Source organism: Prinia subflava, chromosome 8, assembly GCF_021018805.1.
Source record: "Prinia subflava isolate CZ2003 ecotype Zambia chromosome 8, Cam_Psub_1.2, whole genome shotgun sequence".
NCBI classification, from domain to species: domain Eukaryota; kingdom Metazoa; phylum Chordata; class Aves; order Passeriformes; family Cisticolidae; genus Prinia; species Prinia subflava.
In genome coordinates, this window is record NC_086254.1 from 29949387 (window position 1) to 30061187 (window position 111801).

Here is a 111801-nt window from a genome sequence, read left to right on the forward strand (position 1 = left end):
GGGAGTTTGACCCCCAGCCAGGGATAACCACACGTGTAGCACACACACAGAGAGCAGTGGGGACAAGAACTGACCATCCACAGACACACAGAATATGATGACCTGTTACTGCCACAAATCTTCCCTCCACCTCATTCCCGCTGAGTGGAACAGCTCTGGGAGGAGCTGGGGGAAGGCAAAAACCATCAATGACAAGAGCCCCAACCTGAGCACAGTGAGTGAGGCCAGCACCTTCGCCTCAAGCTCCTTGTTAAACAAAGGGATAGAAAATAGAAAATGTGCAATTCACCTTCCTGACAGGACTCAAAGGCCAGGGGGAACACTCAAAAAAAAACAAAAACAGGAATTTGAGGAACCGAGGTACAGCATTGCTGCCTGGGAGACCCAATTCTCATCCAGTCCTACAGGGCAGGATTCAATAACAGAATTTTTATCCAATAACGTGAGTTAGAGCACAGGGACAAAATACTGAATTAAAAAGCAAAACCAGGAGCAAAATCAAAGTATTAAAAAACCTCTCAAGGAAATAAATGAAGGGTGGAGACAAGCACCTGCCCTGGGTGGTGAGTGCTGCATGGGGATGACACCAGCCTCTCCCAGGTGGAATGTGCAACAAAGCTCAGTAAGGGGCTGAAGGCTCTGGACAGGCTGGAGCAAACCCTGGGATTTGGCTTGGTTGGGAGAACAAGGACTCCCAAAATCCTGGCTTCCTGTTCCCAGGCACCCACCTTCCACAAGGAATGCGGTGCCACCCTTGGAGCTGACCATGTCCCCGGTCCTTTCCTGACACTTTTCCCTGGATGGGCACAGAGGAGCCAGGACCCAGCAGCTGCTGCAGATGAGGAGAAGCCCCAGGCACTGCAACAGTCCCAGCAAACACCAGGTCCTCATCCCAGCAAAGCAGGGCTGCAGGGGATGCTCAGAACCATGGATGGGAGCGGAGGTGGAAGGAGGAGGAGAGGAGGAGAATCCTGGTTTAATTTTATTCCAAGTTCAGGTTTCAACCCAGATGCCTCGAGATCTAATTCCGAATAAATAATTGTACTGAGTAACCCAGGTCCCCCAGTGATTAACTAAAAACACTGAGGCTCGCTGAAATTGAATTAGTGGTGTGCACTCAGCCGTTATTACCCTCCCCACGTCATGAATATTAATGAGGGGTTATTAAGAAATGTAAATGATGCCTCAGGGGGTTGGGAGCACAGGGGGTGCAGGGCCGTGCGGGCTGATATGACAAACCATTAGGAAAACAGCCTGATTGAAGCCACTTTTTAATTATGTCAGATCTCGCTCTTTGGCGGGTGCAGCCGCGTTTCCGGATGCTTTCGTCTTTATTAGAATGAGAGAAAGGGAATGGGAAATGAGCCTTTGCACGGGGGAAGATTCAGCTGCCCAACAGCCTGGCACGTGGGGGTGACTGTGTCCTGCACCCTACAGGGTCCCCCCGGCTCAGCTCTGCTCAGGACACCCCCATGCTCACAGAGGGGGACACTTGCACCCCCACAGCACCTGCACCCCTGCCCTGGACCCCCACAGCCCCCAGGTCCCCTCCACGGCCCTGCTGCCTGCAGCCCCTTCCCTCGGTTCAGCCTCGCTGGGCAGGGGAGCGAGCGCCACAGGCTCATGCATTTTAACAGGCTCTCACCGGGCTCCCCGCGCCGGAATGGGAGCTGACAGGGCCAGCTGAGTTAATCAGAGTGGATAATGGAGGGAAAGAGAGAAATCTCAGCCCAAATTGCTGCAGAAATCATGAGCCGGGACTCAAAACCATCGAATTAAGCTGGAATGATGCTTAAAGGGGAAGGCAGCGGTTCTCTCAGCCTGCTGTCCCACTGAGGCAGGAAAAGAGAATGGCTACAGAGCCCCTGTCCTCCCACAGAGGGTAGGGGCTGCCAAACATTGAGGAGACCCTGTTCCATGGGAGAGATGTGCCACTGGCACTGGGACAGACGTCTCAGTCTGCCCAGCTCTGCAGCATCAAGGAGACACATAAAACAAAGCAGGCCAGGGGCTGTTCTTTGGAGGGCACCATCAGATCAGATCCTTTGCTGTGGTATGGCACAAGTATGTGCCACACATGACACATGCACATGATGAGTACGGCACAAGCCTGGACCCAACACTCCCCTCCATGGCATCTGTGCTCACCCTCCGTGAGGATCAAAACCGGGTGCCTGGACAGGGCTGAGCCGCCAGCAGGGGAACAATGGGCATCCTCTGGAATCAGAGCCATCCCTGCGCCCCACCGCGGTGTCACCGCAGACAGATGGAAGCGTCTGGGACAGGCACGCACACGGAGTTCGTTGGGATTCAGGTCTCTCCGCCCTGATAGCTCCGTAACACCAGGCTGCTGCTTAATTGCACCCGTAAGTGTTGGAATTACTGAAGGGTAAAATGCAAATGGTGTAACCTTTCCTGAGCTCACCCGGCACTGCTGTGCCGGCGCTGTGCCGAGGGGAGTTGCCTGAATCCCTTCCCACTTCTTAATTGCTCCAAAAGCTGCTGGGAGATGCCCTCCCCAGGCCCTTTGTCAGGGTTGTCTGCTGGTTCCCCAGAGCTGGAGGTGCAAGAGAAGCCCTGGGAGCTGCCACCTCCCCAGTCTGACCCAGACACCGGTTCCAGCCCCACAACACCATGGACCAGCTGAGCTGGGGCTGGGAAGGCGTAAGCATGGAACAAAACACAGCCTGTGCCCTCCCTCTCCAGTGCCACTTTTGCACCCTGAAAGCCTGGCTCAGCTCCTGGCCAGGATCCCTGCATGACTGGTCCTGGGGTCCCGTGGTGCTGGATGCCAGGGCACAGCACTGGCTGAGCCCGCAGCACGGCAGGAGCTGGAGGGGTCCAGTGCCAGCACAGGAGCCCAGCTGTGGTATGATGGTTAATGAGATTTTCATGGACCTGCGGATCATTTGGTGGGAGGGATGGGGACAGGCCCGGGTAATTAAAGGTTGCTGACCTGTGAAATCAGGCTGTGAGAAGCAGGCACGGAGCCGAGGGTAGATGCAGCTGGAGGGGGGAGGGAAGAGGAAAGTGCAAGGGGAGAGGGTGCCTGTGGTCAGGCTCTCCCTGCTCCCCACCTGTGCCGGTGCCACTTGCTGTCCTGGTACAGCTGGAGCCTGGGTGCTGAAGCAGCACCTTATTTATGGCTCTACTTCCCTGAGATAAACCCCACAAAGTGTGACAATCAAAATTAAAGATTTCTCCAGAAAGGCAGCCTAGGGGAAATCACTGCTGCGGCCAGTGGAAATTTCCCAACGGTGACTTTTAAATTAAAGGAGAAAAAAATTTCTTTAATTTGGCAGCATGCATGGGATGCAGCTCACTGGGCACGTTATTATACAGCTCAGCAAATGCTCCCAGAATTCACTCGTGCTCCAAATTACCAATCTATCTGTGAGGCTGCACATCCCCACCTGTGCCAGCATCAACCTGCACTGGGGGGCTGCATCCCAGGCAGGACTGGGCGTGCCCTGTCACCCCAGAGCTAAGACCTGGCAGCTGCCTCCTCCCCACACAACCCAGTTTTTCTGCCTGAGCTGGAGCAGCTGCTGCATATCCCCAGCATAGGAGCTGCCCAAGGCCATGGGGAATGGTGGCACAGGGGGTGCAGGTGGCCCTGCCTGCCCTGGCACAGCTCTTCCCCTCCCTCTTCCCCCGCCCCTTCAGGATGCAGCAATGAAATTATTTTTCTACTTGAGTAGTTTTCAATTTAGATTAAGAAAAATCTGCGCTCCGTTAGCGACGCTGCAGTAAATCACGAGCGGGCGGCACGGCGCGGCCGCAGCCCCATCGCTTATCGCCTGCAAACCTTTTTCAACGTTGACAGGCTCCAAGTGTGACATTGAGCAGGGCAGCAGCAGCCTGGCAGAAACACTGCAAAGACTGGGGGATCCCCACCTGGCATTCTATCTAGGGCAGTGCCCAGGGCAGGCGGGCACCCTGGGAAGGGTCAGGCCTGCCACCATCCCATCCAATCGCTGCTAGTCCCAGCACATCTTGACAGCATGCTGGGGCCACACCAAGTGCCTGCTGCCAGCATTGCTCAGGACTCCAGCAGCTCACCAAGCCCCTGCTCTTGCCTGTCACCCAACACAGATGTGACAGTGCCATTGCTGGCTGCCCTGTGGCCTGGCCAGAAGCAGGTCCCATCCTCATGCTCATCTCAGCACTACCACTGTCCTCGTGCCAGCACCATCAAAAGGAGCAATTGACAGAAAACAAACCTTTTTTTTTTTCCCACTGGTTCTTGCAGCTCATTTATCGCTGGCGCTGGGCAGGCGGAGCTGTCAGCGCCTGAACCTCACTCATCCGTTTAACCTTGGGGGAAGAAACACATTTGTGCCGGATAACGTGCATCAGATGGTGGCACCAGGAGCGCCTGTAGCTGTTGCGCCTGATGGATGGGCTACAGGGGCCTCGCCTGACCTGTGCTTGTATGTTATCTGCATTGCTGCGGGAGGCTTTTCATCACGCCGACAGCTCCGGCAGCACCAGCCTGGCAGGAGCGCCTCACCTCACCAGGAATGGCTGTGGGCACTGCAGCCAGAGGTGCCGTGGCTGTACTGGCATCGTGGCACCTGAGACCAAGCCACCATGCCAGAGGACACGTGTCAGGCTGTGCCCGCACCAGATGCCTGGCTGCAGTGGGGCTGCAGGGATGTGGAGAGCAGAGCTGGTGCCTGCCATGCTGAGGGGACAAAGGACACTCTCACTGCTGGCAGTGCCACCAGGCCGGCTGAAAGGAGAGGCCAAGCTGCTGCACCTGTCCTTTGGGGGACATTTTGCCAACAAGGGGTCCTGTGACAGTGACAGAGAGGGCACGGCGCTGGGCAGCCTGGAGCCTCGGTGACGGATGAGTGCTGCCAAGTGCCGACACAAAAGCCATTTGGTGTAGGGAAATGATAGATGCTAACACTAATTTTAAGCACAGGCAGCCGAATTCCTCCAGACAGTCTCGGCACTCAGGATTTAGGGCACAGCTGCTGGGTTCAGATAAGGTGTGAAATCAGCCCAGCGTGCAGGGTGTTACTTGGTAATGAATGGTCGGTGATGGATGGGGGTGGCTCAGTGCTATAACCTCCACATTTGGAGCCTTTCAAATCTCTTGCCATCAATCCTGGTTGCTGCCAGGCACCGGGAGGAGGAGCCAGGAACTGGCAATGGGCACACAACCATGCCAGGTGAGTACCATAGTTTGGATTCCCCCTGTACCACTGGCAGGAATACCAGAAGGGTCTGGGAACAGATCCTGCCCAAGCCGGAGCAATTACAGCTGGTTTCTCCAGTACCACCAGCAGCGTGGCCACACACACACATCACCTGTCCTTCCTCTCACCATGGAGCATCACTGGTGCTTCCATGTGCTGGCAGCAACCTGGCAAGAAAGGGGATGGTGAGGCATCCTGCCCCCATGGGGACATCCCTGCTCACCCAGCACAGCCACGGTGAGCAGCCTCAGACCCACGTGGACAGCGCAGGGACAGCGCCAGCCCAAAATATTTATGGTGAAAGTGATGCTGAAAATGGCAAGTGCTGTGCTTGTCTGTAGCATTTAATCTTTCCTCTGACCTTATAAAAAAATCTATTTGTGTTGAGATTTTAAATTCACTTCCTAAATCATCCACTACAGGCTTCACACAGTATTAATTCCTCCTCAAGCAAATGAGTTTGGTATTTGTTCTTTTCCAGTACTGCCAAAGCCAGAGTGTGGGAAGGATGGATGCCATGCTCCCCTCAGACCTAATGCCCAGCTGGCACTCTGTGCCCCTTGCACCCCTGTGGGCAATGTGCACACAATCACCCCCCACATGCTGCATCTTTGAAGGGATCCCATCCCCTGCAACTCACAGGAGAGCTCTGAGCAGGATGGTCACTGCTGTCACCTCCCAGGAGAAGGAGGAATCAGAGGTGAAGGCCAGAGTCTGCACAGAGCAGCAGCCCCCCAGGGACCCTCCTGCCTCACGAGTCAGGGACTGCCTTGTGCCAGGGGGACATGTGGCACTGCTGCAGCTGGAACAGATCTTCCAGAGGAGCACTACGGCACCGAGCCATCAATCCAGAGCCTCTGTCTGCCAGGGTGAGACATGGGCAGTCCTGAAATCACTGAGAATGCAAACCAGGCACACCTGGGGAAATACATCAAGGAATAACTGCTGCTGAGGGTTACAGGGCGTTCCCAGCTCACACACTGCACCTGGGCCCCTCTTCTCCCTGGATCTAAGGGGAGGGGTTAATGATAAACCCTGGGGTTTATCAGTCCCTGTGCAATGGGCGTGAGCAGTGTGAGCGGACAACCTGCTCCTGATTTATTGCCCTGGAAACGTTTTATTTAGGCAATGTATTTAAAGGAACTAATTAGAATTGTATTAATATTTATGGACCATATGGAGAAGCTGATAACTGCTATTGGAGGGTATTAGCTGTTATCTTACACTGGGCAGGACTGTGATGTTTGGAGGCAACTTTAATTGTGGTAAGAGCGGCCAAGGTCTCGCCAGCAGCCAGTGACAGCAGCCCACCTGCCACTGCATGGCCAAACCTTGCTGAAATTAATAACTCTGCTCACATGGTCCCCCTGAGCAGCAGAGCATCCCTTCAGGCATCCCTCCATGGGGATGGCAGCCCCTGCTTTTCCAACCCCCTGGAGCAAAAGCAGGGTCTCCATGCTGGACACAATGCTCCCAGTCCTGTTGCTGCCGGTGCTCCCATCCTCCGGCCTGGAGCAGAGGGCCTGGAGGGGCCCCAGGGACAGGCAGCCCCAGCAGTCCATGGCTCATCCATAACCAGCTCCCTGCCCGCGCCCGACCTCTCGCTATAGCAAAGTTCACATCAATTTTCCTTCCCCTCATTTGTCTGTAAACCATGAAGAAAAATCACCGCCGTCTGCCCGCATCAGGCCGCCGCCGTGATGTATGGCTGTAATAAAATCCCCATTTTGGGAGGCCGCCTTCCCGCGCCGCCAGCCCGGCGCCACGCGTGGCCGTGCCACCAGCCGGGCGCCACGCGTGGCACAGAGCCCTGAGCAGCCAGTCCCAGCCCAGCCTAGACCCTTGCATCTTGTCTTGGCTTCACTGCATTATGGATAGGGGCTATTAGGGCTGCTATTGAGCAGCAGTCCCTGCGGGTGTTCAGGCAGGCAGTGCTGTTTAACCCCCAGATTGTGAGGGACAGCTCAAGGCAGGGCTGAGTGGGGCTGCAGCAGGCAGCACCCTGCCTGTGCTGGACACCCTCCTCACCCTGAGCTGGTACCACCTGATCTCCCTCAGCTCCCCCAGCTCCAGGAACAGTGTGGTGGGGATGAGGTGCCAGGTCCCTGCTCCCATGCACAGGAACTTTCATGTCAGCACCCAGCAGCAGCCACAGTGCCAGCTCGGGCAGGGACACCTCCCACTGGACCAAGTTGTTCCAACCCCCATCCAACCTGGCCTTGAACACTTCCAGGGATGAGACAGCCACAGCTTCTCTGGACAGCCTGTTCCAGCCCTCACAGGGAAAAATTCCTTCCTAATCTCTAATCTAACCCTGCACTCTGTCAGTGGGAAGACATTCTCCCTTGTTCTGTCACTCCATGCCCTTATCCAAGTCCCTCTCCAGCTGCCCTGGGGCTTTTTTAGGCACTGGAAGGTGCCGTAAGATCTCCACGGAGCCTTCTCTTCTCCAGGCTGAACATTCCCAGCTCTCCCAGCCTGGCTCCAGAGCAGAGGTCCTCCAGCCCTCGGAGCATCTCCGCGGCCTCCTCTGGACCCGCTCCAGCAGCTCCACATTCCTCTTATGCTGGGTCACCCTCGGGGATGGGGACGGGGCAGCGCCGCCAGAGCCCGGCAGAGCCCGGGCGCGCTCCCGGTGCGCTCCGGCGGAGCAACAGCCTCCTCTGCCGGCCGGAGCGAGGGATCAGCGCCGGCACCAGGACGGGAGCGGCCCCCGAGCCGCGACACACGGCAGGAGGGGACGGGGACAGCCGCCAGAGGCACCGGCACCGGCCGGGAGGAGCTGGGTGCGGGGTGGGTGCGGGTGGGGAAGGGGCTGCCCAGACCAGGGGGTCCATTCCCCACAGCCCAGTGGCCGAGGGCACGCCAGGCTGGCACTGCCATGTGCCGCACGACTGCCATGGGCCGGCGCTGATGCCGTGACACGTATCGGGCACACAGCAGCCGGGGCAGGAAGGTCCCCCAAAGAGCCCGGGGCCGCCAGCACCAGCCAAAGGGCCGGGGCTGCTCGGGAGAGGCAGGTGACCCCCACATCGCCACCACTGCACTGTGGCACATGCCACATCGGGGCAATGGTGTCACCCAAAGAGACCCCATGCATGTGACCAGGCTTTGAGCCCCTGGTTCCTGCTCATGTTTCCTTTTGCTTCAGACCCAGATTTCTGGCAGCAACAAATGGATTCGGCTGCTCGGAACAGGGATGACGCACGCAGGAATTTTCAAGTGGGAAAGTACGATCGTTGAGCTGTAAAACCCTGGATGAGGCCACAGAGGTCACACTGGCCTCAGCACAGATGCCTGCATCCTGGCAGGCTGGCTTTGTCACAACTTCCCAGGCAGGGCGTGTCCCTGGTGTCCCTCCACACACTGGGACCCCAGCTGAGGCCATTCTCCAGCTCCAGCACAGGACTCTCTTCCACCAGCCCCCCAAAAAGCCTGGTTCTGTCCTCTCCATCCACTGCAGCTGTCCCCTGTGCTTTGCTGAAGCCCTGCCAGTGCTCTGTTCTGCCCCCCAAGCCAGGCTGCCTCTGCCCAACTTGCCGGCAGCACCTGCAGGTGCCCTTTGCCATTCGGTGAGGCACAGAGAGCTGTGCCTGCATGGCCACAGTTCAACAATGAGAGGGGCCACAGAACAGCCCCCTGGTGGGGCTGCAGTCCCTTTACCATGGCCCCGTCTGCATGGAATGGGATGCAGGAAGCAGAGGTCCTGCTTGGCACGGTCTCAGACACAGCAGTGGCAGCACCGTGGGGTCCCCAAGAGCAGAGAGCACACCCCACCCTTGGCATGGTCACCTTTCACATGCTCAGCTGGGCCCCCTCTAACCCCCCCACACCTTTGACCTTGGGCATCCCAGGGTCACCTCTCACCAGTCTGGGAGCATGGGGAGGTGAGAGGCAGCCCCAGTGCTGACCCCGCCACAGCACCCATCTGCTGGGACATGTCTGCAGCCAGCGACGTGTCGGCACCGAGCCACCAGCCTGTCCCCACGCAGGAATGGTGCTCAGCAACGGGAGCACCCAGCCTTGTGTCTCAGGGAGGCTTCCCACGCTCTGCTCTCCCTGAGGCCATGCTTGCCCGCCGGGACCCAGCCTGTTGTCCCCTGAGGCTCCACCGGCAGACAGGCATGATGCAGGCACCAGGCCAGGACTGGGACAGGCAGGCACTGGGTCCCTGGGATGGGCACAGCCCAGCAGACTCACAGTCCTGTGTCACCCCAGGGACACACTGCCAGGACAGCAGCCCCCAGGGGAACATCCTCCTGAGCAGCCCCCTTTGGGTTCCTATCCCACAAATTCATCTGATCACTTGTCACAGATGGGTAATTCTTGCCTCCCCATGGCTGTAGGGTGACCCCAGCCCATGGCTTCATCTCCCTTTTCCCATGAGGGTGCTGAGGGTCCTTTCCCCAGCTGCAACAGGGTTGCGAGGGCTGGACAAGGCCAGGTAAATCATTTCTCAGGCCTTCACTGCCTCGGGCACAACTGTGACACGCAGCAGCACTGAGTGTTTTGGCACACGAAGGTTGTGCACATGGCCCCTCCCCAGCCCCACACAGATATAAACCCTGCCGACCCACGCTATCCATCCATTCCTGTGGCATGCACCAACATGAAGACCACCATCATTCTGCTCCTCGGCATCCTGGCCCTGTGTGCCCAGCTGCAGGCAGCCCCTGCGGCTGCTAGGGACGAAGGTGAGTGCCGGGGGGTTTGGGTGGATGCCTTCTGCTGGGCTTCAGAGCACTGCGGGGCTGACTGGGGCTGGGGTCCCACATGGAACCAGCAGGTAGGAGCAATCCACAGCGCAGAGCCAGTCACATCCCAAGCTCTGCAGCATCCATGAGCTGAAGCTGCGGCCGTGGCACAGAGCAGGGCTGAGGTCTGTGCTGCAGGGGCAGTGTGGGCAGTGGGGGGCTCGGCAGTGGCAGCGTGTGGCAGTGTGGCAGGAGCCCTCAGCTCCTGTCCACATGTCCACCATGGTCCAGCTGTGCACCATTCTGTGCCCATGGTGTGGGGACCCTGTGCTGCCAGCTGAGGGGCCCAGCATCTCCAGAGGATGGGGTGTCCCTCTGTGTCCCTGTACTTGCTGTCCCTGCTCTGTGCCAGCAGCAGGAGGCTTGTTCACTGCTCGAGGGCATCTCATGTGCCCCTTTTAATCATTGACCACATTCCCTCAGTAGTCAAGAGACGTGACTCCAGCACCTCCCCTGCTGCCATGGAGGAGCCACGGTCACCCACGAGGTTTGGGCGCAGCCACCGTGACCAGGCTCAGTGGTGGTGGGTACAGCTCCTGAGGGATGTAGCAGAGGTGAGCCTGTAGGGTCTGGCTTGGGGCTGCTGATCCCATGTGCTCAGCCAGGATCCTCCCTGGCCATGGGGACAGCTGGCAGATCCCGGTACTCCCCACAGCCATCCTCAGCCTCTGCTGAAGAAGCACCTGGTAGAGCCAGGGTGGGGACACCAATATCCCAAATGCCGTACACTGGGGACAGGAGCCAAAGCATTCCTGTCTCCCAGAAGGCGATGCCAACTGCGTGGGCTGGAGCTGCTGGCCCTGCTGCCAGCTTGCTCAGTCCCTCTCCAGGTGCTCCAGCTGGCTGGGGGCAGTTTCAGCTGGATTGTCCCCTCAGAAGCCAGCAGGGCACCTTGGAGCTGAGGCACAACTGTGGAAAAACCACTGGTGCCCACACTGCTCCTTCCAGCTCTCAGCTTCCCCTGTGGTTTTCTGTTCATCTCCTTCCATGAGCCTTCCATTTCTGGGCTCCCATCTGCTGTCATCCAGCTGCTCTTGTGCAGCCTGGCTGTTGGCATCTGCCCTCACAGCCCTCCAGTGCTGGCTGCTCACTGCCAGCACCAAGGTCACCCCACACTGGGGTCACCCCGTGCTGGGGCAGAGTTGTCACAGGGTCAGACCAGGGCAATGATGCTCAAAGACAGCACCAGCACAGGGCCACAGCCAAGTCACAATGGGACACCAGTGACCCTGATGCCTTGGGAAGGCATCAACCCTGGGTGGGCAGTGTGGTACTGGCAGCAGTGCTGCTTCTCTAGAGAAGCTGCTGCTGGATCCAGGTGGGCTCTGTCCCTGTGCAGCACAGGTAGGGATGGTGCAGGTCCCTCCTCTCCACCCTAGTGGGCAGTGTGCTCACCTCCTAGCTGTTATCACCCCCATCCCACCCGGGCCAACACGGCACTGTGCTCCAGGCCTGGTGCGGGGGTCACTGGGCTGTAAGATGGGTGTTTTAATTTCTGGCATCCCAGTGTTGGCACTGGGCCACTGTGGGAACATCCCAGGCAGCCTGAGTGTGGCTAGGTCCAAGCAACTCCTCAGCAGGTCCCCATCCTGGAGAGAGCAGGGAAAACGGCTGCCTTGGTGATCTCCCTGCCAGCCCAGGCCTCTGCCCATGTGTCACTCCCACTGCCGACAGCGGTGACATGAGGTGCGGCAGTGGGGCAGGCAGCTGAGCACCGGCTCCTGTTCCTGCATAAACACCCGGCAGGGAGGGGACCACAGGCAAAGGCAAACAGTTACTGATTTACTGCCACGCCACTGTGCCACATTGTTGACTGTGGGGTTAAATTACCTGGAGACGGACCCCGGCAGAGCAGCCGGCAGCTCGTGACTCAGGCAGGGATCATGTCCTGGCCCCTTGCACCCTTGGCCCATGCAAATTTACAAGATGCCCGGAGCTGGGGCTGCCTCTGCCTGGAGCAAGGGCACATCACCAGGAACAGGGCAGGTTTCATCCTCCTGCAGGAGGCTGTGGAGGAGATGGGTGCTGGCAGAGTGGCAACAGCTTATGTGAGCAGGGCAGCCATGCCAGGTGGGCGAGCTGGGCCCGTTCAAACCATGCCCAGCTTGACATTGCCAGGGGCAGTGAAGTGTCCTGACCCAGTAGACGGGCCATGGGAAGGGTATCCCAGACAGGCTGAGGGGACTGGGGTCATACAGCCCCAGCACCACCGTGCCCCGGAGCACTGGGAGTTCGTGTCGATGACTCACTCCTGACAGCCACGGCACAAACAGTGCTGTCATGGTCCCTCCGCATCCCCAGTGCTGCGGGAGGCTGTGAGGATGGCAGGGTCTGTGGGACAGGGCTGCGGCCAGGCAGGAGATCCTGTGGCTGTGGGAAGGTGCAGGGCAGCCCCGGGACAGGCACAGGTAGCCTGGAGGACCCTTCACTTGAACAGCAAGAGCTGGAGTAGAACAGTGGCTGAACAGGAGCAGGAGCCGGGTGAGCAGCAGTAGAGCTGAGCCACAACCCTGTCTGCACTGCTGGTTCCTCCCGGCCTCGGGGCATCAGCGACCCAGGCCAGGGGCTCAGTGCAAGCCCATCACTGTGGCGGGGGCAGTGCGGGCTGAGTGTGAGCAGGGACGGGCCATGCCCCGTCCCCGGTGCACTCGCGCCTGCCTCACTCCCCGTGAGCGGTACCACCTCACCCCCGGCCGATGGCCACGCAGGGCCGTGGCGACCCGCTGGGCTCAGTGCGGGGCTGACCCGGCGGGCTCAGTGCGGGGCTGACCCGGCGGGCTCAGTGCGGGGCTGACCCGGTGGAGCTCAGTGCGGGGCTGACCCGGCGGGCTCAGTGCGGGGCTGACCCGGTGGAGCTCAGTGCGGGGCTGACCCGGCGGGCTCAGTGCGGGGCTGACCCGCTGGGCTCAGTGCAGGGTGACCCGGCGGGCTCAGTGCGGGGCTGACCCGGTGGAGCTCAGTGCGGGGCTGACCCGGCGGGCTCAGTGCGGGGCTGACCCGCTGGGCTCAGTGCAGGGTGACCCGGCGGGCTCAGTGCGGGGCTGTCCCGGTGGAGCTCAGTGCGGGGCTGACCTGCTGGGCTCAGTGCAGGGTGACCCGGCGGGCTCAGTGCGGGGCTGACCCGGCGGGCTCAGTGCGGGGCTGACCCGCTGGGCTCAGTGCGGGGCTGACCCGGTGGAGCTCAGTGCGGGGCTGACCCGCTGGGCTCAGTGCGGGGCTGACCCGCTGGGCTCAGTGCAGGGTGACCCGGCGGGCTCAGTGCGGGGCTGACCCGGTGGGCTCAGTGCAGGGTGACCCGGCGGGCTCAGTGCGGGGCTGACCCGGTGGGCTCAGTGCGGGGCTGTCTGGGGTCCGGCGTGCAGAGGCCGTGGCCAGGGGTGCTCGGCTGCTGTTCCTGCCGGGCGAGTTCTCAGCATGGCCGCCCAGTCTCCCCGAGGCTCCCCCTCCCTGGTCGGCAGCCAGCTGCAGCAGATACCTGATACTCGGGTTGTGCAAGCGCGAAGGGGGAGCCTGGCCCTGCCCGGCCCTTGGGAACCACCCGGAAGGCCGAGCCCGCCGGCCCCACCTGGAGAGGAGCTTAAAGGCCGGCCGGGCGGCCACAGCGCAGCCGGTTCCTGCACCATGCCCGCGGCCCGCAGCGTCCTCATCTTGGCGGGGTTCCTGGCTCTCTGGGCAGAGCTGCCGGCAGCATCCGCCCAGAATGACACCAGTGAGTATGAGCGCATGGCCCGGCACGGCACGGCTAGTCAGGGCACGCCCGGCGAGCGGCCAGCATCCCTCCCTCCCAGCCCCAGGGCAGCCGGCGTGGGGGCCGGGGCGAGCACCGCGCTGCGCCCGGCGCCGCTGGGCTCGGCAGCATCCCTGGAGCCAGCCCCGCGGCCGGGGCAGCATCTCCCGGAAAGGGACGCAGCCCTCGCCCTGCCCGGCTGCGGCCGCCCCGCGCCTGCCCACGGCCCCACCTTTGCCTTGCAGCAAAAGCCGGCGTGTGCCCGAGCCCGGCGACGGATGCGGTGAACTGCACAGTGGGGTGCCAGTCCGATGGCGACTGCGAGAGCACCCTCAAGTGCTGCCCGGCAGCCTGCGGCAAGGCCTGCCAGAAGCCTGACGGTAACACTCCCTCCTGCTCCTGGCCGTGCTGCCCAGAGCCGGTGCCACTGCCAGCAGCCCGTCCCGGCCGGCAGCGCTGGGGCTCCAGGGTGCAGTGGCGGCTGCAGGCCTGGGTGCCCGATCCGTGTTCAGCTGCAGCACGGGGACTGCGGGCTGCATGGAAGCCCAGCAGGCTTGGGCTGTGCTCCTGTTGGCCACGCTCACACCTTCCTCCTCTCAGCAATGAGTGGACACCCCCAAATGATGCTGGATGGGTGGAGGGTGGGGTCTGCGCCATTCCCCATTGCAGCCCTTGTTGTCGGCTCAGCCTTGTGGGCAGCTGCCAGCCCGGGATGTGGGCACCATTCTGTGCTGAGCACACTCACCACAACAGCCCTTCTGGACTGCGACCCAAGGAGATGGGTGCGGAATCCACGGCTGCAGACAGATGGATGTGACCTGCAGGCTCCAGTGCCTCCATGGCTGCCCTCAGGACAGCGATGGCTTGGTTGTACCACAGTGGAGGGCAGCATGGTGCAGAGCCAGAGCTCAGTGCCAGTGGCAGGCAGTGGGGCAGGAGCCCCACACTGCCAAGCAAAGGGTGTTTGGGGGGCATGTGATCCTGGCTGAGGCCTAGGCTGCGCCCCCAGGCCATGACCAAACAGCCCGGGCCATGCATGGCAGTTTGTAGAGGACAGCAGGGGCAAGGCTCCGTCATGTCTGCATGTTGCATCCTGTGCCAGCCATGTGTCCCTGGGCGGGAACACTGGGCATAGGGACCATTGGGGACCACTGTGGCCTCCCTGACATGTCCCCATCAAGTCCAGCTGACAAGGAGCGCCAACAAGCAGAGCTATGGGGTGGGGGAAATGCTGGGTACCATGGTGGTCCCTCCTCCAAGGCAGACAGGGGCCAGGGCCATGCCCACAGCTTTGGGAGCTGCAGGGTGGCTCCTGCCCCCCCATGCTAGGGCCAGCAGGTCTCAGCCATGTTCCTTTGCCTTTCAGAGAAGCCTGGCACCTGCCCACCTGTCAACCCAGGCATCCCTATGCTGGGCTTCTGCTCTGACCAGTGCAAGACTGATGCCAACTGCCTCGGGGCCCAGAAGTGTTGCAAGAATGGCTGTGGCAAGGTCTCCTGTATGACTCCCATCCACTGAGGTCAGTGGGGTGCATTCCAGCCCCAGGGATCCCACAGCACCGTGGCACGGTACCTGTGCACACATCCCACTCACAGCCTCTGCTCCTTTGCAGGTGCAGCCGCCTCCTGCCAGCCCCGCCACAGGGAAGCTGCTGCCCGATGCCCATCCCACACGTCCTGGTCCTGGTCCTGAACCATCCCCCAGGCTTGGAGCCTTCAGCCTCAGTTTTCTCCCTGGGGTTCTCTGCTCGGGGCGAGGCCCCTGCACTCTCACCAATAAAGCAGCTTCTCCCTGTCACACTGTAGCTGCCTCTCCATCCCACACTATGGCTGCCTCTCTGTTCCCTGCTGTGGTCACCTCTCCATCACGAGCCATGGCTGCCTCTCCATCCCATGCCAGGGATGCCTGGAAGGACTTCACACAAGCAGCAGCATCAACTGACTCTGTCTTGCCCCCAAGGTTCCTCAGCCTGTTCTATGGGTCCATGGCCCCAGCTGTCCCTGCACCCTGTCTCCTCCACCTTGGGTCCTCCACCATGCTCAGAACACAGCTGTTGAGGTGCAGCTGTGTCTGTGTCCCGTCAGAGCAGAGGTGGTCTTTGCTCCCTGCCCTGCAGTGGCAAGGGATCAAACAGGCTGCAGTGTGTGCCCGTACACGAGCATCACCCAAACTCCTCCTTACCTCTGCCCTCCCAGCCTGGCCATGGCACCTTGCCCACAGCAGAAGCCTGAAGGAGCTTTTGGCAGTGCAACTCACATATCCTGGTCCCATACCTGCCCCTGCCATATCCCTCTCCACCTGCTCAAAGCCGGGCTCCTCCTCCTGTCCTGCTTTTCCCTGGTACTTCCTGCTCTCCACAGGTGCCCCGTTCCTCCCGTACCTGCCTGCTCCTGCTCCCAGCCCCTGGGATCAGAGCATGTCCCTCCTGCCTGAGATGGGCAGGCACCCCCAGAGCCTGCGCCCTTGGCAGGGGACAGAGCAGAGCCATCCCCTGGGCATGAGTGAGCCCCCCCACCTTGCCCAGCACTGCCCAGTGTCTGGTGCTGGTTCCCCCTCTCTCTGTGGTGCAGGTGCAGACTGTGCAGCACCACAGCTCCACAGCAGCTCTCCTGCTCCACGTGTGCCAGGAGGGATCCAGTGGACACTGAAGACTGGGACACTGCTCCTGTGTCCCTTCCATGCTCACAAAGGCGTGGCTCTGGGAGTGCTGCTCAGCCCTTGGCCCAGGTGCTCACAGGTCACCAGTGACCTGGAAAGGGAGCTGCGGATGTGACAGCCATGGGTCACGAGCCCAGCACTGCCCTGGGAGTCTCCCCAGGGTGAATTGTTCATGCCCAGCACTCCCACAGTCCCGAAACTGTGCTGCCATGAGAAGGAGCAGCATGGCTTGGCCAGCCCCCACTCCAGCAGGGTTTAAATCCCAGCCCATTGCCCAGAAGCACACGGATTGCAGCGCGATGCTGGGCCACCTCACCCTTCTGGTGTTCCTGGCACTGCTGGCCCCGATGCAGGGCGCTGCCGTCACCCTCACTGCATCCCCACACCGAGCCCTGCAGGGACGCTGGACCCCCACTGCCCCACCTGCCCTCCCCAAAGTGGGTGAGTGCCCGGCGAGGGTGAGCAGGGCCCCTTGGCCCCCCAGGCTGTACTGCCTCTCCGACCACGGCTGCCCTGGTGCTGAGAAGTGCTGCCAGATCGGGAAGGTCTGGACCTGCCTCCTGCCCACCACAGGTACCGCTGCTCGCTCCAGGGGATGCCAGCGTGAGGATCAGGGAAGGGGTGGGATGTGAGCTGGTGCCTTTGTTGGTGCCCCTGGAGCAAGCCCTGCTCCCGGGAACAGAGCTGCAAGGAGCATCTCCCTCTGCAGAGAGCCCGGGATACTGCCCCCGTGCTGGCAGTGCCATCGGGCCGAGCTGTGGGTCAAGATGTCACAACGACACCACATGCCACTTGGGGGAGAAGTGCTGCACCCGCGGCTGCTGCACCCGCTGCATGCTTGCTGAGCCAGGTGAGGTGTCCTGGAGATCCCCATGCCAGGCTGAGGATGCCCTGGGGCAGCTCCAGGGGTCTGCAGCCCCCATCACACTATAGGGGAGTTGTGGGCAGTGGGGCCAGGCTGGCTGCATGCCAAACCCTGAGCCTTCCCTCCAGCCAAACCTGGGCTGTGCCCTCGGAAGCGTGCCCAGAGGAGAACTGCCGCCTGCCCCAACCACTGCACCGATGACCGGGACTGCCCTGGGGAACACAAGTGCTGCTTCTCTGGCTGTGGGTTGGCCTGCACCCCTCCAGACACAGGTACAGCCCTGCCAGCCCTCTCTGATCCCCACATCCAGCCCACCACGGCATTGGTGCTAGCCCAGCTCTCCCCTGGCAGAGCTCAGCCTGTGCCCAGCCGTGCTGCTGGACAAGCCACAACGGCTGTGCCCAGCCAAGTGTGCAGCTGGTGGCATCCATCCAGGCCCCAGGGAGTGTGTGCCACTGGCTGCAGCTTCCAGTGCCACACGCCTCCCTTGGGCACAGCCCCAGCTCTCAGGAGCCCCTTGCCAAGAGCTGGCCCTCAGGGTGCTGTGGGAAGGGATCCTCATGCCCAGCTCCTCCGTGATGGGTGGGAGATGGCTCCAAGTGTGTGAAGGGCTGAACCCCCTCCTGACCCTCCCTTCTGCACCCCCCTCAGACTACATGCTGCTGCAACCAGAGCGAGGGTTGTCCTTCACCACTCCAGCTACCAGCTGGCATCCCATATTGATCTGTGAGTGGTCTCACTGGGTGAGACTGGTATGGGTGTGAGGCTTGTGACTGGGGTCATCATGGTGCTCTGGGAAGGAAGATGGAGGCGCAGGACAGGGACAGGATGGAGATGGAGACTGTGCCAGGAGTGGGACTGGGGACAGAATCGCATCACAGCCGCACTCCTCACTGTCACCAGGGAGCCGCCGTGCTGCAGCGAAGCCTGGTGTGTGCCCCGTGGTGCTGCGGGGATCCTTGGGGCCCTGCCTGGAGCTGTGTGACACCGACAGTGACTGCACTGGGGACAACAAGTGCTGCACCACCGGCTGTGGCCACATCTGCAAACCACCCATGAACGGTAAACCATCAGCACCCTGTGGGGCCAAGACCCCTGTGCCACCTCCCTACCTGTCACCACAACCCTCCCAGGCACAATGGAAAGCTGGGGACTGAGCTGCTGTCCAGTGGGGCAGGGCTCAGTGAGGAGCTCACCCCTGCAGGCAGGGCAGCTCCCCCACCCTGGATTCCCTCAACCCTTTCTCTCTCCACATGTGCCAGCATGGCCAGGTCTCTGTCCCCCTGCACCCCCTGCAGAGGGTGATTGGGCAGCCAGGTGCCTCCTTCTGTGCCTGCAGGACAATGGCTGTCCCCTTGGCCATAAGTGCTGCCTGCAGGGCTGCAGCTGGGTCTGCATCCACCCGCTGTGGGGTATGTCCCCTCCAGCCTGCTGCCTCCTGGGTCCAGCCTGGAGGGGACAGAGGGGGGCCCAGGGTGGGAGCACCACAGGGCGCCCCATCCCTCGGAGAAGGAGCACTGAGGCATCCTCACTGACCATCTCCCTTGCCTCTTCCAGGTACAGTGTAGTCATGGCCAGGAAGGGCTGCAGCAGGAGCTACGATTTCAGGGTCATCCCCCACTCCACTGCCATTGCACCCATGGGCTGAGCAGAGGTGCTGCTGTGCCCCACACCTCTCCCTGTGCTGGACCCTCTGCACTGGCAGGATGGCACCAGCACTGGCTCCAATGCTTCTGGTCAGGGTCCCTGGCACCCCCAGCTGTGACATTAAAGGCTGCATGCTGCCTGCACTATCCCATGGCCAGGATTCCTATCAACCCCACCTGAGGCAAAACCCTGCATCCACAGCCGTGAGACAGAATAAACCATCCACAGCCACCTCTGCTCTGGGTCACCATCCCTGTTCTGTGCTCTGGTTCCCAGAGGTGCTGGCAGCCTGGGCTGCGTGCAGGCAGGGAGGTGCAGGCAGCCATTCCTGCACACAGGCGCTGCCCCAGGGCAGGGAGAGGGTTCCAGTTCCATGCAGGTGACTTCCAGCCATCACCATTCCATGGTAACCATCCTGTTGGGCCTGGGGGCTGCATAATGTCCCCTTAGGAGTCATGGAGTGGAAAACCAGTTCCCTCAGATTCCTTGTCCCAAGGAAGGGCTCATTTGCATCCCCGAGTGTGAAAGCTTTGTGCAAAGAGCAATCACAGGTCAGGACAGATGGAGCACCCAGACAAGGAAGGGGGCAGGGAACATCACCCATGTGCCAGGAGCCACAGCAGGACCTGCTTACTCACGGTGCTGGATCCCAAGCAGTCCCATGCATGGAAGCTACACGTGGCTGAGGAGCAGCACCATGGCAGTAGAGCTGTTAGAACCCCTCATGCTGCTTCCACTGCCGTGGCAGGACCAAGCCATGGGGTCTATCCACAGCCCCCACTCAGGGGAGTAGAGGGGTGAGTGGCGCTGGAAGGAAACCCAGAGACAGAGTGGCTGCCAGCTCCAGCAAGGATGGGGCAGTGCAACATGGGGGACAGCAGTGCCTGACCCCATCTGGCCTTCCCAGCCCCACAGGTCACTCTGACCCCAAAGCAGGGCTTGGGCAGAGATAAGCAGGATGGCTGGCAGGGCGCCGGTGGGTTCTGGGAATTGCCCCTCCTCCTGCCCCTCCTGCCCTTAGCACAACCAGGCAGCTCAGCTTCAGCTGCACTGGCACTTCAGGCACCCCTGCCACAGACTTTGAACCAAGCCCCAGCTCAGCTCCAGACATGCACAACATCCCTGGCAGCACAACGAGCCCAGGAGTTTTCCTCCTCCTGGGCCTCCTCATCCTCAGGGCAGAGCCGAGCGTAATACCAGAGAAGGGCGGTGAGTACCAGGAGTCAAACCCGGCAGCTGCCAGGCACAGGCAGCCTGGGAGCAGCTCCTTGCACCCCGGCCCCCGTGTCCCTGCCGTGTCCCCTCTGTCCCTGCCTGACATGTGTCGACAGGGACCATATCCCAGGTGGCTGCAGCACCTGCACTGCAGCCCTGCTGCCTGGGGGACCCTGCCCGCACCCCAGGGTGCAGGGGCATGTGTGCACCCACTCTCAGCCCCGTGGGCACCCCCAGCACCCCACGGGCACAGCAACTGTGCTCCGGTGGCACCACATGCAGCGGGGTCTGTGCTGCATCCTGGGCACAGACCCCAACTGCCATGGGACAGTGCCTGGGGCGGTGGTGCCCAGCTGTGGCATGGCTTTGCCCACACCGAGACCACAGCCGGTGCCTCTTTGTTTGAAGCACGCAGCTGCTGTTTGCAGTGAAACTCCGGCAGCGTCTGTTTGCAGCCCAAACACGGCCCGGCCCCGCCACAGCCGCACGGGCTGCTGGCAGAGGCAGCTCCTGCAGCCCCAGCTGGCAGCAGGAGCCGGGCACAGGCACCAGCTGGAGCTCGCCTGTACCAGCGGCAGGGCTGTCCCAAGCTTTCCAGCATGGCCAAGAGGAGCACAGGGTGCCAAGAGGAGGAGGAGGAGAAGGAAGAGGAAGAGACAGCAGCAGTGAGGAGCGTGCTGCCTGCAGTGAGGATGCCCGCGGCAGCAGGATGCTCAGGAATAGATCCTGACCTCCAGCTGGTGCTGGCTCGGTGCTGGCTCGGTGCTGGCTTCACCCTGACAGGGCTGGTGACACTCCTTGTGGCACTTGCAAGGGCACACACAGGCCTGTGCCACACCATACTGTGACATGTCATTCTCCACTGTGCCACACTGTGCTGTGCCATGCAGGTCTTCATGTGTCCAGCAGCCCCGGGCCATGATGCACAGAGCTCTCCAGCCCCTGGGCTGCAGTCCCTGCTCCAGTTCCCCGGCCCCTGCAGAGAGACCCACATCCTGCTTCCCCAGGGATGGAGGATGAGGGGCTCTGGCACTGTCCTGACGTTGCCATCCCAACGCAGGGGGCTCTCAGAAACTGGGGAGGTGTCCACGGGACTTCATGCGCTGCCTGCGCCTGGAGTCCCCACTCTGTGCCAATGACTCCAGCTGTCCCGCTGGACTCAAGTGCTGCTATTGGGAGTGCCAGCTCCACTGCGTGCCCCCGGCAGAAGGTACGGCACCACCGCTGACACCACCGCTGTCCCGGGGCAGCCAGCACCCTTCTCCCTGCCCCATTCCCCCCACTGCTATGGCGCAGCTCCCTGTGAGCTGCTGGAGCCTCCTGACGCCGCTGGGATGTGTGGATGGGATGGGACACAGGCAGGGGCGCAGCCAGAGCGGGGCAGAGGGGTCTGGCAGGGGCAGGTTTCCTGGTGCTGCCCTAGGACACCGCAGTGCAGCCTCACCTCTCGGCCCCTCGGCGCTGCAGAGAAGCCCGGTGCCTGCCCGGCAGCAGCCCCCGAGGGGCTCATTGCCCCCTGCTCCTTCCCCTGCCTGGAGGACAAGGACTGCCTGGGAAAGCAGAAGTGCTGCCCGCTGGGCTGCGGCTCTGCCTGCTTGGAGCCGGCGCAGGGTAAGGACTCGGCGGGGATGGCTGGGAGCCCTGGCTCACCCCAGGGACCCTGTGTGCCACAGTTATCTCCCTGACGCCCTGGCCCCTGGGGCAGCTTCCCCTGCACCGGCAGTTCCTGACAGCTGCCGGGAAAACCCAACCCGGCCGCAGGTACCAGGAATGTGCGGGTCATGGCAGGAACCAGGGATCCCCGGGGCAGGCAGGGCGGCCAGGGCGGGATGCGGATTCGTCACACCCCTTCTGCCTTGTCAGACCAGCCCAAGCCCAGCGAGGGCCCCACGGTGCAGCCAGGACCATTCCGGGAGCGGTGCCGAGGCGACGGCGACTGCCCCGACGCGCAGAAATGCTGCAACAGCAGCTGCGGCCAGCAGTGCGCGCCGGGAGCGCCGGCCGGTGAGGCGGGAGGGGACAGGATGGGCACTGAGGGCGGGGACACGGCTCAGAGACCGGCAATGATGCCTGGGGTAGCCGCCACCATGGCACAGAGCTGTGGCACAAAACGGGATCCCTCTGCCCGTGTTTGCCAGTGTGGGCTCTGCCAGGTGTGGGGTGGGGACACTGGAGTGGAGAGGGAAGGGGACAGTGCAACCACCCTCTGGTGAGGTCATCATCATGCTCTCATCCTGCTCCGCGGTGCAGAGGACACCAGCCCTGCCCCAGTCACTCAAAGGCCACTGCAGCACGAGTGGGGATGCCTCAAGGACCAGGACTGTCCCCCATCCTACGTGTGCTGTCACCAGCTGTGCAGCAGGCACTGTGTGCCAAGCAGCCAAGGTGAGGGGGCTGGGAGCCACCCCAAAGGTTCGACAGCCCCACGTGCCCTGGTCCCCACGGCTGTGTGTCCAAGCAGTGGCACTGCAGCCAGCCCACACCATGCCTGCAGGGAAGGACGGATTCTGCCCAGTCCGTGCAGGGCTGTTCCCCAGTTACGACTGCAGAGCCTGGTGCTGGCATGATGGCGAGTGTCCCCACGGGGAGAAGTGCTGCCTCCATGGCTGTGACTATGTCTGCCTGCCCCCGTCCCAAGGTGCCAGATATGGGCAGGGGTGCCCCCCAGCTCCAGGGATTTTGAGACCGGGTTGGGAAGACCCGCTGTTGCTGTTTGCACTCCCAGCCCCTCTGCCTCCCGCCCCCAGAGAAACCGGGCATCTGCCCGCTGGCTGAGGAGGATCCGCTGGCCCCGTGTGGCACCACCTGCACCAAGGACTGGCAGTGCCCGGGGCCCGAGAAGTGCTGCAATAGCAGCAGATGTGGCTACGTGTGCTCAGCCCCCGAACCAGGTGAGGAGATGGTCGCTAGAACAGTGATTCCACCGGAATGCTGTCAAAGCTCCTGGGTGCAGGATGTGGGATGGCTCTGCCATAGGGCAGGCACTCAGATCCCCAGGTGCAGTCATCAGGGCACCCCGAGGCTGCAGAAAAGGAGGTGCCTGCAATACAGGGTGCTCCCTCCTCCTGCTGTCTCCTCCTGCCCCTCTCAGACAAACCCGGTGAGTGCCCAAAGGTGAGGCCACAACACCCACCGGAGCTGTGCACAGAGATGGACTCCTGCACCCACGACAGGGACTGCTCCCGGCAGGAGAAGTGCTGCTTCTCTGGCTGCGCCATGCGCTGCACCCGCCCTGCCCGAGGTGAGCGTGGCATCCCAGCCACCAGCACAGGGAAGTGATGTGAGGGCAGGGCTGGGAGCTCTGCCCTCACCCGGACCCCTCCTCTGGCAGAGCATCCTGGGGAGTGCCCCCGGGTAGAGCCGTGCTGGGACATACGGCGCTGGCGCAGGAGCCAGTGCCTGGATGACAGTGTCTGCCAGCGAGAGGAGAAGTGCTGTGACACCGGCTGTGGCTGGGCGTGCGTGGCCGTGCCTGGAGGTAGAGGGCACAGCCCATTCAGGGGGAGCTGGCCCCAGCCCCCCAAGGGCAGCCAGATGACAGCAACTTGGTGTCCCTGCAGAGAGCGGGGACAAAGCTGATGGCCAGTGTGTGGAGGAGTGCCAGGCTGATTCACAGTGTCCCCAGGGACAGCGGTGCACCAGCATCGGCTGTGGCCGCATCTGCATGGACATCCCTGGAGGTGAGAAGCCTGGCCTGCCAGCCCTCTGGGGGCCATGTGTGGCTGCCCTGGAGTGCCCCATGGTGAGGTGCCCCAGGCTACATGTCCCCTCTGCTGGGTGATTACCTTGCAGGCAGAGTGGGAGTGTGCCCCATCGCCAGGGAGGCAGACACGTGCTTGGACCTGTGCAGCTTCGACGAGGAGTGTCCCTGGGGCTACAAGTGCTGCAGTAATGGCTGTGGCCATGTCTGCATGCCAGCCTCTCTGCAAGGTCAGCCCCTCACACCCGCTCAGCCCTGCAGGGACAGAGCCCATGTCCCCTTGGCACCCACCCTGGGCATCCTGGCCCATCACCCCTCACCGTGACCACCCTGGAACCCTGAGCTGGGTCTGCCAAAGCAGCTGTACCTGTGGGGGTCTCACACCCTCCACAGATATGATCTGCCCCCATCATTCTTTCCATGCCTCTCCTCTTTCTGTGCAAATGATGAGCACACACAGCTTCAGCTTAGTCACCAGGTGACCATCCTCCCCTGCCCACAGAGCGTGGCACTGTGGCTGTGCCCCGGCCCAGTGCTGAGCAGTGCTCTGAAGTGTGCGAGGCCAGCTCACAGTGTCCCTGGGGACAGAGGTGCATCCGCACCTCCTGTGGCCGTGTCTGCATGGACGTTCCTGGAGGTGAGGCACAGGAGACCCAGTGTTGCCCCATGCCTGTGGGGTGTCTCAGCCAGGTGTCCACAGCAGGGTGTTCTGCCCTGCAGGCAGAGGTGGAGAGTGCCCCATGCCTGGGGGTGGTGGGACCTGCCTGGACCTGTGCAGCCTCGATGAGGAGTGCCCCTGGGGCCACAAGTGCTGCAGCAATGGCTGTGGCCACGTCTGCACACGGGTGCCTGGTGGTAAGGAGGCCTGTGGCCACTGTAAGGGGGCCAGCACCAGGGCTAACACCAGGTCATGCAGGATGCCAGCTGACCTGTATGAAGGGCACAGCCCTTGGCATGGTCCCTGCTCAGCATCACTGTGAAGCCAGTTCCCACTGCTGCCCCATTGCTCTGCTCCCAGCAGATGCATTTGCTGGGCAAGGGGGTCTGAAGTGATGCAGAGTGGGATGGAGCTCTCATGGAGCTGGCCAGCATGGCTGCAAGCACGGCCACTGGTCCCTCACTCCTGCAGTCTTGTTGCTCCCTAAAAGCACATCCTCCTTTTCAGATGCTGCGTGATGGGAGAGCAGCTCCTCTGCAGCAAGAAGATGCCTTCATTAGGGGACATGGGACAGTCATGAGCCCCAGCTGGCCTGTCCCCTACCCACCACTTCCAGCAATAAAGTGTGTGCCTGACTGTCCCCAGCTGCCCCATGTGGTCCTGGAATGGCCTTGAAATCACCCGAGGCCTCCAGGGCCGGGAGGTTCAGCCGGAGTTGGTGGCACAGGGCCAGTGAAGCAATGCAGACACAGACCTGGGCCGGGGCAGGCTGGGGACAGGCACCACCCCAGGCATCCATCGAGGCAGGAGCTGTTCCTCCTCCTTCAGTGGCTTCAGCTCCCAGTCAGGTCATGTCGGCTCTTGAAGGCAGGGTTGGGCTGGGAGCCCATCTGTGGCAATGGGAGCTGCGGGGTGGTGGCTGGGTGAGCCCTGCCAGGCCATGCTGCTGGAGGCACCCACCGCCCAGTGCCCGTGAGGGAGCAGTGCCCGGAGGGATGGGCACTGTCTGCTCCTGCCAGCACAGGCAGGAAGGACCAGACCCAGACGTGCTCATCCAGGGACCCGTCCTTGTATTGTCACAGTCCAAGGGGAGGGACAGGCTCCTCGGGTCAGGCACCGTGCACAGGAGAGGGCATCCATGTTGGCATGGGCACACGTCCCTGTCCTTAGGCCAGTGAGCACCGCAGGCAAGCCACAGCCCCCAGCATGGCCACCCTGACCCACAGCCCTCATTGCCACCAGCCCCATGGTCTCCCTGTGGGGTCAGGGATATGGCCACCAGCAGCAGCTTCCCCCAGGCAGGGGCTGTGCAGAAGCCACCACTTCCCAGGCCAGCACTACCAAGCACTTGCAACTGAGAGCTGGGGCATCAGGAGAGGAGCCAGGAGCAGCTGCCATCTGTGGCCCATGGCCCACAGCACATTGCTAGTTACTGACATGGGAACAGGCCTGGAAGCACTCGCCCATGGTCTCGAAGTTGTTCCTGTTGCCGCCGCAGCCGCCATAGATGAACTCCTCACACCGCTGGCTGGAGGCGTTGAAGAAGAAGCGGCGGAAGAGCGCCTTGCAGTTCCCACAGACTGAGGGCAGGTAGCAGAAGTCTGCATGAACCAAAGGGGACAGGCTGAGCCAGGGCAGGCGGGGACACCACCACGCTCAGCGCTCTCAGGCCCTCAGACAGCTCTGCACAGTTCTGGTCCCTTTGTATTGCCATCCCCTTTGTGCCAGCACACCTCTCTGCACCCACCTGCCTACAGCCCCACACACCAGTAGCTTCCCCATAGCACAGTGTGGTGACCCCCAGGGTCTGCAAGACCCATCAAGAGCTCAGGAGCACCCCAGGGATCTCCCTTCCCAGTTTGTTACCCCATGTCAGCCAACACCCCTCCTGTCACCCACCCCTGTGAATGCCACACTGCCACTCCAGAGCCCCACCAGCCCCACTGAGTCCTCACCCAACACTGGCTCCTGGCACGTGTAGCCACATTTGCTGGGACAGCACTTGGTGACTCCATGGCAGTCGGCATCGCTGGTGCAGTGTGAACAGGAGGCACCCATGGGGCAGGAGCCACAGCCCTTGTGCAGCCGGTCCTCCACCTCTGAGATGTGGTAGCAGTACCCAGGCTTTGCTGCAGGACACAGTGGCCAGGATGGTGGTGAGAGGCACAGAGCAGGGGCCACAGCAGCCCCCCAGTGCCTCGGGGTCAGACCCCAGGCTCCCACAGTGCCACATTTGTAGGCACCTGGCAGCATATGAGGCAGTGGGAAGCACAGGACAACAGCAGCACCCAGAGCATCCCCATTCCCAGGCCATGACCCAGCCACACTCACCCATCTCCAGCTCTTGTCCAGTTGTGTGTGGGGCCGGGCTGGAGCGCCTCGCAAAGGGGAGCAGGGCAGCAAGGAGGAGAAGACGGCCAGGTGGCAGCTCCATGGTGGCCTGGATGGCCGGGTCTGGCCCCGGGTGTGGTGGGCTGGGATTTAAGGTGTGCAGGCGGGGCGGAGGGAGCAGGGCTGGTGCCTAAACCCAGCTAATTCCTGCCATGCAGGTAGCGAGCCACACCCGGGCAGGGCCTGCTCTCCCTGGTGGCATCCTGGCCACAGCCCTGGAGCTGGGGGGACCGGTAGGACAGGACAGCTGTCCCGGCACAGCCCTCGGGGAGCCCAGATGGGTGGCAGCAGCATACCCAGGCTGGGCTGGGGACAGCACCAGTGACTGCTGCAGCCTCCTGAGGACAAGCCTGTGTTGAGGACAGACATGGGAAGGTTGGCACTGGCCTCTCCATTGCCGGGGATTATGATAGTGCCATGCCCAGGCATGGAAAGCTGCCAGCTCTGCCTCAGCTGTCAGCCAGGTAAGGGCTGGGACACGGCACGCTGCAGCAGCGCTCTCCCTGTGCTCCCTGTGGTACAAGTCCTGGGGAAAGGCTGTGCCAGAGCTATACCCCTTCATCGCTTTCTCCCATGCTCCCTCACATCTGGCAGAGAGCAAACCAGGCAGGATGGGCCCACACACAGGGCTGAGCCTGTGGGTACCACTTCGCTGCCTACCACTGTGGCCGTGGAAGGCAGGTCCCGCGGACGGTGATGCTCCCACCCATTCCCATCCTCCGTCCCTTTGCCGTCTCCTTCATCACCCTCTCTCGGTTTGGGGCCGTCCCCTTCACCGCCCCCCTCCCGCGGAACAGCGGTGCGGAGCCGTGTCCTGTGCCCTCCGGCAGCCCCTGCCCCTGGCAGCAGGGGGGTCCAGCGGTGGCACCGTGCCTGGGTGGTGTCCCTGGGGCTGGGACACGGCTCGCAGCCGCCTCAGCTTCCCAGGGGAGGGCCCCGCCGGTATCCGTGGGCAGGCGTGGGGTGAAACCTGCCAAAAGGAGGGAGAAACACATTAAGATGTTCCCATTCAGCAAGAATAATTGTCTTCCTAATTACTGCCATAATTACTGTCCCACGGGGGAAGCGGAGGGCGAGGGAAGCTCCGTGGGGAGGGGCCAGGAAAGCCGGAGTCAGGGTGGGGTTTGGAGGGTGGTGTCACCCCCCGCCCGCGCCCCACCACAGCTTTTCCTGCCTCTCCTCCGAGGCCCCAGCCCGAGGTCCTGACAGTGTCCCCGGCATGGACACGGTGACGGGGCCGGTCCTGAGCAGGGGTGGCAGCAAATCCCGAGGGACCTGCCGGAGGCAGAGGGGGTGCAGAGTCAGGGTGGGCAGTGCGGAAGATGCCCTTGCACAGGGACTTAGCGGCCACCCTCGGTGACTACAGCGCCAAAACCCACCGGGGCTGAATTCTCCCTGCTGTCTCCCAGGGGAATCGCAGCCACCGGGGGATCACTGGTGGCGTCTTCCCGAGCAGCCCCGCCTGTCCGTGCACCGGCAGTAACACCATGGCCAGGCTGGGACAACGCCAGCCCGGGGGGATGCAGGGACGGTCCCAGAGAAGTGAGGGGGCTGTCCCCAGGTAGATGTTGAGGTTTCACATGACAGGAAACCACTCCCAGAGGAGGACCTGTGTCGTTCCCCCTTGTCCTGCCCTGACAGCAGGGACCCGCAGGGTAAGCAGAGGGTGCAGCCGTGAAGGGAGAGCCACCAGCCAGACCTGGGAAAGCCGTGACCGGGGTACCCAGGGAACACCCAGGAATGCGGCACCTCCCAGGAATGCGGCACCCGACAGGGACAGAGGCAGAGGCGGCGCCGTGGCACCGGGATGATGTTCCAGGCCAGGGCGCACGGCAGGAGCGGTGCCGGGGGCAGAGCGGGAGCGCACAGAGCTCGCTGGGCTGCACACGCACACACACGTGTCCACACCTGGCTCCCACACGTGTCCACACCTGGCTCCCACGTGCGCACACACACGCACACACGTGCAGAGTGCGTGAACCCTCCCGCCTCTCCCGGGGACAGGCGCTCCCGGAAGGGACTGTCAGGGAAAGCCCCGGCAGCTCCCGTGCCGTCCTTGCGACACTGCAGTGTCCAGTGTGGCCAATCCCACGGAAGGGGCAGAAGCAGCTTGAACACCGTGAGACGGGAATTTGAGCACCCACTCTGCCTCCGGCAAGGACACGGGACTGGTTGCTCCAGCCCTGCGGTCCTGGTGCCCGTGCAGGTCCCCCACCCCCTGTCCCCAGCATCAGGACTCCATGGCCCTGGACTTTTCCTGGTCTCCAGGTGTTGGCCCAGCTGGGCAGCGGCTGGCTAAGAGATGCAGGGGTGAGGGGCCGCTGGCAGTGTGGGGCTATTGACCGTGTCCGGTCACAGGACGTACCTCAGGAACCAGCGATTGTTCCCAGAGGCAGAACAATGCCCGGAGAGCTGCCAGGGCACCACGGGCTGCTCCACAGCACCTGGCCCGGGGAGCCTCCTCCACAGTTCCACCAGGCCAGCCCTAAGTGGGATCCCCCTGCCCTTTGCTGCTGCCTGCCCCGTACCCATCTGCTGCAGCGGGAAGTTGCACTGGCTGCTCTTGTCTTGCAGCACAGCGCAGCTCTCTTGAGGCTGCATAGAGCCCAGCACCAAGCAGCAGCACCTTCCTGCCTCCCCCGAGGCTTGTCCAGCAGCAGCTGCCTGAGGGAGGGAGGGGATGGGAGGGTTCACGCTCAGATGGAGCGTGTTAGGTGCTGGGGCATGGGCCAGGTCATAGGCACAAACCTTCTGCCCCAGGAGGATTTAAACCCCTGCCTGTGCCCGGAGAGGCAGCCCCCACGCTGCCCATCCATGCCATGAGGCTGCTGTCGCTGCTCCTGCTGCTGGGGCTCTGCTGCCTCTGGGCCCGGCTGGTCTCCCCAGGTGAGTGTGGGTGGGCACGGGTGGGCACAGGTGGGTGCAGGAGCCAGTGGAACAGTGCTGCAGGAGGATGTGTGGCCATGGGCACAGAGAACACTGTGGCCATGGCTGGGAGTGCAGCATCCCACCTGTGCCATCTTCCCTACATCTTTGTATGCTGCAGAAATGACCACCAAACCCCCCTGGGAGGGCTGTCTGGGGTCTCTGGAGCCCTCAGACCCAGCGTCCTGCTATGGGGCTGACAGATGTGCCCAGTCATGCTACAGAGTGAGGGCCTGAGCATGGATTCCTGTCTTTCCCAGACTTCACCTAGCCCCCATCTGGACCTGGACCATGGACCCAGTCTGTGCAGCCGGACCTCACCAGACAGCCAGACAACAGCTGGACAGCCAGACAGCAGCCATGGAGGGCTCCATCAGCTGCTGCATAATCACCCAGCCTCCTGATCCCACCTCAGCACCCTCAGCTCTGTGCTTACCATAAGGGTCTCTGTGTCCCCCACCCCCAATAAACCCAGTCTGTGATGAACAATGTCTGGCTCCTGCTGCCTCTGTCTCCTGGTGGGCCCTCACCAGCTTCTGAGACACCCTCAGTCCCTGTGGGAGGGATGAGGTCCCTGTCCTCATGGCTCCTGGTCAAGCTTTTGGAGGATGCTTGGGGACCCTCAGGAAGTTGGGACCACAGACCCTATGGGGGTGTTTCCTGGTCCAGAGATGCTCTAAGGGCCCTGGGTGGGGGCATGCCTGTGGCATGTTGCTGTGTAGAGGGTCCCGCTGAGCCCAAACTGGGCAGGAGCAGCACCAGAGGGTCCCTGTGTAGCAACAGGGCCAGGGCAGCCACAACGACCTGGCCGTGCCAGGCACTGACCAAGGACTTGGCACACCCAGCTAGTGGCCAGTGTGGGGTTTATTAGGAAAGAGAAGGTCCTGCCCAAAACACTGCTGGTGCCCAGGACCAGCCCTGGTAGAGTGAGGCAGAGGCCCCTGCACCCACACACTGTGGGTTCTCCTCACTTCACATGTTCCTCATATACCTTGTGGCATCAGTCAACAAGTGTAACCACTGTCACCATCATCATCATCATCATATCTTCATCAGTGTTAAAGAAATTTTTGACACCAGGCTCTCATCTCCATCAGATAGATTTATTGGCACAGATCAATCATGAAAGCTGGTAGCTTGAGCTGTAACCTCAAAAGGAGGACTGCAAACAAAGAAATCTCTGGGCAATTATACCCTTATAGTGTAAACTCCTCATCCCTCATGTGACAGTCCAGATCAAGAGTATTGTTAGGCCCTGGGGTCTTCTCTTCATTACCTCACTGTTTTGTTACCGAGTGGTTGCCAGATGGTCCTTTTCACACCCTCTGAGGTCAGTTTTTGTGGGGGTTTCACTCAGTTCTGTGGTCCATGTTACAATATGGTTGTTACAGTTCATACATCGTGATCTATGGGCTGTCCACTCCAGCTATTTATTTTTAAGTAACATTTAAGCCCTGGGTTTCATTACTCTCTATCTTTTAACTACACAACACACCCAATATGGTTCAGATAAAGTTCAATTCACACCTAATAGATCCAGCTCTTGATATCAAACAAGCACTCAGCTACTCTCAAATAATAGAAAAATTTCAACAGTCATGAGCATTACAGTCATCATCACTGTTGTCACCATCATCACCATCACTGTGGGTGATGGCATCATCATTGCCATCATCTACCTGCCTGTCACCATGGTCACATCCAGGATTCTTTCCCAGCTCAGGCTTCTCTGGCTTCCCTCCATCTCTGGCTTCTCCCCCAGCACAGGTTCTCCCCCAGCACAGGTTCTCCCCAGCTGCCAGCTTTCCACCAGTCTCCAGCTTCTCTCCAGTCTCCAGCTTTGCTGCAACCTCTGGCTTTTCCCTAGTCACAGTCTTCCCTCACATTCCAGGGTTTCCTTCCCTTAATTTGGTTTCTTGCCAGGGGAATTCCTACAAACATTCAGTGAATGTTTACACCCCAGTGGGAGTTTATTAAAGGTGCATTGTCCCTTCTCAAGGAAATGCCAATTTCTGTTTTCTCTTCTAATAAGGGAGCTACAAAAGACACATCTTTCATATCCAATGCTGCCATCCATGGGTGTGTGGCTGCAGAAATCCCATTTTGTGCTGCAGCAGAAGTTGGGTATTGCGGTACATTGGTGATTGTTGAGTCAGGGAGTGCAGGTGCTGCACAGAGCACACACTGCAGCCTCCTGATTTCAGCATTAGGGTTGGCATTTCAGCTGAGGGACCATACCCTGCTGAACAGCAGTCACCAGGTTTGGCCTTTCAGAACATCAAACCCCAAATGTTTTCATCATGATCTCTAACTGCAGGGCAAGTGGCTGACATACACTTCATGCCAGCAGTGTTTCTTGCCCAGGGGCTATGAATTAACCTGGGTGATTTGGCATTTGGCACTTGCTCTGTTTGCTCTGGCAACTTTAACTCTTTGTTGATCAGGCTGAACACCCAACAACATTCTGTTGTGTTAAAATTGAATCACCTGCTCACGTGTCTGTTAAAAATTGCATTAATTTCTGATGAGGTCCAATAGCATCAGAATGTCTGGACTATTATTATGTCTGCATTAATAGGATTTCACTTGTCAGATTTCAGTCTGGCTGGCTTACAGCCATAGTGCTCTTGCAAATCAGTCATCTAAATCAAATCAAATGGGGCCAGTTTGGAGTATAATTTCCCACTCTATCCCAAGGTCCACTGGCTTCTTCTGTTTCTATAATGAGTCTGGTTTCACATTCAGGGGGATTTGAAGGTAACAAAGAATCATATTCTCTAGGTTCACGATGGTCAGGGCTACCCCAAATGTTTCCAATCTCATTTTTGAGGGAATAACAGTTAGTTTTCTAATCTATACAATATCGGGAGACAGGGAGTCCACATAAATATAGCTTCAATCTTTTATTCTGACTTTTATTTTTTTCCTTTTCTTCCTGTAGCTTTTCTTCCTGTTTGTGCAGCTTCTCAATTTTCAAAGACAATAATACAGCTTTTTTTCCAACCTTCTATTTCTCTCTCAGATCTTGTTTCTCTTTGCTATCATTTTTCTTATCCTACCAGGCAGCTTCTATGCAGGTCTCTAATATCTTACAAAATATTCATTTCCTCTTTTCATCTTTTATCCAGTCCCTGGCCACCTTTAGCTTTTCTTCCACAGCTTTCCAGTCATGCCAGTTTTCATCATGTGGAGCACAAATTTGAAAGAAAATCATTGAGCACATTGCTCTGCATCTTCCCTCAGCCTTGGCATGTTAGTAGCCCACAACACTTAATCTCCTTCAATCCAGGATGAATGAATATAAATTTTAAAATTGCTGGCTGCTCATTAATAACAGTACTCACACAATTTGTCCATACTGGATTGGGGCAGTTGAAGGTGAAGTAGCAGTGAGCACACAAAGCAGAGCAACAGGAACAGGAACAGACAGTGGAAAATCTTTTTCAGTGGGCACACAGGGAGGAGCAGGGTCTGGGCTAGAATTTACCTCAGAATATCACATACCAGCCCCACTCCCGAGATGCTGCTTTTCCCAAGCTCAGTTATCCCATACAGATCAATAGCCCATCTGCCCTGTGTATCAGTCCTGTCATCTATGTTGAAGGCAAATCAAAACAGTCTATTTGAAACTACACTTCTGCAGGTCTTGCCCCAGCATGCCAAGTAATATATGGCCATTCCTCCTGGCATAACATCACTGTGAGCTTTAGAGATCATTTAATAGTGCCAGCTATCTTCTCCCACTTCTGCAGTACCTCAGCTAAGGGCATCCCCTTCCTTATGCCAGGTACATTGCTCATCTTTCCCAAACCCCACAAAAGTCAAACTTGTAGAAGGCAGGACTTAAACCTCCTTTAGAGATCTGACACTCACTACTCAGTCCTTTCTTACTCCAGAGCTCCTGGGTGAAACCAACCACTGCTGCAAATTTGGGTATCTGGTGCTTAGAAGAAAACAGCCAAGTGACCAAGTGCCCCATTTGGGTTGCCAGGCTGTTAAAGAAATTTTTGACACTAAGCTCTCATGTTCACTAGATACATTTATTGGCACAGATCAATTGTGAAATCTGGTAGCCTGAGCTGTGTGCCACAAAAGAGGAATCCAAAAATCTCTGAAAATCCCAGGGCAATTACACCTTTACAATCTAAAATCTCCACCTCCCATAATCACCACCATTTTCATTGCTATCGGAGAGATCATATTCATTGTCACTGGAGTCACCATCTTCACTGCTATTGGAACTGTCACTGTTGATGTCATCATCATCATCCTCTTCAATGTTATTGGAATTTTCATCACTGATGCCATCATCACCATCTTCATTGCTATTGGAATTTTCATCATTGATGCTATCATCACCATCATCATTGCCATCATCACCATCATAACCACCATCATCATCATCATCATCACCATCATCGTCATCATCATCATGATGATCATCATCGTCACCATCATCACCATCATCACCATCATCACCATCATCACTGTCATTGTCACCCTTATCGTTGTCATTGCCCTTCCCATCAGAAAGGTCATTTTTATTTTTATCCCCATCAGTACCATCTTCATTGCTATTGGAATTGTCACCGTTGACACCATCAGCACCATCACCATCACCATCACCATGACCACTGTCGTTGTCACCATGATCATGGTCACTGCCATCACACAGCTGATTTTTATTGCCATCATCACCGTAGCCATTGGCATTGTTGCCACCATCACCGGTTTCATGGCTATTGGAGTCACCAGTTTCATGGCTACTGGAGTCACAACACCTGCCATTGGAGCTGTTGTTGTCATTGTCACCATTACCATCATCATTGCCAGGCATCATGCTGGGCTCTTTCCCAGCCTCAAGGCTCAGGACACTTCCCAGCTGCCCTGGTGGTGGTGGCCACCCAGCTGGAGCTACTCCATGGAACTCTGTAGGAGAGCAGAAAGCAGCAGCATCAGCCCCAGCCTGCTGCCCTCCCATCCGCTGCTCCCACCCAGCAGCCCAGTTTATCACGATGCTGTGCTGTCTTCTCCTCTGCAGCTTTTCCTGGTGGGTTTTCAGGGCTCTGCCTGACCCCTGCTGCCCTGAATGCTGAGGCGACTCAGCCCAAGCCATGCTGGTGCTTCCCAGCTCATGGCAGTGTCATGGTGGGGCTGGTGCCTGAGGGGCCATCCTGGGCACCTCTGCCCTGGGGCCAGAAGCCACACGTGGCTCTGGCTGTGCTGGGGAGCCAGGGAGAGATGGCACTGTGCCACAGTGAGCTGTGGCACTGCAGTGAGCCCCACATCACCTGGGCTCGTCCCACCCCACTCCCACCATGGCTTCCCTGGCCCTCACAAGGCAGCAGCCTGGCACCTGCCAGCACCTGCAAAATACCTGTGGTTCTATGAAAATAAGGAAAAAATATTCTTAAATATTCTCCCCACCCACCCATACTTGCCTGCAATGGGTGCTGCCTGCAGCTGCACCCACAGGGCGAGGAGCCCCAGCAGGAGGATGCTTCGTGCCATGCTGATGAAGTCTGTGTGCAGGGCTGTGCCAACCGGCAATTTAAAGAGCCTTGCAGGCAGCCCGGGTCCAGGATGGGAGGAGGCAGCTCATAGGTGACTTCAGGAACCTCCCAGAATTGCCACTAATTCTGTTTACCGAAGAGCCACTCCAGCTCCACCCACAGCCACGGCAGGAGCAGGATCCAGACTTGGTGGCACTCCAAGGAGGATAGCACAAGGACTGGAGGACAGAGGGGAAACCAGGACTGCACAGAGGCAGATTCTTCATTCCAGCTCTCAACAGGAATCCCTAGGATGATCTTTATCAACAGCAGTGACCCCAGTGCCAGGCTCTGCCCCAGTGCTGGGCTCTGCTGCAGGCAGGAGCCTGTCCTGGCCCTGCCATCCCGGATAGAACAAGAACAGGGCAAGAGCACCTGGCAGCAGCACCAGGAGCTCTCTTGTTCCACATGCAAAATGCCCTCCATTCAAGGCTACTGTTTCACATGTAAGACTCTTTGCAGATTTTTGTAGGTCAAATATTCAAGGCTTCATTTGAGCACCTGTTTCTGAACCATCCATTCCCAAGCAGAGTGCTCCAGCTCGTTCAGTGTTCCTACTGTCAGTTGCCAGGTTTAGACGCACAAATGAGCTCAAAGTCTCCTGAGCAAGTTAATGCTGTCTCCCAGCCCCATGGTCCTCCTGCTTCATGGCCTTCCCAGGACCCCCCTTATCACAGGACAAGCTGGCACTTGACAGGAGCACTGGAAAAGCAAAGTCATGTTCAAAGAGCTTTCCATCAACATCACATCAAGACAATGCAGGGACAGCGCAACGGAAGGAGCACAGCTCTGCACAAATCTCCACAAATCTGTGTGGGAAGAGGGCTGATGGCAAGAAAAATGTTTAAGTACAGGTTTATCCTTCTCCTCCTGCCGTGAGTCAAGGTGGATGTAGTTCCTCCACAAGCCACCTGTGTCCACCGGAGATGCGGTGCTCCACACCTGGCGGCTCCTGGCGGAACCCGACGGCCCGGTGCTTATCGCACATTCTTGTGGCTCTTCATCACCACCGAGCCGGACACCCCGGAGCAGCAGTGCCAACTCCCTTCCACGCACCTGGCAAACCATCTGGAACAACCTGAGGGATCGCAGGACTCCTTCCAACCTCAGGAGTGCCACGATGGAGAGCTCAGCACTGCTGCTGTCCCCATGCTTGCTTGGTGGTTCCTCATTCTGGGAACAACACTGTGATTCTGGCACATTTCTGTTTTAGCAGACCATAATCCTGGATAACATTTAGGGAACTAATGGAGGAGAATGTCTCACAAACAAATTGATCTGACAAAATGAACACCTGAGGATACTGAGGGTCAGAGGGACTTGTCCAAAGTCTCCCTGGGAATTAAACAGGAACATGAGTAACCTCAGCTGTGCACCAGGTATTTGTGTCTGGCAGACATGCACCTACCACACAGATCCATGGAAAAAATATCATCAAAAATCAGGGCCTGGAGACCCAAATAAGGCATCACATCAGTTAGATGCAGGTGATCCCTGACAGATGTTCCGACACACTCTTGAAAAGATATCCCTCTCCCTGCAAAAGCGGTGACTCCATCATTGGGAATTTGTTCCAGGATTGAAGTCTTCTTGTTAATTGGAAAGCTTTTCCAAAGATCTGATCTCAGCCTCACTTGATTCAAATAAACACAAGGGACAATTTATCCATCAAGGTGGGTACAGAGCACAAGCCAGTCTCACAGATCAACAGTATCACTCTCCTCACCTTTCCCTGAGGGTTCCTACAGCCACAGATATTCTTCCTCCCCTCTGGGCAACATCCAGTTTTTGTAGCTGATAACTTGGAGCAGCCAAAATATGTGCACAAGCAGCCCAGTGCTGATGATAATGAAGTTATGTCAGTGTTGATGGTGACCTGGTTGGCCCCACATCCGCCACTGGGTTTGTCTAACAGCCCAAAGGTTACCCCGGGCTGGTGCAGTCCTGGCCACAGCAGCAGGAAGGGGACAAAGGCAGGAGCTTCTTTCAGCACATCCCCATGAGTCAGCAGCCTCTGCTCCCACAGCCACTCCAGGCTTCCATGGGATCCCAGTGTGGTCACTGCTGAGCCAACAGCTGCAGCAGAAGAGTCACACTGAGGGGACACAGCCACAGGCTGCAGTGACAGTGCTGAGAGACACCAGCACATCCTCTGGAGGCACCAACACAGCCCCACAACATTGTTCACAGAACCACAGAATGATTAGGTTGGAAAATATCTCTGAGATCATCAAATCCAACCTTTGACTGATCACCACCTTACCAATTAGATCACAGGTCCAAGTGCCACATGCACTCATCCCTTGAACACAAATGACACAAGATGGAGCATCTGGCAAAGCTGGTGGGAGGGAGATCCCACTTTCCCCCCCAGCACAGCTCAAGGCTGCCCCACTGGCACATAGGAAAGGGACAGCCCTTGGAGATGGCAGCTGGAACACACCCCTGCTGTGCACAGCGAGACCCACCCTGCACTCGGGCAAATCCCCTTTGCTTGGTTTCTCCCACTGAATCATCCTGGAATGAGGAAGAATGTTACCAGCAAAATAGTAAATGGTTTATCAACACAAATTGTTATCCAGCTGATTCAACAGAAAAGCTTCTCTTTGACCACAACACCGGGTGAGATTATCTGGAAAACAACAGAAAAGTTGTTTTGACTATTCTGCACACATTAGACAAGATGAAGAAATGCTGTTTTGGGCTGTTTGCTCAGAGAAGCAATGAGATTCCCTAAAGAATTATACGAGGAAACACAGATACTAGGGAAATTTATACGAGGAACACACAGATCATGGAAACACGGCATTCACACCCCAGCTACAGGTACTGGGGTCTCAGGGCCACAGGCCACGTGTGCGACAGACCCTGCTCTGGGTGGGACAGGGTCAGTGTAAGACTCTGGCACTCAGGATGCCCTGCCTCGCCCTCCGGGACCGCTCAGCCCGCCGCGGGGGGCGGCGGGGACACCCGGGGGGCTGCGGGGACACCCGGGGGGGCGGCGGGGACACCCGGGGGGCTGCGGGGACACCCGGGGGGCGGCGGCCAGCGCTCCGGCGGCACCGTCAGGGCGGGCACGCTGCGAGCCCGGGGCTCCCCGAGCACACACCGGGAGTCATCCCCGCCGCCCCCTCCCCGCTGCCGCCGCCGGCCCGCCCGGCCCCGTTGCCCGGCTCGGCGTCACATCCGTCGGGGCCCGATGATGCGGACGCGGGATCCCCGCGCATCCGGTCGCTCGCACCGCAGCCGGGAGCGGGGCCATGGGCGCCGCCCGCGATGCGGAGCAGCAGCCGGGGCCGCCGGGCGAGGAGGGCCCGGGCGAGGCGGAGGAGCAGCTGGTCAGCACGGTGAGGAGGGGCCGGGCGGGCCGGGCCGGGCCGGGCGGGCAGCGGGCGGCGGGGCCGCGGCTGACGCGTGTGTCCCGCAGAGCCCCTGGAACATCATGATCAAGCACCGGCAGGTGCAGCGGCGCGGGCGGCGCTCCCAGATGACCACCAGGTACGACGGGACCGGGAGGAGGCACGGTGGATGGAGGGGGAGGGTGGAACAGCGGGACCGGGGTGGGCACCGGGCGGAGGGAGGATCGGTTTAGACTGGGCCGGGGCAGGGGGTTCCACGTCCCCCTCCTTGACCGCTCCACCCGCAGCTTCACGGACCCGAGCGTGTCCATGGACCTGCTGCGCGCTGTGCTGCAGCCCAGCATCAACGAGGAGATCCGGGGCATCTTCAACAAGTACATGAAGGTGAGCGCTGGGGGTGGGCAGCAGCAGCAGCAGCAGGTGCACGGGGACAGCTCGGCTGCCACCGAGGCCATTGTGCCTTTCTGGGAGCTGAGCCCACCCTGCACAGGCTGTCACCCTCCCCTGTCTGTTCCTCTCCAGTTTTTCCAGACAGCAGCGATCAACGTGCGTGATAACGTTGGGGAGGAGGTGGACCCAGAGCAGCTCATCCAGGAGACCTGTAGGAGCTGCCTGGAGCAGGTGGGTGCTGGTGAGCTGCTTCTTGGGTGCCCAGCCAAGCAAAGCAGCCTGGCTAGAGTGTGTCTCCCTCTTAACAGCTTTGCTGTCAGCATCAGGGGACATCTGCAGCCCTCGTGTGACTGCTGTGTTGGGATTGATTCTCACTGGGAAGAAAGGACCAGTCAGGGCTGGGCAGCTCATGCTGCTTCTTCTCACTGCTGCTGTAGGAACATGGCACAGTGCTGCAGTCCCACAGAAACTGCCCCTCAGCACCCATCAGAGGGTCCTGGTGGGGTAGGGCAGGACTTTTTCCTTTCACATCTTGCTTATCTGCCAGTTTGCCAGAATTCATCATGCTCAGGTTGTGCTTTTGCATCTGGCTGTCTGTGGAAGCATGGCCTGGTAGCACTCCAAAAGCAAAGCTGCTGCAGGGCTTTTAGGCAGATATGTAGAGGGGGGTTGCTTATGGGGCCCTCTCTGAGCCCGGAATCTGTGGAACCTTCTTTGTCTTCCTGCAGGCCAAACTGTTGTTCTCCGATGGCAAAAAGGTGGTTCCCAGGTTGCCCCATGAGCAGGCAGTGCCAAAGGTAATTGTTGTGATTGTACACAGAGGTTTAAATGACTTGTGAGAGCTGGGAAAAGAGTCGGGATCACTTTGTTCTCTGGCTCTTCTTGGCTGCCAGTGCGGTAGTGGGGGATATTTGGCTTGAAGGGAATACAGGGCAAGGAGAATCTCAGGTGCAGGTGCTGCTTGTTGCAGTTCAGTGCTGCTCATGGAGGTGGGCTGGGGTCAGTGTTCACCTGGGCAGGAAGGGAGAAGAGCCCTGCTCATCCCACTGCCCTTCTTCTTCCAGCGTGCCCGACAAATGGATGAGGAGCTGAGCCGTCGAGGGAGCCCCGTTCCGAAAAAGGTAAGATGGTTTTCCCCACAAGGAATTTTATGTTTTGGGAAGCCTAGCCCTCATTCCTAGTCATTCCCACCGTGTGAGTGCATGGAGGTGCACAGGCAGCTTTTTTGAGGCATTGGAGGTGCTCACTCTGGTGTCAGGCAATGTTTTTGCCTGTGACACAAGAAGAAGCAGGTTCTCTGGGAGAGGGAGGGTTGCTGAGAGGGTTCCCTCAGCACAGCTGAGTCACAGAAGGGTTTCTTCATGCAGAGGAAGGGGCGGCCTCCAGGACAGAGCCTGTCAAATGACCGTGGAGTCTCAGGCATGGCACCGTGAGTACAAACCCTGAGCTGGAGGCCCTGCTTTGGGAGGGCAGGGGGAATGGGGCTGCCTGTGGGGAGCACAGAAACCCCACAGACTGCTCCCCTGCAGAGAGGTGATGGGAGTTCTGGGTGTGGGCAGAAGCAGGGTTGGGTTGAGGTGTTCTCTTCAGGAGGCAAAGACCTTCAAAGAAAAGGTTTTAAACAGGCCTAGAGGGATGAAAAATTCTAGATGGACCATCCAGAGTGAGTGGTGAGACATGGAGGATGGTGGGATCTGGCAGCCAGAATGTGCAGCAAAGCTGAGGGTCCAAAGCTGGGCACTGTGGAGGAATGGAGGGTGTGAAAAAGGGTGGATCTGGAAGGGCTTGGGCTCACTCCCTGCTGCTGGTGGTGACTAAGCTGATCCCACTGGGATTCAATTCTCACTGTGTTTTCCTTCCCCTCAGGTGGAAGCTCAAAGTCTCTGAGCCTGTGAAAAGGGATGGACCAAAGGTATTAGCTGTCCGACACTGCTGGGCTCCCTCTCTCCTCCCCTTTGTTCCCACTGGCAGAGCCCTGCAGCTGCAGGAGCACAGGACAGCGGGGCTGTGCTCTGCCCTGATGGGGCCCTGGGCAGGGGTGGAGCAAGAAGAGGAAGCGAAGTGCCCGGAGGCCTTTGCTGGTCTCCCCAGGCACCGTGGCCTGTAGCCCTGCGGTGTGCTGCCGCTGAGGGAGACCTGAGGAGACCAGGAGTAGCCAGGAGAGTCCCACAAGTGTTTCCCACGAGGGAAACTGCTTACATCAGCCCAGACAGAATGTAACATCCCTCCCCTGCGGAAGGCTGGAGGTCTGGCCAGCTCCCTCCCTCCCAATCTGGAGGCAGCTCCAAAGTTCCCTGTTAGAGAGCCAAGGCTTGTGGACCATGGCCAGCAGCAACTTCATTTCTAATGTTGCCCCTTTTCCAATTGCTCTGTAGTGGGATCCATCCCGACTGACTGAAACCACAACCTTTGTGCTGGGATCTCGAGCAAACAAGTAAGGAACGGCCCTGTTGATGGAGGGTGGTGTCCCCAGGCAGGAGCCCGTGACACTCCTCCCGTCACTTCGCTTCTCTGCCTCAAAAGCAGTAGGAAGGGCTTGGGGAGGAGAGGGGTGTCCCTGTGCCACCACCACAGCTGCCCTCCCCACAACCCTAACACCCCTCCTGTTCCTATTGCAGAGCTCTCGGGATGGGAGGAACAAGAGGGCGACTCTACATCAAGCATCCCCACCTCTTTAAGGTCAGGTGCCACAGCCGGATGGTTTCCCATGGGAATTGGGAGCGTGGCTTCAGCTCCCTTGTTTACTTCCTCCCCCATGCCCTTGTTTGTTATCTTGGAGCACATTCCCAAGGCCTGGCCAGCACACAGAACACGAGCCCATGGTGTCGCGTGCCTGCCAAGGCGGCGGGCTTGCCAGAGCCAGGGCCGAGGCTGGAGCAGGGCAGGCGGAGCGGGGGCAGAGCGGAGCAGGGCACAGCACCCTGCAGGAGGGGGCCCTTGGGGAGGGTCTGCCGCCTGTTCTCAGCTCGGTCCTTGCTGCTTTATTGCAGTACGCGGCCGACCCGCAGGATAAGCACTGGCTGACAGAGCAGCAGCACATGAGGGCCATTGGGGGCAAGATGGTGAGTACGGCCGGGCACAGGGCCCACACGGGCGGAGGAGCCGCGGGCCAGGCGGCGGTGGCAGGAGGATTGGCAGGGCACGGGGCACAGCGCTGCCAAGGTCCATCCCCTGCCGACAGGACTGGGACGGGGGCAAGGTGGCACAGCTGGCACCCATGGGGACAGGGCGGTGGCTGGGGGATGTGGCCCTGCCCTGGCTGTCCCTTGCAGGCACCCTGAGGTGTCTCCCGCCTTGTGCCACAGGCCTACCTCCTCATTGAAGAGGACATTCGGGATTTGGCAGCCAGTGAGGATTACAGGTGAGGACCAAAGCAGATACTCTGAAGGTGCTGCTGTGCCTGGGGCTGCTTCCCTGGGGGTCTCCACCATGTCCCCCCTCACTGCTGCATTGCAGGGGTGTCCTGTGCTGGAGGGACTCTATTCATGATAGCTGGGGGGCTCGGTTATGGTTGGGGTTTGGTACCCAGGGGGCCATGGTGGGCAACTTAAGGTTTGGATGTGGTGTTGGTTGCAGGTCCAAGGTAGGTTTGGGCTCAGTCCTGATTGAGATCTGTGGTGGGTTTGGGCTTGGTACTGATGAGTGCCAGAGGATATGGTGGGTTTGGGGTCAGCAATGGTTACTGGAGTCCCTCCACCTCACCCTCCTTCCTCCCCAGGGACTCTGTTGATCTGCGGCTGGAAGAGCTGAAGCCCTTCATCCCACCAGCCTGGATGACTGAGAAGATGCAGAAGCACATGGAGACGCTTCGCCGCGGGGGGGACGTGGCGCCCCCCGAGGATCCCCCCGAACCCTGATGCTCCCCCAATAAAGCCGCTTGGCTCCCACCTCGCCGCTTCCTGCGCACCGGGGCTGTCCGGCCATTTAAGGGCCTGCGGGCCCCGTGGCTCCGCCCCCCGCGGGGCGCTGACCAATCACAGCGCTGTGCGTCAGTGGGCGATGCTCATCAGCAGCCGCTGGCCGTTACCGTGGGAGCTGCATCCTCGGCGGGCGGTGATTGGCCGGCTCGAACGGGGCTGCGCGCTGATTGGTGGGGGCCCGCACGCGGAAATATTCAAACGGGGCGCGGGAGCAGGCGGGGCCGCGCGGGGCGGGTGTACCGGAGAGCGTCCGGGATCGGGGCTGCCACCGAGCCGCTCCTGCACCGGAGAGGGGGTGGGACCGAGCCGCTCTTGCACTGAAGAAGGGGTCGGGACCGAGCTGCTCCTGAGCCGGACAGCGTCTAGAACGGGAGTTGGGATCGGGCCGCCGCCGCACGGGAGAGCCCCAGGCACCGCCGTTCGGCACCGGGGAGCCCCGCTAGGGGAGCCCTGACTGCTGCTCGGCATCGGCAGAGCCGCAGCGGGGCCCGAGGCCTGCCCCGAGCGGGACTGAGGGAAGGAGCCAGCGGAGCCCGGTGCGGCGCCGCCCGGGAGCGGGAGCCGCCTCCAGCCCGTGACCCACCGGCAGTGGCGGCCGGAGGCCGGTGTGCCGGTCTGTGCCCCGGGAGCCGCTATGGCCTCACAGAACGCCGACCCCGCCGCCGTGTCCAGCGCAGCCGCCCGCAAAGCGGCCGAGACCGGAGCCACGGCGGCCCGCGGCGCGGTGGGGAAGAGGTGAGCGGGGCCGGGGCCGGGGCCGGGGTGAGGGTGGGGGCTGCCCCGGTGAGCCGGCCGGTAACGTGCGCTTTCCCCGCAGGTTGCAGCAAGAACTGATGGCGCTGATGGTGAGTAGGGCCCCGGGGCTGAGTTGGGGTTTGGGGATCCTGGGACCAAGCCGGGGGTTGGGAGTCCCAGAGGCACCTCGGGCTGAACTGGTGTGGGGGTGTCTCGGGGTGTCCCGGGCCCCGCCCTGACGCGCTGCCCCCGTAGATGTCTGGTGATAAAGGCATTTCTGCCTTCCCCGAGTCCGACAACCTCTTCAAGTGGATCGGGACCATTGACGGCGCCGCCGGGACGGTGAGAGGCGAGATCCCTGTCTGGGGGGGGACCCTGACCCTGCCCCACCTTCCTCCCTTCAGCTGAGGGTGATCCCTGCCCTCCACTGCCCCTGTACCTCTTTTTCCCGGAGGCTTTCCCCTCCCTCTGGGGTTACGGTCCCCCCTGACTCCTGTCCCCCTGGACTCCCACCCGCAGGCGTACGAGGAGCTGCGGTACAAGCTATCGCTGGAGTTCCCCAGCGGGTACCCCTACACAGCACCCACGGTGCGGTTCCTGACCCCTTGCTACCACCCCAATGTCGACACCCAGGGCAACATCTGCCTTGACATCCTCAAGGAAAAGTGGTCGGCGCTGTATGATGTCCGCACCATCCTGCTCTCCATACAGAGCCTGCTGGCAGGTGGGTCTCATGGATAAACTGCTGTGGAGTGCTGGGGGAAGGGGTGGTGGTGATGGTGGGGATCTCCAACCAGATCAGGGCTCAAGGATATCCAGGTCACCCCATACCAGCTAACCCAGCCACTCTTTCCAGAGCCAAACATTGACAGCCCTCTGAACACACATGCCGCTGAGCTCTGGAAGAACCAAGTCGGTGAGTGCCTGGAGCAAAACCCTTCTGCCCCCTTCTCAGTGGGATGGGCAGCAGCACAGTCCTGCCCCACAGCTGCCCTGGCCGCTGCCTCAAGGCCCTTGGCATCATGTTCCCCCTCTCTCCTCAGCCTACAAGAAGTATGTGCGTGAGACATACAACAAGCAGAGCAAGAGCCAGGAGACCTGACCATCACCACTGCCCCCCAACATATCCACTCCCTCCCGGCCGTCCCCCGTGTCCTGTATCATAGGTTGTTTTTAAATTAATGTCGCAGTCCGAGCCACGGTTAATGTATAAATAAATGCACATTTATAACTTCAGCAGGGGATTCTGTGGCAGCCTTGGCACACCCTGAGTGCCCAGAGGCTCCTATGCGAGTGTGGTGGGGAGGGTGGAAGGGACACTGGCCCCTGTGGGGTAACAGGAGCTTTATCAATATTTGGGGACCTGGAGTGGACCCATTCCCTCTGCAGGGTGGGAATAACCCCCACCATCACCTGCAGAGGTGTAGATAGGGCCTCTGTCCCCTGCTCTGTAACAGGGGTGCTATCTGCTGCCCCCCTAGCTCACAGCACCCCACAGCAGTGCCCGGCACAGGGGCCTCCCCAGGTTGCTCTCTGTATGGTGCTGCTTGTCTCTGCTGGCTGTGTGGTCTCTGTGGCTTCCACTGTCCATGGTGGAATGTTGGCTCCACTCTCCATCTCTGCCAGCGTGGCCCTCACCTGCTCGATCTCCACCTCCAAGCCCTGGGTGGTCGGGGGCTGTGAGGCACCCCCTCCTCGCCGGCTGGGCAGCCCCCAGCCCCCCAGCCCAGTGTGCAGTGGGGCAATACCACCCCCTTGCATGGAGAAGAGCTGGCAGAGGTGCTGGGCTCTGTACAGGTCCTGCAGGAAGAGCTCCAGGGCAGAGAGGAAGAGCACCCACAGCCGCTCCAGTTCCTGCCGCTCCAGAGGGCTCACCGGTTCCTGCCGCAGCCCCGCTAGCAGCGCCCGCCGCAATCCTGTGGGATAGAAGTGCTGAGCCCCTCCTCAGCCCCAGTGTGGGTGCAGAGGTTCCCGTGGCTGCTGCCCAGTACGGCAGTCCCCTCCTTACCCATGCTGAGCTCACAGGCCTCTGCGCTCCTCCTGCGTCGCTCCTCACGCAGCCGAGGGCTGTCGCTGCTCCCCCCAAGCTGCAGCACCAGCTGCCGGTGTCCGGCCGTGGCCTTGCAGAGGGCGACCTGGGCTGTGGCACACGTTCCCACTGCCCCCCACCCACGGCACACGTCCCTTCTGCCGGGTGCCATCACACCCCATGAAAGCAGGGCAGGTTCAGGATGCCCACGGTGGTCGGTGGCTCTCCAGGGGCTCGGCTGCTCTGTGCCACAGCGCTGTGCTGCGGGTGTGTGACCAGCTCCGAGCTGTGTCCGGTGGCTCCACCCACCCTGAGGACTCTACCCCCCTCATCCCCCCTGCTGTCCTCCACCCCAGCTGGTCCCCAGGGAGCTGTGATGCCCAGCAGGCTGGCACAGCCTCTTCAGAGAGAGCCAGAGACAAGTGTCACCTTTCCCCTGTAGGGAAGGGGCTGCTCTGCCCTTCCACCTTATAGTCAGGTCCTCTGGGTGGGAGATGTGGGTCCCAGAGTGGGGCAGGCAGTGGTGGCTCTCTAGAACCCCTGTGGTCCCACAGCCCTGCCCTGGAGCAGGACCCTCAGGGCCAGGGCCATGCTCCCTCACCCTCTGGCATGTGAACGAGCTGCTCGGCACGGAAACTGAGCTCAGCACTGGCACCTGCCCAAGAGTCCGTGGGAACTGCAACTCTGGGCTGCCCCTGCAGCACTGCTCTGTGGCCTGAGCCCGCCCATGTTCCCTCCCTGGGGAGCAGAGCAGGGACACAGTGCCACAGCCCCCTCCCCATGCATTTCACCCCAGTGAAATCCTGCACCAGCAGCTCAAGCCTTTCCTCTTTAATTAAGGCTCGAATCAAAGCCACAGGTGACAGACAGGAGGAAAAGCTCAGCCGCCGGTGGTGAGATGAGACTGGGACCCTGGCACAGAGCAAGGTCCCAGTCACTGCTGAGGGCCAGATGCTGTGGAGCTGCTGCTCCCTGGACAGCAGAGGAGCAGGGCTGGGTGCAGCAGCTGGCCTGAGGAATGTCTGGTCCCTTACTGCACACCCTCCATCATCTTCAGGAACTCTGCAAGAGAGCAGCAGCCTCAGCCCATGGCCCTGCCTGGGTGCACAACACAGGTGCTTGGCTGGCGCCATTGCTCACCATCAAAGTCGATGCGACCATCATTGTTCTTGTCTGAGTCCTTCATCATGTCCTCTATATCCTCATCAGTGACAGGCTCCCCGGTGGCTCTCAGGATCTCACCCAGCTCCTCAATGTCAATGAACCCATCTGCATTCCTGTAGGAGGGTGAGAGAGGGATGGGACCTCACTTGCCCCCACAGACAGGATGGGCCACTTCACCCCCACACTCACCGGTCAAAAATGCGGAAGCAGTTGGCCAACTCCTCTTCAGACTTGCCTTTGGCATCCTCTTTCATCTGGCGCACCATCATGACCAAGAACTCCTCGAAGTCGATGGTGCCACTGCCTGTGGGGAGGAAGCCAAGCATGGGTCAGGCTGCCTGCCCAGGGTCCAGTACCCACCTCTGCCACCAACCACCAAGGCCTGCTCACCATCCTCATCCACCTCCTCAATGATGGCATCCAACTCCTCTTTGGTGGGGTTCTGGCCCAGCATTCTCATCACCGTCCCCAGCTCCTTGGTGCTGATGTCTCCACCGCCATCAGCATCAAACATGTCGAAGGCGGCTTTGAACTCTGTGGAGAGACAGGTCAGGTCTTTGTGCAGTAGGGCAGAGCCAGGCCTTGCACCATGGCCATGTCGGGCCCCTGTTCCTGCCATCCCCACACTCACCCGCAATCATCTCCTCACTGAGGAAGGCACGGGCTTCTGCCTGCTGGTCCGTCTGCAAGGCAAGGGAGAGGGGTCACTGTGCCACCCATATCAGGCCAGAGACCCCTCACACAGCATGGCCCAACAGTGCCTGGCTGTGGGAAGAGCCTCTGCCCTGCTGCAGGACAATCCTGTGCTGGCACAAGCCACAGACACCAGCAACCCCTACAGTTCCGATGCCTTCCAGGCATCCATGAGCATGGTGGGCTGCAGGGAGCTGCCTGCCCGAGTCCCCCACTATCTGGGGGGCTCCATTGTACAGGGGTCATGGTCTCTGTGTACAGCCTTGGCATCCTGGGCATGCAGTGCTATTTTTGGGATCTCCTCAGCTCCCCTTGTAGGGATCGCTGGAGCTACAGTCGTGGCACCTGTCAACCCTGATCGAGTTTCTCCTGGAGGCGCAGGCCAGCCATGGAGCCAGCAGTGACACTTGTGTCGCATGACCCAGCACTCGGCTTTCAGCCACCCCCTGCCACCGCTGCCTCTGTGCAGCCCTGAGCTCCCAACAGGGCTGAGATGGTGTCCCTGGGAACCTGCACCCCCTCGGCAGCCACATAGTCACCCTCAGATCTGTCCTGCAGGGACCCTGCACCACCCCAATGCTTCCCTGCCCTCACCACCATGGTCAGCCCAGCACTGGGGACCAAATCCCTACTGCCCTCTGCAGAGGCACCTCCACAGCCCAGACCCCCCTGGTGCCTCCTGCCCAGTCAGGTCTTGTCCTGCCACACAGCACATGGCACACAGCACACAGCACACAGGAGTGCTTACCATCTTGGGGATTTATGGTGCTTCCCACCCCCAGAGAATCACCAGCTCCTGCAGCAGGAACTCCCAGAAGCTTCGTGATGCCCCTGGCACCCCAATTTGTAGTGTCTCCTCTGTGGGATGTGCCTCCAGCTACTGCCCCCTGGCCCCCTCAGCCTATCAGCGCTCTGGCAGCACCCAACCCCTCTCACTAGCAACTGGTGCCTTTACCTAATTTAGCCAAAGCTTTATTGGCCAAGGGCTGGGATTAACGTGGGGATGAGGCTGGGATGGAAATTCAAGCCTTTCAGGAGGGAGACCAAAGCTGCAGCAGGAGCGCAGCTTTGCCCACCCCCAACACCCCCATCCAAGGCAACTCAGCAATGAGGGGGTTAAAAATAGCCCTCGAGCCGTCATCATCACGCGGGTAAGGGGAACAGGGTCCCCCTTCGCAAGGGGCATAGACTATCACCCACTGGCCCCTGAAAACACAGCCCTTCCTGGGCCAAGCTCCCAATACCAAGCTGGTATTTTCCCCGGTGCAGCGTCCCCCCCTTCACCCCCATTTTCTGCCCCAGGGGACCCAGGCAGAGCAGTGTTCCAGCCTCCTGCCTCAGATAAGGAAGGGGTCCCCAGTGAGGCCTGGGGCACAAAGTCCCTGGAGAGATGTGGAGCATGAGCCCCATGGTTTGGGGTCCCCAGTGATGCTGGCACCTGGTTCCGGAAATGGCTCCATATTTCCGTGCTTCTTGAGGAGTGGGAATTATGCCCGGTGCCTCCTCGAAGGCTCAGTCCTCACACTTGCAGGTCATGCCAGCCACTGCTGCCAGGACTGGCTGGGGCTGGTGGCTCTGGAGATGCACTGGCCAAGTGGCCCTTGCCCTGTGGTGCTCGGAGCCTCAGGGTGCAGTGGGGTCAGGGTGACAGATCCCTATCCCATAAGGTCTCAGTGCCAGGGACATCCAGTGCCAGTTTTCTGGCTCCTGGTTTTGCCAGGATCCCCATTCATCAGGTGGGAACTGGGAATAAGTCCAGCCCTTCGTGCATCCCACCCTGCCCAGGGAAGCTCAGGGGTCCCATCTGAGCCCGGGCGGGGTGCAGGGTGCTGGAACAGGGTGCAGTGAGCAAATGATGAACAGAGCGATGGCAGCAGCTGGGCTGGTTCCTCGATATTTATAGACATTCCCAAGGAAGCGGTGAGGAGTGAGCAGACAGGCACTAAAAAAGGCCGGGCAAGTGCTGGGGGTGCAGTCTGGCCATGGGGCGCATGGTAAGGGCGACTGGGGCCAGGGTGGCAGGGTGCCGAGGTGGCCCGAGGGACATCCCGGTGGGATCGGGAGCCTGGTCTAGGGTACCAGGAAACACGGGTGTTGGGGAAGCTGGCTGTCAGGGCACAGTGATGCCAGGGTATTGGGATATGAAGACCCTGGAACACCACAGCGCCGAGCACCGGAGTGTCGAGCTCCTGCGGCCTCAGGGCAGATATCCGGGGCTCGGCCAGACCAGGATGTCCCGGACAGGGGACAGAAGAGCCGGGACCGGGAAGGGCGGGGTCAGTTCCTAGGCAGGGGCTGCGGGCAGCGCCGGGCTGAGCCCTGACTCTGATCCGAGAGTCCCGGGCGATGCTGCAGGGACCGATCCCGACCTCGGCCGTGCCGGGCAGTGCCGGGAGAGCCGATGCCGATGGTGCCGGACGGTGCCGCAGGGGCTGATCCCGATCCCGGCCGTGCCGGGCGGTGCCGGCTCCGCCACCCCGATCCGGGTTCCCGGCGGAGGCGGAGCCGCGCAGGGAGGATCCCGGGACGAGCCGTGGCAGAGCGGCCATCGCTCGGCACCAGCCGGCTCATCTCGGCCCGGCCCGGGGCAGCGCGGACGGACCGGGGCGGGGCCGGCACCGGGAGGGTGTCCCGGGCTCGGGCTGTCCCCGCGCGGGGCCGTGCCGCCGTGGGCAGCCCCCGGCCCCGCCGTGCCGCGGTGCCGGCCCGGAGCCCCCGGCGGCGATGGCCGCCCGCATCCTGCACCGGCTGCGGCACGCACTGGCCGGCGAGGGCGGCCGGGAGGAGCCGGCGGGCGGCGGCGGCGAGGCCGAGGACTGCCCGGAGAGCTCGGAGCTGGAGGACGACACCGAGGGGCTGTCGACGCGCCTCAGCGGCACCCTGAGTTTCACCAGCCACGAGGACGAAGAGGAAGAGGAGGAGGAGGGGGACGGAGCTAGCGAGGAGCTGGAGGAGCCGCCGCAGGCGCCGGGGGCGGCAGCGGGCACGGAGGACGGAGGCAGGTGCTGGGGTGGTGAGCTGGGGGGACTGAGGTGACTCCAGGGACACTCGTGTGATGGTGGCGTCCGGCAGCCCGACAGATGTCAGAGCCCTGTCCCCACGGAGGGCACTGACACCGCTCTCCCGGCACAGAGTGGGTCTCTGCGGCGGAGCGTCCCGGCGGCAGCCTGCTGACCCGGCAGCTGCAGGAGCTGTGGCGGAGGTCGCGGGGCAGCCTGGCACCGCAGCGGCTGCTCTTCGAGGTCACCAGCGCCAGCGTGGTCAGCGAGCGCTCTTCCAAGTACGTGGTGAGTGAGCCCGGCGCGGCTGGGCGGCCACGGGGTGGGTACCAGTCCTTCTCTCCCCGGGGCAGGGATGCCACGGGGCTGCCGCTTATTTTTTTCTCTTTCCCCGTGCTGCACGGATGGTGCTGGTGGCTCAGATGAGCCTCAGGTAACTATTGCTGATGGGTGCTGCGGCTGCAGCAGCCCAGTCCACTCGCTTCTGTCTGGGCAAACTCCCCCAGCCCCTTTGTGGCCGCACACCCTGCTGTGACGGTGCCGGGAGCAAGTGCCCACAGCACTGCCTGACACCTGCCTCCCCCACAGCTCTACACCATCTACCTGATCCGCTCTGGCCAGTTTGACAAGGCCCCTGCCACCATTGCCCGGCGCTATTCAGACTTTGAGCAGCTGAACCGCCGCCTGCGCTGCCGTTTCAGCTGCGACATGGCCAGCGTTGCCTTCCCCAGGAAGAGACTGCGCCGGAACTTCACTGCTGAGACCATTGCCAAGCGGAGCCGAGCCTTCGAACAGTTCTTGTCCCATCTACACTCCATCGATGAGATCCGCCGCTCTCCTGAGTTCCTCGAGTTCTTCTTCCTGCCAGACCTGCAGGCCGCACAGCGCCTGACCTGCACCGGCATGTACCGCGAGGCCCTGGCCACCTGGGCCAACGCCTACCGCCTGCAGGACCGCCTGGGGGTCTGCAGCTCCGGCCGCTTCCTGCTGACACTGGCTGGGCTGGCCGTCTGCCACCAGGAGCTGGACCAGCTCAGCGAGGCCCATGGCTGCTGCGAGCAGGCGCTGCAGCTGCTGGAGGCCCAGGGCAGCCACCCACTCCTGCGACCCTTCCTGCAGGCCCACATCCACCTGGCCTGGAAGGTGGGCAAGGACAAGCGGCACTCAGAGGCCTGGCTGCAGGACCTGCGGGAATCTGGGCTGCCCCTGCAGCAGCAGCCTTCCCTGAAGGAATGCCTGATCAAGGAGCCTCTGGAATGAGCTGCCTGTGCCTACATGGGTGGGAGGGTTGTGGGGGGCTCACGCCCGTGGCAGCTGGGAATGGTGAGGGCAATGCCGTGGGTGGCAGTGGGGCAGGGGAGCAGCACCGCAGTCCCACGGGCAGCACAGCCCATGCCTGGAGCTGCCTCCTGAATGCACTTTCTCTGTGGTTAGTCTGACTTGCGGGGCTGGGGACTCATGGGGGTCCACCACCCACACTGGTGCTGCCAGAAGCTGCTCCCCCTCTGCAGGGGATCCTGGAGTGGCTGAAACTTTAGCTGTGATGTACTGGCACCTTGCAAGGGAACAGGGAAGCTTCTGGCAGGGTCCAGGGCTCTTGCCGGGAAGTTCCCATGAAACTTACGAAATAGAAAGGACTTTATTAAATAAAGTCTTGGCAGGAAGAAGAGCAAGGCGCTTGCTGTGTCTGTTCAGCCCCACTACCCCAGGGCACCATTAGTGGGAGGCCTCAAGCCTCCACACAGAGGTGGGAGCTGCCTCATCCCCTTCTCCTGGCTCCCAGCTGGGCCCAAGTCCAGTTCTGGGGAGGAGCCCAAGGACAAGCAGAAGCAGTAACTGAGGAGCCAAGGCACAAGCAGTGCAGAAGTGAGAAGAGGAAGCAACGTGTGCCAAAGTAGCACCTTCCCCTCCTGTGACCCAGCCTGCTGTGGGGGCAGAGCTGATCCTGGTACTGTACTGTGCTCCTGGCACTGCCCACACTCGGCCAAGCAGTCATACTCCAAGGGGACAAACTCCAGGGACAGAGTCCAGCTCTTCACCCAATGGCTTTATTTTAAGGTGGGTGAAGGATAGCTGATGGCAGCGTGTGGTTATGTGCTGTGCAGCTGGCAACGTTGCAGCAATGTTCTGTCGCAGACACCTCTGGCACCTGGACTTCCTGCAGTGCTTGGTCCTACCTGGTCACCTTCCTGTTCCTGTCCAGCTCCTGTCTTGATCTCAGGGTCCCTCCTTCGGCATGCCTGAGCCCCAGTCTATAGGGTGTCCTCAGCTAGAGCTTGCTCTGGTTTGGTGTCTGCTCCACCCTGATGACACCTTCCTGTGCGCAGGTGACAGCCAGGACCCCATCCCTGCGCCACAGCCGTCCCTGCACCAAGCCCCGGCACCCACCTGCAGAGAGAGACTGTCAGACTGCAGCCCAGTGCTCCAGGACAGGCAGGGCTGGCCTTGGCCCTGAAGGTCTCCCAAAAACACATTAAGGACTTACCAGCCCAAGGGCTCTCACACTCGTAGAGCATCCAGTGGTCAGCTCTGAAGGGCGCATGGAACCACATGGAATGGTCAAGGGACACCATGAACTTGATGCGGTACTGGCGGTGCGGGAGCAGGGCCGTGCCCAGGAAGGCGTAGTCAGAGATGTAGGCAGCCACGCAGCAGTGCACCTTCATGTCAGTCTCCCCTGCAGAGCAACCAGTGCTACCTGTCCTGCAGGAGCCCGTGGGACACGCCTGGGGCACAGCGCAAGGCAGAGTCCCAGGGGCTCTGCTCCCCTGGTGCCAGCTGCCAAGCACAGCTGAGATTCTTCTAGACTTATTCCCTTTGCCGTGGCATGCCCCAGCGCGACTCACAGCATTACCTCTGCACCACAGCTGTATTACAGCTTGAAGTGCCTGTGCAGGCAGCCCCCTAATCACAGCCATCCCAGCCCACTCTTGCACCAGTACTCCACTCGTGCTTAAGCCCCTGCATTGGGAGGCACCTGGACCCAGCAGGACCCACCTATGTAGCCTCGTGCTCGCACCCAGAAGAGCTGCTTCGGCTCCTGTGGCTCTGAGCTGAATATATCTGGTGGGTTCACGGGTTTAATTTCAATCGGCACATCTTGAGCTTGGATCTTGGTGAGACGCTTCCTGTATCCCTCGGCCACATTAGGATTCCTGCAGCCCAGCACAGAGAAGTGAGGTTAACGCCAGCCAGGCAGGTTGGAACACATCCTACTGGAAGCAGCTCCAGCCCAGGGACCCAGGGGCACACAGAAAGACAAGAGGGGCACAGCTCCTGTCGTGTCCTGCTCCTGTGTTCCCTTCCCAGTCCCCTCCCACACCTCCCTATGCCCCAGGCAGTGAAAGGCATCCCCGGTGAGTCCTTTCCACCCCACTCACTGCAGGAACTTCTGGATGAGCTCGTCCTGTGTCAGCAGCTCCTCGGGGGGTGGCACGGTCGGCATGGTGAACTGATGCTGCACTGGGCTTCCCTGGGAGAGCTGGAAGGAGGCCTGGCAGGTGAAGATGGGCTTTCCATGCTGGATGGCTTTTACGGAGCGAACAGAGAAACTCTTCCCTGTACGGGTCCGCTCCACCTCGTACAGCACCGGCACCTTGGGGTCCCCTGGGACAGGAAAGGGACGTTCTGGGCCACAGCACACCACGCACAGACAAAACCTGCCCTGCAGGCGCCGAGCCCGGCAACGCCACTCACACCCTCCCTGTTTTGCTGGGACCGGGATGACAGCGCCTCCTCACTCCTACGAACTTCCCAGCGTCCCAGCCACTGCCGGGCCCCTCCCGAACCCCTGCACCCCGTCCCCGCCGCCCGGTCCCCCGGTTCCCCGGGCGCACCTGTCCGCACGAAGTAGCAGTGCAGCGAGTGCACCTGCTCGTCGCGGCTCACGGCATGGGCTGCCGCCACCAGCGCCTGCCCCACGATCTGCCCGCCGAAGAGGTGCTGCGTGGCGGGCACCCAGTGGTGCCGGCCCCTGCGGGGAGAAGGCGGCCGCGGTGAGGGCGGCGGCGGAGGAGGAGGCGGCCCGGTCCCGCTGCCCCGGGGTCCACACGCACCTGAAGAGGTCGACCTCCAGGCGCTCCAGGTTCAGCACGCTGGTGATCAGCACGCTGCGCAGGTCCCCGGGCGGCGGCGGCTCGGATGGCGGCTCGGATCCCGGCCCCGCTCCGGCCCCGCCGGCGCCGCCCGGAGCCCCCATCACCTCCGCGAGCCGGGACCGGCACCGCGACCCGACCAGCACGGCGGACCAGGAAGCACCGCCCATCCGAGGGGCGAGGACCGCCATGTGATTGGACAGTGGAGCCGTCAGTCACCCTTGTCTTGTCAGGAGGCTCTGGGCTGGATGGCTCTCCTCCTGTCAATCGGGATACGACGGCGCTGATTGGTCAAGAGCAGGGTGTGGGCGGTGCCCGGGTGGTTTAACGGGATGGCGGGGTGGGCTTGGGCCAGTCCTGGGGGCGCGGAGCCGACAGCAGTGCGGGGAGCGTCCGGGCATCCCCCCGCGTTCACCCCTCGCTACACGCCCACTTCCTCCCCTACAAGGGCTGCCTCTACGGGCTGCGGAGCTGCGTCCCGGTGCGCAGCCACAACAGGCAGCACGGTAACCCTGTTCGCCAGGACGTCAGGTAAGAGCCGCCCGCCGCGTCCGGCTGGAGCTCTCAGCAGCCGCTGGGGTAGGGCCGTGTGCCCGGGGTCCCCCGGTGCAGCACCGCCAGGCCCCGTGGAACCGCCGCTTGGGCCCCGCCCAGCGCTGCCCCGGGGCACAGGCCCTGCCCCGTACCTGGTTTAATAACCGGGCTGATCCCGGTAGTGTGATGCCCCGGTACCGGGGCGCCGCCAGCTGTGCCACATGCTTGCTGCGTTCGCTGTATAGCTCCTGCCTTTTTCAGCTCAAGATTCCAAGTACCGGCATCTGCAGCATTCTCCAGCTGTCCTTACCTCACTTTCCACTGCAGTGGAAAGGGCTATCAGGTTTCCCTCGGGGAGCACTTGATTCCACGGCCTTCACTTCTCCAAGCAGGTGTAGTGACGCTATTTACTTTCCATCTTAGCTGGTGGATCTGCTTGTGTGCACGAATGCTGCAATGTCACTGACTAGTTACGCAACTGCTCCCTTTGCCCTTTTAAAATATAACTTGCCTTTTTAAAATACAATTTAACCTCCTTCCTTGAAGCTTTTCTTGTCATGTACTAGCCTGCTCCTCCAGAGCTGCAGAACCGTGTGGTTTAGGGTTAATGACACAAACATACGAGTATCACCTTCCACACCAATGTGATGAAGTGGTTCTTCAAGCAAGTTGCTGTGAGTCTTCTCCTACACCGGGCACCGGGCAAGGGAGGACAAGTCCTCTACGCCTTCCTTGTGGGGAGCAAGGAGTGAGGGCAGAGTGGTGCACTTGTTGCTGAAGAGATGACAGAGAGTCCAGTGGCTGAGCCTCGAGCTGCTGCAGAGCGACGGGGAGCAGCTGAAGGAGGGAGAAAGGAGAGGCAGCCAGGCAGGAGCCGGTGCCCGCACGCCGCTCTGGGTCGCAGCCACACCGAGGGGCGCTCCCGGCGTGCCGGGCCCGGTGCGATGCAGAGCGGCCGCTGCGGGCGGCGCCCGAGCGCTCCGGTGCCGCCGAGTGCCGTGAGAGGCCACACCGCGCGGGCACCGGCGGGGACCGGGAATATCCGCGATGTCCCCGCCGGCAGCGGCAGCCCGGAGCTGGCCGCGGCAGCGGTGCAGCTCTCCGTGTTTCCCCTCGGCGAGTGGGTGCAGCAGCCGTGCCTGCAGCACCGCACCGAGTGGCTGGCCGCGATCGCCGCCAGGAAAGCCGTGGCTGCAGGCACTGAGAGCCACCGGCAGGAGCTGCTCGCCGTCCTGAGAGACCTCATCACGCCGGACTTGCTGCCTCAGCTCCACCTTCTCTGGCTGCTCGAGGATGGGATCTGGGCCATGCACAGAGGGCATCTAGGAGGAGAGCAGTGACTTCTTCATGGAGCTGGAGATTGTCATCCAAGGGTTAAGTCAGATTTTCAGTGCTGGGCTCTCTCTGGAGAGCTGCATCACCACCTTGGCCCAGCACTATGAAGAGTGTGTTTGTAAGATCCCTCCTGATGCTATGACACTCTCTGGTCCCCATCCTGATCACTGTGCTGCTCAAGCAGCTCCCCAAAGTCTGCCTGTTTCAGACTCGCCTCTTGCCCTCTGGTGTGCCAGGGTAACACATCCCAGAGCTCCGGCTGGGCTTTCCCCGGTGTGGCAGCGGCTCAGCAGAAGCAGCAGCCTGTATCAGCCTCTCTTGCAGCTGTTGAGAGTCGTGTGATTGTTCTCCAGAGTCCACCAGCTCCCTAGGGCCCTTCAGTGTCAGCCTGAAACACCTCATGCTCTTCTCCAGAGTGAGCCAACAAGCTCAGTCCCTGTTAGATCCTGTATCCTGTGGTAAAACTAGAGGCTACAGAAACCACGGATGATGACAGTGAAGATTAGATTACCCAAAGGACTGAAGATGGAATTAGGCAGTCTTTGAGTGGCATTTGCACAGAGGCTGCTGCCAGGCTGTGCCTGAGTGAGCTGACAGTGGTTCAGAAGTCCATGCAGCCAATTGGCATCAGGTAGGACACGCTCAGTGTACAGATCCTGGAGGATGCCCACCCTGTGAGCATCTTCCAGGTAGGCCCAAGTATCTACACTTGCCACTTCAACCAGGCCTTCCAGCTGCCTCGTGGCACATCTTGGCTGTGCTAAATTCAGTCAGGAAGCTCTTGAAGAGGAGATGCTCAGCAGACCATGGGAGAGGGGATGTGATGCCCATCAGGCTGGGTGAGACAGTGCTGATGGCCTGTTGGAGGTCCTAAAGAGCTCCTGAAACAAGTCTTTGGATAAATCCCGGGTGGTGTCCTTCCTCACGGCAGAGATCAGCCAGCTGTCTGCCAGAGTAGTGAGGACTTTGAGCACAGGAGTCTGTGGGAGCTGCCTGACAGCTGGACCAGGCCCTACATTGAGGCGAAGCTCCAGCACCAAGTAGGAGCTGAGCTGGATGCTTCTACTGTGTCCTGTCTTGCACCTTCATCCCCTCAGCCTGTCATTTCCTTGGCATGGAAGGGGTAGTTTGGATCTTTGATCTGCTGAATGAGCGTCATTTCTTGCACAGGGCAGCAGAGGAACTGGATTGGAATCCTGATCCCGCAGGAAGAGTAACAGTCACAGACCTGGCTAACAGCTGTGGCTGGGAGCCAGCTCTGGGTGGTGTGATGTGGGAGGTGCTGCTATCACAGAATCTGCTGAGTTGGAAGAGACCCATTGGGATCATGTCCAACTCCCAGTCCTGTGCAGGACACCACAAAAATCCCACCATGTGTCTGAGAGCGTTGTTCAAACATTTCCTGGGCTCAGACAGGCTTGATGCCACGGCCACTGCCCACTGGAGCCTGTTCCAGTGCTCAGCCACCCTTTAGGTGAAAAACCTTTTTCTGATATCCTACCTCAGTCTCTCCTGACTCAGCTTTATAACATTTCCTCAAGTTCTGTCACTGGTCATGACAGTGAAGAGATCAGTGCTTGCCTTTCTGCTTCCTCTCATGAGGATGTTGAAGACCACAATGAGGTCTTCCCACAGTTTCCTCTTCTCCAGGCTGAACAGACCAAGTTACCTCAACTATTCCTCATAAGCTTCATATCCAGTCCCATCACCATCCTTGTGTTTTGAATGCTCTTTAATAGCTCAATGTCTTTTTTATATTGTGGTGCCAAAACTGCCCCCAGGACTTGAGGTGAGGCTGCACCAGTGCAGAGCAGGGCAGGACAATCCCCTCCCTTGCTGCCAGTGCTGTGCCTGATGCGCCCAGGGCACAACTGGCCCTCCTGGCTGCCAGGGCACCTCTGGCTCATATTCAACTTGCCATCAGCCAGGACCCCCAGGTCCATTTCCACAGTGCTGTCTCCAACTTGTTACCCTGTCTATGTATACAGCCAGGGTTGCCCTGTACAAGGTGCAGAATCTGTCACTTGCTCTTGTTAAACTTCATATGGTTGGTGATTGCCCATCTCTCCAATTTGTCAAGGTCTCTCAGCAGGGCCTCTCTGCCCTCAATGGAGTTGACAGCTTCTCCCAATTTAGTGTTGTCAGCACTGCACAGTACTGAATTAGTTAGTATTCCTTCATGTTCTCAGTCCAAGTCGTTAAATGAAGATGTTGAAGAGAATTAGGCCAAGGATGGAGCCCTATGGAACCTCTCTAGTGACTGGACACCACCCTGATGTCACCCCATTCACTGTAATTCTTTATGCCCAGCCTGTGAGCCAGTTGCTCACCCATTGTGTAACAGGGTTATTCAGCTGCAAGCTAGATTCTGTCCCAAAGAATACTGGGACAGACAGTATCACAAGCTTTGCCGAAGCCCAAAACATTCCATCTACTGGCTTTCCTTGGTCAGTTAGGTGGGTTTCCCTGTTGTAGAAGGAAATCATGTTCAACAAGCAGGACTTTGCCCTCATGAAGCCATGCTGGCTGTGACTGGTGCCTCTGTTCTCCTCCGGGTGTTTTTCAGTACCTGCCAGAATGATCTTTTCCATGATTTTACTGAAGTGAGACTGACAGGCCTGTAACTTCCAGGGTTCTCCTTCTTGCTCTTTGAAATCAGGATATTGTTCCCCAGCTTCCAGTCACGTGGCACCTCTCCAGATTCCGAAAACTGCTCAAAATCATCAAGAGTCTTTGTGATGACATCAGCCAGCTCTTTGTGGTTTCTCAAATTAATCCCATAAGGGCCCATAGTTTTGTAGGGATCTAGGTATAATAACATGTGACAGAACTATTTCATCTGTGGCCAGCATCCAGCTGTGAGGTGTTGAGCAACAGAGCCAATAAATCACCCTTGTGTTGTTTGGGAGCTGAGTCTGTCCCTGTGCCAGCTGCAGCCACCCCTCCCTGCCCAGGGAGTCTGGCAGGGTTTGGGGCAGTGCTCCTCGGTGCCAGTGGTCGTGTGTCACCGTGGTGTCCCAGCTGGGAGGAGGTGGCAGCTCCTGAACCCCTGCAATCCCACTGTGCTGCAGCCCACTGTAGAGCAGCAGTGTTGTTTGTCTGGTTGCAGCAGCTGCTCTCAATTCTCAAGAAAGAGGAACCCGCCCTCGTGTGTGGGGGTCACTGCCGGGCAGATAACACTGCAGGGAGGTGGGGAGCAAAGGCTTCACGCAAGGGTGGGGGAGGGAAAACAGCCTGGAGAGTAAACGCCCTGGTCTGTGGGCGCTGCTCTAGAGCGGGTGAGTTCCCCAGCCCTGTGGCAACCAGATGAGCTCCAGCCCCAGCAGCTCCCAGCCTGCTGTTGGGACTTAGCAGGGAATGTCAGAAACCTCACTCCATTGCTGTTGTTCTGTCACTGTCCATGTCTTCCCCATTTAGCAATTCCTTCATTAACACTTTGGTGTTGATGGAGCTGGTCCTGGTTGCGGGCTGGGAATTTCCTTTGAGCAAGAGTTTTGTAACATGATCTGATACTATCGAGTCTGGGACTAAATATAGCATCGTGTTTCTTTAAAGCACCTTTTTGTAAGCTGAGAGCTGCTTGTTTCCCCTTTGATTGTGCTGTGGAAGAGGCTGGGAAGGCTTTGCCAGCCCCTTTGCTATCTTTCTGGCTCCCATGCACACCCCTCTGATTTTAGACCTCTCCCCTCCAGCCTGCTCCTCTGCAGAGCTGCCACCCTGCCTCCCCTCCAGCCTGGCATAGGCACTGCAGGATGCCAGCTGCCATCCCCACCTGCCAGGAGTTGAAGGGTCTGGCTGAGGGCATGGAGCTCCAAGTCAGGATGGCTGTGCCCTGCACCAGGTCACTGTGACTGGCTCTGTAGCCACAGACACGTGCCCAAGCAACGGCTGCTGCCAGCACTGCTGTCTGGGTGCTCCAGCATCTGACTCGTCCCCCTCAAAGCTGAACACACAGGAAATAACTCATCGTTCTCTGGGTAAACATCTTTCCCAAGAGTGAAACTGCCCGGCCAGGATGAGCGTCCAGCTGTAATTTACCTCCACGTGAGTGCTGTGCTGTCCCTCCCACACTCCACCTGCCCCAGTACTCACTCTGATCCATCCAGACAGTCCCAGCATAATTCCAGGGCTGGGGACATGTCCTGAACCCCACTGCTGTGCACTGTGGCCTGTGCTCCCTTCCTCACTGGTGGGGGAACTGCTCCCACGAGGGGTTGCTGAAGCACAGGGGCAGTCCCAGGCCCCCAAGCCTCCTTTGACAGAGTCTTGTCTGGAAGCACTTTATTGCTTTCTCTGACCCACATCAATCCCCCTGCCCATGCTCTGGGCATGCCACAGCAACAGTGTGGGGAAAATCCCAGCCCCACTTTGCCTTTCTCTCATGTCAGCCCTCCAGCAGCACATGCTGGGCTGAATGGGCAGGGAGGGGCACAGAGCCTGCCAGGCAGCCACCACTGGGGGCTGTTGATGTGGGGGACAGCCCAGCAGCAGCCTCGATACCTCACTCATGTTGGCAGAAGCTCTTGAGTAGTGGGGGCAAGTCCAGGCCATCGATGGCCAGGCGGTGCACAATGTGTTTCTGGATAACCAGCCGGCACAGTGTCTGCAGGGAAGGAACTGGAAGAGAACAGAGAGTGTACCTGAGCTGGGCAGGTCGGTAGTGAGGCTGAGCACAGAGGGGTGGAGGAACTGGCAGAGCTTCTCTGAGGCACTATGGTCAAAGGCAGTGGTGGGTGAGTTTGTTCTGTGGCATCACCCTGCCCTGGGCTTGAACTGGCTGTGCGGGGGCTGGTGCCAGGCTACTCCAACAGGGCTGGAAGCTCAAGGGCCCTGGGCAGCAAAGATCTTCCCGTTATTAGGAGGAAAGTTGAGAGATAGCTAAGTGCCCAAGCAGTGTGTGACTGCATGATTTGCATTTCTTTCTCTGGCAGCTGTTGAGCAACTTTCCAGAATCTCACATACCCATGCTGTGCTTCTTTTCCATCTCAGTCCCTTGCTCTGCCTGCACTGGTCCCAGCACTAGGCTGCTGGGTGAGTGTTTACAGGCTGGGGCTGCACTGCCTGCAAAGACAGCACCCGCCATGCCTTTGGGGCAGACCACCATGGGAACCGTTCCCTTGGGCACCTGCACAGAATCTGCCTGGTTCCTGCTCTTGTGATATCACTTCCCAGAGCCATGGTTGGCTCAGCAGCATGAGCACTGTCTGCTGCAGCCAGCACTCTTCTCAGGTGTTACACCAGGGGAGAATACCAGGTTCCAGCCTTGGAACAGAAGCAGCTGCTCTTGACACCAGCATGTGAGGCAGTGGCTCCCAGTGCTGGAGGCAGCCAGTAGTCTGGCTCTAGCTTTTCTTCTGGCTGTGTCTCACCTGATCCATCACCTCATTTTTCCAGCATGGTGCTAATTAGCACTCATCAGCCTGGTCCCTCCCAGTTAGCCAAGGGACATGGGATAATGCCTGGGCTCCAATGGCATCACAGGGTGTCTGCCCAGGGAACACGGTGTCTGGGACACACAGCAGGTGCGTGGGCGCAGTGTGCTGAGCCGTGGTGGGTGTAGGTGGATGTTTTGATCCACCAGGGCAGGATCTGGCTGCCACGTGCTGTAGGCAGGCTGGGTTGACAGCCCACAGCTCACAGCTGTGGGACAGGCCCAAACACCCAACTCCATCACTCTGCTTGGGAAGGGTGGCCGGGGGGGCCTCTCCTGACTGCTGCTGCTTCTGGGGGTCTCTCCCCTGGCTCCAGCACAGCATCTATGGCAGAGCTTTCGTCAGACACTGCCCAGCACCAGTACTGTGGATCTCACCTGTGCTCCACAAGGACCAGAGGCTTTCCTGTGCCCTCCTACCCCTTCTGTCCCTCTGCCCAGTGGCACACACCAACCTTCCCACTGTTGCCGACTATGGGATGACCCCACCAGAGCTCCCCCACTCTCAGCTCACACAGCACGTTCCTCAGGGAGGGGCACAGGTACCTACAGCCATAATCCACCGGGATGACCCGGACACTCTTGGTGGAGGCAAAGACGTCAACGACAGCGTAGAGCGGGCGGGCGGCGGGCAGGCCCCTGGCGCTCGGCCCCATGTCCTCGCCGTTGATGACGATGTGCATGTCGGCGGTGCCGTCGGGCTGCGGGGCGTACAGCACCCCGATGCGACTGCGCCGGGCCGTCGCGGGCAGCACATTCGTCTTGAACAGGTCATCCAGGATGTGGCTGTAGCGGCCGGGCCGGCTGCGCCCCACCAGCGTGTCACGGGGGATCCGCACCCGCTCGATCAGCAGGAAGGGCTCCCAGGGACGCCCCTGTGCCCGCGCCTCCTCCCCCTCCACCACCACACGGTTGTGGTTGCGGGTGATGGCAAACACCCAGGTGTCCCCCATGTTGACCAGATCCGGCAGCGAGTACTCAGGCACTACCTCCAGGCTCTGGGGATCGTGGGCTGTCAGTCCCACGCGCAAGTGCCCGCACCAGCCCAGCTCCTTCTCCTCAATCTCCACCAGGAAGATCTGCCCGGGTGCCAGAGGCTCCTGGCTGAAGCAGAGCCCGTTGGCAAAGCTCTCCACGCGTGTGGCTTGCGTGCGTGAGGCATCCAGGCGGATGTTGGCGCCGTGGATGTGGTGGAAGCGTGCAGCAAGCCGGCACCGGGCAGCCATTGCTGCCGGAGCTATTTTTAACTGTCCCTGTCACAGCTGCTGTGAGGTGGTGACAGCCCGGCTGGGAGGGACAACCAGAGGGCTCAAGGGGGGTCTTAGTGCCATGGGGGAGGTTGGGGGGCCCCTGTGGCTGCTGGGCACAACAGGGCCTGAACCAGACCCACAGACATTCCACACTGGACTGTCCAGCACTGCCACCTGGGCCGGGGTACCTGGCTGTGCCCATGCTGTCCAGCAGTGCCTGGCAGTGCCCGGTGGTACCAGTCATAGCCAGCAGTGGCCAGTGGTCATCACATGGTGATGCCCGGCTTTACCCGGCGGTGCTGGGTGGCACCCAGCTGTGGCCGGTGGTACCCAGCAGTGTCCGGTGCCCAGCAGTAACTGGTGGTGTCCGGTAGTGCCCACGCCCCGCCAGCTGTCCCCATTGGGGTGTGGGGCCTCCGTCGGTGCCCGCCCCCCCATCCACGGTGGCGGTCCCGGTCCCGGGCCGGTGCCGGTCCCGGTCCGGTCCCGGGCCGCTCCGGGCCGCTCCCACGTGCGTGGGCGGGGCCGGGGCGGGTCCCGCCCCCCGGGGCGCTGATTGGCCGCTGTCGGGCCCCGCCCCGCTCACGTGAGCGCCGCAGGTCATATGGGCGCGTGTCATGTGCCCGCCGTGACCGCCGCCTGCGAGCGCCGCGCCGGGAGCGGCCGCGGTCAGCGGGACCGGGGCACCGGGACGGGACCGGGGGGACGGGGTGGAGGGATCGGGACTGGCTCCAGGGGAGCCCACTGGGCCAGGTCAGCCCCGAGTGGGGGACCGGGCCGGGGCAGCCGGGCTGGGGCGCTCGCGGGACGCTGCCGCGGCCGTTCCTGGCCGACAGCGCCCTGATCGTCCCTTCCGCCCACCGCAGATGGGGCCAGTGTTGCTGTCGTCGTTGCTGCTGCTGGGGTTAGGCCAGGCCGCCCCCCGGGACCATGAGGTGACGTACCTGCCCGGGCTGTCAAAGCAGCCCTCCTTCCGCCACTTCTCGGGCTACCTCTGCGCCGGGCCGGGCAAGTACCTGCACTACTGGTACGTGGGACTGCGCCTGGCGATGGGGGGGCACCTGCTGGAACCAGGCACTCACAGCTGCACGTCCACAGGTTCGTGGAGGCCCAGAGCAATCCCCAGAACAGCCCTCTGGTGCTGTGGCTGAACGGAGGCCCTGGCTGCAGCTCCATGGAGGGCTTCCTCAAGGAGCATGGCCCCTTCCTGGTTAGTAGTCACTGCTATCCTGTGGCTCGAGGACTCAGGGGATGACCAGCTGCGTGGCACGAGCCATCCCGCTGTGTCCTGCCCTGCTTTGCCCATCAGTCACCACCTTCTTCTTCAGATCCAGCCTGATGGGGTCACACTGAAGTACAATGAGTACGCATGGAACAAGGTACAGACACTGCTTCCCTTTGGGGCTTTGAGATGGGGTGGCCCTGAGCCAGTTTCTCCTGTCCTCTCCATGGAGCCGACCCTTCTGCTGCTCCCCTCCCACCCAACACACCCTCCTCTGGAGTCTGCTCTTGAGCAGCACAGGAATGTGGCCACCCCAGCACAGCCCTGGGGCGGGCCATGCTCCTGTGGGTGCTGCCATGGGCGGGGCCAGCAGCCACAGGAGGTCTCCCCTGATTGCTGGCTCCTCTGCTGTCCTCGTAGATTGCCAACATCCTCTACCTGGAGTCTCCCGCTGGTGTTGGCTTCTCATACTCTGATGACAAGAAATACGCCACAAACGACACGGAGGCAAGTGACTGGGGTGCAGGGAGAGCCCTGCTCCCCTGCCTGGCCTCTCCTGGGCATGGGGTGCAGCCTCACCACCTGACCATGCCACCTCCTCCCTGCAGGTTGCTCACAACAACTACCTGGCACTGAAGGACTTCCTCCGGCTCTTCCCCGAGTACTCCAAGAACGATCTCTTCCTCACAGGGGAGAGCTATGGAGGTGTCTACATTCCCACACTGGCAGAGTGGGTGATGCAGGACCCCAGCCTCAACCTGAAGGTGGGCAGCTTGGCTCTGCCTAGCTGGAGGGCTTGGCACAGCTGGGGTGGGACCAGCCGGGACATAGGGCATGCCTGGCCCTGCAGCCTTTCATCTCTTCCTGGGGTTCTGGCAGCAGCTGCTGGTGGACGTGTCTGTCCCTGCTGCCAGGGCAGCGTCCTCAGGCACCCCCAACCCTCCCTGTTCCCTCTGCAGAGTAAACAGTTCCACATCTGCTTCCTGCCTGCGGCTGCTGTGCTGTGACTGCCCTGCGGGGAGCTGGAACACAACAGGGTTGTTTTCTTCTTGCCTCGCAGGGAATCGCTGTGGGAAACGGCCTCTCATCTTATGAGATCAATGACAACTCCCTGGTTTACTTTGCCTATTACCACGGGCTGCTGGGGACCGAGTAAGAGCAGAGGGAATGCTGGATCTGCCATCCCTGTGCAGGATGGGTACACAGCTGAGGCTGGGTTGGTGGTGTTGAGACAAGGGCAGCACCTAGTCTGCCCTGGGCCAGCAGCTGGGCTGTGGCTCCTTGTGCCAGGCAGCTCCCATGGGTGCATTTGTTTGTGGCGTAAAGAGGGCATGGAGCCAAGCTGTGTGCCTTGTGGCCACTGGGCAGAGAGCTGCAGGGCAGCTGTCATGTCAGTGTTGCCACCTGGTCCAAGTGGTCCTGGTCTCTGCCCACAGGCTATGGAAAGACCTGCAGGCCTTCTGCTGCTCCCAGGGGAAGTGCAACTTCCATGACAATGCCAACCTGAACTGCACACTCAAGGTGAGGAGAGCCAGAGCCCCTCTACATGGTGCTGAGCAGCACATGCCTGGCTCCTGGTGGGCCCACAGTTCCAGAAGGGTCCTGCTGAGTCCCAAACCCTCCTTGTGGTTCCTTGCAGATGGGGGAGATGATTCAGATTGTAGAGGAGTCTGGCCTCAATATCTACAACCTCTATGCCCCATGTGATGGAGGTGTCCCAGGGAGCGTAAGGTGAGAGTGGCCCCAGGAAAAATGGTTCTATAGGCACCAGCTTGCTTTGGTTGCACTGGCACAGAGGGACATGGTGGGCTGGGCAGGGGGCCCCTCTGGGAGATGGATGATGTGTGACTGCTGCTGAGGACTCCCCCCAGGAAAGCCCTTAGCCCTTGTTCTCCAGGGTTTTCAGTCTGTCCTCATGCTCACTCTGGCTACAGGTACGAGGGTGATTATCTCATCACACACGACCTGGGCAACTCTTTCATCCGGATGCCACTGCGGTTCTCCTGGAGGCAGGTGAGCTGAGCTGCCCATGCTGCTGGGCTGTGAGCACCCTCTGTTCGGCCAGTTGCTCTGTGCTGTTGTGGGGAGGAGGGAGGTGGGAAAGCAGCTGCTCCATGGGGCAGGTGCTGCTGTGACAGTGACTCTCCCAACTCTACCAGAACCTGTTCCGGATGCCAGTAGCCCGAAAGAAGGTCCGGATGGACCCCCCCTGCACCAATTCCACAGCCCCTAGCATGTATCTGAACTCCCCTGAGGTGCGGAAGGCTCTGCACATCTCCCCCGAGGCCCCGGAGTGGCAGGTGTGCAGGTAAGCAAGCTGTGGGCAGGGAGAGACTGCTCTGAGAAGGAGCAGACATGATGCCAATGCTTCCTCCACAGCTTCGATGTGAACCGCAGCTACAAGCGCCTGTACATGCAGATGAATGAGCAGTACCTCAAGCTGCTTGGAGCCACGGTGTGTGCAGGGGAGCCCACAGACCCAGGGAGTGTCTCTGGCAGCTCAGCCTCCTACCTGGCTGGGGCTGCTGCCCTGCCAATAGCTCACTTTCTGTCTGCTACACAGAAATACCGGATCCTGGTGTACAACGGGGATGTTGACATGGCTTGCAACTTTCTCGGGGATGAGTGGTTTGTGGATTCCCTATGCCAGAAGGTAAATGGGCAGGGCCCAGGTCAGGCCAGTCACTGCCTCCGGGCTATGGGCTGTAGCTGGCTGTGACAGGAGAATGGGCAGGGCCAGCTGCAGTGCTGAAGGCTCTGCTGCTGCTCCCAGGTGCAGGTGGCTCGTCGGCCCTGGCTCTATACTGAAAACGGTGAGAACCAGATCGGTGGCTTTGTGAAGGAATTCACCAACATCGCTTTCCTCACTGTCAAGGTAGGGCTGAGGGCTCTGGGAGCCAGGGATAGGGCTGTGGGTGGGTGTGCTGGACACCAGGGCTGCAGTCAGGGTAGGCTGGTGTCAGCTGGGCTGTGGCAGCAGCCCTGGCACACTGACAACCACTGCCCCTTTCCTACAGGGAGCTGGCCACATGGTGCCCACAGACCGGCCACTTGCTGCCTTCACCATGTTCTGCCGCTTCATTAAGAACCAGCCTTACTGAGAGCTGCAGAGGTAGCACCCGGCGCTCCAGCTGCTCTGACCACCCCACCTGCTCTCACTGCCGGCACCTTGCACAGCCCATCCTCGCTGCTGCTCGGCTACACCACAGACCTGTCACACCTGCAGCCTTTCCCCCGGCTGGACAGGGCTGCCTGCCATGGGCGGGGGACCTGGGCTGGGGGACTCTGTTCCTTGTGGGAGAGGCATTGCGCACCTGATGCAGACACCTCCTTCCTTGTGGCTTCCTGTCTTGCCTCCTCTTTGTCTGCGGCGGCAGCAGCAGCTTCCCTCCCAGGCAGGGAGCAACCCCCAGCGCTTCCCCTTGGCCCCACATGCACACGGCCTGGGCAGGCTATGAGGAGCAGCAGCAGGGGGTGGCTGGGTCCTGCACACCTCTACCTTGGCTCCCACCACCTCTGCTCCCACTGAAGGGGACTTACCACTACTACCACACCAATCCCACTGCCAGGGCACGCAGTGCTTCAGGAACTTGCAATAAATTCTGACCGAGGTGATTCTGCTCCTCCTCACACCTTTGTGCCAGCCCCTGCTTCACTTTCCTCTGCTCACTGAGGAGCACCAGTGATTGTCAACGCCCTCTGCAAGAGAGCCTTGGTCTCTGTGAGCTGTGCCCTCTCTGCAGGGGTCCCTGCAGCCAGGAAACGAGTGACCCATCTAAGTGGCAGTAGCACAGTCACTCTGAGCCCTGTGGTACTGCACTAAGCTGTGTCTGCTCCCAAGGATCCAAGCTGGGCAGCAGCATCAGCTGCCTCCTTTCCACGTCTGCACCATGTACCCCAGCATGGACATGTCCTCCAAGCAACAAGGCCACGTGGTTGGAGTCAGGTGGTTTATTAGTGTAATGAGCAGGGGTGCAGCAGGGGTTCCCAGAGCACCCTCTCCACCTTGCTGCGCCCCACCAGGGCCTGGATGCCCTGACAATGTGCTGGTGGTGCCAGGGAAGCTGCTTCCTACCTACAGTCTACGGGTCCAGCCCGGGATGTGCCCTTGGTCCAGGGAGGAGAGCTAGAGCGAGCTGGGGTCCAGGCTGGGCTCTGCGGGCCAGGAGCTGGCGTAGGCAGCGGCAGTCGGTACTGGGCGGTATTTCTCAATCACCTCCCGTAGCCCCTTGGAGAAGTGGAGATCAGCTCCCACTGTGAGGAATCCCTGCAGAGGGAAGAGGGTCAGTGCAAGGCCAGTGCAAGGAGGTGACAATGCCCTTCGCAGCAGGACATGGAGGCACAGACTGTCCCATCCTACCACGTACCGCGTGATTGGTGACCACCTCCCTGGTGAAGTCCATGCCTTCGGGCAGCGGGATCTGCACCCCCTTCTTTGTCCTCTCTGCAGAGAGAGAGAGCTGGGATGAGGCTGAGCCCTGCTGTGCCCCTGCCTACACTCCCCTTTGTGTGGGAGCAGTGCTTACCGTTAATGATGGGCATGATGGTCAGCTGCAGCAGGGTCTTCAGTGGCGCCTGCAGTGAGAACAGCTGTGGGAGAAGAGCTGGGGTCAGTGTAGTGGCAGAGCTCCAGCCAGGGCAGAGAGGGCTGTAAGTGGGGATCCTGAATGGACAGCCTCTCCCCAGCCCACCCCACGCTGTGGCTGGGTGTAAGGGTTCCCAGGCCATCACCATGCTCTCACCGCAAGTGACTCCAGTGCTGACTGCTTGGAATAGATGCGAAACCTGGACAGAAGGAAGCAGTTGTGAGTAGGGTGTGGAGGGGACTCTCCCCATGCCCCCGTTGGGACTCTCCCCATACCGTCGTAGGTCCAGCTGCACGCGCAGCGCCTTCCCTTGCAGATACACCTTGGCACTCAGCTTGGTTTCCTGGGGAGGGAGAGGGCTGACTCACAGCAGGCAGAGGACAACCAGGCCAGCTCACCCCAGAGGTGCAGTGTCTCTCTGCTTGGTGACACCAGTGCCTTACAACAGAGGATGTAGGACACTGCTCCTGTGTACACTGGGTAGCTGCACAAGGAACCCCAGCCCCCCTCCTCACCATGGCCATGCTGGAGAGCTGGACAGGTGGGCGGTCTGGGGGCACCAGTGAGATGTTCAGGAAAGCAGACACAGAGACTGAGGTCCCTGAAGGTTTGATGATGCAGCGTGGAGGAGCAGAGACCTGCAGCACGAGTCGCAGCGGAGCATCCACAGAAGGGCTCTGGGGAAGGCAAGTGAGCTGGAGGCTGGGAGCAGGGCAGGGCTGTGCCCTGCCCTGGGGCTCTGCCATGCCTTCCACCCTGTCTGGGGGCTCCTTACCAGCATGAAAATAGTCCCAAAGAATGTGGCTCTCAGCAAAACCTCCAGGTCCTTAGGCACCTGTGGAGTACACAAACGACTGGAGGGGGAGCGAGCCACTGCTGCAGGGCCCAGCAAAGCTGCTCCCTGGATGGCACCTCCTTTGCTCTGTGATGCAGCCACCCCTCCCTCCTGCCTGCACACAGTCCAAGTGTCTGGTTCTCCTTACCTTCTCCCCCTGGAGCTCTATGGTCAGCACTCCTGCCTGGAAGTATGAGTGCATGGCTGAGTCGAAGAAGTACTCAGAGAAGGCAACATAAACCATACGTTCAGTCTCCTTGATCACCGGCTCCACTGCATGGTTCTCCAGCTCCTGGTCCTCTCTCACCCGGGGGAAGAACATGCCCTAAACCAAGAGCAGGAGAGGTTTCCACAGCCACCTCACCTGCTCCATGGAGCCCAACATGCCTGCTGGCACAGCCTTTCCCACAGGGATGGGGAAGGACCTGCAAGGCAGGACCCAGTGTTCACCTTGAAGTCAAGGTCAAGGGTGTCAGTGGAGATGGATGGATCTCGTAGGAGGGAGTAGTCAATCCCAATGTGCTCATCCACGTAGTTCCTCACTGCCAGGGAAGATGTGCTGGTGTGACTTAGCCTGGAGCTGCCTGGCAGCCTGGTGCCCAGCCCTGTCTGCCCCACAGTGAATGAGATCCAGTCCCTTTCCCAGGACAACACACACCAGGCACTGTGTCCAGCAAAGAGTTCAGCAGCACGAGGCTGGCATGTTCCAGGGATGGGCAGATCTGCAAGGCAAGGAGCCAGACTGAGGGGAGTCACTCCCAGGACTGAATGAGGAGCTGCAAAGGCAGGACAAGGCCCAGCAGATGGGCAGGATACAACTCTGCCCTCTCCAACACAAAGAGCCGATCCCTAACATCCCACAGCCCCTCTCCTCTGCGCTCAGCTGTACCTGCTGGCTGAGGAGGAAGCGCATCCCCGTGACAATGAAGGTGCTCAGGAACTCATAGACCTTCCTGGAGGACACAAGAGTGGTTCTGCACTGCCTGCTCTCCTTGTGGCTCTGTGCCTATTCCAGCACACAGCTGGGCTGAGGAAGCACTGAGGGTGTGGGACAGCCAGGCACAGGGGTCAGGTGTACCTGAGTGTGCCAGAGAAGCCAGCATGCATTCTGGCTATGGAGGCATTGCAGGTCATATTGGAGATCTTGAGGCGCCCAGCCTCATCCTTGGCCAGCTGCAGCACTGTGTAGATGTGGACACCATCCGCAGAGGCGTTGATGGACCCAATGTCATAGCTGGAAGCCAGGAAAGCAGATGAAAGGAGCACACAGCTCCTGCCAGCTGCAGGGCAGCAAGGCACCTGTGGCACCCAGCAAGCACAGCTGTGGGGTGGGCTAGAGCCCAGAGCAGCAGGAAGGGGAGGCAGCTCACAAGAACCAGTAGAGCAGCTGCCTGCGGAAGCGTAGGCTAATAGAAGCATCGTTGATGTTGAAGACAAGGTGCTGCTGGGGCTGGAAATTCAGGTCTGAAAAGGCCAGCTGCAGGTCTGTCACCTTGACCCTGCAGGGAAGGGACAGGGGTTAGACAGACAGAGGGACATGGGAAGCCATGGGCAGCTGGCAGTACTCACTGGCTGATGTTGTACTGGAACTGCCCCTCGTTCCCATGCAGGTCTGACACCGTGATGTTCTGCAGCTCCTGCTCCACAAAGCGCAGCCCCTCCTGCTTCACTGCAGGGAAAAACGAGGCTGGGCTGGGACGTGACCCCCCAGCAGCATCGCCCCTGACACTGCCCGCTCCACTGCAGAGCCCTACACAAGCACAGACCCCAGGAGCGTGCCCAATGTCCCTCTCCCAGGCTGTGAGATCCTGGCTGGCCCCTTACCCAGGTCCAGCCCCTTGGAAGTAATCCGGATCTTACAGCCAGGAGGACTGTGCGAGGCTGTGACCAGCGAGGGCAGAAGGAGGAGAAGGAGGCAGCTGCCGGCAGCCATCTCACACCTGGAGGCAGAGAGCAGGATCAGCACAGACTGGCCTGGGGACGTGCACACGTGTCCCCACGGACAGGCCCGGGGACACACTGGAAGGGAAGCAGCTGCTGTCCAGCCTGGCCAGGGCAGGAGACAGCTCCAAGGAACACCCCACGGCTCCACTGTTCTCCCTGGAACCCCCCGTGCTGCGCAGGTCGCCTTTGCCCAAAGCCTCTGGACCAGCAGCCCACGAGGGGCATGGCCCCCAACCCAGGGTGCTGTGCATAAGCCCCAGCACTGGCGCTGTGGAGCCCGCGGGTCCCACATCTGGGGACATCCACTCCAGCACTCCCCCGGCCCTGAACACGCCCCGCTCCCAAAACCGCAGGGACAGGCACCAGCTCCGTGCGTGCGGCTGCAGCGGGGAGCCTCAGCACTTCGCAGAGGAGCGAGCCCTCACCCATGGGGCTGTCCCACAACCCTCAGAGCCCCCCCGAGATGTGCCGCCAGCTCCCAGGCTGGTTTGAGACGGGAGCTGGAGCCTGTCCATCCCGCAGCAACAGGAAGAGCTCCGTGCGAGGCTGCGGGATGGAACGGGGCACCACCACAGCTTCCCCCAGTTCTCTGAAGGGAGAGGATGGGGGACCCCCTCCCCAGGGCTGTGTGATGGGACGGGGCTCCCCCATTTCTGCGAAGGGAGAGGATGGGGGATCCCCTTTCCCGGGGCTCGGAGCCACCGTCGTGGCGAGGCTGGAGGGTTCCCCTACACAATGCAGGCTCAGTTTGGGTACTTACAGCGAGGCTTGTCCCGGCGTGAGGAAGCTGAATCACGTGAAGGCAGGAGGGAGAGACAACACCGCCAGCTCCAAGACTTTCTTTTGAGCTGGCTGAGGTTTCCCTGCCTTTATATAGCCCCCAGCTGCCACTCCTTGCGGGCTCACAGCTGGGAGGAGACAGCGGGACGGACGGACGGGGAGGATGCAGGTCTGTGTCCCGCCGAGCCCGGCTGGCCGCCAGACCCGGGACAGGCAGCTCGCCTGGCCATCCCAACTCCAGGCTGCACACGAAGCCTTCTCCCCCCGAAAACACCGCTCCCCGCGTCCTGCAAGTGCAGCCACTGCCGTAGATCTCTTCGGCACCCCCCGTGCGAGGGGCACATGTGCAAACGGCGGCCGGGAGGGCCTGTGGTGTTGGGGGCTCCCAAATTGTGTTATGAAGCTTCTGCCAGTGCTGAGCTATCCCAGCTTCAGTGCAGACTCCGCGGCCCTGGGCCAGGGGTTCTGCTGGGGGCTGGTTCATGCCCATCTGTAACATGAACCTGAGCAGAGAAAATGCCCGGGGCTGTGGATCTTCAGGACTGCCCTTACAGGCTCTGCCCCAGCCCCAAGCCAGGCAGCACTGGCTCTGCAGGACGTGCCTCTGGATGGCCTTGCCCCATGTGTTAGTGGCAGCTTGGCTGGTTCCAGGGTCATAGCGCCGAGATGGGCACTGCCGGAGTGTCCCCATGAGCACCCATGCAGCTGTCCTGCTCCTGTCACAGGAAAGATGAGCCCGAGGCTCCCTCCTGAAAATCCTGCCTGGCCCAGCCATGCCGAGAGTCTGCCTCTGCCCTCACCACCCCCTCGGCCACTTGAGCTGCCTCACTCCAAGGCTGGAGTTTCACTGTCCCTTCAGAGAATCCCCTCTGCCCTCAGGGGTCAGTCTGAGCCGGCCCTTTGTGCCCCGGGCGGTTATCAGTGCTCTAGGCAGCGGAGCGGGGCTGCTGGAAGCCCAAAACGGGAGCCTCAGTGCTTACACAGCACTTATCCCTCCAGAACTGCTGCGCCAGCGTTAACTCATTAAACTGACCCCGGTGCTCCCGGAGCAGAGGGCAGGACTCCGGGAGATGGGAAATCCCTTGGAAAGCTGGGCAGCAGGGATATCCCAGAGGAAAAGGGCAGGAGAGGGCCCGCGGTTTCCCCATTCCATCTTCAGCAGAGGCCGTGAACCAGCACCGGCTCTCCAGGCAGGTGGGGCCGAGGCAGGACGGGTGCTCTGCTAGGTGGATGCGGCAGAAGCGCTGCCGGCTGCGAGGGTGTCCTGCGGTCCCCGGGGAGGCCCCAGTAAAAGCCGTGCTCTCCTTCCACATCCCGTGTCAGCCTCCAGCATACGATATGTAGCAGCAGCCACAGACCGCAGGGCAAGGGCTCGACCCAGCGACCACCGGGCTGTGCCCTGCGCCACACCGAGTCCCTCACTGCCAGCGCCCGCCGCCTGGCACCGGGACCCGCAGGCCAGGGAATACCCACGGATATAGTGTGGGACAATAGGGACGTGTCAGTGCTGCGCCCCAGGGACCCCCAGACAGGCAGTGGCTGCCAGGGCCGGCCCGGGCTGAAGCGCACAGAAGCAACCGCTGTGCCCGGCGGGCGGCGGAAGCCCCGCGCCCGCACATCAATGCAGCCCCCCCGGCTGCCGCCCCGCCCCGGCGCCGCCGCTCTTCAAAGGCCCTTTGGTGGCGACCGCTGCGGCCGCGCCCTGTCAATGCCGGGAACCGCCCGCGGCGGGGGAGAGGGCGGGGCCGGTGGCACTAAATGGCTCCGCGACAGCGCGGGCGGGACCGCCACCGCTCCGCACCCACCGCCAGGCGGTGCCCGCCACAAAGATGGCGCCGGGTGGGCGGGGTGACCGCGCAGCCTTTGCGCATGCGCCGAGCGATTCCCCCCAAGCGCGGGCTCTGCTTCGCGCACGCGCTCCACTCCCGCGGCCCCGGCGCAAGATGGCGGCGGCGGGGCGGGCGAGGCGGAGGTGGGGCGGCGGCGGTGGCGGACGCAGCGGTGCCCGGTGCCTGCAGCCCCTGGCCTCACGCCCAGGTAAGCGGCGCAACCGCGTGGCCGCGGCCCGCCGTGCAGGAGGAGGCGGCGGGGGCGGGCAGCGGCGGCGGAGGGGAAGCGGCGCAGGCCCGCGGCCGCCATCTTAGAGCGCGGCCGCCACCGCCGCCGCGCCCCCGCCGTTCCCCCGCCGCGCCTGCGCGTCCCGCGGCCCCTCCCCGCGGCGCCGTAACGGGCTCCTGTCTCCGCAGCCGCCCCCGCGGGCCAGGCGCGGGACGCCCCGCTATGAGGATGCGGCCCCGGCGCGCCAGCGGCGAGCACGGAGCGACGGCCACGCGTCCCGCCAGGCAGCCCGCCACCGTAAGTACCCGCCCGGCCGGCCGCCGCCCCGCTTAGGCCGCGCCCCCGGACCGCTCCCGGCCAGACTGCAGAGTTGTCGCCGTCGCCGCCTCCTCCTCTCCGCACTCGCTGGGCGCCCGTGGCCGGCCCCGGCCCGCCGCGCCGAGGAGCTCCGTGCCGTCTCCGCCGCCGGCAGGGCAGCCCCAGGAGGTTCCCGCAGCTTCCCCGCGCAGACACGGTGCCCCGGTCCCCAGTGCCCGCGCTGCCCCGGGAGCGCTGTGCTGCTCAGCTCCGGGCCCGCTGGCGGCGCTCGGGAAGGGGATGGGTACCGATGGGGGAGGCAGTGGCCTGGCTCCCAGCCTCCTGGAGCAGCCGTGGTTCTGGGATGGGGTAGAACCGCGGGGTTGTCCCGGGGGGCTGTCGCTGATCTCCTTTGTCTGCATTTACTGTTGTCTTGTACAAAATTCTACCTCGGTGAAATGAAAACAAATACCGGTCCTGTTTGCTGTACTTCCTTACTCTGTGTCTCCTTACCCCTCGCTGTGGTCTCTGGTTGTGCTGCTGCTCTAGGTTGTAAGCTCTCTGGGCAGGGACAGCATTGTACCATGTTTGTGAAGCACTGTATGCATTGCCATGGTGTATAAAAACATACCCTAATCACCATAAAATGCTTCCTCTGGATCCCTGTCACTGTCTAAGTCCCAGTGCAGTTACATAAAAGTTGAGTGGCTTCTGCCAGGATTCCTGTTAGTTTGGCTGTTTCCTTTTTCCAGACCTTAAGGGTACTTGGATTTAATACTTGTTAACACTGATCAAGTGATAAAGCTTCTTGACTACTTCACCATTCCAGTTTATCCATAAATGGGAGGAGGCAGAGCCAGTGACCCTATTTGACAGCTCTTTTGAGCAATGAGTGGTGAAAAACACTGGCAGGTCACTGGAGCTGGCATGTGCCATCCAAGCTGACCAGGGCTCTGTGCCCAGTGCTGTCTGTGAATCCTGACATACATCACTTTGGGAGCTCTGGACCCCCCAGTACACACCAGCTCACTCCAGCATGTGCTCTGTGTGACGTACAGTACACAGCAGCAGCTGCATGTGCAAGTGTAGCTTGAGTTTGAGGAGGAGGGACCAAACATCCTTCAGAGGTTCCCCACAGTCCTGCCTTGCAGGCCCGCGGTTTCCAGGGTCCCTGTACCCATGGCTGACACGAGCCTGAGCTGCTGCCGCCGGCCCAGCTCACACCTTGGCACCTTTGTAAAGTGACTGTCAGGACATGGTGGGGTTGGAGTTCAGGAGGGAGTGTGAGATTGCACAATGCTCACTGCTGAGGCTGTTAAAGGTCCCCAGTTGTGTCCTGCGCTCTGCAGCAGGCACAGGGCGTTACCTGCTTGCTCTGGAGCAGACCCAAACTCCAGTGTCTGGTGTCCCACACCTTCCCTTGTGTACTCAGCCTGGAAGAGTAGAAACATCTTCTGAGGGGCTGAAGGAGTTGAGTTCCTCAATGCTGATCTCAGCCAATGCTGTGGGCAGCTGAGCTATTGCCCACTCGCTCTTGACCACTGTTTGCTCCTGCCATTCTGTTCTGCTGAAATAGCCACTGGCCTTTATGCACAGGACTGGCAGTGAAGGTTTCAAATCTGAGTGACTTAGCCCCCCAAAAATCCAGAGTTTTTATTGAAGAGCTCTTGTACGTGGCTCCTGCTGCCAGGTACTGTGCTGCTCAGGTGAGGAGCACACTGTGCACAGCATTGTGTTGCTACTACCCTGACTGCTGGTGTGTGCTGTCGGGTGTCTCCAAAGCCTGAATAGAGTTAAGTGTGTGAGGTAGCTGGGAATTATGTAAAATGCCTTGTTTCCCCCCAGTTCATTGCCAATGTGTTTCGGGCTGCCAGAGAAGAGCAATTGCGGCGCTGTTTCAGAAACTTCCCCAGGGGAAGAGTGGTGACTAAGAGAGGAAAAAGCCTGGCTGTTTCTCTCCAGCTGGCAACATTAAATTATGATTAAGAGGAGCTTTATTGTTCCAACAGACCTTCTTTTGCATAACAGTTGTTATGCAGATGAAAAAGCAGCAAAGGCCAAAACAGCTGGCTGAGGCCCTACTTGTGAGACTAGGCCTAGGACTAGGACGTGTCGGCCTGGGACATGCAGAGGGTAATAATTTGGGAGCTCCTGACTCCCAGCCTGTGGTTTTCTAAACCACAGAAGTTGTTAGTGAACCTCTAGGGCTATTTTATATAGCAGATTTTTTTTTTTTAATTAAAGCCTTTTGTTGAAATGATGTGCAGTTATGTGTGTGTGAGTTGATTTAAACTGTCTCTGAGGATAACAGATCAGACCTGGCTTGGTGGTATTGGTGTGGCAGAAGGTGGCACATAATTACGGAGGAGTGTATGTTATTTTTTACAATCTGATGCTTCACTCTTTGGAGAGCTCTAGCTGAAAAGGGAATATTTTGGATGATGGCCTGAAGAACACCCTAGCTAACCTCATTTAACACAGCATTCCTTATAGCTAGTTGTGTCCAGGATAACAGGTGTTTTTCAGGGCTGAGCTACTGTTTGTCTGTACTGGTTCAATCCCTGCTTTATTATCCGAATGAACTTGTATTGTCACACCAGAGTGTGCCAAGCAGATCTGGGACCTTTCCTGCTGTAACACTGGATATAACTGTTTTTTCTAGTGTGGTTGCTGAGAAATGGCCAATGAGAATCACAGAAGCCCTGCGGAGGAAGCGTCTCTCATGAGTCACTCACCTGGCACCTCCAACCAGAACCAGCCCAGCTCCCCCAAACCCATGCGCCTGGTACAGGACCTGCCAGGTACTGACTGCCTTTGGGAATTCCATAGGGCCCTGGGAATGGGGATGGGGGATGAAGCAAGGCTGCCAAGGGAGGCTGGCAATGATCTGTGTTTCAGAGTGTGCTGTGACAGTGCTGGGCACCTGCAGGGCGGGTCTGTTGTGCAGGATGCTCCTCTCCTGACTCTCACTGTCCCCTCAGATGAGCTGGTGCAGGCTGGCTGGGAGAAGTGCTGGAGCAAGCGGGAGAACCGCCCGTACTACTTCAACCGCTTCACAAACCAGTCCCTGTGGGAAATGCCTGTGCTGGGACAGCACGATGTCATAGTAAGTGCTCACTCACCTCAGGGTGTTCAGGACTGGGTGCTCATGGTCTGTGGACCTCAGATTAGAGGTGTGGGAGGGTCTTCTGTGCCTTCAGAACACCTTGCTCGGTCCATTGTCCAGCACAGTTTTGGGGAAGTGTTCCTCTGTCAGGTGCCTGTCAGGTGATGCAGTTCCAGGAGTCATGCACCGCTCAAAGAACAGTCAGCATGGGGGATTTGTGATGAGTTTTTCTTATTAAAGTCTTTTAAAAAAGCATATAGACATCTAGAAGAGAATCTTTCAACTTTGTGAAGTTGCAGTAGTGGTGTCCTTATTTCCATCCATGTGGATGCTGCAGTGGCAGTGCCTGAGCTTGACGTGTGCTGTTGTTGTTTGGACTCTTATAGTCAGACCCTCTGGGACTGAATGCAGCTCCAATGCCACTGGAAGGTGGGGTGGCAGATGCTTCTGTGGAGAGCAAGCAAAGGAAGAGGAGGTTCTCAGAGGAGGTTCCACCAAGTGGCAACAGTGCGAAGAAGCCTAAGGTGGGTATGGTGCTCTGAGACAGACCAGTGCAGCCTGAGACCAAGGGTGGCTGGAGAGGGGTCTCCTGGGTGGTGTTCTGCTCTGGGACTGTTTGGTTCACTGGGCTGCTTCTCCTTTACTCGTCTCTCTGGTGCAGCAATTCATCTTTCACACACAGGCGGATGTCCCAGGGAACTCAGCTGCTCAACCAGTCCCCAGCTCTCCCAGTATTCCAGGCACTTCTGTTTTGAAGGCATGGTGTGTTTCACCTGAAGACAAACAGCAGGCAGCTCTTCTACGACCCACTGAGTGAGTTGTCTCCATTTGTTGGAGTTGTCTTCGGCTCCTTTCTCAGAAGTCATTGAGACACACAGGTTTCCAAACATCTTTAAAAAACCTGAGGGGTAAATCATTGACAGGAGTCTTGATAGTTTGGTTTCCTGGCTGGTGAAACAGCACAAGGAAGAATCTTTAAAATTAATATTTGATAATTAGCCAGTGATCTGATTATCCTGATGACATTTGCTTCTGCCACAGAGTATACTGGGACTTGGATATTCAGACAAATGCTGTAATTAAGCAGAGGGCACCATCAGAAGTGCTTTCTCCACACCCTGAGGTGGAGCTGCTGCGGTCCCAGCTCATTCTCAAGCTGCGGCAGCATTACCGTGAGCTCTGCCAGCAGCGAGAAGGTGAGTTTCTGTTGGGTTCCTTTGATTTCCTTCTCAGTTCTGCAGTGCTCTGGTGATCTGCCTTTTGTTTTATGCCTGTCTACTCCCTATGTTCTCTCTTTGTGATGGTTATACTCTGTGACATTGTCGGTTAATTGATTAGGCAGAGCTTTGTGTGATGATCCTTATCAGAGCTACCGGGCATGTCTGTATTTTATTGAATAGACCCTTCTTCTGTGCATCTCCAGGGATTGACCCACCGAGGGAGTCATTTAATCGCTGGATGTTGGAGAGGAAAGTGGTTGATAAAGGGACAGATCCTCTTTTACCGAGTGACTGCGAGCCAGTAGTGTCTCCTTCCATGTTCAGAGAGATCATGAATGACATTCCCATCAGGTACTGTTCACAGACAGAGCACCTTGTTGGGATGGTTCTGGGTCGGTCTGATTTACCTGCTGCGGTGCTTCCCTTTGTCTTATGAAGTGGTTGGATGCTGTTGAAGGAAAGCTGGGGAGCAGAACCTGGCTTCCATGCCTTTGTGAGACTCATGCATATGAATTTAACTTACCTCAGGTTATCCAGAATTAAGTTCCGTGAGGAAGCCAAGAGGCTGCTCTTCAAGTATGCTGAGGCTGCGAAGCGACTGATTGAATCCAGGTGGGAGCTCTTCTCGCAGTGCTGTCACGTTCAGAAAAGACAAAGGGACTATAGGGGCTTCTCATCCTGTCTTATCCAGCACTGGTGATAATGTTGTTGAGGAAAAGCAAGGTTAGGAACATACAGAGGAAAACCAGTAGTGCTGGAGCCATCTTTCAATAGTGATGTTACTGTAAAATGTAATACTGGGAAGCTGAATGTGTATGGAGACAATGAAGTACTGGGTGTGGAATGTCTTCTGTTATCCCTGAGATAAAATCACAAGTGCTTGGGCACTCACTGCTGTTGCAGAGCAACAAGCTTAGAGTGGCATTTTGTATACAGGGTACAGTTTTCCTGACCAGTTCTGCTGCAGGAAACAGAACTGAGGAAGATAGTGGGGGAGAACCTTGAGAGGGAGAGGAAAAGCTTGTAAACAGGGTAGTTTGCTCAGAGTCACAAGCCCCTAGCAGTACTTGAAAGTTAAGAGGCAATATCAAAATGGACCACTGCCATGACAAATAAAGGCTTTATGGGCCTCTCCTGTTGCAGAGAGGACAGCAGCCAGCTACACCAAGTTTTGGACAGAGCATGGCAGCCTGGAATCATGCAAACATCTGGAAGGCCTTTCGAGAGAACTGGAGGGGAGTGACAGGGATTGGGCCTTGAGGAAGTGTCAGTGTCCACATTCCCCAATGATAGAAAACTTTGGAGGAGGGGTGGAATACCTTGCTGTGCAGCTGTGAGTTAAAGTTTGCCTCTGTTTTTGCAGGAGTGCTTCCCCAGACAGCAGGAAGGTGGTGAAGTGGAATGTGGAGGACACCTTCAGCTGGCTGAGACGGGACCATTCTGCCTCCAAGGAGGACTACATGGTCAGTGTACCGCTGATGTGTGGCTGTGCACAGGGAGCTGGGGAGGGGACGTGTGGGGACAGCTACAGGTCCTTCTGGAGGTGGCTGCCACTGCCTCCCCTCACTGTGTGCCTTGGGAGAGCAGCCTGGAGACTCTGAAGACCCCTGGAGAGCCAGTGGTGGCTGTGTGAGAGACTGGTTCTCTGTTTCCACAGGACCGCCTGGAGCACTTACGCAAACAGTGTGGGCCCCATGTGTCTGCTGCAGCCAAGGACTCTGTTGAAGGCATCTGCAGTAAAATTTACTACATATCCCTGGAATATGTCAAGCGCATCCGGGAGAAGCATCTTGCCATCCTCAAAGAGAACAATATCTCTGGTATGCAGCCAGCTTTGGAGAGCTGTAGAGCTACAGCACTGCACTTAAAGGCCCCATGGGCTGGCCTGTCCCTGCTCAGAGAGTGTTATCTGTTGGGAGGGCAGTTCTGTCTCCAAAAGTCAGAAAGTCTGTGTTTCAAAGTAAGAAACAGCCAGTCCAGCATAGGCCTCAGCTTTCAATCACAGTGTCTGTGCAGTGACAGACTGTCTTCTGTCAGATGCTGTGACCAGCAGTAACATCAGATGCTATAAATATGTGATTTGCCAGGATGAAGTAGCTTGTTAGGAGCAGGTCACACTGGACAGGGCATTCGTTCATTTCACTGGACTATGCTTTTTTGCTCTGCTGTTTGATGAATTCCTGGGGACAGCTGACACCCCCTTAGTAAGGCTGAGTGTTCTCCCTTTATTCTCATTTGCCACATTTCTTGTGTTTTGAGCACCTTTCTGCACCCCTTTGCCTCCTAGCTTGTCACTATGCACCCTTTCATGGCAGAGTTCATTTTTCTTGATCTTTTCTCTGTTATTTTTGCTGTTCACGTCTGTACATCTGCCTCTAGTTAGCTTTTCCTTCCTCCATGGGATCTGCTCCTTTCATTACCACTGTCTGTAGTCCTTTTCCCTTTTGGGTCCTAGCTTTCCTCAGGCTCCCCTCAGGTCCCAATGTCTGCCTTTTGCCATTGTTTTTGATGCTTGTCTTCCAACCCCACTAAGTCAGAGATTCCTTCCAGCTGATCTGTGAGCTCTCCCTGAAGCTGAGGCAATGGATAACCACAAGGTGCAGGGAGATTTCTTTCCCTCCTGCATTTGGCAGCCTGTGAATTTCTGTTGTGCTTTGGATGAGTTAGGGGCAAACTGAAATAAGAAACAGTAGCAACAAAAAGAGTTCTGTGTGTTTGGAACAGGATATTTGGATGGTTGTGTGCTGTGTGCAGTTCTGCTGGGTTAGAGGTGGAGAAATGCTTTCAAGTGGGTCCTCTCTGTGATCTGGCAGTGGAAGACAGAATTAATTTGGGGAATCAGCTTTGACCCTAAATAGCTGCCTCAAAAATCTGTGAGAGACCACCATGGTGGTTTTTTGGGAGAAACACCCTACTCTTCAGCCCAATTTGATTTGCTGTGTCTTTTGAGGTGGACTGAAGCTTGGTCCCGAATACCCTTGGCTTCTCACAGGCTGCCTTTGTGTTCATTGTCCGTAGCTGAGGTGGAAGCTCCTGAGGTCCAGGACAGGCTGGTGTACTGCTACCCCGTGAGACTGGCCATCCCCTCGCCACCACTGCCCAGTGTGGAGATGCACATGGAGAACAACGTGGCCTGTGTGCGGTACAAGGGGGAGATGGTCAAAGTGAGCCGCAACTACTTCAGCAAGCTGGTAAGGGCTGCGTGCTGCCTCTGCTGCCCCTCGGGGCACGGTCATCTCCTGGGCAGGGCTGGGCAGAGGCTGGCCAGCTGTCCCTGCAGGGCTCTCAGACACTGCTGTGCCAGTGAGCTGTGAGGATGGCTGCTCTCACCTTAGCTGGGGTCAGGCTCTGCTGGGAGTATTGCCCAGGTGTTGGGTGTGTGCACTGAGTAAGTGTGCTGCCAGAACATTGTACTCAAACCACGGCAACCCTTGCTGAGAGACACGTGCTGCTGTGGTGGTTCATTCATTTAGTGTTAGTGACAAGCTGGTGGCTCACACAGTGACAGCAGATGTGCTGACAGCTCCCTGCAGAGCCCACCTGCTCCTCAGCCTCCCTCTTTCTGTCACAATGTGCATGAATCACTGTAGCTTGGCTGTTCCTGGTGTCTTCAGTGGCTGGGCTTTCTCTTCCAGTGGCTTCTGTATCGGTACAGCTGCATCGACGACTCGGGCTTTGAAAAGTTCCTGCCCAGGGTTTGGTGCCTTCTCCGTCGATACCAGGTACAGTCTCACCGCAGCTGTACATCAGAAAGCCCTGGAAGCACTGGGAACTTGTCTTTGCTCTGGGAAAGGGTCACAGCTTTGGGAGCCTGGAGCAACACAGGGTTTAAACTGGGTCTGTAGTCTGCTCATGCTGTGCTGAGATAGGACGGTGGACTGGGGAGCAGTTATGGTCTTGACATGAGATCTTGGTATGGGTAAAGATTTTTGTGGAGGAAGCCTTCAGTAGCTCTTGACTCTGAGGGGCGGCTGAAGGGTCCCTTGGGTACAAGAGAAAACTGATGATTTTGTGGGATCAGAGTTGGATAAAATCTCTAAAGAGCGTTCTTGGGTACATGCAGGGACCTACATGAATTTGAGAAAGGACAAGGGGGCCCTGCATACCTAGAGGAGTGAGAGCATAACGTGGCCCTGGGTTTGTGGTCAGTGTAGGGAGCAGCAGGAACAGCGAGTGCAGGCACAGCTCACTAGGGTTTGCTCTCCTCAGATGATGTTCGGTGTGGGCCTGTATGAAGGTACTGGTCTGCAAGGGGCACTTCCTGTGCACGTCTTTGAATGCCTCCACAAGCTCTTTGGAGTGAGTTTTGAATGCTTTGCCTCGCCCCTGAATTGCTATTTTAAACAATACTGTTCAGCCTTCTTGGACACAGACGGGTATTTTGGATCCAGGGGGTGAGTATTACGTTCCCTTGCTCAGTGTGGGTGTGGGTGTGTGCCCATAAGAGAACTCAGGATGACTGATGGGGGGATCTTTGCCTTTTTCTTCAGCCCATGCCTGGATTTCTTCCCTATAAGTGGCTCTTTTGAGGCAAATCCTCCGTTCTGTGAGGAGCTGATGGATGCCATGGTCTCTCACTTTGAGGTAGGTCTGCTCACCAGTGGGGTTGTTTGGGATGGAGCTGTGCTGTCCATCCTCTGCTCCTCACCACTCCTGCACCTGGAGGGCAGGGACAGAGGACAGTGACAGCTGGCACTGCTCTTGAAGCAGAAACATTTCCTTTCTGTAGGTCTCATTAAACACGTCATTACTCAGTCAGTGCTGAGATTGTTCCTTTTCTTCTTGCACTAGAAACTGCTGGAGAGCTCCAGCGAGCCGCTCTCCTTCATTGTGTTCATCCCTGAGTGGCGGGACCCCCCCACGCCAGCCCTGACGCGCATGGAGCAGAGCAAGTTCAAGCGACACCAGCTCATCCTGCCAGCCTTCGATCACGAGTACCGCAGCGGGTCCCAGCACGTCTGCAAAAAGTAGGCTTTGTTCTCAGATCCCTCTGGGAACACGGCTCTGAGGCTGTGTGACAGAAATATCCTCTCCCGAGCTGAAATCAGTGGGAAGCAGGGAGCAGGCAAGGACAAGCACAGTGCATCATCACTCTGGGTGTTTAGGATGGGCAGACAGCATGGTGAATTGAACTTCTGTTTAATGACTGCTAACTTTAGCCTGTGAGGGGTGTATGCCTTGGGCACGAGTCCAGCTGGAACAGGTCACACCTGTGGCACTGATCTGTGCCTCTGCCAGCCCTCAGGCCTGGTAGCTGCCTGTGTGGCAGCAGCTGGATGTCTCTGGGGAAGCAGAGGCAAGGGGCAGTGGGGTCTTGGTCCTCAGTGGGGCAGGCTGACCTCTGCTCTGCTGCTGAGGCAACAAGTTTGAGCAACAACTTGTTTAAGCAACAGGTGCGTGAACCCTGAAGTTGTTACCTGATTAGAACTGATGGCTTGCTGTGCTGAGTCCCCTCTACAGGGACAGCAAGGTTCCAGCACATGCATGTCCTGGTAGGGAGCAGTGGGGCTCTGCAGCATGAATACTTCCTCCTTCTAGAAGCTCAGGAATCTCTACTGTACTCAGAACTGCCTGAGGCTGCACTGTGTCTCCCTTCTCAGAATAATGGGAGAAAGAACTGGACAAATACCTGTCCTAGTGAAGGCAGGAAGAGGAGGAGCAGGTGTCAAGGGCTTAGGGCGGGGCCCAGGGGCGGTGCTGATGCCTGTGCTCTTCCCTTGCAGGGAGGAGATGTACTACAAGGCTGTGCACAACACAGCCGTCATCTTCCTGCAGAACAGCGCCGGCTTTGCAAAGTGGGAGCCCACGCCGGAGCGGCTGCAGGAGCTCGTTGCAGCCTACAAGCATTCGGGCCGGACCCTCAGCTCCTCATCTTCCTCCTCCTCGTCCTCATCCTCCTCCTCCTCCTCCACAGCGGACAAAGAGCGGGAGCTGGGCCGAGAGCAGAGCAGCAGCCGAGAGACTAATCCCAACTAAGGCAGAGGTGCGAGGCAGCAGGGGAGGTGCCGGCGGCCCCGGGGGAGGCTGGCCGGGGCAGCAGAGACTGCTGGCTGCGCAGCACTGGCCCAGGACTCCTGCGCAGCAGCTCCACGGCACCTGCTCTCCTCTGCGAACTGCACGCCAGCCCCAGGAGCCGGGAGCGCCCGGCGGCCAGAGGGAGAGGAGGCTCAGCCGCAGCCCTCACCAGGGGTGAGGAGCCCAGTGTGGCGCGGCAGGAGGAGCCGGCAGCTCCGCGACGCCGGAGCGCCAAGGGAAGGGACAGCCAGAGCTGGGACGCGCGCGAGCAGAAGGACGGCGGAACAGATGGAGGGGTGGATGGCAAGCGCCAGGGCTGGGCGCTGAGCGCCGCGGCCGGAGGGGCCCCGGCAGGAGAGGGACGGGCAGAGCCCGGGGGCTCCTGCGGCCGGACTGGCCCCAGCACGGCTCCGTGTCCATAGTGTAAATAGTTCTGTCTGTGGCGCCCACGCTCCTCGTGGGGCTGCTCCCATCGCATCTGTGTTTCTTTCTCATGTGTGAGTCCCGTGTTCGCTGACATTGTGTCCCAGAGAGGAGCAGAGGAGAAGAGTTTCTTTGGTGTGTAAAGATGTCTTTGCAGCTGTTTTGTAGTCATTGTGGTTTTTATGCGGAGCCTCCGGGCTTTATTTAACCTCCTTGGGTTTTGTTTTGTAAGGATTAATTTAACACCGCTAACCATTTTATTACTTTTATCAAGAAGAGCAAAGTCTATTTTTGATTTCTGTTTCCTAGTTCTTAGGAACATTAAAACCAGCATACAGCTCTGCTTGTGTCCATGACTTGCCTTTGGTGTCTGGGGTGTGTGCCCCTGTCTGGTCTCTGCCTGGGTGGAAGATAGAAAAATGTTGGGGTTTGGTTTTTCAGAACTATCTGGCATCTGCCGTGTTCCAGGCAGCCCTGCCCTCCCGGTGAGTTTTGTTTCCTGCTGACCAGTGTGAGCCCCTGAAGCAGCCTGGCTGCACTGCTCCGGTGAGGTTTTGGTGCTCTCCCGTTGGAGGAATGCAGGGAAGGGCGCTGCCTTTGGAGTCATGGGGGCAGGCAGCACAGCCAGCCTCTCCTGTGGGGGTGCCACAGCACTGCTGGTGTCAGACCAGTGACAGTGCCACCCTGAGGTGCACGGGAATTCTCCAATCCCAGATGCTGCCCACTCCCAGAGGCTTCACAGCTTTCCAGAGATCATTATGTCCTTTAAGTCAGGGAAGGTGGGAATGTCAGCTGCAAAAGTGGCAGTTTTTAAAGCCATTTTTTCCCCTTTAATCATTATTTTTGAGCCAAGACTGCCTGCTCCCAAGGCACAGGTGAGCTGAGACCTGCTGATGCTGGGAGTGTCCCTAACCCACCCCCTGGTCGGTCAGTGCACACTGAGCCCTTTGCCTGCTCCCCAGGTGAGGGACAGTTACCTGTTTGAGTATCCAGTGGCTGTGGTCTCACAGGGGATGTGTGAGTGACATTGCTGGCCAGCAGCCTGGTGGCAGGGGCTGCTTCTTGAGTCTCCTTTATCCTAACACAGCAAGAGATTGTCGAAGGGGCACAGGCTGACACTGGGGGCGTTTCAAGGGCAGATAACCAGGACTAGGTCAAGCTGTGTGAGGGGCTGTGGTGTGAGGGGCAGCTGTGGGGGAGTCGGGAGCAGTGGGTGGTATGGGCAGGACTGGGGGAATGAGGCACACCAGGAGCTGGAGGTCACATAAAAGCTCCAACAGACTCTACTAAACCTGGACGATTTGAACTAAAAGGGCTTCACTGCCGTTGTCCCTGTGGTGGGCAGTGCTGCCACTCCTGTCTGGAGGGAAGGAGGGGTCCCTGCCTTCTTTTGCCCCCTAGGCTGCTGGAAACCCCCTGTAATGGCAGCAGCTGGGGGTGGATTTGACCGGGCTTGGGAGACACATCCTGCAGTGTGGGATATGCAGGGGGCTTGGCTGTGCTCAGCCTGAACCTGTCAAGTGCTGTTGCCCCCTGAGTGCCCCCGACTCCACTCCCAGGGGGGTGCTCAACCTCAAGCGCCGCTGCCGCAGGCCCCGCGCCGGGAAGGAGCATCCTCAGGGCTGGCCGTGAGCGGGGAGCCCTGGAGTGCCGGGAGCCGCACCAAAACCGCACCGCCGCCTGCATCGACCCCTGGCCTACCCCTCAGCGGCCGGCGGGGCCCGGTTCTGCGAGAGGGGGCTCCAGCACGGCCCGTCCGAGCTCCCCCTCCGTTCCCCGCTCCCCGTTACCGGGCCAACGCCGCGGCGCTGCCGGCGGCCCCTGCGCCGCGCTCGCCCCCGCAGCGCGGCGGGCAGCGCCCCGCGCCACCCCCCATGGGGCTGCCGGGCCCTCGCCCGCCGCCGCGGAGCCCACCGGTGCCACCGAGCCCGCCGGCGGCGGGCACCGAGCCGCCGCTGTGTCCCCGCCGGGAGCCGCGCAGCGCAGGTACGGGCGAGGATGCAGGGAGGGCCGGGAGCGGGGGCGGGGAGTACGGACCGAGGGCTGCTCGCCCCGGGAGCGGGGTGCGGGGTGCGGGGGCCCCGCCGCCCGCAGAGCCGGTGTTCGGAGCCGTCCCGGCCTCGTGAGGGCCAAAAATGTGTCCGGGAGCTGCCGTTCCGCTGGTGCCGGCCCCTGGGAGAGATTTTTTCCCCCGCAAAGCAGGGGCCGGGATGACGGCGAGTCCCAGCGCCGGTGGCGGGGGGTTGGAGTCGGGGCCGGGGAGGGGACTGTGGCCTCCATTCTGCTCTCACTGCCCCGCTCTCCCACCGAGCCCCGGCGTCTGACCGGCACAATGACCGTGGGGTGCAGCAGAGCTGGGACCCCACGCGTGGGCGGCAGCGGCCCGAGCCTGCCCTCAGCCCTGGCTGACAGCGGTGCCCCCTTTCTGCAGCCCGAGCAGCCCCCAGCAGCCCACCAGGAGCATGGCTCAGCCAGAGAGCAAACTGGTGTCCCCGCCGGTGGCACCCTCATCCCCCGAGCTGGAGTGCCACATCTGCTACAGCCGCTTCGACGCCCGTGTCCGCAGGCCCAAGCTGCTCCGCTGCGGCCATCGCCTCTGTGCCCGCTGCCTGCGCAGGATTGTTCCCCCCGGGGACACTTCAACCCCCCAGCTCCGCTGCCCCTTCTGCCGCCAGCACAGCCCAGTGCCGGGCGGGGACGTGCAGCAGCTGCAGGATGACGGTGAGGCGCTGGCACTGCTGACAGGCCGTGAATGGGCCAAGAAACGGGGTCCACCCCGATCTCCTGAGGTACTCCTTTGTCCCAGTGTGCTGGAGCCCACGTCCAGCCCCGACTGCCTGGTTGTCACCATCCTGGAGGTGCCAGAGGATGTGGCCCCACCAGAGAGCCTGGGCAGGCTGGAGGTGGTGCGGCTCTACCGCCCCAGCAGCCTGGGTGCACTGCCCTGCCACGGCCCTGGGCAGAAGTGGCGCTCCTGGGGGTGGCAAGCCATCCCCCGCTTCATTCTGGGCTTCCTCTGCCTCCTCTACTTCAGCTCCCTGCCCTTCGGCATCTACCTCCTGCTCATCGAGCACCACAGCCTGGGCATCATCCTGGTCAGCCTTGTGCCCTCCACCCTCCTTCTCTGCATAGTGTACAGCCTCTGCCAGTGCCTGTGCCTGGAGGTCTTTGGGTTCCCCCACTCCTGACCCTGCACAGCCAACCCCTGTGCCTGAGCCAGGCAGGATTTGGGTTCCTTGGGGCGTTGTCCCTTGAGGTACACATGTCCTCTGACCTACAGCATGCTCTGCCTGGACCATGGGGAGAAGTTCAGTGCCTGGTGCCTTCCATGCAGAACAGCACTGTCATTTCCTTGTGGGTGCTCACACTGGCTGGAGCGGCTGCAGGAGCTCGTTGCAGCCTACAAGCATTTGTGCCAGACCCTCAGCTCCTTGTCCTCCTCCTCCACAGCAGACAAGGAGCAGGAGCCAGGACACCAATCCCAACTGAGGAAGCGCCAGGGCTGGGAGCTGGGCAGAGGGATGGGCAGAGCCCGGGGGCTCCTGCGGCCGGACTGGCCCCAGCACGGCTCCGTGTCCATAGTGTAAATAGTTCTGTCCATGGTGCCCACACTCCTCGTGGGGCTGCTCCCATTGCATCTGTGTTTTTTCCTCATGTGTGAGTCCCATGTTCGCTGACATTGTGTCCCAGAGAGGGGAAGAATGGAGGAGGTTCTTTGGTGTGTAAAGATGTCTTTGCAGCTGTTTTGTAGTCATTGTGGGTTTCTTTTTTCAGAGCCTCCAGTCTCTATTTAACCTCCCTGGGTTTTGTTTTGTAAGGATTGATTTAATACTGCTAACGATTTTATTACCTTTATCAAGAAGAGCTAAGTCTATTTTTGAACTCTGCCTTAGACCTGCCCTGCTCCACAGGGGCTCCTCACTGCAACATTGGCAGTGAAGCTACCCACATCTCTGGTGGCACCCCTGCATCCCTGCCAGCATCCCCCACAAGCATCCCCCACAAGCATCCCCATCACACACAGGCAACACCAGGAGACCCAAAACAGAGCCATATTTATTACCCTCCCCACCCACATCTCCCACTCTCCTTGGCCAGGCAGCTGCTGGGTCCTGTGGCTGTCTCTCCTGCCATGCCCTTGGGGACAGGACATGACTCTCCCAGCCCTATACCTGCTCCAGCACCACTGGCACCTCCAGGGGACACCTGTTCTTGCTGGGGGGAGGTTCCAACATCTCTGCCACACTCCAGATCTTGGGTTTCTGGGGCTGCTTGTCCTGCCCTGGGCCTGTCCTCACCTCGGGGCTGCCCCCACACCCGTCCTGCACAGGGCTGGAACTGGGAATGGGGACAGCACTGGGTGGGACCCCCTCACCCTCGCTGTCCTCGCTGTCCGAGGTGCTGCGTGTGGCCCAGCTCGCCTTGTTCTCCTTCTTGAGGCGCCGGCGGGCATTGGCGAACCAGGTGGAGACCTGGGTGAGGCTCATCCGGCTGACCACAGCCAGCATCACCTTCTCCCCCTTGCTGGGATAGGGATTCCTGGGGTGTTGTGCCAGCCAAGCCTTCAGTGCCCCGGTGCTCTCTCGCGTTGCCGCTGCCTTCACCCGCCCCGGCTCTGTGGGCAGCCCCAGCGGCACCTCATAGGGTGTGGAGACCTGGAGGGGCAGAGGGGTGTCAGGCTGGGACAGGGGGGCATGATGGCCAGAGGAGAAGGGCTGTGGGATGTCAGGGCTTGGCCCTTTGTGTAGGGGAGAGGGTAGAGCGGTATTCTGCCCTTCCCTTTCCTCTCCCATGCACATTCAAAGTGCCAAGCGCAGGAGAGTATGGGTGTGGAGGCAGGGGAATGCTGGGGAGGGGCAGGGGCCAAGGGACAGCAGGTCTCCAGTCCCAATTCCAACCACCCCACACAGTCCCATCCTGGTTCTGGAAAGCCCCACATCCCGTTCCTCCCCTGGAGCGGCACTTACCAGAGGCGTCACAAGGCTGAAAGGGGGTGGCAGGAAGCTGTACCCGGCCAGAACGGGACAGGGGCAGGAGTAGGGGCAGGGGCAGGGCAGCAGGGCTTGGGGTGGCCCCGGCAGGGTCCCCCAAGGCCCTCCACAGGCTCCGAGCTCTTGTCCTGGGCTCCTCTCACCCTGAGGTGCTGCCATACTGCAGGAGAGGAGCTGGGGAGCTGCTCCTGGGTGTTTTATAGCTGCTGGGGTCCGCAGTGACTGACAGCTGATTAGGTGGTATTAGCACCCACGAGAGCAGCAGCAGGATCTGGGGCACCTGATAGCCCCCCTTCCCCAGCTACTGTTGGGCAGGGACTTGCAGGGACCATCCTCCTTGCCTGCCTGCCACCAGCCAGAGCCCTGGTCCCTCCCAGCCCCCCAACTCTGCATAGCTACACAACTCCTAGGGATGGGGGACAGTGGCACCCTGGGGCTGGCACACGGGGCCCACCGTGAGCCCCATGGACACCCACAGCCACAAGGACACAGCCCAGCTGGGGCTTTACTGCAGAGTTGAGCTGTGTCCCGTCCATGACCCCAGCCCTGACTTGGGGCTGTGGGTAGCGGAGTCCCCTGTGCTGTGGAAGGACAGGCTGGACGGCCAGGGGCTGGTGAAGAACTACAGCCTGCTGGGCGGACAGCAAACCATGCTGCCCCATCCTGTCCCTCCTCTGCCTTGGCCAGGTCCTCATCCAAGCCCCCCAACCCTGCTGTATTCCTGGCAGCAGAGTAGTGAAGGGGAAGGGTCCCACAGCCCCATGGACTGTGGGGACCCCTGCAAGGCACTGGGGGGTTCCTGTGGTTGGCACAGCAGGGGCAGTGGGTGGGCAGGGCAGTGGTGGGCAGCTGTGTGAGGGGCCCCAAGAGCCCGCAACCCCCTGAGCCGCCTGCTCCTGCCACCACGCCTCCCCACTAAGACTGGGATTATCCCACAGGTTGTATCCGTCATTAAATACCGACTAATAACGCTCTCAGGATATTAAATATGTAACAAACCCGCTTAGCGCTGGCCAGGACGGGAAGGCGAAGGTCACCGGTGCTAATGAACCCGGCCACATCCCTGGATCCCTGCAGGCCCTGGTGACAGCAGAAGGTCCCAGGGCTGAGGTGCCAATGTCCAGAGGTCCCAAGCCCCCACACTACCCCCTAGCCAGAGCACGAGCAGCACCTGGAGCTCCCAGCATAGAGCAGCCAGAGCTCTGGTCCCATCCATCCCATAGTGGGCTGATCTTGTGCTCTCGGCAGCCACAGGTATGGCAGCCTCAAGCCAGCAGGACACTGGTGCTGCTGCCTGGGGCCAGCCCTGCCCTCAGTCCCGCAGTGGCCCCATAACCTTGTCCCCATGGGACTCGTCCAACCCTAATCAGCACCGTGGATCTGCTTGATTAGATAATGGGGCTGTAATCTAGGAAAGCGCCTGCGGATTGCGCGCAGCACCCTGACCCTGCACAGCACAGCTGGAGAGGGAGGGCCACAGGCAGCCGCCGGCACAGCGGGCGGACACAGCTGGACACCGACCGAGCTGCAGCCGCACAGGCACCGCCACGCACCAGCACAGGCAAGGCTGCTGAGAAGGCAGAGGGACACGATCCCAGCTGTGGCCACGACAGAGCCCCAGCTGGGAGAGCCACATCAGCCGAAGGCACCTCAGGGGCCACCCACACATCACCTCCCTGCTGGTCAGGGGGGACGTCCCACAGCGGCCCCGGTGCCACCGCCGTACCTGCATGAGGACAGGGAGAGCCCAGCAGAGATCACCCCGCCCCCGTGAGGCTCAGGCTTCACAGAGGCTCTCACCGAGCCAGGGTGGTTCCCGGCCTTTTTCCCCTCGGCGGATAATCACTTTAATGCAGGAGCAGAGAACTAAAACTCTGCGATTAGCTGTTATAATCGCATGTAAATAGGCCCAGACAAGCCGCTCAGGAGGGTGGTGTGTGGCTCGGGACAGAGTTACACGGGATTTAGGCTGTTTACCACTCGATTAATTTCATGACTCCAGCCCCAAGCCCACCGCTGTCCCAGCTGCCCGGCTCGCTTCCCAGGAGTCAAGGTCACTCGGGCGGAAGGCAGCTGATAGCCCGGGGCGTCTGCCAGCAGTGACCAGCCCAGCCCAGCACTGGGCTCCTGCGCCTCAGCCCCAGGGCCCTGCTGAGGCTGGGCTATCCCATCCCTGTCCCCTGGAGCCCCAGGCACGCACACACATAGCTCTCCATCCCTTTTTATTCATAAGCATAATCAAAGCTTGAGAATGTCACAGCTGAACCCTTCAACCACCAACGGACTAACATGAGAGTCCATCTCTCTTCAGAAGAAAAATAGAGCATCTTCCACCTCCTTCTCCTCGGGTTCCTCCAGTCCAGAGCCCTGCTGCTGCCTGCCTGCAGGCTGGAGATACCACAGGAGGGCTGGCTGCTGGCACACTAGCACCACTGACCACTGCAGGGAGCAGTGGCTGTGGCACACACCTTGCCTTTGACACTGCACCACACAGTTGCGCCCAGCCCTACGGCCTTCCCCAGGATCCTAACGTGCTGGGCAGACACCAATCCATGGCTGCCCACACAGACCGTTCAGGAAAAGGGATTTCAGACCGTCAAGTGCAACAGGCAAAGAGATCATCCACACCAGGGCTGCCCCCGTGGCTGCTGAGCAGTCTCTGTGGGGAGGTGCAGGACTCCACGGCACAGGGCTGAGCGGCAGCGTGTCCCCGGTTGTGTCTGTGCTGCCACGGCTCAGGTGCGTCCTTCGCAGCCCCGGCACAATAAGGCAACTGCTGGCTGGGGCGGCTGCTGCCGGCGCGGCCAGCCCGGCGCGGGCCTGCCCCGTGCTAGTCCGACAGCGTGATGACGTCGTAGTGGATGCCCGGCTGCAGCTGCTGCATCTGCTCGGCCGCTGCCTCAGCGGTGAAGACGCCCTGCGCCTGGGCCATGGCTGCATCCGCCACTGCTGCAGGGGAGGAGGGGCACGGCTCAACGAGGGCACGGGGAGCCGGTGGCTACTCAGGGCTCCCCTCCGTGCTCCTCACCTGTACCCAGGGAAGGGACATAAGGCCACCCTGCCCTTGTGGGGCTCCAGCAGGGGGGCCCACTCCAGTTAACCCTATTCCAGAATTGACAGGCTGGGACCAGCAAGCATCTGCCCTTGGACATCCCCACTGGCAGCAAAACAGTGATCGAGCCCCATCTTCCCAGCCCTCCCACCGATGACTGGAACAAGACTTGCTGCCAACCCCAACAACAGGACTGGCACTCTTAAACCCCGGGAGAACTGGCCCTTCTGGCACAGGGCCCTGCTACTACCTGAGACAGCTGAGTGTGCTGCTGCTTCCAGCTGTGCCTGGGTGACGAGCTGCTGCTCAGGTGACACGGGCATGTACTGGATCTACAGAGGAGAAACAGGGAATTCCTGAGGGGAGGGTTCCTCCTGGAGCTGCTCCAGCCATGGGTGCTGCATTCAGGCACCAGCCCATGAGCTCCCTCTATTTCACATACCCCTCTCCAGCTCCTGCCACCATGCTGGCTCCTTACCTGTGACTCCGGGAGGAACTGCCCACCCTGCTCATACTGGATGTGTGTGATCTGACCGTCCTGTACCTGGGGACAAACAGAGAGCTGGCAGTAGGGTCTGTGGGTGTCCAGGCCCCCAACAATGCTGAGCCAGAATAAGCAAGAGGGAGCAGGAGGGGCCCAGCCTCACACACAACCCCCCATGAGCCCCACCCACCATGTGATGGGAACCCAGTCTGGAGCTCACCTGGATGTGATGTCCCTCTGGGACAACAACGTACTCTTGGGGAAGCAAGTGCGGGACGCCTTCCTGGGCAATAATGTACTGAACCTGCAAACACGGGAATTCTGACCCAGAAAAAGATCACAACTACCCACCCCCCATCACAACAGCTGGATTTGGTTTGTCTCCTGTGCCTGTTTCCACCACCCCAGTGCCTTCAGCTCTCCCTGTGGAGCCCTGCTCTCCCCACTGCTGCCAGCTCCTCCCACTGGGCAGTCTCCCATCCGTGGGCCATGCCCCCTCCCTCACCTGGTTGTCAGCAGTCACTAAGTGCTGTACTGTCTGTCCATCAGCAGTTGTGATCTCCTGGATATAGGCTGCCTCCTCCTGCAAAGTCACCGAATGCCCAGTGTGGTCAGGGCCTACCCACAGCCCCCCAGGAGGCCCCCACTGTGAGGAGGGGCCACACAAGACACGAGTTGAGGCCAAGGGACCCAACTCACCTGGCTGGTGACACTCTGCTCCTGTGCAACAAGGATGTGCTCCTGGCCCAGAGCCTGCTGCAGCCGCTCAGGAGCCAGCACAGCCTGGCCAGCCTGCAGAGCTGCTGCAACACAGAGACAGAGCCAGTGGGGATGGTGCTGGAACACTGCCAGGGCTGCCAAGGGCCTCGCTCCCCAGTGGCCACTGAGTGACACCTGCCCCAGAGAAATGCATGGGGCAGTCTCTGGGCTCTGCTCACACAAAGTGAGAGCTAAACAATTATGGGCAGAAAACACCCTCCATGTCAGACCCTGAACTCTGCTTCCAGTGTGAGCTGCTCCCACATGCACTGATCTACCAGGACATGACTGGAGGGAACACAGGCCCCCTCACTCTGCACAGTTGCCCATGCCCAGCCCCTTGGTCTCTGTCTCCACCAGTAGTCCCCACCACAAGACAACCCTCCTGGCCCTTCAGCCCCACCTGACCCACAAGCTGGGTGAAATCCCACAGGGGCTCTGGATGTAGGACACCCACAGGTGAGCCCTGGCCTTGGGGACATGTCTTACTGTGTAGGGTGGCCAGGGTGTCCTCGTCGCTGTTCAGGATGATGGTCTGCTGGGCAGCAGCTGGCCCTGGCCTTTTGCCCTCTGAGCTGTGCAAACGCTGCGTGTGGAACTTGAGGTGCCCATTACGGTTGAACCTATGGAGAGGCAGAGCGAGGTGGAGTGTGGCACAGGCAGCACAGGATCCTGTGCTTTCTGCAGGCCATGGGCCCCATAAGCACATCCTAAAACATGGCCTGTCCCCTCTCCCAGCATGTTTGCATCAGTGCCCAGGGACTGAACCCTCCTATGCAGAGGTTCCCTGGAGACAAAGTCGGGTCCACCTGCAGCAGGAACTGTTGCCAAGGGCACTGTTCCCTCTAATGGGCTGATCCTGGGGAAGGTTTGGGGCAGACAGCTTTGCCAAGATTCTATCTCTTCTTGAGCCTTGCAGAGCTCTGTGGGATCCCCCAAAGCAGGATCAACCCAGCTGCATCACTCACCTCTGCCCACAGACCTGGCAGGCGAAGGGCTTCTCATTGGTGTGGGTCAGCATGTGCCTGCGCAGGTCCTTCTTGTTCTTGGAGGCAAAGCTGCAGTGGGGGCACTTGTGTGGCCGAAGGTTGGCATGTTGAACCATGTGGCTCTGGGGCAGAAGGACAAGTGCTGGGTCAGAAATCCTCATTTCTCCAAACCCCTTGTTCCCAGGGCTGCTCTGTGCCAGGAAACTTACCCGGACCTCTGGCCAGAGTGTGGCAGTGAAGGGACAGTCGGGACACTTGAAGGTGCTGGGCCCAATGTGGGCTCTCTTGTGACTCTCCATCTCCGCTCTCCCTGTGAACATGGCTGTGCAAATCTTGCATGAAAACTTTTTGGCTGAGGAAATCTTGCATGAGAGCTTCTTGGCTGTGGAAACCTTGCACGTGAGCTTCTTGGCCACGCCTTGGAGTGCAGGCCACTTGATCTTTGGGAATGAGACTTCCTGCCCCTCGGACGCTGGGGATAAAGACGAGTCCTTCTGGAGCTGCCTGGTGACACACTGCACCAGGGGCCACTTGACGCTGGCGGGCTGTGCCTCCTGGCCCTCCGCAGGTGAGGAAAAGGCAGCATCCCCGCTGAGGGGCTGAGAGAGAAACACCAGTCACAATTGCTCACACTGCTGCTCAGCATGGGGAGAGGGCTCAGATCCTTACCTCCACAGTCTGGAACTGGCTCCCTGGGACACTGGATGACATGATGTAGTGATTGCTATGGTCCTTCAGCGCCTCCTCTGTCACCACAGCTCCGCTCACCACAACTGTGTGGGAGGTCTCCACAGGACTCTCCTCCTCACTGCTGGAGAGCACAGGGTCAGGGAGGATCTGTCTCCTCATCAATAAAGCCTTCTCACTGGAGGCAAGAAGTGTCTCCCCATCCCCACTCTTCCCACACAGCCGACCTGTACAGCGTGGCAGGAGCCTGGATCGCCTCGCTGATGGGTGCGACGATGCTGTACTCTGCTGTTCCATCGAAGGGGATGGTGATCTGCTGCAGCTCCGAGCCACTCAGGCTTGCTTCCCCATAAGCCTCCTGCACAAGTGTCTGCCCAGACTCTGCCATGTGCAGCATCACCAACTTTTGCTGCTGCTCTTTAGAGTCCACCTTTGCGTCCTCCTCCTGTGCCTGCAGCTCACAGGGGCCTGGTGTCTCTCCTGGGTCATCTGGCTTCACCACTGCCACCTGTGCAATACAACAGCTCAGCCAACGGGGCAAGGCTCTGCAAGACACCCCTGCAGCAGAACAGGGCTGGGAAGCCTCCTTGTGCCAGCCCCCAGCAGGCCTGACTCCCCTTGACTCTGCCCACCTGCAGTGAGCCAGTGGCCAGCTCCCGCTGGGTGCTCATGTTCAGCAGGAGATCCAGGGCTGTCTGCGTGGCCAGCTCTGCTGATCCAGCCACATCTAGGGGGTCAGACAGGAGGGGTTAGGCAAGAGCTCACCTACCTCCTTCCCCATCCCACCCCCTTCCCAAGTGCTCACCTACCTTGTTCATAGATGATGGTGGCCCCTTCCAGGGAACCTTGCGAGAGAACAGAGGGCTCTGCTCCTGCGACAGCCTGGACCGTGTGGCAGGTGACAGGGCCAAGAGGTGCCTGCACGAGAGAGAGAGCTGACAGCACAGTGGGCAGTGAGCACTGGGAGGAGCTGGGGCCAGGCATGGCACTCACCGGTGGGCTGGCCTCCGGCTCAGCCGGTGCCTGCACCTGGCTGTGCTGCTGCTTCAGCTCCTCGATCTGCTGCAGGGTGAAGAAGGGGCGGCGGCGGCAGGGCGGCTCCTCGGGGTGCCTCTGTGCCCACTCCTCGAAGGAGTCGGCGTGGCGGCATTGCACGTGCAGGCGCAGGTTCTTCTTGTGCTTGGTGGTGAAGTGACAGAACTCGCACGCAAACGGCTTCCCTCCTGCAGGGCACGGGATGGGGAGTCAGGCAGGAGGTCCCCAGGGGACGGCAGGGAGAGCAGGCAGACTCTGGCTGTCTCTTGAGAAGGGCATCGGTCAAACAGCTCCTCTCACCTGTGTGCTTGACTGCCATGTGTGAGACCAGGAAGTCCTCCCGGAAGGTGGAATACTTGCAGACGCTGCACTTGTAGGGCTTGTCGTTCATATGTGACAGCTGGTGGTTCAGCAGGACCTTCTTGTCCTCGCAGACGTAGTCACAGAACTCACACTTAAACCTGCCAGGACAAAGCCACCTGTCACACCTGCTGAGGGGGAGTGGGACACAGGCATCTGCCCAGGCATGCCGGGCTCCTACCTGCGATTGGCAATGGCCTGGATGTGCGTCAGCAGGTGCATCTTGAAGGTGTAACGCTTCTTAAAGGACTTCCCGCACTGTGGTGAAACAAAGTGAAGCAGCACTCACCCCCTGCCCTGCTTCACCCACTGCCAGCCCCTCCCCAGGCTGTGTCCCCCTCACCTTGTCACACATGTGTGGTTTCTCTGTACTGTGTGTCTTCATGTGCTGCGTAAGCCTCTTCTGCATGGGGTAGACACGGTTGCAGACAGGGCATGGGAAGGAGTTCAGCTTTGGTGGCTGGATGGAGAGCATAAAGATGAGATCACCTGGATGAGCTCCCCAGTTTCTTTACGCTCTCCCCACTGGAGGACCTGGGTTGCCTTTCCTCAAGAGATCCAGAAACAACGCCCTCAACGAGGCACTGAGATTTTGTGGAAGACACAGATGTACCTGTTCCCATAGAACAGTACTGAGATTTAAGTCAATAGAGTATTCAAACTCACCGGATCAGCTCTCTTCTTCCTGAAAAAGAAGCAAAAAAAGCCCCTTGTGTCAGCCACACCTCAAGCTGCCTTACACCCAGACACCAAAACGCTCCCTTTTGGAAAGGGTCAGGGAACCGGGCCACCCTTCCAGGACAGGAAGAACAGGGTCAGTGCTGGTCATCAGGCCTGTGCTGCCCTCACCTGTCCCGGCTGTGCACTGTGGAGTGTCGAATGACATCCTTCTTGTACACGCTGGTGTAATTGCACTCCTCACACTTGTAGGGCTTGCTGCCCACGTGGTTGAACATGTGCTCCTGTAAGAGGCAGACCATGAGACCTGGGGCTGCCAGGCAGCCTGTGGGTTCGAGGCAGGGCAGAGGAAGCTCACCTTGAGGGAGGACCAGCGCCGTGAGCGGTAGCTGCACTGAAGACACTTGAAGAGCTGCGGGTCATTGGCCTCGTGTGAGTTGACATGGAAGCGCAGGTCCTCGTGTGTGAGAAACCGTGAGCCACAGATCCGACACAGGTAGGGCCGCATCAGGGGCTTGGGGGACTTGTAGTAGTACCTGCAGGAACAGAAACAGGGCTCAGAGCTGTGATGGCAATGGGCTGGACCGGCCCTGGGCACAGGCCAGAGGGCCCAGCACACCCCTCACCTGCGCCCCATGTACTTGCGGTATTTCTTGCCCAGGAAGCGGCGGGAGGGCCGCCCGCGTCGACGGGGGATGACATCTGCATCCTCAGCACCCGTGTTGGAGGAAGGGTCCTTGTTCTCAGAGTCAGACTGGCTGACACTGGGCTCTGCCAGGTTCTCGCTGGTCCCATTCTCCAGGCCGGAGGAACTGGCTGCTTCCAAGTTCTGCAGCTCCTGGCTTGGGGTGCTTTGGGACGTCACCAAGGGCTCCACCTCCCCTCCTGTTCCACAGAACACAGCACAGCTCGCATTCTTGCTGTGGCTCCAGGAGCTTCCACAGCACTCCCTGCTCCACCCCTGAAAAGGACTGCTGCCTCCCTCACCTTCTGGCATGTCCTGAGACATGTTCTCCAGACGAAGCAGCTTGCGGGGTCTCCCTGGGCGTCGACGTGACCTCTCCTCGCTGGACGTGGGGACAGTGCGGCCACACTTGGGCAGTCGCCCCCGAGGCTCATCCTCAGCTGGGTTGTAGTCACTGTCCTCTGCAGGCAAGTGCCCCAAAACATCAGAGACTGAGAAAAGACTAAGCTATGTAAGATGTGGGGAAGGCAAGTCCTACCTTCAGGATCATCAATAGCACCAGCATCCATAATATCATCATCTTCTTCTGGGGCCTCCTCATCCTCAGTCTTTCGAACAGCTCCCACCTTTCGCAGTCGTCCTCTCTTCAGAGCCAGAGTTGAACCCACTGCCACAGGGAACAGGGCGAAAGCTCTTTACCAGACTAGGCCAGAAGAGGCCCTTATGCTCCAGCTCCTCCCTCATTTCTTCCCAGGAGAGAGCAGAGCCTGTCTGCAGTGAGATGAATTTCCCTCAGCCCTTGGCACACACCTGGCTGGAAGTGACGCTCTTTCATGTGGTTAATCAGTGTTTTCTTAGAGACACTCTTGTACTGACACATCTTGCACTTGAACTGCTGCACCACAACCACTTCCATCATCTCTTCCAGGGTCTCCATGTCAGGTTGGTCCAGCTCCTCCCCAGTATCTGTCTTTATGGCTCGGTCTGGCTTTACAGGCAGTGCCAGCACTTCCAGCTGCCTGGAAGGCTTTGAAGGGCCAGGCTGGTCAAGGCACGTGGAGGTAGGTCCATCAGCAACAGCTTCTATCGCCAAGCTATTGGCTAGAGCAGAAGTGGCCATCTGGGACACCATGGGGGCACCTGAAAACAAAACCCACTCAGCCAAGGGGTAGACCCTCACCTGCATCCAACACTGCACCTGTACAGGGGCACAGGATTGAACACAAGCTCGGGAACAGGTTCCCAACAGGACATGGCTGATCCAGCTGGGACACCCACTCCAGTAACACAAAGCTCAGAGGCCAAGCTGGCCACAATGGACAGCCCAGGGAGCTCCCTCACCATCATCAGGGCCTTGCAGAATGAGGTACTGCGTGGTCTCTGCCTTTCCATCCTCTGCACTGGTAACAGCGATGCAGCCTGGCAGGGAGAGGAGAGCAGAGTGGTGACTGCCAGATCCAGGGGCTGTAGAGTCACTGGGGCTCCCTGGGAGTTCCCTGAACTCTCACAGTTCAGACAAAAGCCAGAAGGTGCGAGGAGGATCTGGCTCTGGGGATGGAGCCTGCCCTGCACTGAAGGAGCTGCTGGACAGAAGGCAGGCTGTCCAGCAACACAAGCTCCTCACCAAACCCTCCAGTCACTGCAGCAAGGCAAGAAGAGAAAACCCTGCTGACTACTTAGACTCAATGATCTTAGAGGTTTCTTCCAGCCTTAATGATTCCATGTAAGTATTTCCCCCACCTCCTGAGGTCTGGTGCAGTGGCAGCTCCCTCCCCAGCTCACCAAGCCATCTCCCCATGAGATCACACTCACTCTGGATGATGTCAGGTCCTATTGTGGACTCGATGATTTTGTCAATGGCAGAGCCCAGGTCTGAGGAAGTGGAGTCTGACACAACTGTGGCTCCATCGGTGACGACACTGGAGTGGACCAGGACTTGTGGGGACTCTGACACCATGATGGACTGGCTCACAGTGGAGACACTGGAGACCAAGGTGGACTGGGCAATAGAGGATGAGTCCGGCAGGTAAATCCTTGGAATTACATCTGTGCTGGAGCTGCTCTCCGAGACCTCTTCCTGGCAGATAAAAAGAGTCCAGAAGAGCTCAGGTGAGACACCTTTGCCAGCCACACCCTTGGGGCAGCCAGCTTATGCAAATGACCCGGTGTATCAGTGCAAAACTTTCAGGAAAGGCATCAGAGCAAATCCTTTGGTACTGACAAAAACCTGGACCTCCAGGGCTGCTCTTGCTACCAAGGGGAGTTCTGCTCCTCAGACTGACGAGCAGATGCTAGACCAGAGGTGTAACAGTGCCTGCCAAGGCTGCAACGCTCAGTCTCTCAGAAATGTCTACAGAAACCCGTATAAACCAGGACCATGGCTGCCCTCCCTGCCAGCCCATCCTTCCCACCAGCACCTACCAAGGAGACCCTATTGCTGTCGGAGCTCTGCCCCACGGACGAGTCATCGGCCCGGGAGGGGAGCCCGGGACCCGCGGCGGCATCGCTGCTGTCCGCCGACACGGCCACCGAGCTCCCGACGCCCAGCCCGCTTTCGGTGGGCTCTTCCCGCGCCGCCTGCGGGGTCGCGTCGCTGCTGCTCTCCACCGCATTTTCCTCCATGCCCGCCCTGCCGGGGCACGCTACGCTCGCCCTGCGAGAGGATCGCCGCCGTCAGGGCCGCCAGCCGCTTCCCGCTGTCCCCGTCCACCGCAGGAGTCGCGGCGGGGCGGGCCGGGGCCGCCGCGGGCCCATTCCCGGCGGGCCCGGGCGCCCTCCCGGGGGTCCCGGCGCCACCGGGCGCCCCCGCTCCCGTCATGCCCCGCGGCTCCGCCCGGCCTTCGGCCGCCATCTTGCCGCGGGGTCCCCCCCGCCGCCTCCGCGCGCGCGCACACGGCGGGGCGGCCCCGGTGCCGCCGGGGCGGGGGAGACGCCGCCACGCCGGGCCGAGGGAGTCCCGCCGCCAACCGCCCGCCCGCCTGCCAGCCAGGCCGCGCCCTCACCCGGTCCGCCGCGGCCCAGCCGCGCCCCCGCCGGAGCCGGCACCACGGAGGCCGCCATGCCCCCCCCGCCCTCTTGCCGCGGAGCGCTATGGCGGCGCTGGCCCCGCGCCGGGACTACTTACCGCCGCCCAGCCCCTGCCCCGTCTGCAGCGCTCGCCGCGGCGGAGATGCACTCCTCGCCCCGGCCGCCGCCTCAGGCGCCTCCCGGCGCCGCCCGCTCCCCGCGGGAGGGGAGAGGCCTCGGCGCCCCGCCAGGGACTACTTTCCCCGCGGAAGGGTCGGCGGTGGTGCGGCCCTGCGTCATGGCGTCAGGAAGCGGCGCCCGGGCCCTGAGCGTCGGCGTCGCGCCGGGTTGCGCTGGCCACGTGACGGGAAGGCGGAAGTGGCGGCGGGCCTGGGCCGGGAGCGGGCTGGGGGCGCTCGGTGTGGTCACACCGTTCTCTCCCCTCCCTCGGTTTCCCGCCCGGCTCGGCCCGATCCGACCCGGTAGCGCGTTCCCCCAGCCGAGGTCCTTACCTCGGGTGAGCCGTGCAGCCCCGGCGCTCCAGCTCCCGTTCCATAGCCCGCGGTGGGCGCTGGGCCTGGCGTGCCGTGTGGGCTGGGGCCGCCCATCCCCGGAGTGATCCTGGCCGAGCCGCGGGACCTCCGCCGCGCCCTTCCCTGCGAGGCCCGGGGCCTTGCCGCGTTCAGCCCCTGCGGCGGGCCAGCCTCAGGCTGCTGAGCGCTTTCCCCTCGGTCTCTGGCGGGGAATGGCACCGACGATCCGATTGTTCCTTGATGCCAGACTTGCTTCCTTCGATGGCAGTCCTGCATCTGAACCTTCTGATGGGCTCTGGCTCACCAAACTCTGCCCTTCGGGATGGTTTCCCCCAGAGCAGATGGCGATGGGCACCCGATTTGGCAGCAGATGGAGCTGTGCCCGCGCTTGGGTGCACAAATCTGGGGGCCTGCTCTGGCCTCACCGAGGGCTCCCAGGGCACTGCCGATGGTGGAGCATTGCTGGCACGTCCTGATGCCACAGCATTCCCTGCAGGGTGCACTCAGACCTTGCTGCTGGCCCTGCAGCACTGCTGATCTCGGTACTGTTCCAGATCCTCCAGCTGAGCCCAGCAGGGCTTGGCCTGGGCTTGGCCTCTGCTCCACAGTGATGGCTTTAACAAACCTTCAGGTGGCTCCTTGTTCCCACTGATGTTTTCTCATGTTGCAGTACTCTATTGAGAATGGTTCTGTCTTTTTTTTTTTTTTTCTGGAAGAAAGGCAGCTGTATTGTGCCTGTCCTCTGTTGGGGCTGGGCCGTGGTGAGCTGATCCTGGCTCTGGGTCCCCGTGGAAGAGACACACGAGGAGAGGGGGGGTCAGGGCTCTGCATCCCAGCCCTTTCCAGGGCCACTCAGACCAAGCCAGCCCGCAGTGCAGGTCGGGGCAGGCAGGGCCATTGTGTCACTGGCCAGGACGGCCACTCCGGGCCAGTGCTGACATGGTGCCAGCTGCAGGAGGACAGACAGTGTCTCATCTGGCGCAGGCTGCGAGCACGGACACAGCCTGCCAGAAATCTGAGCTGATGGGTGCTGGGCTGGATCAGTACTCTGCAGCATTTGGCTGTGGTGCCTCTGTGCCTGTGCCCCTGTGCGAGGCAGGCGATGCCTGGATCCAGCCCCCACAGCCCGGGGCTCTTCCCTGGGGCTCTGCGAGTCCCTTGTGTCCTGCCCCAGGTGAGAGTTCCCGGAGGCACCGTGTGCCCAGCAGAGGCGGTAGAGGCGCTGCACCGCCAGCTGCTGCGTGTGCACCTTCCGGCTCTTTTTCAAGCTAATTAAATGCATCCTTGAAAGGTTTATGCCCTCATCCATCACGGGCAGACAGCAGCGGTGAGAGCCATCCCCGGGCTGGCTGTGTGAGCTGTGCTGCCGCAGCGCTGCTGCCAGTGCCTCAGGGCTGAGTCCCCACATGCGCCCGGCTGCTGCCGTCACTGTCATGTCAGAAACCCAGAAAGATCAAGGGCTTGAGGTTTTTTTCTCTCGCTACTGCTTTTTAAAGCAGCCCTGTGTAGCTCAGTGGGGGAAGTGCAGTTGGGGAGGATGGGAGGGAGGTGCTCCTGTGCCTGGTGTCCCCTCTCTGTAGTTGTGTAGCTCACACCAGTAGAGCCCAGCACTGCCTTTGACCGGCTCTATCTGGGTTTGGAATGCCCTTGTGCTCCCTGTTGGGGAGGGGGAGTGGTGGGAGAGGAACCCGTGGCAAAAGCTGCCTGCCAGGTAGAGGAAGGGGGATGGATTTGTGTCAGGCCAGCAGGTTTCCTCTTTTTGCCTTCAGTCAGCTGCTGTGTGAGACGAGTGAAGGATTTTCCCAACGGGTGATGGCTGCAGGGCAAAACAGACTGAGCTCCAGGGGCCTCAGGGGCTCACATGAACCCTCCTGGTGCTGGCTCGGCTCATGGAAACTTGTGTCAAGCTTCCCTGTCACCCTGCAGAGGTGCCCCCTGTCCTCTGTCTCGGTGAATTGTCCCAAGCAGAGCTTTGCTGTGATGGGTAACCTGCTATTTTTAAAAATGCTGCGTGCCCCCAAGCGGGGTGAGCGGGGGATTTCCAGGGCAGGCAGAGCACAGCTCCCGTCCTCAGTTCTGGAGGCAGAGCCCCTTGCTGATAATTCTCTGCTGTTGTGCCTCCAAGGCTGAAATCACTTAAGAGCCAAAGAAAACACAAAGAAATCTCTGCAAGACGCTTAAAGAGAATCCAAAAATGGCTGCAACACATGTTGGATGTGTGTCCAAATACCTTAGCGGGGGGAGCAGCAGGTTAAAGGCCTTTTGGGAACGGGCTGAGGAGACAACGCAGCATTTGTGCCTGGAGGACAAAGCTCAGGCTTGGGCGGAGTAGAGGCTGGTTTTATCAGGCTGCTTGATGGGCTGCACTGACAGGCTGTCCCATGCCCAGGGAGGTTTCCCAGCTCTGTTTTTCAGCCTGGATGCAGCGCTGGGAAGGAGCTGCCATCAGACAAGCTGCCATTCCGGCAGGGTGGGCGCACAGTGACGGGTGACCCCAGTCAGGGCCTGTTCTTGCTGGTGCCCTGTGGCCATGCCGGGCTGCCCCCTCCCCAGTACAGTTTGCTGAGCGGGCTTGTCCCGCTCCCACAGCGGCTCTTCCATGAGCTCATGGTCCCAGTCACTGTCCCAAAATAGGAGATGGTTGTGCTGAGCACGGTGCCTAAGGCAGAGCCTCAGCCACCCCCCCTGCAACCCGAGCCCCGGACTTCCACTGCCAGTGATTTTGTCATCCGCGCTGTTTGTTCCTCCTTGTTTTCTTTTTTCTTTTCAAAGAAAACATTGTTGCGATGTTTGTGTAGCTGCAGGGCACGAATCCACATCAAGGCTTGTATTTATATCCCACCTGGGAAGGGCAGTTGCATCAGCACATTTTGTAAAACGTTGAGCAAAGCAGCCCTTGCTGCAGGAAATGGTTTTTCTTCACACCAGATTGCCTCACTGCTCTGTGCCTTCCCAGCAATGCTGGCTCCTGGAGAAGGCTCCCGGGGCACTCCTGGGGGATTGCTCTATGCCAGGGTGGCTGTGAGAGCTGGGACAGCTTCCTGCTGGGCTCGGCCTCGGCCCCTCTGCCCTGTGCTGGGGTGGTGCTTCTGTGGCAAGCAGCCTCCCCTGGTGCTGGCTGTTGCAGCTGGGATCCCCATTTCCCAGAGCACTGGTGTGAGTGGGAGTGCCATAGGATAATGCCCGTGTTCTGTGGCCACCAAAGGTGTGACTGAAGCCGTGACCTCAGCCCTAATGCCACCCTTGGGTTTAGGCAGCGCGCTCCCAGGACAGGCAGGAGCCCCTTCCACTGGAGGAGCCCATGGAAGTTGATGGTGAGACCAGTGAAAACCTCACACAGTCCCCTTGGCAGGAGGCAGCTCACTGGCCCTGGTGATGCTGCTAGTGGCTGTGCCTTGGGCATGGAGGGGCTCTCCTGGTGTGTCCTGGTGCCTCTGGTGCCATCAGTGCCTGCCCTGACCCCAAGACGGAGTGACGGCTGCGCTGACCCATGCATTCCTTCTCTCATGTATCTTGTCCCACACCCAGGTCAGTGCCATGACTGCCATTCCTGAAAGTTTTTGGAGCTATCAACAGCCTTTCCAGGATGTGCTTGGAGCTGCTGGATGCAAACAGCTGGCTCCCTTGCGCCTGCCAGAATTGCTGTTGCTACTGCTGAGTGTTTTTTTTCCCCTTCTGGAGGGATCCTGTGGCTTCCTTCCCAGACCCTGAGACCTTGGAGCCACGGTCCAAGGCCACCAGTTTCCACCCTCTCCCGTGCTGCTGATTCATCACTGCTGGTTAGTTAAAAAATGGTAATCAGCAAATTACTGAAATATAAGTAAAATAAACAAGGTGGGCAGAGAACTGTGTATGTAGCAGGGCCCCAAAGGCCTCGGGTGTGCGGTGTGCTGGGCTGTCTGTCCCCTGCACTCGTCCTCGGCACAGGGGCTGTGCCTCGATCAACACTTCCAGAGCAGGGGGTCAGTACCTGGTGCTGCCGTGGGGTTCCTGACCTTGGCAGTCCTGCACACCCACTTGCCCACGACTGGCCCTGTGAGGTTGCTCTGCTCAGTCCCCCTTGCTCCAGCCCCTCAGTTGGAGGAGGTCGCTACACCCCAGGACAGAGCACGCAGGCTCTGGGGCTGCTCCCCACCCTGTGGGGGCATGGCAGCTCCCACAGATCTGCTGGCTCTTGCCTAGGTGCTTCCCAGCCCTTCTCCTCCTCCTCGAACAGCATGGCAGCTCTGTCCATCCTGGTGTTCCTTCAGCCCAGGGTGTCTCTTCCTCTGCTCACATGATGCCCGGTTTTGAAAGGTCTCAGGTCGTGTGGCCAGGGCAGCTCCCGGCAGACAGCCAGCCTGTGTGCCATTCCTGGGCTGCCTGGGCTTTGTCCATATGCCTGTGTTGACAACTGAGCTGCTCTGAGTTAATTTGGCAGCAAGCGCTGGAACAGTTGTCAAATGTTTTACTGAAATCTGAACGTGTTGCATCTACCGCCCTTCCTTCTGCTTTGCGCAGTTTACAATTAAATACCACCAGTTTTGCCCATATTCCACCTTCCACAAACCCCCGCTCCTTATTCCCGAGCCGCTCCATTGCTGAGAGCCATGGATTCCTGGCAGCACATTGTCCCCTCGCACACAGTCAGGTTCCCTGTCATTGTCACAATTGCTGCTCTTCCTGTTTTAGCAGGCAGCTGCTGTGCCCATGTCACCGCCAGGAACAAAGTGCTGCCCACCCGTCCTGTGCTGTGGTGCTGATGGTTCACCATGGCAGCTGTGCCCCCCGGAGCTGGCAGCCACCCAGCTCTGTCCTGCCCTGCTCCCCTCGCAGCTCCTCCTGTGGTGCACAGGACATGCTTCCACGGAGCTGATCCAGCAGGTCACCCAAGAGGGGGTGCTGAGGGGATGATGGCCATGAGGCTGCCCATGTATATTCCTTCCCAAATGCTCCCCAGGTGACCTGGACTCTGCACCTGTCTCACCTGCCTGAATACCCCATACTCTTGCTCCCAGCAGGTGGGAAAGTTTGGGAAAAGAAAGTTTGGTCAAAGCTGGAGGCAGAAGTTGAGGCAGGAGGAGGGTCAAGGGATGGGATGGAGTTTACAACAAGGAAGTCCTGAAGCACAAGAGCCCTGCGATGTTAGGAGCTGGCTGCTGGTGGCCTCGGTGTGAGGTGTGCCACAGTGCCAGCTGTCAGCCCCAGCACCTGTGAATGGAGCTCTGGGTGGGATTCCTGCAGCGTTCCAGTGGAACCCCAACAGATACGGGGAGTTCCCAGGGTGGGCGTGGAGGGGGGATGTCCCAGCCCACCACAGGGAGGTGACTGTGCCGCCCACCTGGATACCGGGAGTCAGTGTGGCAGCCGGGGGATCCGTCATGTGTGGTTTGCAGCTGGGATGGGTGGTGACACAGCAGCGCTGGTTTCAGCGCCTGCAGGGAGGAGTGAGCCGCCAGGTGACAGCGGCCACGTCATCCTCACCCAGACAAGAGGTGCAGGAGGAGCAGCACCTGGGGTGGTGCTGGGGGCAGCAGGGCTGGGCAGCAGTGGGACGAAGGGGTAAGGGGCTGTGGGGGGCAGGACACCAGGCAAGCAGGGGTTAAGGGTTGGCAAGAAGGGGATGCTGAGAGGTGCGGATTTCCCCAGGTGAGCAAGGGGCGAGCAAGGAGCTGAGCAGGTGTATCCACAGAGCTTGGGGCAGGCAGGGAAGGGATACAGGGCCAGAGACTGCTGGTGCTGGAGAGCTGCGGGTCGGCAGCTTGCAGGGTGGTTTGCCAGGAAGGGTCCTGGGCCCAGCTGGAGACTGCAGTCCCAGCCCACGCATGGCCCAGTAGATACGGGAAGTGTGTGCAAGAATGTTGTTTCTGTCTGGAGCCCTTGAGCAGGAGTGATGGGGCTCCGAGCCTCTGACGCAGAGCTGCTCCCTGTGCCTGTCTTGCTCCCATGCCAAGTGTCCCCATGCTCTGGTCACTGCATACCATGGAACGGTGCTGGCCAGGGCAGCCAGTGATGGGATGTGAGCTCTGCTCCCTGGGCACGGGGCGGTGCAGAGCCTATGGGGCAGGAGCAGGGATGGGTTTGGGGCACTGTAGCTCAGGACACAGTGGGGCCAGTGGCTGCCTGGCTCAGCTAGAGGCATGCAGTAATGCCCTGCCCACTGTTCAGGGTGTCTGGCTGTGCCGTGGTGGCCGTGGCACTGGCTCTCCCTGTGGCTTCTGCCAAGTCCAAGTGCTCCCTTCCGTCTACACAGGTCGTATTCCCAGCGCGACCGGCACTTGCTCTCCCCAGTCCAGTGCTGTCTCACCCGCACAAGATGCTGACTCTCTCCCACCCCACTTCCCCTTGCCACCACACTCCTGCTTATGCTGGGAGGGCACCTGATGCCGTCCACATGCTTGTGCCTATCCTTTGCTCCTGTGTACCCTTATACCCTGTCTGGGGTTCCTGGGTGTGAAGCAGTGACTGTGGAGCTGGGTGTTCCCTCACCCCTGGCTCCTCAGCTCCCCACCAGCTTTGTTGTCCTGGTGCATCTCATGTTTGTGGAGCTCTCCCCTGGCTCTCTGGTGCCACACTCCCTCCCTGGCTAGCCCCCACCCTGCTTGCTTCTATGGGAGGAATTGAACAGGGGAGAGGTCTAGGAGTTCTGACTCATTACAATCCCCCTCAAAATAAATGAACTGCTGACCCAACCAGCACCTCCCAGCAAAGGTGCCGCTGTGTCCTGTCAGCCTCTGTCATTGGCAGGGATCCAGGCAGGCACCAGTCCTGTTTGAGGTCCTGGACCAGTTTCCCACAGAGGGTCTGCATGAGGGTGGCCGTGAGTAAGGGTGTGGGAAGGGGCTGTGGTGGCTGTTCCTTCCCCTTTCGGCAGCAGCAGCGGTGACCGGCAACCTCGTGGCTCGGACAGTGTCTGAGATGGAGGATGTCTGCCTGGGTTTTTCCATCTCACTCCTTTCAGGGGCTCTGGGGGTGAAAAAGGCCATGGGCAGCCTGAGCTGAGTGCAGCTCCTGGGGTCTCTGCCATCATAGCCCTCTCCTGCCTGTGGTACTGCTCCATCACCACTGCCCTCCTCTCTTTCCCACCAGCCCCAGTGGCTGCCCCAAGCCTCCCTCCACACATGCACATTCTGAGGAACCTGTGCCTTGACCCAGTTCCCATAGACAAGCTGATTGAGGCTGCCTTGCATGGAGTTCATGCCAGCAGTGCTGAGCCCATCCCACAGAATTCCCTGCCTGGCACAGAGGCTGCCGGCACTGCCAGACACGGGGGTTTCCCTGCTGCCCTGGACCTGCTCCCTGACGAGCCTCCAGAGAGTCACCAGAAATTCCCCCAGGTTGGTTCCAGGAGGAAGCTGGTGAGCGGGGCCTGAGTCAGTGGGAGCGGCCAGGACGGGGGCAGAGCTGTGGCTGACAACCCCCCCACTGGAGCTCCCACTGCCCAGCTCGAGGGCTTGCTGGGACTGGTGCACAGTGTGTGGGGCACTGGCCCTCATCTCCTTCTGCCATCACTTGCTCCAAGGCCCCACTCCCCTCCTAGCCCCGTTTCTGCCAGTGCTACTCTGTGCTGCTGCGTTGTGGCTCTGCCCCCAGGGTGCCACGGGCAGCATGATGCCATGGTGTACCCTGGCAGAGTGCCCAGGTTTTTGGAGCTGCAGCTTCTGCATGTGGTGGAAACGAGGGATGGGAATACCATGGGGAAGGGCAAGGGATCTGCCACAGTGCCAGGGAGACCAGAGCCACATCTGACTTTCTAGTTACATCCCAGAGCTGGAGTCAGAAGTCTCCTTGTCGGGGCTGCCCTGCAGGTTCATCTTCCCAGGGATTATTTTGCACTCAGCTCCTTCAACAGCTCTATGCTGTGGGCTGAGGTCCTGGCAGGCTGGAGAGTGGAGGATGTGGAGCAGTGCCTGCTCCCCAAAAGCCTCAGGAGCCACCAGCTTCAATGGGCTCTCAGGACACCTTGGCAGAGGCCCTCCTCACCTCAGCTGCCAGCCAGGCAGGGAACACAGAGAACCATTGCCTCCTGCTTGGTGAAGAGCTGGGCCATCACAGGGACAAGGGGGGCAGGCTGGACCCTGTGGGAGGGAGCTGTAGGGTGACCTGGCTGTGGGGTCCCTGGGCTGTGTCCCATGATGAGGGAATGCTTGGCTGGATGTGTTTGTCACACCGGGTGCAGGATGCTTGTGAAGCAATTTCCTGTACCAAGGAATGGGGGCTGCTCTTGCAGGGCTGTGGTGGGAGAGTGAGGCAACCCCCTGATTTCTCACCATTGCTTCCTTCCAGCTTAGCCCACACTGCCGGTGAGTTTCCTGTGCCAAGCCAGCCGTGGCCCTGGGATGCATCCCACCAGCACAGGGCACCTGGCAGGTGATGCTGCCCCAGGGATGAGCCCTCCCTTGGGTATGGGAGTTCCTCTTCGAGGGCTCAGGGAGCACAGCTCTGACCTCTCACTGTCCCCAGCTGTGCTGGGTGCCAGCATAACCTGCTTTTCCTTTGGCTGGGCCAGGAGCTGCTGGCTTGGCTCAGCCAGAGCTGGGGGGATACTGGGAGAGGGCAGCTGCTGAGCCACAGTCTGGCACTGTTGGGAGCTGGGAGGACAGGCAGTAACAACAATGGGGTGAACAGGACCATCCTCCTGATGAGCCAGTTGAGGACCCCTTGGCCTCATGGGGTTTGTGAGGGCTGGGGCAGAGGATCTGCTCTGGAACCCGTCTCAGGCAGCCTCGTTGGGCTACACCAGCCCTCCCTCCCCCTCTGCTGACGCTGTGCCTTGTTCTCTGCCATCTGTTTTCCCCTCGCTCCTCATCCCTGTTTGCTTTCCCCTTCACTGCTCTCATTCCCA

The 111801-nt window shown here is 59.9% G+C and overlaps 18 protein-coding genes and 2 pseudogenes across 31 annotated transcripts; 11 read left to right on the top strand and 9 right to left on the bottom strand.

The window, feature by feature from the left end:
• Positions 1 to 13360: 13360 nt before the first annotated feature.
• LOC134554133 (WAP four-disulfide core domain protein 2-like) lies at positions 13361 to 15485 on the top strand. 2 transcript variants are annotated; one of them, XM_063404517.1, is made up of 4 exons: positions 13361 to 13670; positions 13934 to 14068; positions 15055 to 15207; positions 15284 to 15485. In XM_063404517.1, exons 1-3 carry the CDS (start codon positions 13376 to 13378, stop codon positions 15204 to 15206), a joined length of 582 nt encoding a protein of 193 aa, XP_063260587.1. In that variant the 5' UTR covers positions 13361 to 13375; the 3' UTR covers position 15207; positions 15284 to 15485. The 2 variants fall into 2 exon arrangements, with proteins under 2 accessions (XP_063260587.1, XP_063260586.1); XM_063404516.1 differs by having other exon boundaries at positions 15301 to 15485.
• Positions 15486 to 16645: 1160 nt separating this feature from the next.
• LOC134554378 (perlwapin-like) lies at positions 16646 to 19095 on the top strand. The gene is made up of 5 exons (XM_063404923.1): positions 16646 to 16919; positions 17056 to 17196; positions 17340 to 17483; positions 18115 to 18273; positions 18769 to 19095. Exons 1-5 carry the CDS (start codon positions 16646 to 16648, stop codon positions 18777 to 18779), a joined length of 729 nt encoding a protein of 242 aa, XP_063260993.1. The 3' UTR covers positions 18780 to 19095.
• A 575-nt stretch (positions 19096 to 19670) lies between these two features.
• On the top strand, positions 19671 to 25197 carry LOC134554132 (keratin-associated protein 10-4-like). 3 transcript variants are annotated; one of them, XM_063404513.1, is made up of 14 exons: positions 19672 to 20067; positions 21134 to 21283; positions 21541 to 21684; positions 21937 to 22077; positions 22324 to 22458; positions 22568 to 22711; positions 22821 to 22964; positions 23165 to 23314; positions 23405 to 23551; positions 23634 to 23753; positions 23866 to 24003; positions 24276 to 24410; positions 24494 to 24628; positions 24939 to 25195. In XM_063404513.1, exons 1-14 carry the CDS (start codon positions 19968 to 19970, stop codon positions 24947 to 24949), a joined length of 1794 nt encoding a protein of 597 aa, XP_063260583.1. In that variant the 5' UTR covers positions 19672 to 19967; the 3' UTR covers positions 24950 to 25195. The 3 variants fall into 3 exon arrangements, with proteins under 3 accessions (XP_063260585.1, XP_063260583.1, XP_063260584.1); XM_063404514.1 differs by lacking the exon at positions 24494 to 24628 and having other exon boundaries at positions 19674 to 20067; XM_063404515.1 differs by lacking the exons at positions 24276 to 24410; positions 24494 to 24628 and having other exon boundaries at positions 19671 to 20067; positions 24939 to 25197.
• A 659-nt stretch (positions 25198 to 25856) lies between these two features.
• On the bottom strand, positions 25857 to 29707 carry SPINT4 (serine peptidase inhibitor, Kunitz type 4). Its single transcript, XM_063404925.1, has 3 exons — positions 26763 to 29707; positions 26387 to 26560; positions 25857 to 26032 (listed from the first exon to the last, which is right to left on the bottom strand). The coding sequence occupies exons 1-3, from the start codon at positions 26863 to 26865 to the stop codon at positions 25857 to 25859; spliced, it is 453 nt and encodes a 150-aa protein (XP_063260995.1). The 5' UTR covers positions 26866 to 29707.
• Positions 29708 to 33768: 4061 nt separating this feature from the next.
• Positions 33769 to 35347, bottom strand: LOC134554134 (aspartate and glycine-rich protein-like). The gene is made up of 2 exons (XM_063404518.1): positions 35189 to 35347; positions 33769 to 34676 (listed from the first exon to the last, which is right to left on the bottom strand). The coding sequence occupies exons 1-2, from the start codon at positions 35256 to 35258 to the stop codon at positions 33892 to 33894; spliced, it is 855 nt and encodes a 284-aa protein (XP_063260588.1). The 5' UTR covers positions 35259 to 35347; the 3' UTR covers positions 33769 to 33891.
• Positions 35348 to 38486: 3139 nt separating this feature from the next.
• Positions 38487 to 42935, top strand: DNTTIP1 (deoxynucleotidyltransferase terminal interacting protein 1). Its single transcript, XM_063404519.1, has 13 exons — positions 38487 to 38646; positions 38727 to 38797; positions 38946 to 39042; positions 39181 to 39279; positions 39777 to 39845; positions 40113 to 40169; positions 40416 to 40477; positions 40915 to 40960; positions 41424 to 41482; positions 41667 to 41727; positions 42039 to 42110; positions 42354 to 42409; positions 42767 to 42935. The coding sequence occupies exons 1-13, from the start codon at positions 38560 to 38562 to the stop codon at positions 42903 to 42905; spliced, it is 975 nt and encodes a 324-aa protein (XP_063260589.1). The 5' UTR covers positions 38487 to 38559; the 3' UTR covers positions 42906 to 42935.
• Positions 42936 to 43418: 483 nt separating this feature from the next.
• UBE2C (ubiquitin conjugating enzyme E2 C) lies at positions 43419 to 44939 on the top strand. The gene is made up of 6 exons (XM_063404522.1): positions 43419 to 43703; positions 43786 to 43813; positions 43959 to 44045; positions 44223 to 44427; positions 44560 to 44619; positions 44747 to 44939. Exons 1-6 carry the CDS (start codon positions 43603 to 43605, stop codon positions 44803 to 44805), a joined length of 540 nt encoding a protein of 179 aa, XP_063260592.1. The 5' UTR covers positions 43419 to 43602; the 3' UTR covers positions 44806 to 44939.
• Positions 44940 to 45089: 150 nt separating this feature from the next.
• On the bottom strand, positions 45090 to 46059 carry LOC134554136 (regulator of G-protein signaling 9-binding protein-like). The gene is made up of 2 exons (XM_063404520.1): positions 45712 to 46059; positions 45090 to 45619 (listed from the first exon to the last, which is right to left on the bottom strand). The coding sequence occupies exons 1-2, from the start codon at positions 45902 to 45904 to the stop codon at positions 45186 to 45188; spliced, it is 627 nt and encodes a 208-aa protein (XP_063260590.1). The 5' UTR covers positions 45905 to 46059; the 3' UTR covers positions 45090 to 45185.
• A 496-nt stretch (positions 46060 to 46555) lies between these two features.
• Positions 46556 to 48450, bottom strand: TNNC2 (troponin C2, fast skeletal type). Its single transcript, XM_063402234.1, has 6 exons — positions 48338 to 48450; positions 47528 to 47579; positions 47287 to 47430; positions 47086 to 47200; positions 46873 to 47009; positions 46556 to 46794 (listed from the first exon to the last, which is right to left on the bottom strand). The coding sequence occupies exons 1-6, from the start codon at positions 48338 to 48340 to the stop codon at positions 46763 to 46765; spliced, it is 483 nt and encodes a 160-aa protein (XP_063258304.1). The 5' UTR covers positions 48341 to 48450; the 3' UTR covers positions 46556 to 46762.
• A 1436-nt stretch (positions 48451 to 49886) lies between these two features.
• On the top strand, positions 49887 to 52257 carry SNX21 (sorting nexin family member 21). 2 transcript variants are annotated; one of them, XM_063404528.1, is made up of 3 exons: positions 49887 to 50587; positions 50722 to 50869; positions 51290 to 52257. In XM_063404528.1, the coding sequence occupies exons 1-3, from the start codon at positions 50314 to 50316 to the stop codon at positions 51846 to 51848; spliced, it is 981 nt and encodes a 326-aa protein (XP_063260598.1). In that variant the 5' UTR covers positions 49887 to 50313; the 3' UTR covers positions 51849 to 52257. The 2 variants fall into 2 exon arrangements, with proteins under 2 accessions (XP_063260598.1, XP_063260597.1); XM_063404527.1 differs by having other exon boundaries at positions 49898 to 50587; positions 50722 to 50876; positions 51177 to 52257.
• Positions 52258 to 52614: 357 nt separating this feature from the next.
• On the bottom strand, positions 52615 to 55646 carry ACOT8 (acyl-CoA thioesterase 8). The gene is made up of 7 exons (XM_063404530.1): positions 55527 to 55646; positions 54644 to 54942; positions 54425 to 54561; positions 53969 to 54194; positions 53586 to 53743; positions 53074 to 53265; positions 52615 to 52976 (listed from the first exon to the last, which is right to left on the bottom strand). Exons 2-7 carry the CDS (start codon positions 54871 to 54873, stop codon positions 52858 to 52860), a joined length of 1062 nt encoding a protein of 353 aa, XP_063260600.1. The 5' UTR covers positions 54874 to 54942; positions 55527 to 55646; the 3' UTR covers positions 52615 to 52857.
• On the top strand, positions 55040 to 68069 carry CTSA (cathepsin A). Of its 2 annotated transcripts, none has more exons than XM_063404526.1 (15): positions 55040 to 55213; positions 64099 to 64259; positions 64331 to 64442; positions 64561 to 64611; positions 64875 to 64961; positions 65063 to 65218; positions 65515 to 65606; positions 65891 to 65975; positions 66094 to 66185; positions 66389 to 66467; positions 66614 to 66762; positions 66834 to 66909; positions 67018 to 67107; positions 67228 to 67329; positions 67472 to 68069. In XM_063404526.1, the coding sequence occupies exons 2-15, from the start codon at positions 64099 to 64101 to the stop codon at positions 67553 to 67555; spliced, it is 1416 nt and encodes a 471-aa protein (XP_063260596.1). In that variant the 5' UTR covers positions 55040 to 55213; the 3' UTR covers positions 67556 to 68069. The 2 variants fall into 2 exon arrangements, with proteins under 2 accessions (XP_063260596.1, XP_063260595.1); XM_063404525.1 differs by lacking the exon at positions 55040 to 55213 and adding an exon at positions 63778 to 63900.
• On the top strand, positions 55999 to 56922 carry LOC134554143 (uncharacterized; annotated as a pseudogene).
• On the top strand, positions 57016 to 59083 carry LOC134554380 (zinc finger SWIM domain-containing protein 1-like; annotated as a pseudogene).
• NEURL2 (neuralized E3 ubiquitin protein ligase 2) lies at positions 61030 to 65884 on the bottom strand. 2 transcript variants are annotated; one of them, XM_063404532.1, is made up of 4 exons: positions 65587 to 65884; positions 63323 to 63341; positions 62533 to 63183; positions 61030 to 61168 (listed from the first exon to the last, which is right to left on the bottom strand). In XM_063404532.1, the coding sequence occupies exons 1-4, from the start codon at positions 65842 to 65844 to the stop codon at positions 61053 to 61055; spliced, it is 1044 nt and encodes a 347-aa protein (XP_063260602.1). In that variant the 5' UTR covers positions 65845 to 65884; the 3' UTR covers positions 61030 to 61052. The 2 variants fall into 2 exon arrangements, with proteins under 2 accessions (XP_063260602.1, XP_063260601.1); XM_063404531.1 differs by lacking the exon at positions 65587 to 65884 and having other exon boundaries at positions 62533 to 63716.
• A 321-nt stretch (positions 68070 to 68390) lies between the features above and the next one.
• PLTP (phospholipid transfer protein) lies at positions 68391 to 72894 on the bottom strand. The gene is made up of 16 exons (XM_063404524.1): positions 72580 to 72894; positions 71700 to 71815; positions 71445 to 71544; positions 71246 to 71374; positions 70954 to 71109; positions 70765 to 70828; positions 70534 to 70597; positions 70326 to 70417; positions 70024 to 70200; positions 69816 to 69875; positions 69556 to 69717; positions 69316 to 69383; positions 69197 to 69239; positions 68981 to 69044; positions 68822 to 68898; positions 68391 to 68721 (listed from the first exon to the last, which is right to left on the bottom strand). Exons 2-16 carry the CDS (start codon positions 71806 to 71808, stop codon positions 68581 to 68583), a joined length of 1506 nt encoding a protein of 501 aa, XP_063260594.1. The 5' UTR covers positions 71809 to 71815; positions 72580 to 72894; the 3' UTR covers positions 68391 to 68580.
• A 671-nt stretch (positions 72895 to 73565) lies between these two features.
• On the top strand, positions 73566 to 86061 carry PCIF1 (phosphorylated CTD interacting factor 1). The gene is made up of 17 exons (XM_063404523.1): positions 73566 to 74636; positions 74846 to 74954; positions 77617 to 77755; positions 77936 to 78060; positions 78447 to 78584; positions 78743 to 78873; positions 79102 to 79256; positions 79484 to 79631; positions 79809 to 79892; positions 80644 to 80743; positions 80938 to 81100; positions 82299 to 82471; positions 82916 to 83002; positions 83490 to 83674; positions 83771 to 83864; positions 84072 to 84247; positions 85004 to 86061. Exons 3-17 carry the CDS (start codon positions 77632 to 77634, stop codon positions 85254 to 85256), a joined length of 2136 nt encoding a protein of 711 aa, XP_063260593.1. The 5' UTR covers positions 73566 to 74636; positions 74846 to 74954; positions 77617 to 77631; the 3' UTR covers positions 85257 to 86061.
• A 2008-nt stretch (positions 86062 to 88069) lies between these two features.
• Positions 88070 to 89330, top strand: LOC134553016 (E3 ubiquitin-protein ligase RNF182-like). The gene has a single exon (XM_063402238.1). The coding sequence runs from the start codon at positions 88181 to 88183 to the stop codon at positions 88904 to 88906; it is 726 nt and encodes a 241-aa protein (XP_063258308.1). The 5' UTR covers positions 88070 to 88180; the 3' UTR covers positions 88907 to 89330.
• A 466-nt stretch (positions 89331 to 89796) lies between these two features.
• Positions 89797 to 92014, bottom strand: LOC134553012 (iroquois-class homeodomain protein irx-2-like). The gene has a single exon (XM_063402235.1). The coding sequence runs from the start codon at positions 90515 to 90517 to the stop codon at positions 89885 to 89887; it is 633 nt and encodes a 210-aa protein (XP_063258305.1). The 5' UTR covers positions 90518 to 92014; the 3' UTR covers positions 89797 to 89884.
• Positions 92015 to 92914: 900 nt separating this feature from the next.
• ZNF335 (zinc finger protein 335) lies at positions 92915 to 103626 on the bottom strand. Of its 8 annotated transcripts, none has more exons than XM_063404535.1 (28): positions 102563 to 103626; positions 101860 to 102091; positions 101251 to 101515; positions 100780 to 100857; positions 100249 to 100578; positions 99977 to 100105; positions 99741 to 99899; positions 99380 to 99638; positions 99112 to 99289; positions 98925 to 99037; positions 98742 to 98760; positions 98419 to 98535; positions 98257 to 98333; positions 98016 to 98176; positions 97674 to 97903; positions 97490 to 97598; positions 97313 to 97407; positions 96908 to 97188; positions 96663 to 96804; positions 96203 to 96592; positions 95973 to 96115; positions 95494 to 95627; positions 94945 to 95048; positions 94751 to 94828; positions 94466 to 94549; positions 94240 to 94305; positions 94012 to 94093; positions 92915 to 93658 (listed from the first exon to the last, which is right to left on the bottom strand). In XM_063404535.1, exons 2-28 carry the CDS (start codon positions 102058 to 102060, stop codon positions 93540 to 93542), a joined length of 4143 nt encoding a protein of 1380 aa, XP_063260605.1. In that variant the 5' UTR covers positions 102061 to 102091; positions 102563 to 103626; the 3' UTR covers positions 92915 to 93539. The 8 variants fall into 8 exon arrangements, with proteins under 8 accessions (XP_063260605.1, XP_063260604.1, XP_063260611.1 ...); XM_063404534.1 differs by lacking the exon at positions 102563 to 103626 and adding an exon at positions 102441 to 102544; XM_063404541.1 differs by lacking the exon at positions 102563 to 103626 and having other exon boundaries at positions 96663 to 96801; positions 99395 to 99638; positions 101860 to 102240.
• Positions 103627 to 111801: the final 8175 nt, after the last annotated feature.

Bases quoted from the DNA above. Each gene is read 5' to 3' on its own strand.
- LOC134554133 (XM_063404517.1), top strand. From the start codon at position 13,376: ATGGCCGCCCAGTCTCCCCGAGGCTCCCCCTCCCTGGTCGGCAGCCAG. The intron at 13,671-13,933 runs GTGAGTATGAGC...TTTGCCTTGCAG, and splicing joins ATCCGCCCAGAATGACACCA to CAAAAGCCGGCGTGTGCCCG. The intron at 14,069-15,054 runs GTAACACTCCCT...TTTGCCTTTCAG, and splicing joins GGCCTGCCAGAAGCCTGACG to AGAAGCCTGGCACCTGCCCA.
- LOC134554378 (XM_063404923.1), top strand. From the start codon at position 16,646: ATGCTGGGCCACCTCACCCTTCTGGTGTTCCTGGCACTGCTGGCCCCG. The intron at 16,920-17,055 runs GTACCGCTGCTC...CTCCCTCTGCAG, and splicing joins CTGCCTCCTGCCCACCACAG to AGAGCCCGGGATACTGCCCC. The intron at 17,197-17,339 runs GTGAGGTGTCCT...CCTTCCCTCCAG, and splicing joins CTGCATGCTTGCTGAGCCAG to CCAAACCTGGGCTGTGCCCT.
- LOC134554132 (XM_063404513.1), top strand. From the start codon at position 19,968: ATGCACAACATCCCTGGCAGCACAACGAGCCCAGGAGTTTTCCTCCTC. The intron at 22,078-22,323 runs GTGAGGCGGGAG...TCCGCGGTGCAG, and splicing joins CGCGCCGGGAGCGCCGGCCG to AGGACACCAGCCCTGCCCCA. The intron at 22,459-22,567 runs GTGAGGGGGCTG...CCATGCCTGCAG, and splicing joins CTGTGTGCCAAGCAGCCAAG to GGAAGGACGGATTCTGCCCA.
- SPINT4 (XM_063404925.1), bottom strand. From the start codon at position 26,865: ATGGAGCTGCCACCTGGCCGTCTTCTCCTCCTTGCTGCCCTGCTCCCC. The intron at 26,561-26,762 runs GTGAGTGTGGCT...TGTGTCCTGCAG, and splicing joins TGGACAAGAGCTGGAGATGG to CAAAGCCTGGGTACTGCTAC. The intron at 26,033-26,386 runs GTGAGGACTCAG...TGGTTCATGCAG, and splicing joins GTGCCAGGAGCCAGTGTTGG to ACTTCTGCTACCTGCCCTCA.
- LOC134554134 (XM_063404518.1), bottom strand. From the start codon at position 35,258: ATGGCACGAAGCATCCTCCTGCTGGGGCTCCTCGCCCTGTGGGTGCAG. The intron at 34,677-35,188 runs GCAAGTATGGGT...GCTCTCCTACAG, and splicing joins GCAGGCAGCACCCATTGCAG to AGTTCCATGGAGTAGCTCCA.
- DNTTIP1 (XM_063404519.1), top strand. From the start codon at position 38,560: ATGGGCGCCGCCCGCGATGCGGAGCAGCAGCCGGGGCCGCCGGGCGAG. The intron at 40,170-40,415 runs GTAAGATGGTTT...TTCTTCATGCAG, and splicing joins GGAGCCCCGTTCCGAAAAAG to AGGAAGGGGCGGCCTCCAGG. The intron at 41,728-42,038 runs GTCAGGTGCCAC...GCTTTATTGCAG, and splicing joins AGCATCCCCACCTCTTTAAG to TACGCGGCCGACCCGCAGGA.
- UBE2C (XM_063404522.1), top strand. From the start codon at position 43,603: ATGGCCTCACAGAACGCCGACCCCGCCGCCGTGTCCAGCGCAGCCGCC. The intron at 43,814-43,958 runs GTGAGTAGGGCC...CTGCCCCCGTAG, and splicing joins AAGAACTGATGGCGCTGATG to ATGTCTGGTGATAAAGGCAT. The intron at 44,428-44,559 runs GTGGGTCTCATG...CACTCTTTCCAG, and splicing joins CATACAGAGCCTGCTGGCAG to AGCCAAACATTGACAGCCCT.
- LOC134554136 (XM_063404520.1), bottom strand. From the start codon at position 45,904: ATGGCACCCGGCAGAAGGGACGTGTGCCGTGGGTGGGGGGCAGTGGGA. The intron at 45,620-45,711 runs GTAAGGAGGGGA...TCTATCCCACAG, and splicing joins GGCCTGTGAGCTCAGCATGG to GATTGCGGCGGGCGCTGCTA.
- TNNC2 (XM_063402234.1), bottom strand. The intron at 47,201-47,286 runs GTGAGCAGGCCT...TCCTCCCCACAG, and splicing joins TGAGGAGGTGGATGAGGATG to GCAGTGGCACCATCGACTTC. The intron at 46,795-46,872 runs GTGAGCAATGGC...GCTCTCTTGCAG, and splicing joins TGGTCGCATCGACTTTGATG to AGTTCCTGAAGATGATGGAG.
- SNX21 (XM_063404527.1), top strand. From the start codon at position 50,314: ATGGCCGCCCGCATCCTGCACCGGCTGCGGCACGCACTGGCCGGCGAG. The intron at 50,588-50,721 runs GCAGGTGCTGGG...CTCCCGGCACAG, and splicing joins AGCGGGCACGGAGGACGGAG to AGTGGGTCTCTGCGGCGGAG. The intron at 50,877-51,176 runs GTGAGTGAGCCC...CCTCCCCCACAG, and splicing joins AGCGCTCTTCCAAGTACGTG to CTCTACACCATCTACCTGAT.
- ACOT8 (XM_063404530.1), bottom strand. From the start codon at position 54,873: ATGGCGGTCCTCGCCCCTCGGATGGGCGGTGCTTCCTGGTCCGCCGTG. The intron at 54,195-54,424 runs GTGCGCCCGGGG...TTCCTGTCCCAG, and splicing joins CTGCTACTTCGTGCGGACAG to GGGACCCCAAGGTGCCGGTG. The intron at 52,977-53,073 runs GTAAGTCCTTAA...CTCTCTCTGCAG, and splicing joins GTGTGAGAGCCCTTGGGCTG to GTGGGTGCCGGGGCTTGGTG.
- CTSA (XM_063404526.1), top strand. From the start codon at position 64,099: ATGGGGCCAGTGTTGCTGTCGTCGTTGCTGCTGCTGGGGTTAGGCCAG. The intron at 66,186-66,388 runs GTGAGAGTGGCC...CTCTGGCTACAG, and splicing joins GGTGTCCCAGGGAGCGTAAG to GTACGAGGGTGATTATCTCA. The intron at 67,108-67,227 runs GTAAATGGGCAG...TGCTGCTCCCAG, and splicing joins TGGATTCCCTATGCCAGAAG to GTGCAGGTGGCTCGTCGGCC.
- NEURL2 (XM_063404532.1), bottom strand. From the start codon at position 65,844: ATGACAGCTGCCCTGCAGCTCTCTGCCCAGTGGCCACAAGGCACACAG. The intron at 61,169-62,532 runs GTAGGTACCTGT...GTTCTCTTCCAG, and splicing joins CATCCCGGTGGATTATGGCT to TTCCTTCCCTGCAGACACTG.
- PLTP (XM_063404524.1), bottom strand. From the start codon at position 71,808: ATGGCTGCCGGCAGCTGCCTCCTTCTCCTCCTTCTGCCCTCGCTGGTC. The intron at 71,375-71,444 runs GTGAGTACTGCC...CCTTCCCTGCAG, and splicing joins TTCCAGTACAACATCAGCCA to GGTCAAGGTGACAGACCTGC. The intron at 68,722-68,821 runs GTACGTGGTAGG...TTCCCTCTGCAG, and splicing joins AGGTGGTCACCAATCACGCG to GGATTCCTCACAGTGGGAGC.
- PCIF1 (XM_063404523.1), top strand. From the start codon at position 77,632: ATGGCCAATGAGAATCACAGAAGCCCTGCGGAGGAAGCGTCTCTCATG. The intron at 78,585-78,742 runs GTGGGTATGGTG...TTTCACACACAG, and splicing joins ACAGTGCGAAGAAGCCTAAG to GCGGATGTCCCAGGGAACTC. The intron at 80,744-80,937 runs GTCAGTGTACCG...CTGTTTCCACAG, and splicing joins CCTCCAAGGAGGACTACATG to GACCGCCTGGAGCACTTACG.
- LOC134553016 (XM_063402238.1), top strand. From the start codon at position 88,181: ATGGCTCAGCCAGAGAGCAAACTGGTGTCCCCGCCGGTGGCACCCTCA.
- LOC134553012 (XM_063402235.1), bottom strand. From the start codon at position 90,517: ATGTGCATGGGAGAGGAAAGGGAAGGGCAGAATACCGCTCTACCCTCT.
- ZNF335 (XM_063404535.1), bottom strand. From the start codon at position 102,060: ATGGAGGAAAATGCGGTGGAGAGCAGCAGCGACGCGACCCCGCAGGCG. The intron at 96,805-96,907 runs GTCGGCTGTGTG...TGTGCTCTCCAG, and splicing joins GCTCCTGCCACGCTGTACAG to CAGTGAGGAGGAGAGTCCTG. The intron at 96,593-96,662 runs GTAAGGATCTGA...TTTCTCTCTCAG, and splicing joins GCCAGTTCCAGACTGTGGAG to CCCCTCAGCGGGGATGCTGC.